Source organism: Lolium perenne, chromosome 6 (genome assembly GCF_019359855.2).
Source record: "Lolium perenne isolate Kyuss_39 chromosome 6, Kyuss_2.0, whole genome shotgun sequence".
Taxonomy (NCBI): Eukaryota; Viridiplantae; Streptophyta; class Magnoliopsida; order Poales; family Poaceae; genus Lolium; species Lolium perenne.
In genome coordinates, this window is record NC_067249.2 from 14,188,896 (window position 1) to 14,332,533 (window position 143,638).

The 143,638-nt window shown below is 47.7% G+C and overlaps 7 protein-coding genes and 1 non-coding gene across 50 annotated transcripts in view; 5 read left to right on the forward strand and 3 right to left on the reverse strand.

Annotated features, from left to right (window-relative positions):
• LOC127310758 (uncharacterized) overlaps window positions 1-148 on the reverse strand; it is a 3,341-nt gene extending 3,193 nt beyond the window's left edge. The window contains exon 1 of the mRNA XM_071822021.1: window positions 1-148. This exon is cut by the window's left edge and continues 1,349 nt beyond it. The gene's annotated coding sequence lies outside the window, so the exon portion shown is untranslated.
• A 38,333-nt stretch (window positions 149-38,481) lies between these two features.
• Window positions 38,482-38,554, forward strand: TRNAA-CGC (transfer RNA alanine (anticodon CGC)). Its single transcript has one exon. It is a non-coding gene; the product is annotated as a tRNA-Ala (tRNA).
• Window positions 38,555-48,357: 9,803 nt separating this feature from the next.
• LOC127308804 (large ribosomal subunit protein P2A) lies at window positions 48,358-48,987 on the reverse strand. Its single transcript, XM_051339705.2, has one exon. It carries the CDS (start codon window positions 48,898-48,900, stop codon window positions 48,574-48,576), a length of 327 nt encoding a protein of 108 aa, XP_051195665.1. The 5' UTR covers window positions 48,901-48,987; the 3' UTR covers window positions 48,358-48,573.
• Window positions 48,988-49,318: 331 nt separating this feature from the next.
• LOC127308803 (uncharacterized) lies at window positions 49,319-56,554 on the forward strand. Of its 41 annotated transcripts, none has more exons than XR_011746477.1 (14): window positions 49,319-49,843; window positions 49,910-50,036; window positions 50,461-50,764; window positions 50,936-51,070; window positions 51,230-51,319; window positions 51,421-51,514; window positions 51,618-52,703; window positions 52,807-52,875; window positions 54,073-54,143; window positions 54,244-54,313; window positions 54,410-54,452; window positions 54,558-54,608; window positions 54,933-55,033; window positions 56,074-56,554. XR_011746477.1 is itself a non-coding variant. In XM_071821409.1 (12 exons), the coding sequence occupies exons 8-12, from the start codon at window positions 52,485-52,487 to the stop codon at window positions 56,206-56,208; spliced, it is 324 nt and encodes a 107-aa protein (XP_071677510.1). In that variant the 5' UTR covers window positions 49,321-49,843; window positions 49,910-50,036; window positions 50,461-50,764; window positions 50,936-51,070; window positions 51,230-51,319; window positions 51,421-51,514; window positions 51,618-52,260; window positions 52,420-52,484; the 3' UTR covers window positions 56,209-56,554. The 41 variants fall into 41 exon arrangements, 4 of the variants coding, with proteins under 4 accessions (XP_071677510.1, XP_071677511.1, XP_071677513.1 ...); XR_011746496.1 differs by having other exon boundaries at window positions 54,978-55,033; XR_011746474.1 differs by having other exon boundaries at window positions 54,410-54,608.
• A 7,740-nt stretch (window positions 56,555-64,294) lies between these two features.
• On the forward strand, window positions 64,295-66,771 carry LOC127308802 (uncharacterized). 2 transcript variants are annotated; one of them, XM_051339703.2, is made up of 3 exons: window positions 64,295-64,509; window positions 65,613-65,955; window positions 66,022-66,771. In XM_051339703.2, exons 1-3 carry the CDS (start codon window positions 64,438-64,440, stop codon window positions 66,453-66,455), a joined length of 849 nt encoding a protein of 282 aa, XP_051195663.1. In that variant the 5' UTR covers window positions 64,295-64,437; the 3' UTR covers window positions 66,456-66,771. The 2 variants fall into 2 exon arrangements, with proteins under 2 accessions (XP_051195663.1, XP_051195662.1); XM_051339702.2 differs by having other exon boundaries at window positions 64,302-64,509; window positions 65,613-66,771.
• Window positions 66,772-76,697: 9,926 nt separating this feature from the next.
• Window positions 76,698-80,661, forward strand: LOC127308800 (protein LPA3). 2 transcript variants are annotated; one of them, XM_051339700.2, is made up of 12 exons: window positions 76,700-77,036; window positions 77,140-77,170; window positions 77,633-77,725; window positions 77,822-77,884; window positions 77,979-78,090; window positions 78,551-78,636; window positions 79,348-79,406; window positions 79,495-79,597; window positions 79,681-79,741; window positions 79,940-80,022; window positions 80,108-80,188; window positions 80,308-80,661. In XM_051339700.2, exons 1-12 carry the CDS (start codon window positions 76,762-76,764, stop codon window positions 80,365-80,367), a joined length of 1,107 nt encoding a protein of 368 aa, XP_051195660.1. In that variant the 5' UTR covers window positions 76,700-76,761; the 3' UTR covers window positions 80,368-80,661. The 2 variants fall into 2 exon arrangements, 1 of the variants encoding a protein (XP_051195660.1); XR_007856759.2 differs by lacking the exon at window positions 79,681-79,741 and having other exon boundaries at window positions 76,698-77,036.
• Window positions 80,662-80,985: 324 nt separating this feature from the next.
• On the forward strand, window positions 80,986-85,089 carry LOC127308801 (uncharacterized). Its single transcript, XM_051339701.2, has 9 exons — window positions 80,986-81,198; window positions 81,416-81,442; window positions 81,554-81,633; window positions 81,928-82,000; window positions 82,205-82,262; window positions 82,749-82,803; window positions 84,378-84,402; window positions 84,575-84,666; window positions 84,808-85,089. The coding sequence occupies exons 1-9, from the start codon at window positions 81,067-81,069 to the stop codon at window positions 84,836-84,838; spliced, it is 573 nt and encodes a 190-aa protein (XP_051195661.1). The 5' UTR covers window positions 80,986-81,066; the 3' UTR covers window positions 84,839-85,089.
• An 850-nt stretch (window positions 85,090-85,939) lies between these two features.
• Window positions 85,940-86,832, reverse strand: LOC127310757 (uncharacterized). The gene is made up of 3 exons (XM_051341402.1): window positions 86,811-86,832; window positions 86,325-86,517; window positions 85,940-86,249 (listed from the first exon to the last, which is right to left on the reverse strand). The coding sequence occupies exons 1-3, from the start codon at window positions 86,830-86,832 to the stop codon at window positions 85,940-85,942; spliced, it is 525 nt and encodes a 174-aa protein (XP_051197362.1).
• Window positions 86,833-143,638: the final 56,806 nt, after the last annotated feature.

Sequence of the window (143,638 nt, forward strand, 5' to 3'; positions counted from 1 at the left end):
TTGGAGCGAGGGAAGCCTTGGTTCGGCGGCACTCGAAGTTCACCGGGGCGAAGTTCGCCGGAATCAAGATCTGGCGGGCGGCGCGGCGCGAGGAGGAAGACGATGTGGTGAGAGGGGGTGAAAGAATGAATTTTTACCGGGCCGCGGGGTATTTATAGGCCGCGTTCGGAGATTCGGGATCCGGATCCAACGGTGGAAACTGAACGGTCGCGCCGTTGGATGGATGACACGTGTTTAGGTCAAATGCGGTAAAACGACGTGGAGGTAACTTAACCATGCACTCCCGAAAATTCCGGTTGAAGATTTGCATATGCGAAACTTTAGCGCGGGAAATGAGGAAGTTGTGCGCGGGAAATACGGAACTTCCGTTGTTAAGCATGATCTGAAGATGAAGGGTTTCCGAAACCGTTAGAGTCTTTTAAGATTCCGGGTGATTCTGTGAAGATAAGATTGGCTTTCGTTCAAGCAGGGAGTAACCCGGAAATGTTCTTTGGAACGTCGATGGATGAAGTCCCTCGGGATGGGAGCATTTTCCGGCTATAGGTTGGAAAAAGAAGAAAATGCAAAGTTGGAGCTCTTCAAGTTTCTCCGCGTTACCAACGTTTGCCGGAGATCATGATGGACCAGCAAGACGGAGACTGCAGGGGAAACTCGGAGAACTCTGGGGGCTACTGTTGTGGGTATACTTCATGGGTGTACCATCGACAGTGCCTAGATCCGGCAAGCCCGGGTGGCCCACAGACGGTGATGAGGCATGTGGCCCATCGGGCGGCCCGATTGCTGTTGATCGTGAAGGAAGAAGTCCAGCCCAGATCGGCAGGCCGGATCCGTACCGACCTAGGAGTGACCCGGATCCAGGAGGCCCATGAGGAACCCGGATCCAAGACGACGTGTATGGAAGGCGGATCCGTGACGTGCACGGCAAGATATTGTACCGTAGCTAGGCTATCTGTAATCCGGCTAGGACTCTCCATGTAAACCCTAGATCCGTGCGCCTTTATAAGCCGGATCCCGGGAGCCCTAGAGGCACAACCACAACTCATTGTAACAACGCGAAAGCGCCCAGATAATTCCAGACAAGCAGCAGTAGGCCCTGTCATCGTGCAGGTGTTCCGAAGCTGGGTAACTCGCGTACCACCGTCCCGTGTGCACTCCGCCCTATGGCCCCTACTTCTTCTCCCCCTCGTGAGGATCCCTCCTCCGGGGTACCGTCGATTAGGCAACGACAGCGCGGCCAAGGGGGGGGCCGCGCCGCCCTAGGGTGTGGCCCCCTCGTCGCCCCTCTTCGTCTCTCCTTCGGACTTCTGGAAGCTTCGTGGAAAAATAGGCCCCTGGGCTTTGATTTCGTCCAATTCCGAGAATATTTCCTTACTAGGATTTCTGAAACCAAAAACAGCAGAAAACAAAGAATCGGCACTTCGGCATCTTGTTAATAGGTTAGTTCCAGAAAATGCACGAATATGACATAAAGTGTGCATAAAACATGTAGATAACATCAATAATGTGGCATGGAACATAAGAAATTATCGATACGTCGGAGACGTATCACACCCTCACCGCCAACAGCATCGACTCTTGGGAAGAAGCCCGTGCCGCATTCATCCAGCACTTCGCTAGCGCGTACACTCGCGCAACAACTATAGAAGACCTGGATCGCTGTGTCCAGGGTCCGCGTGAGTCGACTCGTCGGTGGGTGCAGCGCTGGCAAGATATGTGGACGACCTCCAGCGGCATTAGCACGGACACGGCGATCTACTGCTTCTGGCGGTGCTGCCGGTACGAGCCGCTAAGCGCCAAGCTCCGCCACGTCAGCAGAGATAACATCTCAATCTCCGAGCTCTTTGACATCGCCACCCGCTACGCCGACGAAGACCCTACAGTCGACTCAGACGACGAGTACGGCCAGCGGCGCAATCACCGCCCCGTTCACACAGATTCTCGATGCGGCGACTACCGGTTCGGCAGTCGATCTGACAACGGCAAGCGCCGCGCCGACGGAGGACACAACGAGCTCGTCGCCAACGCCGATTACGAGCAGCGCGAGCCAAAATCCTTCCGACGCGACAACCGTGCGCCGCGGGAGGATCGACCTCAGCCTAAGCGCTTCGATGCCCGCAACCTCCTGGACGCCCTGTGCATCTACCACAGCAGGGAGGGCAAGCCCTCAACACACACGACGGGAAACTGCTACTCCCTGAAGCAGATAGAGAAGGCCCGCCGCGCCAAGGAAAACGACGGTGGCAATCAGCACAAAGACCGTGCCAAGGACTCAGACCAGCACAAGGGAGAGGGGTTCGGTCGCAGCGTCGGCTCGCTCCACACCTTCACCGGAGTCGGCGATCGCCGGGACAGGAAAGTCCTCGCAAGGGCGGTAGCAGTACACGCGGTCGTCCTCGACGTGCCCCGGTGGCTCAACTGGTCCGAGAAGAGCATCACCTGGAGTCGCGAAGACCATGCTCCTCGCATCGAGTACCCCGTCCGAGTGGCGCTGGTCGTCAGGCCCAAGGTAGCCGACTACTGGCTGCCGAAAACCTTGATGGACGGTGGAAGCTCCATCAACATCCTGTACTACAAGACCTTCCAGCGAGTCAGCCTACCGGACTCACGCCTTGAGAACACCAAGGTCACATTCCATGGCATCGTCCCCGGGTGGAAGGCCTTCCCGATCGGCAAGGTCACGCTACCAGTCACCTTTGGCACGCCCGTGAACTACCGCACCGAGCAGATAACGTTCGAGGTGGTCAACTTCCGCAGTTCCTACCACTGCCTGCTCGGCCGACAGGCGTTCGCCCGGTTCATGGCCGCGCCTCACTACGCCTACAACATGATGAAGATGCCAGGGCCTCGCGGCGTCATCACCGTCCATGGCGACCCGGAGATGGCACTGGAATGCGAGGACGTCAGCGCCAAGCTCGCCAACGCCGTCATCGCCGACGAACATGACAACTCCGCCGAGCTCGCCAAGTACCCAGTCGACCGCAACGACCCCACCATCCTGGAGAAGCCGACCGAGCTCAACTCGTCCGCTGCAACCTTCAAGCCTACAACCGACACTCACCAAGTAGATCTTGTAGAGGATGATTTAAGTAGGCAAATTACCATTGGGACGGGCCTGTCCGCCCAATAGGAAAGCGCGCTCATCAAGTTCCTCCGTGAGAATCGAGATATCTTTGCATGGAAACCATCTGACATGCCGGGTGTCCCGAGAGAACTTGCTGAGCACAAATTACATGTCGACCCCTCCGCATGCCCCGTTAGGCAGGCAATGCGCCCCGTAGGAGAAGAGCGACGGCGTGCAATCGCCGAAGAGGTGAACCGGTTGCTCGCCGCCGGCTTCATCGTCGAAATCAAGCACCCCAAATGGCTGGCAAACCCAGTCCTGGTGCTAAAGAAGAACAAGACATGGCGTATGTGTATCGACTACACTAGCCTCAATCACGCATGTCCCAAGGACCCATTCGTCCTGCCACGAATCTACCAGATAATCGACGCGGTCGCCGGGTCCGAGTCGTTGTGCTTCCTCGACGCTTACTCTGGGTACAATCAAATAAAGATGGCCGAAGAAGACCAAGAGAAGACAGCATTCATCACGCCATTGGGTGCTTACTGCTACACATCCATGACCTTTGGCCTCAAAAACGCCGGAGCGACATATCAACGGTGCATGAACAGCTGCCTGGAGAGCCAAATCGGCCGCAACGTACACGTCTACATAGACGACATGGTAGTCAAGTCGACTCGACAGGCCGACCTCATCACCGACCTCGCCGAGACATTCGCCAACCTACAGCGATACAAGATCAAGCTCAACCTGCTGAAGTGCACCTTCGGGGTCCCCTCGGGAAAGTTGCTCGGCTACGTCGTCTCCAAGCGCGGCATCGAACCTAACCCGGAGAAAACCCTGGCAGTCATGCGAACCAAGCAGCCAACCTGCCTGGTCGACGCGCAAAAGCTCGCCGGCCGGGTCGCAGCCCTCAGTCGCTTCATACCCAGACTCGGTGACAAGGCCACGCCAATCTACCGCCTGCTCAAGAAGTCGGAATCGTTCGAGTGGACAGAAGAGGCGCAGCGGGCCCTGGAAGAGCTCCAACACGCCCTGCAGAACGCCCCCGTCCTCGCGGCCCCACTACCACAATAAACTATGCTCCTATATGTCGCCGCGTCGAATCGCGCGATAAGCGCGGTCATGGTCGTGGAACGCAAGGAAGAAGGAAAAGAGCAGCTGATACAGCGCCCGGCCTACTACATCAGCGAGGCCCTAATCGACTCCAAGCAACGGTACCCGCACTATCAAAAGCTGGTGTACGCAGTCCTCAGGGCCCAGAGGCGACTAGCCCCCTACTTCCATGAGCACCCCATCAAGGTAGTCACCTCAACACCACTCGCTGACATTATCCGTAACCGTGACGCAACCGGCCGGATCGCCAAGTGGGCAGTCGAACTCGGCGTCCACAACATTACGTACGAGTCGCGCCACGCCATCAAATCTCAGGCACTCGCCGACTTCCTCGCCGACTGGGAAGAGGCCCAGCAACCGAGCTCTCCCGCGGACCTCAAGCATTGGACACTACACTTCGACGGCTCCAAGAACCTTGAGGGGGCAGGCGCAGGATTCGTCCTCACATCGCCAAATGGCGACATCGTGAAGTACGTCCTGCAACTTCGGTTCGAGCCCTGCACCAACAACATGGCCGAATACGAGGCGCTCCTACACGGCATGCGAGTAGCAAAAGAGATGGGCGCAACACGGCTGCGCTGTCTCGGCGACTCCGACCTCGTCGCCAGCCAGACTTCCGGCACCTGCGACGCCACCGACGCAAACATGATCGCGTACAAGCGCGCGGTCGACCAAGCCGGTGCCAGCTTCGCCGGCCACGTCGTCGAGTGGGTCGACAGGCGCAAGAATGAAGAAGCAGATGCGCTAGCCAGACTCGGCTCCAAGCGACTCCAACCTCCTCCAGGCGTCTTCCTCGATATCCTCAGTCACCCCTCGGTGCGCGCACCTCGCGAGCTGGACATCGCCGAGCCTCCTGCGCTCGACTCCATCCTAGTCGCACTCACCTCCGACAGCGACGACTGGACGGAGCCGTACCTAAGCTACCTCGAACGCCAGGTGCTGCCAATGGATGAAACTGAGGCACGAGCGATCGTACGCAGGTGCAAGTCTTTCACCATTATCAACAAAGAGTTATACAAGCGCAGCGTTTCGGGGGTATTCCAGCGGTGCGTCGGTGCTGACGAAGGACGCAAGATCCTGCGCGACATCCACGCAGGGGACTGCGGCCACCACGCAAGCGCGCTCTCAATCATCGCCAAAGCCTTCCGTCATGGCTTCTATTGGCCAACAGCCCACGAAGATGAAGTCGCGCTCGTCCGCTCATGCGTCGGGTGCCAAAAATATGCAAGCCAGTCGCACATGTCGGGATCAGCACTGAAGACCATCCCCCTCACCTGGCCATTCGCCGTCTGGCCTGGACATGGTAGGGAAATTCAAATCAGCACCCGGTGGGTACACTCACCTCTTAGTCGCGGTGGACAAATTCACCAAATGGGTAGAAGCAAAACCCATCAAGAAGTGCGACGGAAAGACAGCCACCAAGTTCCTACGCGAGCTTATCTACCGGTATGGCTACCCTAACAGCATCATAACCGACAACGACACAAATTTCGCCAAAGGGGAAATGGCCGACTTTTGCGAGGACAAAGGCATCCGACTCGACCTCGCGTCGGTCGCACACCCCGAGTCGAACGGCCAAGCGGAAAGAGCAAACCAGAGTATCCTCCACGGACTCAAGCCGCGACTGATGGTGCCTCTGGAGCGCGCCGCCGGCTGCTGGGCAGAAGAACTCCCCTCCGTTTTGTGGGGCATCCGCACAACACCAAACAGGTCGACCGGCTTTACACCCTTCTTTCTGGTGTACGGTGCCGAGGCGGTCATGCCCACGGACATTGCCTACGACTCACCACGGGTCACCAACTACGCCGAAGAAGATAACGAGCGTGCTCGCCAAGTCGACATTGACCTCCTCGACGAGGCCAGGGACCTCGCACTCTCCAGGACTGCCATCTACCAGCAAGACCTCCGCCGCTACCACAGCTGTCGAGTTCGGAGTCGCTCCTTCCAAGTTGGGGATCTCGTGCTCCGGCTAATCCAAGACAAGAAAGGCATGCACAAGCTGTCCCCCCCCCCCCCCATGGGAAGGACCTTTCGCCATCAGCCGAGTACTCGGCAATGACTCCTACTACCTCACCGACGTCCGCAAGGACGACAAGGGCGAACCACTCACCCGAGAGGTGGAGCGCCCCTGGAATGTCAATCTCCTCCGACGGTTTTACACCTAAGGAAAATGTGTAACCCACAAATTCAGTGATTAGTCAAAATCACCGATTGCATCAATCTCCAACACCGATCGCCCCTCCGCCGCCCGCCAGATAACCGCATCTCCCATCTCGGTAAACACGAGCCCAATCACCATGGCACGCGACTTGGTACTGGGAGACCTTCGATCACCGCTGCTGGAAGAGAAAAGTCCACGATCGGCCAAGTAGCCGGGCTAACAAGGGAGTGATAGGTTACCCGGGCGCAACACCAGGCCCGGTTACCACCCACCCCTTACGCCGTCAGGTGAAAACGGCGACTGGAACCTACAGCAGGGTCGCATGCCCGACCAGCCCCCCGGGCCACGGCGATCGTCTAGTGCTACGCTATACAGCACACCAATGCCCTCCTCTACCTTAGGCCGGTGACTTTAATGGCTAAGTACTTCGACCAGGGACCCCGCAAAACGGACCCGTGGCTCGCCAAGGAAGAACGCCCGCAAGAACCCCCTTTGGAGTCGCCAAGCGACTGGCTCACCGAGCCACGACGAGAGGCGCGCTACATACAAACAGCGCAACTATAACCAACCCGCTACTCCACCCATGAGGCTGCTATACGCACTACAATGACTACGTACTGCGACTGGGGACGCCCAGCTCGACAAGGAAAACAGTCAAGCAGATAGCCTTCATCGGGGTCGCATGGCGACTGGCCTGATGGCCATGGAGAGTCGGACCCAAATCACACAGAAAAGCATTACCAATGCGTTCGCATACCTCAAAAGCGGTCGCCAAGTCATACTTAAGCAAAAGCTAGTACCTTATTTACAACTAACACCCGCGAGTCATATACTCGCGGGAATTCAAATGGCATCGTCTGCAGGTTTACAAGGCCCTACTGGGATGGCCCCGGGGTTTCCTCCACGACCGGCTCGGCGCCGCCATCGCCATGGCGGAACTTCGGAGTATACAGGACGACCGGGTAAGTAGACAGGGAGTTGGCCGCCACGGCGTGGAACAGGAGCTCCGCAGGGAAATCCACCGGGCCAGCTTCCTTCTCCGCATCCCCTGGCGCCGACTGGCTGGCAATGTGCGTCTCCAAGTCCGCGGTCACCAACACCCGGTCGGCGTAGGGGCGCACTGCTGATACGTCTCCAACGTATCGATAATTTCTTATGTTCCATGCTACTTTTATGATGATACTCACATGTTTTATACATACTTTATGTCATATTTATGCATTTTCCGGCACTAACTTATTAACGAGATGCCGAAGAGCCAGTTGCTGTTTTCTGCTGTTTTTGGTTTCAGAAATCCTAGTAAGGAAATATTCTCGGAATTGGACGAAATCAACGCCCAGGATCTTATTTTTCCACGAAGCTTCCAGAAGTCTGGATAGGAAACGAAGTGGGGCGACGAGGCGACGCCACACTAGGGCGGCGCGGCCCAAGCCCTGGCCGCGCCGGCCTGTTGTGTGGGCCCCTCGTGGCGCCCCTAAACCTACCCTTCCGCCTACATAAGCCTTCGTCGAGAATAACTCCAGTACCGAGAGCCACGATACAGAAAACCTTCCAGAGACGCCGCCGCCGCCAATCCCATCTTGGGGGATTCAGGAGATCGCCTCCGGCACCCTGCCGGAGAGGGGAATCATCTCCCGGAGGACTCTTCACCGCCATGGTCGCCTCCGGAGTGATGTGTGAGTAGTTCACCCCTGGACTATGGGTCCATAGCAGTAGCTAGATGGTCGTCTTCTCCTAATTGTGCTACCATTGTTGGATCTTGTGAGCTGCCTAACATGATCAAGATCATCTATCTGTAATGCTACATGTTGCGTTTGTTGGGATCCGATGAATAGTGAATGCTATGTTATGTTGATTATCAATCTATCATCTATGTGTTGTTTATGATCTTGCATGCTCTCCGTTGCTAGTAGAAGCTCTGGCCAAGTTTTTGCTTGTAACTCCAAGAGGGAGTATTTATGCTCGATAGTGGGTTCATGCCTCCATTAAATCTGGGACAGTGACAGAAAGTTCTAAGGTTGTGGATGTGCTGTTGCCACTTGGGATAAAACATCAATGCTATGTCTAAGGATATATTTGTTGATTACATTACGCACCATACTTAATGCAATTGTCTGTTGTTTGCAACTTAATACTGGAGGGGGTTCGGATGATAACCTGAAGGTGGACTTTTTAGGCATAGATACATGCTGGATAGCGGTCTATGTACTTTGTCGTAATGCCCAATCGAATCTCACAATACTCATCATAACATGTATGCGCATGGTCATGCCCTCTTTATTTTTCAATTGCCCAACTGTAATTTGTTCACCCAACATGCTATTTATCTTATGGGAGAGACACCTCTAGTGAACTGTGGACCCCGGTCCATTCTTTTATATGGAATACAATCAACTGCAATACCCGTTCTACTGTTTTCTGCAAACATCATCATCCACACTATACATCTAATCCTTTGTTACATCAAGCCGGTGAGATTGACAACCTCACTGTTACGTTGGGACAAAGTACTTTGGTTGTGTTGTGCAGGTTCCACGTTGGCGCCGGAATCCCTGGTGTTGCGCCGCACTACACTCCGCCGCCATCAACCTTCAACGTGCTTCTTGGCTCCTACTGGTTCGATAAACCTTGGTTTCTTACTGAGGGAAAACTTGCCGTTGTACGCATCACACCTTCCTCTTGGGGTTCCCAACGGACGCGTGCTGTACGCGTATCAAGCTCTTTTTCTGGCGCCGTTGCCGGGGAACGAAGGAAAGTTACACCACAAAGATTTTCAACTCCCACGTCAACAGCTCTTTTTCTGGCGCCGTTGCCGGGGAGATCAAGACACGCTGCAAGGGGAGTCTCCACCTCCAATCTCTTTATTTGTTTTTGTCTTGCTTTATTTTATTTACTACTTTGTTTGCTGCACTAAAACAAAACACAAAAAAATTAGTTGCTAGCTTTACTTTATTTGCTATATTGTTTGCCATATTAAAAACACAAAAAAAATAGTTACTTGCATTTACTTTATTTACTTTTACTTGTTTCATCATGTTTCCTCCTAATTTTACTTTAAAAGATATACATGTGGGAGAAGGGTCTATCATTGGAAGAGATAATATAGAAGCATTTTTCACCCATGTTAGCATGGATGAAGATTTTGAAGATATACCACTATTAAAAGCTGCCCCTACTTATGAAAGTGCCTCTGCCTGTTTAGTACACATGTTGGAAACTAGATTTATTAGTCTCAATCCCATGATACAACACATGTTTCTTACACTTTCTGATATGGAGAGGGGAGAAAAGAGGGATTTTGTCTTAAAAGTCCTTGATAGAGAATTTAAAGATATAGCTAAAGAAGCTAGAAAAGTTTTTATTAAGCATAAGAGGCTTGGTATGTTCACTGATTTTAAAAGAACACTTGAAAAGATGGACATGGATAGAATAAGGTACACTAATAATGTTAATGATGGTGGGGAGATTAAAGCACCAATACCTTGCAAGCTCCTAGGAATGCATGAAGCTCTAGATGATAATTATGCTTGGCTTGTCCCTGAAAATTTGTTTGATGAGAATAGCAAGCCTAAGACTAATGAAAAGGGAGCCTCTGAAACTTACGTATACAAAATACAATGCATGGTTGAGAAAACTCCGAACCCCGCTGTAGATGCATCATCTCTTGATAACACTTGATACACACTTTCTGCGCCTAGCTGAAAGGCGTTAAAGAAAAGCGTTTATGGGAGACAACCCATGATTTTACTACAGCACTTTTGTTTTATATTTGAGTTGTGGAAGTTGTTACTACTGTATCAACCTATCCTTATCTTAATTTTGTTGCATTTTTGTGCCAAGTAAAGTCTTTGATAGTAAGGTTCATACTAGATTTGGATTACTACGCAGAAACAGATTTCTTGCTGTCACGAATCTGGGTTGAATTCTCTGTAGGTAACTCAGAAAATTCTTCCAATTTACGTGAGTGATCCTCAGATATGTACGCAACTTTCATTCAATTTGAGTATTTTCATTTGAGCAAGTCTGGTGCCTCTTAGAAATTCGTCTTTACGGACTGTTCTGTTTTGACAGATTCTACCTTTTATTTCACATTGCCTGTTTTGCTATGCTTGATGGATTTATTTATTCCATTAACTTTCAGTAGCTTTGTGAAATGTCCAGAAGTGTTAATAATGATTATGTCACCTCTGAACATGTGAATTTTGATTATGCACTAACCCTCTAATGAGTTGTTTTGAGTTTGGTGTGGAGGAAGTTTTCAAGGATCAAGAGAGGAGGATGATACAATATGATCAAGGAGAGTGAAAGCTCTAAGCTTGGGGATGCTCCAGTGGTTCATCCCTGCATATTTCAAGAAGACTCAAGCATCTAAGCTTGGGGATGCCCAAGGCATCCCCTTCTTCATCGACAACATTATCAGGTTCCTCTAGTGAAACTATATTTTTATTCCATCACATCTTATGTACTTTGCTTGGAGCGTCCGTATGTTTTTGTTTTTGTTTTGTTTGAATAAAGTTGGATTCTAGCATTCATTGTGTGGGAGAGAGACACGCTCCGCTGTTGCATATGGACAAATATGTCCTTAGGCTTTACTCATAATATTCATGGCGAAGGTTGAACTGCTTCGTTAAATTCTTATATGGTTGGAAACGAGAAATGCTATATGTGGTAATTGGTATAATAACTTGAATAATGTGATACTTGGCAATTGTTGTGCTCATGTTTAAGCTCTTGCATCATATACTTTGCACCTATTAATGAAGAAATACATAGAGCTTGCTAAAATTTGGTTTGCATGATTGGTCTCTCTAAGGTCTATATATTTTCTAGTAAGGGCCAAACAACAAGGAAGACGGTGTAGAGTCTTATAATGCTTACAATATGTCTTTTATGTGAGTTTTGTTGTACCGGTTCATACTTGTGTTTGTTTCAAATAACCTTGCTAGCCTAAGCCTTGTATCAAGAGGGAATACTTCTCATGCATCCAAAATCCTTGAGCCAATAACTATGTCACTTGTGTCCACCATACCTACTTACTACATGGTATTTCTCCGCCATTCCAAAGTAAATTGCTTGAGTGCTACCTTTAAAATTTCTATTCTTTATCTTTGCAATATATAGCTCATGGGACAAATAGCCTAAAAACTATTGTGGTATTGAATATGTACTTATGCATCTTATCTCTTATTAAGTTGCTTGTTGTGCGATAACCATGTTCCTGGGGACGCCATCAACTACCCTTTGTTGAATATCATGTGAGTTGCTATGCATGTTCGTCTTGTCTGAAGTAAGGGCGATTTACCATGAGTTGAATGGTTTGAGCATGCATATTGTTAGAGAAGAACATTGGGCCGCTAACTAAAGCCATGATCCATGGTGGAAGTTTCAGTTTTGGACAACAAACCTCAATCTCTTATGAGAATATTAATTGTTGTTGAATGCTTATGCATTAAACAGGAGTCCATTATCTGTTGTCTATGTTGTCCCGGTATGGATGTCTAAGTTGAGAATAATCAAAAGCGAGAAATCCAATGCGAGCTTTTTCCTTAGACCTTTGTACAGGCGGCATAGAGTACCCCTTTGTGACACTTGGTTAAAACATATGTATTGCGGTGATAATCCAGGTAATCCGAGCTAATTAGGACAAGGTGCGGGCACTATTGGTATACTATGCATGAGGCTTGCAACTTGTAGGATATAATTTACATAATGCATATGCTTTATTACTACCGTTGACAAAATTGTTTCTTGTTTTCAAAATAAAAGCTCTAGCACAAATATAGCAATCGATGCTTCCCTCTGCGAAGGGCCTTTCTTCTACTTTTATGTTGAGTCAGTTCAGCTATTTCCCTCCATCTCAAGAAGCAAACACTTGTGTGAACTGTGCATTGATTCCTACATACCTGCATATTGCACTTATTATATTACTATGTTGACAATATCCATGAGATATACTTGTTATAAGTTGAAAGCAACCGCTGAAACTTAATCTTCCTTTGTGTTGCTTCAATGCCTCTACTATAAATTTATTGCTTTATGAGTTAACTCTTATGCAAGACTTATTGATGCTTATCTTGAAAGTACTATTCATGAAAAGTCTTTGCTATATGATTCAATTGTTTACTCATTGTCTTTACCATTGCTTCGAATCGCTGCATTCATTACATGTGCTTACAATAGTATTGATCAAGATTATGATGGCATGTCACTTCAGAAACTATCTTTGTTATCGTTTACCTACTCGGGACGAGTAGGAACTAAGCTTGGGGATGCTGATACGTCTCCAACGTATCGATAATTTCTTATGTTCCATGCTACTTTTATGATGATACTCACATGTTTTATACATACTTTATGTCATATTTATGCATTTTCCGGCACTAACCCATTAATGAGATGCCGAAGAGCCAGTTGCTGTTTTCTGCTGTTTTTGGTTTCAGAAATCCTAGTAAGGAAATATTCTCGGAATTGGACGAAATCAACGCCCAGGATCTTATTTTTCCACGAAGCTTCCAGAAGTCCGGAGAGGAAACGAAGTGGGGCGACGAGGCGACGCCACACTAGGGCGGCGCGGCCCAAGCCCTGGCCGCGCCGGCCTGTTGTGTGGGCCCCTCGTGGCGCCCCTAAACCTACCCTTCCGCCTACATAAGCCTTCGTCGAGAATAACTCCAGTACCGAGAGCCACGATACGGAAAACCTTCCAGAGACGCCGCCGCCAATCCCATCTCGGGGGATTCAGGAGATCGCCTCCGGCACCCTGCCGGAGAGGGGAATCATCTCCCGGAGGACTCTTCACCGCCATGGTCACCTCCGGAGTGATGTGTGAGTAGTTCACCCCTGGACTATGGGTCCATAGCAGTAGCTAGATGGTCATCTTCTCCTAATTGTGCTATTATTGTTGGATCTTGTGAGCTGCCTAACATGATCAAGATCATCTATCTGTAATGCTACATGTTGCGTTTGTTGGGATCCGATGAATAGTGAATGCTATGTTATGTTGATTATCAATCTATCATCTATGTGTTGTTTATGATCTTGCATGCTCTCCGTTGCTAGTAGAGGCTCTGGCCAAGTTTTTGCTTGTAACTCCAAGAGGGAGTATTTATGCTCGATAATGGGTTCATGCCTCCATTAAATCTGGGACAGTGACAGAAAGTTCTAAGGTTGTGGATGTGCTGTTGCCACTAGGGATAAAACATCAATGCTATGTCTAAGGATATATTTGTTGATTACATTACGCACCATACTTAATGCAATTGTCTATTGTTTGCAACTTAATACTGGAGGGGGTTCGGATGATAACCCGAAGGTGGACTTTTTAGGCATAGATGCATGCTGGATAGCGGTCTATGTACTTTGTCGTAATGCCCAATCAAATCTCACAATACTCATCATAACATGTATGTGCATGGTCATGCCCTCTTTATTTGTCAATTGCACAACTGTAATTTGTTCACCCAACATGCTATTTATCTTAGGGGAGAGACACCTCTAGTGAACTGTGGACCCCGGTCCATTCTTTTACATCAAATACAATCAACTGCAATACTCGTTCTACTATTTTCTGCAAACATCATCATCCACACTATACATCTAATCCTTTGTTACAGCAAGCCGGTGAGATTGACAACCTCACTGTTACGTTGGGACAAAGTACTTTGGTTGTGTTGTGCAGGTTCCACGTTGGCGCCGGAATCCCTGGTGTTGCGCCGCACTACACTCCGCCGCCATCAACCTTCAACGTGCTTCTTGGCTCCTACTGGTTCGATAAACCTTGGTTTCTTACTGAGGGAAAACTTACCGCTGTACGCATCACACCTTCCTCTTGGGGTTCCCAACGGACGCGTGTGTAGGATAACGTTGCATAGAAAACAAAAATTTTCCTACCGCGAACACGCAATCCAAGCCAAGATGCAATCTAGAAGACGGTAGCAACGAGGGGGTATCGAGTCTCACCCTTGAAGAGATTCCAAAGCCTACAAGAGGAGGCTCTTGTTGCTGCGGTAGTCGATCACTTGCCGCTTGCAAAAGCGCGTAGAACATCTTGATCACGATCGGTTCCGGCGCCACGAACGGGCAGCACCTCCGTACTCGGTCACACGTTCGGTTGTTGATGAAGACGACGTCCACCTCCCCGTTCCAGCGGGCAGCGGAAGTAGTAGCTCCTCTTGAATCCGACAGCACGACGGCGTGGTGTCGGTGGCGGTGTAGAAGTCCGGCGGAGCTTCGCTAAGCTATGCGGGCAATATGGAGGAGAGGAGCTTGGCTAGGGTTTGGGAGGGGTGGCCGGCCACTCTATGGGGGGCGGCCAGCTTGTGGTCTTGGGGTGGCCGGCCCCCTCCCTTGGCCCCTCATTATATAGGTGGATCCCAAGTGTTGGTGTCCAAGTCTTCGAATAAGACCCGAAACCAAAACCTTCCATAGGAGGGGGAAACCTAGCCCAACTAGGACTCCCACCCAAAGGTGGGATTCCCACCTCCCATGTGGGGGGTGGCCGGCCCCCTATGGTGGAGTCCACTTGGGACTCCACCCCATCTAGGGCTGGCCGGCCATGGTGGTGGAGTCCCATGTGGACTCCACCTTCCTTGGTGGTTTCTTCCGGACTTTTCTAGAACCTTCTAGAACCTTCCATAGAACCTTCCGCGACATTTTATTTCACATAAAATGACATCCTATATATGAATCTTATTCTCCGGACCATTCCGGAACTCCTCGTGATGTCCGGGATCTCATCCGGGACTCCGAACAAATATTCGAACTCCATTCCATAATTCAAGTGCTACCATTTCAACATCCAACTTTAAGTGTGTCACCCTACGGTTCGAGAACTATGCGGACATGGTTGAGTACTCACTCCGACCAATAACCAATAGCGGGATCTGGAGATCCATAATGGCTCCCACATATTCAACGATGACTTTAGTGATCGAATGAACCATACACATAAATTACCAATTCCCTTTGTCTCGCGATATTTTACTTGTCCGAGGTTTGATCTTCGGTATCACTCTATACCTTGTTCAACCTCGTCTCCTGACAAGTACTCTTTACTCGTACCGTGGTATGTGGTCTCTTATGAACTCATTCATATGCTTGCAAGACATTAGACGACATTCCACCGAGAGGGCCCAGAGTATATCTATCCGTCATCGGGATGGACAAATCCCACTGTTGATCCATATGCCTCAACTCATACTTTCCGGATACTTAATCCCACCTTTATAGCCACCCATTTACGCAGTGGTGTTTGGTGTAATCAAAGTACCTTTCCGGTATAAGTGATTTACATGATCTCATGGTCATAAGGACTAGGTAACTATGTATCGAAAGCTTATAGCAAATAACTTAATGACGAGATCTTATGCTACGCTTAATTGGGTGTGTCCATTATATCATTCACACAATGACATAACCTTGTTATTAATAACATCCAATGTTCATGATTATGAAACTAATCATCCATTAATCAACAAGCTAGTTTAAGAGGCATACTAGGGACTTCTTGTTTGTCTACATATCACACATGTACTAATGTTTCGGTTAATACAATTCTAGCATGATATATAAACATTTATCATAAACATAAAGATATAAATAATAACCACTTTATTATTGCCTCTAGGGCATATCTCCTTCAGTCTCCCACTTGCACTAGAGTCAATAATCTAGTTTACATTTGTAAAGATATAACACCTTGGCCTTCTGGTGCTTTATCATGTATTGCTCACGGGAGAGGTTTTTAGTCATCGGATCTGACACGCTCAGAAACGTATGTATTTTGTAATTCATTTGCGTCTCAACGCATCACTCATTTTAAAATGAGTCGGCATTAAATATGTTTGGTCTTCTGGTGGAACCTTAATTCCGCGGTCTGAAATATGTCACTAATATTGTCACACACAATATAGCTTCAAAGTTCTGACTCTGTCGGAAATACACCAAGTTCTCAAAGAACCTCTTGACTTAACATCCTATGTCATTGTCAAAACAATGACATACTCTGCCTTCTTTTGTAGATTCCGTCACAATATTTAGAACTCTTCTAAATCTAGCATAGACAACTTCTAGCTCATTGTGCTACCTTTTAAACAACACTTAGTCTAATTTGAGATTGAAATTATATTTTATATGTGACAAAAACAATATCGGTGCAACATCTTACAGCGATTTGTTTGTTATTTCTCCATACAAAACTATATATATATATTCTTGGTTCTTCTTAGGTACTTCAAGAATATTCTTACTGTTTTTCAATGATCATCTCATGAATCATTCTGGTATATGCTCATAACATTTTAAAGCACAAGATATCTGATTGTGTACATATTATTCGTGATCTAAAATCACTCATGTGTTTTTACTCATTGAGTGTCAGATACATTCAAGTCTTGTTAAAACTTCACATGACAAGAACATCTTCTTAATATTTCTATATTGAACTATTTCAATATCCATTCTATGTACTTTGACTTAAACTTATTTTTGTGTTTCAATCTATCCTCATAGATTTTGACACTAAATATGTTTCAGTCCATATCCTTTCATTGAAGTTTAATTTTCAATGAAACCTTTTAATCAAGTATATAATTACATCATTTATAACCAACTATATGTCATCTACATAAGTATTATAAATATGTCTCAGCGCTCCCACTTAATTTCTTGCAAATGCAAACCTCTTCATCATCTTTGATGAAATCAAAAAACTCTTTGACTATTTCATCTTGGTGAAGATTCCAACTCCGTGATACTTACTTCATCCAATTGAAGTTCGTATACCTATCTAGTATTCTACGGACTAGCAAAACAATTGGTTGTATCTTGTATACATACTTCTGTTAAGTAGTGTATTTTGCCATCCTACTAGCATATCTCATAAAAGAAATATGTAGTGATTACTAGAATAATCCACATAGACTATAAGCATTGCTACGGAAGATCTAATCTTATCGTAGTCAACTCTTTGAACTTTGTCGTAAACAACTTTTCAATAAGTTGAGCTTCTTCAAGGATATCTCATCCAAGTCCATCAATTTCATAGATCCATTTACTTTCAAAAAGTATTCATCTATCTTGGATTTCATGGCACATAGCCATTTTAACGGAGTCAGGGCCCATCATAACTTCTTTGTTTGTAGTTGGTTTATCATTGTTCAAAATCAATCCTTTGTCCACAAATCATTTATTTGATCACAAAGTAAACCATACCTATAAGGTTCAATATGTACTTCGATCTCCATGGTTAAAACACTTTGTAGTCATGGGAGCCATGATCGTTGTGGCCGCTTCCGAAACAAATTCCGATGCTGCGCTACTTTGATCATTATGCTCAGGTTCATAAACCTTATCAAATTATATTGTCCTCCCACTCAAATACTTCACTAGAAACAATTTCTTGGAAATAAGAAACATTGACAAACACTTTTGTCTTTGTCTCGTGGGAAGAATTCCCAATTAAATCTCTGGGATAACCAACAAAGACGTTCATCCGATTTTGGTTGTAAACTTATTTACTTATGCTATGCATACCAAAATTTTAAGAAAAGACTATTAGGATTCATACCCATACCATAACTCGTATGGTGTCATTTCAACGAATCATGATGATGCTCTATTAAGTGTAAAAGCGGTAGTCACTAAAGCATAATCCACAAAAATATAATGGCGTCATAATATTTTATCTCATCATTAATCCAACAAGGTTTGGATACATCTCTCGGATACTTCATCATCACTATGATACTCCAAGAAACGTGAGTTGTAGAACAATTTCATAACTCTCTTAGATGTTCGCTAAAACTCGTAACTCAAATATTTCCACCATGATCCAATCATAGATATTTGACTTTTCTATTACGATGATTTCCACTTCATGCTGAAATTTATTTGAATCCATTCAAATATTTCAAACTTTTCCTTATTGAACATATCCACATATATACTCAATTCATTGTTTGAAAGTTTTCATGAAGTAGAAGAATCTCCCGCACACAACTATGCCTAGCGAACCACATACATCATCATGTATTTTTCCACTAAGTTAGTTGCCCGTTCAACTTTTGGCCTATGAACGGTATTTTAATCATTCTCTTTAGAAAAGATTTACAAGCGCCAAATGATTCAAAAATCAAATGACTCCAAAAATCCATTTGCATGGAGTTCCTTCATGTGTTCCTTTCTAACATGACCTAAATGGCGGTTCCACAAATAAGTGGAATTCAAATCATTTGCCTTATGGCATTTTAGCGTCAGTGTTATGTATGTGTGTTTCACCATTAAGATTTATAATAACTTATCCATCGTATATGGAGTAATGTCATAATTTGAACAACTCATTGTTTTCATTTGACCAGAGCAAAATAACAATTATTAAGTTCTTTATTATAAATTCTAAAGGCTAGATAGAATGCTAACGACGAACATAATAACACTTTATTTTGTTCCAACGTGCATTCCTATCATATTCCTTGTCAGTCACTTAGGCCATTGTATTCTTGTATTGCGTTGTTTTGTATGACACTTCATACCAACCAATATAGTACTAATACCCAAGAATTTCATATTGTGACCTAACTAGGAATACAATCATAACATGTATATCATTTATATACACCTGAGCTAGACTTTCTAGTCTTTTCTTTCTCTCTGCCAAAATATCTTTTGCAGTTTCTCTTTTAGCTTTCCTCATTATTCAGAAAAAACACTTCAACATTAATAACTTCTAGGTTTGTTGGTCAAATACCAATAACCTTGAGGTTCTTACTTTGAAGTCGATCATCATATGACAAGTGTTTCAATTTTCACTATTAGTAACTTTGTAATATGATGAACAATTTCACTCATAATTTTATCCATCAATTCATGACAACTTTCTGAGACCATGTCTGTACATGCTAGGCTCGTAAAGTTTTAACCTTGGTATTTGCATGTGCAAATATAGCTTGCACTCGTTGTATGCACACGTAGAATCTATCACACCCGATCATCACGTGATGCTTCGAAACTACGAGTCTTAGCAACGGTGCATATTAAGGATGGTCACTTCATGGATATGCGAATATTCTTAGTGCCCCAATAGTTGGAGGATTGTGACGCCTTGCGTCTTCAACCTTCGTACATTCCCATAAAACTTATGAGTTCATGTAGTCTCACCAAATTATATTCTATCATCTTGCAATAAGGTCTTAGATATCACATATATCTCATACCTTGATTATTTCTGAAAACTAAATTTTCAGCTCCTTACTTTTCAAACAAATTTGAACTTCAAGTTTTACGGAGACAAGATAACTTTAGGTACTAATTGAAACCTTAGCTCTTTGAATCAACAATGTGAGGTTTACTAAAAATTTGCAATAGGACTTAATCAATTCTTGATTCTTTAACAATACGGTACCAATCCGTAAAGTTTCTTGTCAGATTTTAACAGTATTTCTATCTCAATTACAAGACTAGCGCATAGTAGTAAACGGATGCCAATACTACAAAATTAATTCAAAATACTACTCAGACTATGTTTATGATAATTAGTTCATGTTTTAATCTAATTACTAATGAACTCCCACTTAATACAACATCCCTCATAGTTGTTAAGTGGTACACGATCCAAATTCACTACACCAAAAACCGATCATCACGTGAGATGATGTAGCTTCAATGGTGAACATCTACATGTTGATCATATCATCCATATGACTCGTGTTCAACCTTTCGGTTTCCGTTGTCCCGAGGCCATGTCCAGTACATGCTAGGCTCGTCAAGCAAACCCAAGTATTCCGCGTGTGCAACATGGCTTACACCCGTTGTATGTGAATCGTTGAATCTATCACATCCGATCATCACGAGATGCTTCGAAACGACGAACTGTTACAACGGTGCATACGAGGGAAGAACACTTTATTATCTTGATATTAATGTGAGGGATCATCTTATAATGCTACCGTCGCGATCTAAGCAAAATAAGATGCATAAAAGGATTAACATCACATGCAGTTCATATGTGATATGATATGGCCCTTTTGTCTTTGCGCCTTCGATCTTCATCTCCAAAGCACGGACATGATCTCCATCATCAACGAGCATGATCTCCATCATCGTCGGCGTAGCGTCAAGGTTCATGGCGCCGTCTTCATGGTTGTTCACCTCATGTATCAACTATTACAACTACTTTGAAATACTACTCAACATGAAAATTAAAGACAACCATAAGGCTCCTGCCGGTTGCCACAATACAATAATGATCATCTCATACATATTCATCATCATATTATGGCCATATCACATCACCAAACCCTGCAAAAACAAGTTAGACGTCTCTAATTTGGTTTGCATATTTTACGTGGTTTAGGGTTTTCGAGAGAGATCTAATCTACCTACGAACATGAACCACAACGTTGATACTAATATTTTCAATAGAAGAGTAAATTGAATCTTTACTATAGTAGGAGAGACAGACACCCGCAAAGCCTCTTATGCAATACAAGTTGCATGTCGAACGAGGAACAAGTCTCATGAACGCGGTCATGTAAAGTTAGTCCGAGCCGCTTCATCCCACTATGCCATAAAGATGCAAAGTACTCAAACTAAAGATAACAAGAGCATCAACGCCCACAAACCATTGTGTTCTACTCGTGCAACCATCTATGCATAGACACGGCTCTGATACCACTGTAGGATAACGTTGCATAGAAAACAAAAAAATTCCTACCGCGAACACGCAATCCAAGCCAAGATGCAATCTAGAAGACGGTAGCAACGAGGGGGTATCGAGTCTCACCCTTGAAGAGATTCCAAAGCCTACAAGAGGAGGCTCTTGTTGCTGCGGTAGTCGATCACTTGCCGCTTGCAAAAGCGCGTAGAAGATCTTGATCACGATCGGTTCCGGCGCCACGAACGGGCAGCACCTCCGTACTCGGTCACACGTTCGGTTGTTGATGAAGACGACGTCCACCTCCCCGTTCCAGCGGGCAGCGGAAGTAGTAGCTCCTCTTGAATCCGACAGCACGACGGCGTGGTGTCGGTGGCGGTGTAGAAGTCCGGCGGAGCTTCGCTAAGCTATGCGGGCAATATGGAGGAGAGGAGCTTGGCTAGGGTTTGGGAGGGGTGGCCGGCCACTCTATGGGGGGCGGCCAGCTTGTGGTCTTGGGGTGGCCGGCCCTCCCTTGGCCCCTCATTATATAGGTGGATCCCAAGTGTTGGTGTCCAAGTCTTCGAATAAGACCCGAAACCAAAACCTTCCATAGGAGGGGGAAACCTAGCCCAACTAGGACTCCCACCCAAAGGTGGGATTCCCACCTCCCATGTGGGGGGTGGCCGGCCCCTATGGTGGAGTCCACTTGGGACTCCACCCCATCTAGGGCTGGCCGGCCATGGTGGTGGAGTCCCATGTGGACTCCACCTTCCTTGGTGGTTTCTTCCGGACTTTTCTAGAACCTTCTAGAACCTTCCATAGAACCTTCCGCGACATTTTATTTCACATAAAATGACATCCTATATATGAATCTTATTCTCCTGACCATTCCGGAACTCCTCGTGATCTCCCGGATCTCATCCGGGACTCCGAACAAATATTCGAACTCCATTCCATAATTCAAGTGCTACCATTTCAACATCCAACTTTAAGTGTGTCACCCTACGGTTCGAGAACTATGCGGACATGGTTGAGTACTCACTCCGACCAATAACCAATAGCGGGATCTGGAGATCCATAATGGCTCCCACATATTCAACGATGACTTTAGTGATCGAATGAACCATACACATAAATTACCAATTCCCTTTGTCTCGCGATATTTTACTTGTCCGAGGTTTGATCTTCGGTATCACTCTATACCTTGTTCAACCTCGTCTCCTGACAAGTACTCTTTACTCGTACCGTGGTATGTGGTCTCTTATGAACTCATTCATATGCTTGCAAGACATTAGACGACATTCCACCGAGAGGGCCCAGAGTATATCTATCCGTCATCGGGATGGACAAATCCCACTGTTGATCCATATGCCTCAACTCATACTTTCCGGATACTTAATCCCACCTTTATAGCCACCCATTTACGCAGTGGTGTTTGGTGTAATCAAAGTACCTTTCCGGTATAAGTGATTTACATGATCTCATGGTCATAAGGACTAGGTAACTATGTATCGAAAGCTTATAGCAAATAACTTAATGACGAGATCTTATGCTACGCTTAATTGGGTGTGTCCATTATATCATTCACACAATGACATAACCTTGTTATTAATAACATCCAATGTTCATGATTATGAAACTAATCATCCATTAATCAACAAGCTAGTTTAAGAGGCATACTAGGGACTTCTTGTTTGTCTACATATCACACATGTACTAATGTTTCGGTTAATACAATTCTAGCATGATATATAAACATTTATCATAAACATAAAGATATAAATAATAACCACTTTATTATTGCCTCTAGGGCATATCTCCTTCAGCGTGCTGTACGCGTATCAAGCTCTTTTTCTGGCGCCGTTGCCGGGGAACGAAGGAAAGTTACACCACAAAGATTTTCAACTCCCACGTCAACAACTGCCTCCATCAAGCGCAGCACCTCGGCAACGTCAAACTCGCCAGTCTCCGAAGGGAAGCCAGCCGTGACTTCCTCTACGTCAAACCCCTCCGAGTAGTGGGCAAGCACCATGCTCAGCGCCATGGTGATACCCACACGGCAAGAGGAGCGACGGTGACAAGGGATTAACTTGTCAATGCCTACGGGTTGTAGACTAGGGTTTAGTTAGAAGTAGAGGGCAAGTAGATCTCGAAGGTTTCAGCCGAAAAGTACTCGACGATATGAAAACTAGGGTTCGTGAGACAATGAATCGATGCTTTCTTTGTCCCTAGACTCCCCCTTATATAGGAGGTGGAGCCAAGGGATTCGTGATGTACAAGTTACAGAGTCCGGGAAGGTTTCTAACTCCTCCCGTAATATTACAAATGTTCTCTCCTAATACAACTCTAGCTTTCCTTAACTATCAAGTTGGGCTTCCGAATTCTTCTTATCCTTCGGGTCATGGGCCTTCAGTAAACCCCGGGTACCATCTTTGGCAGGCCCATTGGGGACGCCTATGTCAGACGGAGCCAGTCGACAACAGCTGGAATGTTGGAGACGGCCTTGAAGACTGACGGTGTGTCCCGCGGAATCACCTCCCGCGGACTTAGGTACTGGAGCGCCGCCGGGATCTCCCCCGCGCAGGCGATAATACGCGCGGTCGCAGTCGACATGCACTCCCGCGGGGTTGCCGTCTCCACGAAGTCGCTCGTACCTGAAACCAACAATAAGAAGAAATTCAAGTCAGAACTCGCTCTTGAGGCCGACTCGCCACGCTCGGGGACTGGCCCCCTGATGGCGTGTATTTCACACGTTCGTTGGGCAACCCCAAGAGGAAGGTATGATGCGCACAGCAGCAAGTTTTCCCTCAGAAAGAAACCAAGGTTTATCGAACCAGGAGGAGCCAAGAAGCACGTTGAAGGTTGATGGCGGCGAGATGTAGTGCGGCGCAACACCAGGGATTCCGGCGCCAACGTGGAACCTGCACAGCACAACCAAAGTACTTTGCCCCAACGAAACAGTGAGGTTGTCAATCTCACCGGCTTGCTGTAACAAAGGATTAACCGTATTGTGTGGAAGATGATTGTTTGCAGAAAACAGTAGAACGAGTATTGCAGTAGATTGTATTTCAGTATAGAGAATTGGACCGGGGTCCACAGTTCACTAGAGGTGTCTCTCCCATAAGACGAACAACATGTTGGGTGAACAAATTACAGTTGGGCAATTGACAAATAAAGAGAGCATGACAATGCACATACATATCATGATGAGTATAGTGAGATTTAATTGGGCATTACGACAAAGTACATAGACCGCCATCCAACTGCATCTATGCCTAAAAAGTCCACCTTCAGGTTATCATCCGAACCCCTTCCAGTATTAAGTTGCTAACAACAGACAATTGCATTAAGTATGGTGCGTAATGTAACTAGTGACTACATCCTTGAACATAGCACTAATGTTTTATCCCTAGTGGCAACAAGACAACACAACCTTAGAACTTTCATCCTTGTCCTGTGTCAATGCAGGCATGAACCCACTATCGAGCATAAGTACTCCCTCTTGGAGTTACAAGCATCTACTTGGCCAGAGCATCTACTAGTAACGGAGAGCATGCAAGATCATAAACAACACATAAGCATAACTTTGATAATCAACATAACAAGTATTCTCTATTCATCGGATCCCAACAAACGCAACATATAGAATTACATATAGATGATCTTGATCATGATAGGCAGCTCACAAGATCCGACAATGATAGCACAATGGGGAGAAGACAACCATCTAGCTACTGCTATGGACCCATAGTCCAGGGGTAGACTACTCACACATCACACCGGAGGCGACCATGGCGGCGTAGAGTCCTCCGGGAGATGATTCCCCTCTCCGGCAGGGTGCCGGAGGCGATCTCCTGGATCCCCCGAGATGGGATCGGCGGCGGCGGCGTCTCTGGAAGGTTTTTCGTATCGTGGTTCTCGGTACTGGGGGTTTCGTCACGGAGGCTATTTGTAGGCGGAAGGGCAGGTCAAGAGGCGGCACGGGGGCCCCACACCACAGGCCGGCGCGGCCAAGGGGGGGGGGCCGCGCCGCCCTATGGTTTGGCTCCCCTGTGGCCCCTCTTCGTCTCTCCTTCGGACTTCTGGAAGCTTCGTGAGAAAATAGGCCCCTGGGCTTTGATTTCGTCCAATTCCGAGAATATTTCCTTACTAGGATTTCTGAAACCAAAAACAGCAGAAACAAAGAATCGGCACTTCGGCATCTTGTTAATAGGTTAGTTCCAGAAAATGCACGAATATGACATAAAGTGTGCATAAAACATGTAGATAACATCAATAATGTGGCATGGAACATAAGAAATTATCGATACGTCGGAGACGTATCACCCCCGAGGCCGACTTGCCACGCTCGGGGACTGGCCCCCGAGTACGACTCGCCACGCTCGGGGACTGGCCCCCGAAGCGGACTTGCCACGCTCGGGGACTGGCCCCCGAGGACGACTCGCCACGCTCGGGGACTCGCCCCCGAGGCCAACTTGCCACGCTCGGGGACTGGCCCCCGAGGCCGACTCGCCGCGCTCAGGGGACTGGTCCCCGAGGCCAACTCGACACGCTCGCAATCGACAAAAACCAATGGAGGGATGTTGGAACTTACCAAGGAGCTACCGCGACATCTCGCGGACAAACGCCTCGAAGCTGGTCATCTCGGCCTGCACCGCCAGGACGATGCCCTCGGACGCCTCCTTCTCCACGGCCAGCTCCTTGGCATGTTGCAGCTTCAGAGCCGAGACCTCCTCTCGAAGAGCCGCGGCGACCCCCGCGCGGCGTCCCGCGCCTCCGTCGCGGCCTCCAGCTTCCCCTTGTATTCCGCGATAACATCCTCCAGCTCCCGGCCCTTGTCCTCCAGGACCTTCGTCAGGTACACCACCTCCGCCTTCGCCTTTTTCCTCGCCTCCTCGGCCTGCTTCGCCCGGAATTCGGCTTCTCGGTAAAAGGACTCCTTCACGAATCCTTCACGAGCTTCTGCAAGCACCTTCGCCTGCGCCTCTGCTACAGAAAAAAGGACGATGAGAACAAAGGTCCGCCCGCACGCGCGCGACTAGGAGGGTGAGACATGTGGAAGCGACTTACTGCCCAGAGCGATGAGCTTGCGGTTCTTCTGCGCCGCCTCCTCCACGAGCGCCATCAGTCGCTTCACCTCCGCCTGCACAGAGAATGGCGCGAAGGTCAAACAACGGTAGTCCAGGTACAAAAAAAGAGCCTCGACTCGCCCCTTCAGGCCAAGTCGACCCTCGGGGACTGGGGGAGGACCGGACTGCGAGTACGGGAGTACTTACCACGTGCACTTCACCGAGCGCCGTGTGGAGCTCAGTGAAGGTTAGAGTCGAAGGCGGAGGACGACGCGACTCGGCCGCTTCACCCGCCTGCATCACCGCCTCGATCGACGGCGCCCCTTCCGCTTGCGTCTTGGGGTCGCTGGGACGGACTCGGTCCCTAGCGGCCTTAGACCGACGCTCCTTCAATGGCGCCGAAAGGCCACCCTCCTCGGCGGTGTCTTCTTCGACCTCGGGCGCCACGACATCTGCCCCCTGGGCTTCAGTCGATCCGACGCCTGCCGACTCCTCCTCTACCACCGGGGGAGCGGCGCCTGGTCCCATCGCCGCGCCCCCGCGACCCACGCTGGCCAAGGGGAAGATCTCGACAATGGGCTCGACGCGGCTGGCGCTCGCATCACCCGCCTTGCTCGCAGCGACGGGCTCTTCCCGAGTCGACCCTGTGTCCACGGGGTCGGAGGGCGCCTTCTTCGTTTCTGCGGCCTTCTTCAGGTCGGCCGCCTTCTTCGCCTCGGCCGCTCTCGTGGCCGCTGCCCCAATCGAGGCGGGTCTTGCCAAGACCTTCCTCTTGGACCTACGGGGAATCAAGGCGGGTCATTCATAAATCCCGCCCACAAGGAAGCAGAGCATGACAGGAGACACTTACTTCACCGTGGGGATCGCCTTCACGCCCGGACCGGCTCGGGCCCCAGCGTCGATGGCGTCCTTCAGAGGGCGCTAGAGCTTTATGGAACCCTCAAGGATAGTCGGGCGCAGCCGCTTGGGCTGCGGCTCGGCCCCTCCCCTCGAGGGCTCCCCTTCCTCCGGGTGTGAGGTCGCCTCTTCGTCCCCGTCACCCTCCGGTGGCCTTGGTGCGCCCTGCGATGAAGATGTCGCGCCCCTCTTCGCCCTGCGCGGGAGTCGGACGAAGTCCCTCGCTTCGGAGTCCGACTCGGTGCGCTCCTCCTCGTCATCGACCTCCTCCTCCTCGCCCTCAGTCATCTCTGGAGGCTCTTTCCCCGTGAGGGGGGGAAGATGATCGGCGACCTTCTGCCATCGCTGCATTCGGACCAAGGAAATGAGTTAGAAAGGGAGAAGCGCAACCTGGGCGTCCGGGGTCGTGGCGACGAACAAATCTATACATGGGGCGCCGGGTTGTCCTCGGAGAAGGGCTGCAGGCCATCCTCGAAGGAAGTAAAGGCGGCCGTGGTGATCTTGGCAAGCGCCTTCCGGTACTCGGCCTCGTCCCACTCGGTCGCCGTCGACCGGGTGCAGTCGTTCTGCCCCCGGTACTCCCACATAGAGTGGGCTCGACACCGCAGGGGGGTCAAGCGGCGACCGAGCCAACAGTTGTACATGTTGGCCGCCGTCAGGCCGTCGTCCTTCAGTGCCTGGATCGCCTGGCGCATCCCCTTCACCACCTCCTCCTGCTCGCGCGGCAGCGACCAGATATTGAGACGCCGCGGGACGCTGGGCTCGGGGTCGTATTGGGGGATGCAGACCTCGCCGGGGGGAGTGTACTCCTTGGCGTAGAACCAGAATCGGTGCCATTGCGATTGCGCCTTCTTGGGGAGCGCCATGTCGATGAAGCTCTCCCCCGACTTCACCTGGAAGGTGATCCCGCCGTTTGGGATGAGCGCCTGGTTGTTCTTGCTGACCCGGGTCGCCCGCCCGTGGAAGATTGATACCCACAGCGGGAAGTACGGCGGGCAACCCAAGTAGCACTCGCACAGCGCCACAAACAGCGAGATTTGCGGCACGCTGTGCGGCCCAAGGTCGCATATCTTGATGATGTAGAAGGCCAGCAGCTGCTGGATGAAGTCGGAGGAGGGGAGCGCGAATCCGCGGTCCAGGAAGCTGAGGAAGAGCACGAACTCGCCTGGCCTCGGAAGCGGCTCCACCTCGTTCGGCGCCGGGACCCGCCATCGCTCCTGCTTGAATTCGGGAATGACCCCGGAGGCGACGTACAGAAGGAGAGACTCGCGCGTGACCTTGGACTTGCCCCAACCTCTCGCCGCCATGATCGCGCTTGGAGCTCTCAGCAGGAAGCAGATGAGAAGAGAAGGGGGAAGAATGCGGCGGAGTGATAAGCCCTAACCCCCGGAATTGACCTTTTATACCACCACACTCGCTCAAGCTGAGCACGAGATCCGTCCATTGATTCGCCGCGAAATCATCGCCCCGTGATTGACGGTCGGGATTAACGGCGGGTCTGGCGGAACGGGCGTTAAGCTAGCCGTTAACGGTCACATCAGGCCCAACGGTCAACTGCATACAAACGGCTCGCGCCTCGGTCAACGTGAAATCTAGCCGTTGGCTCCTCCACGTGTCCGCACGCTGGATCTTCGCCGACCGGCCCACGACGACTGGCCCACGCCGACTGTCATACGACAACTGGCTCACGCCGACTGTCATACGCCGACTGGCTAATCGAGTTTAAGCCATTGGAGACTGGCGGCCAGCTGGTGATTTCTTCTTTGGGGAGCCCGGTGGCGATTCACCTTAACCCGTCCCTGTGCCTCTTCGCGACCCGCGCCGGATCCGCGCTTCGTCACCACCGCGCTCGGGGACTACTGATGGGGATATGCCCATAGGGGGTGGGTCGCCAGTCCCACTCGCCATGAGGACGAAGGCCCAGGAAGACCGCCAGTCGCCTAGCCGACTGGACCCGAAGGCGATTGGGCCGAAGACCCAAGGAGGAGATCTGTACGGCCGAATAAGAAGATTACTTGTAGAAGGGTGATGTATCCCGGATTAGTAGCAACTGATATGATTCGGAGTTATCTCCTTGTAACCCTAGGCCGGGGGTGGATATATAAACCCCCGGGCTAAACCCTAGAAGGCACGACATCTAAGATCCAATCTCCCCTGTAAGCTCTTGGCTCATCACCGACTGAGCCCCCCCATTGTAATTCTCCACTGAGCAATAAGATCTAGCAGGACGTAGGCCTTTTACTCTCCGGAGGGGCTGAACCTGGGTAAAACCTTGCATCTCTTGCACCTCGACCCGTAGATGGCAATGTTCCCTTGCCCCCGCATCAACGAAGTGCTACCCCCTGTAGCATCTGTCGTGGTCACATCCACGACAAGGTGTTTGAAGAGAAAATCAAAAAACCTATGGAACTTTATATGAATGCTAATGGAAATGTTATTAGTATGAATGCTTTGAACACCATTGATGCTAATGCTATGGAAAAATCTAAGCTTGGGGAAGCTGGTTTTGATGAGCATGATATTTTTAGTCCCCCGAGCATGGAGGAGAAAATTTACTTTGATGATACTTTGCCTCCCATTTATGATGATTATAATGATAGTGTTATTTTGGTGCCACCTACTATGGAGGATAAAGTTTATTATGATTATAATATGCCTCCTATATTTGATGATTATGGTGATGAGAATAATAATGATAGCTACTTTGTTGAATTTGCTCCCACTACAATTAATAAGAATGACTATGCTTAGGTTGGGAGTAGTAATTATTTTATGCATGAGACTCATGATAAGAATGCTTTATGTGATAGTTATATTGTTGAGTTTGTTCATGATACCATTGGAAATTATTATGAGAGAGGAAAATATGGTTGTAGAAATTTTCATTGTACTAAAACACCTCTCTACATGCTGAAAATTTTGAAGTTACTCGTGTTTTATCTTCCAATGCTTGTCACTTTGATCTTCATGAATTTATTTGTGTACAAGATTCCTATGCATAGGAAGCGGGTTAGGCTTAAATGTGTTTCGAATTTGCTTCTTGATGTTCTCTTTTGCTTCAACTCTTATTTCTTGCGAGAGCATCATTAAAATTACTGAGCCCATCTTAATGGCTATAAAGAAAGCACTTCTTGGGAGATAACCCATGTTTTTATTTTGCTACTGTTTTGTTGTATCTTGGAAGTTGTTACTACTGTAGCAACCTCTCCTTATCTTTACTTTATTGCATTTTTGTGCCAAGTAAAGTCTTTGATAGTAAGGTTGATACTAGATTTGGATTTCTGCGCAGAAACAGATTTCTTGCTGTCACGCATTTGAGTAGATCTCTCTGTGGGAAACTCAGAAAAATCTGCGAAAATTCATGAGTGATCCTCAGATATGTACGCAACTTTCATTCAATTTGAGCTTTTTCATCTGAGCATGCTAACTGCCTCGACAAAATTCGTCTTTACGAACTGTTCTGTTTTGACAGATTCTGCCTTTTATTTCACATTGGCTCTTTTACTGTGTTGAATGGATTTCTTTGTCCATTAACTTTCAGTAGCTTTGGGTAATGTCCAGAAGTGTTAGGAATGATTATGTCACCTCTGAACATGTGAATTTTTGATTATGCACTAACCCTCTAATGAGTTTGTTTTGAGTTTGGTGTGGAGGAAGTTTTCAAGGATCAAGAGAGGAGGATGATATAATATGATCAAGAAGAGTGAAAAGTCTAAGCTTGGGGATGCCCCCGTGGATCATCCCTGCATATTTCAAGAAGACTCAAGCATCTAAGCTTGGGGATGCCCAAGGCATCCCCTTCTTCATCAACAACTTATCAGGTCACCTCTAGTGAAACTATATTTTTATTTCGTCACATCTTATGTGCTTTACTTGAAGCGTCTGTGTGATTTTATTTTTGTTTATGTTTGAATAAATTCGGATCCTATCATGCTTGTGTGGGAGAGAGACACGCTCCGCTTGTTCATATGAACACTGGTGTTCTTAGCTTTACTTTCAATGTTCATGGCGAAGGGTGAAAACCGCTTCGTTCATTGCTATTTGGTTGGAAACACAAAATGCTTCATGTGGTAATTGGTATATTATCTTGAATAATTTGATACTTGGAAATTGTTTTGAGCTCTCAAATAGATCATGTTTAAGCTCTTGCATCATGTAGTTTGAACCTATTAGTGGAGAATTGCCGTAGAGCTTGTTGAAATTTGGTTTGCATGATTGGTCTCTCTAAAGTCTAGATATTTTCTGGTAAAAGTGTTTGAACAACAAGGAAGACAATGTAGAGTCTTATAATGCTTGCAATATGTTCTTATGTAAGTTTTGCTGTACCGGTTCATACTTGTGTTTGCTTCAAACAACCTTGCTAGCCAAAGCCTTGTACTGAGAGGGAATTCTTCTCGTGCATCCAAAACCTTGAGCCAAAACTTATGCCATTTGTGTCCACCATAACTACCTACTATGTGGTATTTCTCTGCCATTCCAAGTAAATACTTCATGTGCTACCTTTAAAAATTTCATTCCTTGTCTTTGAAATATATAGCTCATGGGAAAGTAGCTTAAAAACTATTGTGGTAAAGGAATATGTTGCTTATGTATCTTATGTCTTATAAGTTGCTTGTTGAGCGGTAACCATATTTCTGGGGACGCCATCAACTGTTACACTTTTGTTGAATATCATGTGAGTTGCTATACATGTTCGTCTTGTCTGAAGTAAGAGTGATTTGTCATGATTAAATGGTTTGAGTATGCATATTGTTAGAGAAGAACATTGGGCCGCCAACCAAAGCCATGTATCATGGTGGAAGTTTCAGCTTGGACATTAATCCTCAATCTCTTATGAGAATATTATCTGTTGTTGAATGCTTAAGCATTAAAGAGGAGTCCATTATCTGTTTTCTATGTTGTCCCGGTATGGATGTCCTCAAGTTGAGATTTATCAAAAACGAGAAATCAAATGCGATCTATCTCCTTGGACCTTTGTACAGGTGGCATAGAGGTACCCCTTTGTGACACTTGGTTGAAACATATATAATGCAATGATAATCCATGGAAATCCGAGCTAATTAGGACAAGGTGCGAGCACTATTGGTATTCGATGCATGAGGCTTGCAACTTATAGGATGTTTTATGCATAACACATATGAATTATTACTACCGTTGACAAAATTGTTTCCATGTTTTCAAAATAAAAAGCTCTAGCACATAAGTAATCCCTGCTTCCCTCTGTGAAGAGCCTTTCTTTTACTTTATGTTGAGTCAGTTCACCTACCTCTTTCCATCTTAGAAGCAAACACTTGTGTCAACTGTGTGCATTGATTCTTACATACTTGCTTATTTGCACTCATCATATTACTTTGTGTTGACAATTATCCATGAGATATACATGTTGAAGTTGAAAGCAACTGCTGAAACTTATACCTTCCTTTATGTTGCTTCAAAACCTTCTATTAAGAATTTATTGCTTTATGAGTTAACTCTTATGCAAGACTTATTGATGCTTGTCTTGAAAGTACTATTCATGAAAAGTCTTTGCTATATGATTCAGTTGTTTAGTCATTATCTTTACCATTGCTTTGAATCACTTCATTCATCTCATATGCTTTACAATAGTATTGATCAAGATTATGATAGTAGCATGTCACTTCAGAAATTATCCTTGTTATCGTTTACCTACTCGAGGGCGAGTAGGAACTAAGCTTGGGGATGCTTGATACGTCTCAAACGTATCTATAATTTCTTATGTTCCATGCTAGTTTTATGACAATACTCACATGTTTTATATACACTTTATATCGTTTTTATGCATTTTTCGGAACTAACCTATTAATAAGATGCTGATACGTCTCAAACGTATCTATAATTTCTTATGTTCCATGTTACTTTTATGACAATACTCACATGTTTTATACACACTTTACATTATTATTATGCATTTTCCGGCACTAACCTATTAACGAGATGCCGAAGCGCCAGTGCCTGTTTTCTGCTATTTTTGGTTTAAGAAATCCTACAAAGAAAATATTCTCGGAATTGGATGAAATCAACGCCCAGGGTCTTATTTTTCTACGGAGCTTCCAGAAGACCGAAGAGCATACGAAATGGGGCCACGAGGTGCCCAGACCATAGGGCGGCCCGGCCTGCATGGGGCCCGCGCCGTCCTATGGTGTGGGGCCCCTGCGCCGCCTCCAACTCTACCCTTCCGCCTACTTAAACTCTCCGTCGTGAAAACCCTATTACCGAGAGCCACGATACGGAAATAGTTCCAGAGACGCCACCGTCGCCAATCCCATCTCGGGGGATTCAGGAGATCGCCTCCGGCACCCTGCCGGAGAGGGGAATCATCTCCTGGAGGACTCTTCATCACCATGATCGCCTCCGGACTGATGTGTGAGTAGTTCATCCTTGGACTATGGGTCCATAGCAGTAGCTAGATGGTTGTCTTCTCCTCATTGTGCTATCATGTTAGATCTTGTGAGCTGCCTATCATGATCAAGATCATCTATTTGTAATGCTACATGTTGTGTTTGTTGGGATCCGATGAATATGGAATACTATGTCAATTATCAATCTATCATATATGTGTTGTTTATGTTCTTGCATGCTCTCCGTTGCTAGTAGAGGCTCTGGCCAAGTTGATACTTGTGACTCCAAGAGGGAGTATTTATGCTCGATAGTGGGTTCATGCCTCCATTGAATCTGGGACAGTGAAAGAAAGTTCTAAGGTTGTGGATGTGTTGTTGCCACTAGGGATAAAACATTGATGCTTTGTCTAAGGATATTTGTGTTGATTACATTACGCACCATACTTAATGCAATTGTCTGTTGTTTGCAACTTAATATTGGAAGAGGTGCGGATGCTAACCCGAAGGTGGACTTTTTAGGCATAGATGCATGCTGGATAGCGGTCTATGTACTTTGTCGTAATGCCCTAAGTAAATCTCATAGTAGTCATCATGATATGTATGTGCATTGTTATGCCCTCTCTATGTGTCAATTTCCTAACTGTAATTTGTTCACCCAACATGCTATTTCTTATTGGAGAGACACCACTAGTGAACTGTGGACCCCGGTCCATTCTTTTACATCTGAATACAATCTACTGCAAACATTGTTCTCTACTGTTCTTCGCAAACAAACACCATTTTCAACACCATACATTTAATCCTTTGTTTAGAGCAAGCCGGTGAGATTGACAACCTCACTGTTAAGTTGGGGCAAAGTATCTTGATTGTGTTGTGCAGGTTCCACGTTGGCGCCGGAATCCCTGGTGTTGCGCCGCACTACACTCCTCCGCCAACAACCTCCACGTGGCCCTTGACTCCTACTGGTTCGATAACCTTGGTTTCTTACTGAGGGAAAACTTGCTGTTGTACGCATCACACCTTTGTCTTGGGGTTCCCAACGGACGCGTGCTTCACGCGTATCAGATGCCGAAGTGCCAGTTCCTTTTTTCTGCTGTTTTTTGTTTCAGAAATTCTACACAGGAAATATTCTCTGAATTGGACCCCACGAAGACGGAAGTCAATATTTTGCCGAGACGGACCTGGAGAGGCAGAGAAGGGCCGGAGGGGGGCCAAGGGGGGCCCACACCATAGGGGGGCGCGGGCCCAACCCTGGCCGCGCCGCCATGTGGTGAGGGCACCCTGGGACTCCTCCGACTCCGCCCCTTTCGCCTATATATTCTGTCCGTCGCGAAAACCCTACCACAATCGACGATATTCCACGAAGAGTTCCGTAGCCGCCGCCATCGCGAAGACAAGTTTCGGGGGACAGAATCACTGTTCCGGCACGCCGCCGGGACGGGGAATTGCCCCCGGAGTCATCTCCATCGACACCACCGCCATCTTCATCGCCATTGCTGTCTCCCATGATGAGGAGGGAGTAGTTCTCCCCCGAGGCTGAGGGCTCTACCGGTAGCTATGTGGTTCATCTCTCTCTCCCATGGTGTGATCTTTATGTGATCATGAGCTTTGTATCACTATTAATCTATGTGCTACTCTAGTGATGTTATTAAAGTAGTCTATTCCTCCTCCATGATGTAAAGTTGACAGTGTGTGCATCATGTAGTACTTGGCGTAGGTTATGATTGTAATCTCTTGTAGATTATGAAGTTAACTATTACAATGATAGTATTGATGTGATCTATTCCCCCTTTCATAGCTATTGGTGACAGTGTGTATGCTATGTTAGTACTCTGTCTAAATTGCAACGGTCTATTATGCACTCTAGAGGTTACTTTAATATGAACTCCGGACGTTGTGGAGCTTGTTTCCTCCGGCTTGAGGTGTGCTTTTGTAGCCCTACACAATAAATGGTGTTTGTTATCCAACAAGAGGGTGTTTAAGAGTAGCACAAGAGAAGAGAAGTTATTTATTTATGTGATCATTGTTGAGAGTGTCCACTAGTGAAAGTATGATCCCTAGGCCTTGTTTCTAAGCATTGAAACACCGTTTCCAACAAGTTCTGTTACATGTTCGCTTGCTGCCATTTATATTTTAGATTGCAATTACTACTTACAATCATCCATATTACTTGTATTTCACTATCTCTTCGCCGAACTAGTGCACCTATACATCTGACAAGTGTATTAGGTGTGTTGGAGACACAAGAGACTTCTTGTATCTTAATTGCAGGGTTGCTTGAGAGGGATATCTTTCACCTCTACCTCCCTGAGTTCGATAAACCTTGGGTGATTCACTTAAGGGAAACTTGCTACTGTTCTACAAATCTCTGCTCTTGGAGGCCCAACACTGTCTACAGGAATATAAGCGTGAGTAGACATCATCCCTCCTTCGTGTCCTTGGGGCTCATCCTCGTGATTGTTGTGCCTGGGTCGCAATGAGATTTCTCATCGGCCAACCGTGCCCTAGATTGAGGGATGGCCACTTTGTTTTTTCTCTCCTTAGTCTTATATGTTGGTGGTGTGCTTTTTTCCCTTTCTTCTTCTGCTTCGTAACATCCGTGTCCTATGGTTCATTTGAACCCATCTTGTAGAGGCTGAAAAGCTTTATAGGCAACATGGCTGAATATATGTCCCTCACGTCCGCCGTAGTTACAATAAAAAATTGACCTATTTTCGTCATGGATTTCTTCATGTGGTCGATGGGAGGCTCGTCGGCCTAGTTTTCTACGACGTTCACGGGTGTATTTTCTAGGTTGGGAGGGCCCATTCTAGCTCCGTTTGACACATTTTTTTTGTTGACGACTGTGCTATCATTGCCTAGACCCCACATGTCATCCCTGATCTGTGCAATTGCGTCTCAACTCTCACTGTTTCGCTCGACCCCGTGACAAAGAAACAAAATCTATACGTAAAACGTGTCTACATACATCCACATCAGCGACATCTAATATGGAACGGAGGGAGTACTAAATATGACACTTGCATACTATCATCTAATATGGAACGGAGGGAGTACTAAATATGACTTTGAACGGTTGGGTGGTTAGGAGGGTGGTTGTACCCGAGCCCACCAGAGTTCAAAGTCTAGATTTGACATCTGTGTGTCTCATAAAGGTGAAATATTTATTCAGTGGTAGGCGACGTTCCCGTCGACAACGAGGCGTTTGTGGTGACTTCGTCAATTTTCAAGATCCAATCTGCCTGCTCGGTCTTCCGAAGGTGCTCATAGAGGTAGGGTGTGCGTGTGTGCGTTCATAGGAGCGAGTGTATGCGCGTGTATGTGAACGTCTACGTTTATATTGTGTTTCTCAAAAAACTCCATACATTTGACATTGACGTCAAGATCTTACGATCATACCATAGGAGGAGATACTGTGAAGATTAAACAACACCAGCTTAAGCTAGTAGAATCTATCTTCACCCCTTTTTTTGACAGTAATAACATCTATCTTGATTTCCTGACCTTCATTGGCTGGGGTGGTAAACAAAACAGGAGCCTTTCAGCTTTGTTATGTTCAGATTCATCAGAAGGCAAAGGTCAACCCACTAAAGATAATTCTCTCAACATGCAAGCATGCCACATCACTTGGTCAGTTTTTTGATTAGCTGTATGGCCACGTCAGCCTCATGCATAAACATGCATGCCAACTAAGCAATTAATTTATGTTTCATTTGAACTCTCCATTTCCGTTTCTGCATTTTGTTTCGTTACCTACGTATTCACGAGTGGACATCATTAGGTACTCCCCACTCACGTGTAATTAAGAGCTAACTGAGGGCATGCAAAGCGTCAACGAGGCTCGAGTTCAATTCCATTCAGGTAAAAAAACACACATTGCCCCATAATTTCTTCCTCCACTACTTGCTCATTTACTCCCACCCTACACGCACAGGGGTACTCCGGTCACCTTTACTGTTTCCTCCTATAGATGTTCTTGAAACAGAAGAAGAAATCTAACAGTCGTGGAGGCATTCGAGCAGTCAATTTCTACCTTCAAATACCCCGGTCGATTCATCGTCAGCATATTGCAAGTACTCGCATTCATCCAGACCTTGCCGCCACGGTGACCTCTACTTCGAATGTCAGACTTCCACGAGGGTGCTCAGGTCTTGCGGCGCTCCCTCATGCCAGCTTCGTTGCATTGGTCTTCACCACCGTCGTTTTCCGGCTGCGGCGCCTTACTGCTCCCCAGGTTGCCGTTGTTTCAAACCCTAACATCGTGCCTAGCTATGTATATATTGGGTTCTGTAGCAGTGTAGCAGGAATCTATACATTTTTCTTGGCTTCTTATGATCTCTCCAAGACCGCCAGCTGAGCAGTGATGCTGCATCAGTAGTTTGGCGCCTTGGTCGCACGATACGTCCGGACCTGGTTGGCTCATAATTTACAAGTGAGAAGGGACGTTGCTGATCCATCTACTTGATCAAATGTAAATGAAGAAATGGCTGTGCCCCGCCATTTAGATATGGTGATTTGACAGAATGTACAATATTATATTTCTGGAGGCATTAGTTAGGCTATTCAATTTTTTTATATTTCTTTTATGCCTACATACATATACTCAGATATATGAAAGTTGTGACTTTTTTCCTTTTTTTGCAGGGACTCGGTATTGTTTCTCTCATTTATACTTTTCGGGAAGCCAAATTACTTTATGATTCTTCAACACCATTGTTCTCACATATATAGATTTTGGTATCATTGTGATGAAATTTACACTATGTATACTTCAGTGTAGCATATGCTTGATATAATGTAACACAACTTCTGATCATTTGAATAAATAACTTTCCAACAACTGTGTATACTCCATATTCGTAAGAGATTAAATTAGGCATATATTGATATTTTTCTTCACATTCTACAATCTATGTTACTAGATATCCCGCAGCAAAGCGCGGGGTATCATCTAGTATCATCAATTTTTTAGTCCCAAACGAGTTCTTCCACCAATTCTTCCTCCAGATAAGTGGGTCGGGCCGGATTGGGCTGTAATTGATTCTGGAACGGGCCGAGCCTTGGGTTCGGATTCTGATTCTACTATGGCCTCAACGTGTGCTCCGGCTCCTGTCTCAAAAAAGAAAATGGTTATGTTCAGTCACAATAAAACGAAGAAATATAGTCTCATCACTCCGTTCACAACGATCGGGGGTGTAGCTCATATGGTAGAGCGCTCGCTTCGCATGCGAGAGGCACGGGGTTCGATTCCCCGCACCTCCAAAATGTTGTTTTGTTGGCTCCTATCTTTGCTTTTTTGCCTGTTCACATTACTATGAAGTTTATTTCATTCTTTTTTGCTAAAAGTTAGATCTGTTGAACAAGCCGATAATATAAAACACCGAGATATAGTTTATGCAAACGAGCATCAACGTCATCACAGCTGATCTATTGAACAAACTTTGAAGAAGAATTATTCGCTAGTCGTTGTCGTTGATGCCACCGAAGTGGAGAAAACCAGAACTACCATCTGGTAGATTGGGGCCTCCCCGCACTCCTACACCGGCAAAGCCCACATAGGAGGAGGGAGGTGTTGCGACGCGGTGCACCTAGAAGAGCGCCTTCTAGGGTTTTCTCTTCCTCGAAAAAGTTTATGTCCGGCCGTTTACGCATAGAATTTTTTTTTTCTTCTTTCGTGCGGGCAAGAGAAATCGTACACGCTTCCTAAATTATGTCGTACTTTCTCATTATTATACTTGTTTGATAGTTAGGTAGGATTTATATATTGTGCTTTCTTGAACTACATTTCTTGAGTTCATGTTTGGCGTGCTTACAACTAAGAGTTGGAGAGAACGGATTATGTAAAAATATGAAACTTTCTAATTCACTCTTCATGCACTACACTGCTTCTTTTTGAATTGGCACTAACCTCTGCTCAACTATTATTTTTGGGTCAAAGACACGTAGACAATGACTCATGTTGTGGCAAATCTGGTTTTGCTTCTTCTTACTAACAATATGATTATACTAGTGGAAACTACACAATACCCAACGAATACACACAAAAACATTGAGAAAGTGTTCACCACAATGCCCAAGATGGTATCCTCCTCCTCTTTCTTGTTTCACCATTAAGTTGTGGGTTCCAGCATGGAAGGTCCTCAGGGGGCGTAGCAGTCCTCCGCCAACTAATTTTATGATGCTTTATAATCAACTTTGTTGCATTCCATTTTAGACTGATGTAACAAAGTGATTTCCCCAAAAACCAGATCTACCAGATGGTTTGATTCCCCGCACCTCCAAAAATTTATTTTATTGGCTCCTTGCTTTGCTTTTGCCCGTTAACAAAAATCTGAAGTTTATTTCATTCTTTTTTTGTGAAACAAAAGTTATATATAGTGAACAAAGCTTTCACATTTTTTTTGGAACAAACTGATAATATAGACACCGAGATGGAGTTTACACCAACGAGCCATCAAGGTCATCCTAGTTGATCTATTGAACAAACTTTGAAGAAGAATTATTCGCTAGTCGTTGTCGTTGCTGCCACCGAAGTGGAGAAAACAAGAACTACCATCTGGTAGATTGGGGCCTCCCTGCACTCCTACACCGGCGAAGCCCACATAGAAGGAGGGAGGTGCTGCGACGCGGTGCACCTAAAAGTGCGCCTTCTAGGATTCTCTATACCTCGAAAAAGTTTATGTCCGACCTGTTTACGCATAGAAAGATTGTTTTTTTCTTTCGTGCGGGCAAGAGAAATAGTACATGCTTCCTACTAAATTATGTCGTACTTTCTCATTATTATACTTGTTTGATAGTTAAGTATGATTTATTGTGCTTTCTTGAACTACATTTCTTGAGTTCATGTTTGTCGTGCTTACAACTAAGAGTTGAAGAGAGCGAATTATGTAAAAATATGGAACTATCTAATTCACTCTTCATTCACTACATTGTTTTTTTAATTGGCGCTAACATTTGCTCAACTATTATTTTTGGGTCAAAGACATGTAGACAATGACTCATGTTGTGGCAGATCTGGTTTTGCTTCTTCTTACTGACAATATGATTATGCTAGTGGAAACTACACAATACCCAACGAATACACACAAAAACATTGAGAAACTGTTCACCACAATGCCCAAGATGGTATCCTCCTCCTCTTTCTTGTTTCACCGTTACGTTTGTGGGTTAGGGTTAGGGCCTGGTGGTTGGTGGGGAGGGTGATTGCCCCCTGCCCCAGTGAAGGTGCGCCAACATTAAAGATGTGAGCGCATTGATCACCGTTGTTGTGAGGAAGTCAGTAGATGAGTAGAGTAAGGACACTCATAAACTAGGTCGATCTTGTGAAATTCAATGTTATTGGTTATTGAGACCGGTTTAACCACCAGAAGATATTGCAAAACAATTTGCAACATAGATTAGATGAGATTTTCCTCCGATATGTGCATGAAAAACATGAAAAGCACTTCCACTTCATGTGATAGAGCTCATTACATAATGATCAAGCGATAAAATGTTATTCCACTTTCCGTCGATAGAGCTCATTACATACAGATCAAGGCTTGTGGCTCCTAAGACAATTTATTCGTATATTTATAGTTTTTTTGTGCCACATTTTTACTGCCAAGTTGTGAGATGATGTTTTAGTTAAATACTCTTAAAGACAATATACTGTATCTGCGCACTTGTTTATCATGATATATTTCCTCCCGTTAAAACAAAACTACTCTCGTAATGTTGGCATGAAAACAGTACACAATTTTATCGGAATAATACTATATCTTTTATATGTATACTCATTCACCGGAAATTCAATTCGGCTGCCGGGTGCGTATGCTCCCTCTACTAAAAAATTATATTTCGAAATTTCGAAAAATTTGGACAAAAAATTCTACATGTACATCTTCATAATATACGTGCGTTTGTCAAGTTTCACGAAAAACCAATATTTCATGTGGTCTATATGAAAAAGAGAAATTTATCTTGTGAAAAGTATTATTTTTAGTACTGAATTTTGTCTTTTTACACACGTCACATGATAAGTCGATTTTTTATGAAACGACTTTGTTAGCACGTAGCACGTGAAGATGTACGTGCGAACTTTTAGTTTTAATTTTTTTTAAATTAAAATGTATGTAAGATGCATTTCGAAATATTGAGAGCATATGGACCCATGTTCCAAAACACCGCTCCCCTCATTCACGCCCTTATTTAACTTCAAGGGTGGCTAATTTGCCTGGCAATATTTTTGGGAATGAAAAGACACTATGCCTGGCCAAATAAAGCAAAGCAATATGTGGCCCATGGTTCATCTTTAGTCTTGCAGGTCCCATGGAGACACATTTACAAGATAATGTTGCTCTCATCTAATCATAATTCCACCTTACCACCTTGGCACGACCATGTTGGTAGCTCCTTCAGGTTTCAGGAGACGTTGTCTACCAACAACAAGGCACGCCATGAACAAAAGAGCAATCACATACACACAATGCCCTCGTTCATCGAAATGTTTTTTTTTTCGACATACAAGACAAATGCAATATGTTCATCAAGAACCGTGTATCACATGGTATACCTTTTAGAAGCATCCGCTCAATTCATCACCACATAAATGATCGGTGCACTTTAGCACGTATTGCACTATGCAAGTATCTAAGGACTATCCTCTCGAAAGGTTACACACATATTGGTGTCCGGTAAGAAGTAAATATGTCCCAAAGATCCCAAGACTTTAAGTCATAGTAGATACAAAAATTTAGGTAGAGGGCACATGCCCCCCCCCCCCCCCCACCACCACCACCACCAATTTATATGCACAGCATGTAATATTTTCCTATATTGATACATCTAATGAATATAGTCAGAACATTTGAACTTCATCGATGTTCAGTTGAATCTTCTTGTTACCATGGGTCACTTTGAGAATAGGAAACGCTACAAAACTTATCCTAACAAGGTTCTTGACCAATTTTAGCTACACCAAAAAAAGGAAAACACTTTAAATCAGCCGACCAATCGAGGGAGAAAGATCGGTCTCCTGTCCCGCGTGCCTTTTCTTTCATATGGTCCTCATCTGCGCATGCAAGTGACAAGCTCTCTTCACGCCTAGTGCTGCTACTAGCTATCTTTTCTACCTAGCGTCAGCGCCTTCCCGGGCAGTGGTCCGTGTAAGCATACCGCCTGGTAGTTCATGTTCACATTTTGTTTTACTTTTTTAACCGTGTGGTACAAGTGTACAAGCTAGCTAGTCTATGTACTAGCACTAGCTAGCTATTTTTGTCTTCTAATCATGCTCTACTAGCCAAGATTAGTTTGTTAAAATAGCTGGTGATTTCGTTATCAATTAATCTATTTCAAAATAAAAAAAATCCATGCTACAACCATATTATGTTTTGTTGTAATAATCTGTGATTTTTGTGAAAGTTGTTGATGATTTTTTGTAGTAAATCAAACTACATCAAAAAATGTTGTTTAACAACTTATTTTTGTAGCATTCATTTATAAAAATGTTTACACAATTTTTTTGTAATAGTACATGTATTTTACACGTGGGGTGATGATTTTTTGTTGTTGTAATAGTATATTTTTATACACGGGGTGATGATTTTTCTGTTGTATTAGTATATATTTTTTATATACGGGGGATGATTTTTTGTTGTAACAGCATATATTTTTTATACATGGGGGATGATTTTTTTGTTGTCAAAGTATATATTTTTATACGCGGGGTGATGATTTTTTGTTGTAATAATATATAATTTGTATACATGGGTGTTGATTTTTAGTTGTAATTGTATATGTTTTTATATGCTGGGGATGATTTTTTTTAATAGTATATATATTTTTATATGCGGTGGGATGATTTTTGTTGTAATAGTATATGCTTTTTATAAGTGAGGGATGACTTTTTATTGTAATTGTTTATTTTTTATAGATGCGGGGTGATGGTTTTTTTTGTTGTAATACTTTCTTCTCTAAGTAAACTACTCCTAAATCTTTTATTGAAAAAATAATATAAGTGTGATTAGTATTTTATTCTTACATTTCCTCTTGGAATATATTGTCCAATATGAAATAATGTTAACGCAGTATCAATAAAGTTTTTCAATGTAGTGCATGCTCCAATCAGCTAGCTTGCAGAAGCTACCATTGTGAGAGGTATGCATCAGTTGCACCTAGGAGCTAGACTTATTGTGTAGTACACTAGCGACATTTCAGTGACATATGCTGGCGGGCTCCACACACGTGGAACAAACACCACGCGACGCTCCATTGATCTGAACATGCACCTGACGTGGAAGGAGCATGAAAGCAATGTTTCATATCACGAAAAGCGACATTTTCTTCCTGAGGAATTGGATGGACTAAAGCACCGCTAGCAAGCCCTCAAAAAATGCCAAACGCGAGGCAAATTTTCTCAATATAGAAAGACCATCAAATTGAGGCTCAGTAACCTTCTTGGTAAAAGCCTCCTCTCATCGTCCTCACCAAGTCTAGTGACAAGATGACCTCGAGCTGGGTTTTTTCGTTGAAGGGGTCCTAAGATGAGGGTTTATAGTACTTCCAAAAAGAATTTGTGATCATTAATTTCTGGTAGCGGAATAAGAGGACACCCACCCACTGTATGGAGGTATTGGTTAGTTGGAATATCCGAATACTGCAATAAAGATAATATCGTCTTTGATAATATAGAGCGTGCCAATTAGCAGTAGCTAGTAGAGCGATTTCTTGGTGACAAACTTTGTTCCACTGCCACCAAATATCATTTTGCGCCATTGTAGCGTACCTATATCTCGACAAATTTTGCAAGACATGATCCAACTTAAACCGCATGTCACTTTTGAGAAGTATATATGTGCCTTGTATCAAAAATATACTACTACAAAAGAGAAAAAAAAAACGCATATTACACAACAAAAACAGTAATAAGGGAACCTTCAACTCCCAACCTCCCCACACACACACCCCATTTGGATGCTGTGGTCACGCGTTTTCAGCCGAGCTAGCATGGAAACCTTCCCCACTCGCTACCCAACTGGTGCAAGCACGTACGGTGCATGAGCTGAGCTCGGGGCCGGTTTCCGCCTCCATGCGCCCCGCCCCGCCGGAAATCGTCGATGCGTACGTCTCCAGTTCAGTCGCTGAGCGCCCCATCCCCGACCTCCTCGTCCCACGGAATCATCCTCCGCCAGCCGGTCGCCGGCGCCCTGCGCGCGGCTGCGCCACCCGCCCCAGCCGCTGGATTCGACCCTCTCCGCGCGCTTCCAGACTCGGTAATCTACCTCTAACCTCTAGATCCACTCCAACGTATGATTTTCTTATGGAGATTTCCAGCCTGAGGAGTAACGCTGATTGCTTAGGTAGCCTGATGAATCAAGCCCGTTCTAGTCCTACCACGGCACTGATCTAGCAAGACAGGCAGCAGGGCCGTCTTCCCTCTGTCCGGCCGTTCCCCATGGCGTGTTTTTGGGACGCCCTCGGCTTAGCGGCAATTAGGGTAGTGCCTTCTTGTGCAATATATAGTACCTTGTGATGTTCTCTGTCCTTGGCCGACACCTTTGCTTCTGCCCCTAATCTTGATTGCTTGCTAGTGAATTTGTTTTATCATTTGTTGGTCGATCAGTAAAGTGTGCTTGTAATAACAAAAAATCTGAATTTCTTTTGGCCTGCAAGTTATTATACTTCTCCCTGCCTCAGATGATCGTGATGTTTAGTGATAGACCATCTCGTCTTGCCTCGAGTGGGTGCTTTACTTCCATTTACTTTGCAAAATACCAAACCTGTTCTTTCGACCTAGCATTTAGCCGAAGCACAATAGTTGTGGTGTTTTGTTACATAGAAGTATAGAACCCTTCTTAATTATGCTAGCACAACCTACAAACACAGTTTATATCGCCTTGTCTTTGTGATGACAGCGGGCCATGTATAGCAATATGTTGCGTGCTCAAAGTGCTGATCAAACACCCAGAAGATGCAAGGTCAAGCTGAGCACCACAACTATGAGCTCTCTCATCTCAATTCCTTGGCGCTAATGTGTGAAGTTGTAATTGGCATCCCCAACACCATCGACCGTCATGGTAGAGCGACGATCGTCTTGGACATCATCACAAAGACCGAGCTCCACGCGGTCAAACTCTCATGTCTCCGCCGGCTTATGCATGTACTTACCGTCTCCGGCATCTTCGACCAATCATTACCAGTTAGCGAGAGTTATACCCTCTACACGTTCACTCCGGCCTCCTCTTCCATGACGATGACTCAACTTCCCGCGATATGTCTGCATTGCTGCTTCTCTTCACGCACCCGACACAATGGTTTCCACATTCATCGGCCTGGAAGAGTGGTTCAGAGATGCTGCTGCCAACACGCTTTTCGAGATAGCGCACGCCATGTTCCCCGTAGAGTTTGACCAATATTGATGCATCGTATAGCGATGCCATGAACCATGCCTGAATTGCAGACAACAACCTCGTCAAGGATATTGTGCTAAATGAGGATAGTGGAATCTTCCACGGGCTAAGCTCGTTGATGAACGTCGGTGGGGGACATGGCATATCTATTATGTCCATTGCTAAGGAGTTCTTCCGAATCACCTTCAACATGCTGGACCTAGATCAAGTGATTCTGAAAAGCACCTAGTTGTTGCACGGTGAAGTACATTGTTGCTAACATGTTTGAGTTTATTGCAGGTCGAATAAACTTAAACATGTCACCAATGATGTATTTCACCATGCCACAACTAGGTAACTTTCTGATGACTTGTTCTAGGCCCAACATGTTGCAGGTGATTTGTGGGAACTCTTTAACAATGGCCACAGTGGCTATGCCATAGCCCCCACCGACGTTGATCAGTGAGCTGAGCCCGTGGAAGATGCCACGAGCTCCTTTCAACACAATATCCATGGTGGGGTTTTTGTTCGCCAATGCAGGCATGGTTCATGACATTGTTATACTCTGTATCAATCTTGGCCAAACTCCACTGGGACATGCCGTGCGCTATCTCGAAAGGTGTGTTGGCAATGGGATCTCTGAACCACTCTTCTAGGTTGAAGAATGTGGAAACCATTGTGTCGGAGCACGTGAAGAGTAGTAGCAGCGCGGACATGTCACATGAAGTTGAGTCACCATCGTGGACGGGGAGTTCAGAGTGAACATGTAGACGGTATAACTCTCATCAACAGGCGATGATTCGCTGAAAATATCGAAGACCGTACACATAAGCTGACGCGGAGATACATGATCTTGGCCGTGTGGAGCCCGGTCTCAGTGATGATGTTCGAGAGCTGCCGCACTAACCTGGATACCATGATGAGGGACCTGAAGAACCCTTTGTACGAAGCTGAAGAAATCCTCGACCTCGTTGATTATTTCCGAATCAGGAGGATCAGTTCCGGTGGGTAAAGCAGCGGTTGTGCTGGTTATGGCAATGGTTAGTTGGTTACACATTTCCGGAGGAAGATCAGCTACCCTGATGCAGCATGTGCATTAGAGACTGTGCTAGTTGTGACATTGCCTATGCATCGCCGGAGAAAATCTGTTCCGTTGCTGCAGGTTTGGGTTTCTTTTTAGTATGTTCCATACTATATCTCTAGCCTACTTGTTTTCTTCTTGTTGTGGCACTTCTGCAGCTAGCGCCGCAGGGATTGTGCTGGTTGTGGTGATGCGTGCCTAGATCAGAAGAACTACTACATGTCGCTTCCACAATCTTGGCTTTCTCGGTGTAGAGGATCTCATTGTGGTACAAGTCTTATGATTTCAAGAACTTCTGTATCAGCATATTCAACTGGCTATAGGGTGCCCCTTACTACCGAGACTGGTCCTTCGATCATTTGGCTTCACACATTATCAACATGTACCACCTATACCTTGTGCTAAATTCCATCCAATTGGCTAAATATAAATTCTCTGTTTCTAATCATTCATTGCTAATTATTTGTGCCAACCTACAAACTCTAACCTGAGTAGTCATATGGATTCCCTACAAAAACATTATTATCTATGTACTGTTGTATTAGTTTCTAGAATTTGTAAATTACAAAATTGAAAGAGATTACAATGTTGGTGTCAAAAGTTTCAAAATATTTCTACACTCAAAGTTTTGATCTGGAAATTGGTTGCTTTTGCAGGCGTTGATATGGAATCAACTTGCACTATCATGGGGCCTTTATATATTATTCTGAAGAAAAATATGGAAAAGGTAGAACATCTGATTGGTGAAGCACAAGAAATCATCTCGTTAAGAACAACCCTACAAGAAACTATTGCGCAACCACACGAGTCAAGATGAAGCAAAAGTGGCACATATACTTCAGATGGTACTACTGGCAAAAGAAAGGTAAATTGCTGAAACGTTTGTAAGCAGATAACAAGAATTCTCCGTGATACAAAGGTGATGTAGTTGACATTTATGGTATTCTAGGGTCTGGTACTACACTTACATAGTAATGCTAACCAGAGCCATGCTGTTGCTGACAACTCCCGAGCTGCAGTTAGTTCCCTCTTCCTAAGGAAAAATTATAAAAATCACCGCAATTGGCTTAGCTATAACAAAAAAAATCACCATAATTGTGTTTTGCAACAAAAACAAAAACTACCCACATTGTGTAACACTTTTTTTCAAAAAAATACTTGTGTAATGTACCATGTGTGCATGGAACAAACATGGACTCTTGTGTAATGTAACAAAAGCTGATCCCTTCGGAACAAAGAAGTAAAAACAAAGCTGATGGTTTTCCATCCTAATTCGACAGCATGTTTCACACTGAAATTCTGAAGATAAACATAACAAGCAACATGCGTGATCCTCCTAGTATCTCTGATGCAACCATGAATCTGCAACTACATACGCTCAACATGTATACCAAAGTGAAGTAGACGCGGATCTGATACAGACAAACAAAACAGATGCAGTTATTCACAACGGGAGAAAAGCAAACAATTGATCTGGTTCTTCAGATCCAGCACAAATCACAATGGAAGAGGAATAAGCAAAATCAGCAATGGTTCATTGTCTTACTAGCAACACACAATGCAACTTTGCCAGGCATCAGACTGCTAATTCACAGGAACAGGAACTGTAATGCAGATTAAAAGAGCAAGATTTCTTCATAGATCCGGAACATAGCAACACAAGACTTCCAATCAGACAAAACTCCCATCAGAAGGCACTACTCGTACTTCCAAACTAAAGTCTCAACAACATCTAGATACTGAACCAAGAAACACAGACCAGGGATACACAGATAACTAGCTACGGTGAACCGGTGTTGATGCAGATCGGCACGGCGCGCGGGGTGGCAAGCTCAGTCGAAGAGGCTGAACATGTCGAGGTCCTCCTCGTCCTCCTCCTCTTCCTTCTCCTCGACCTTCTCCTCGGCAGCACCGGCGGCGGCGGCAGGGGACGCGTCCATGGCGGCGGCGGCGGCGCCGCGGGAGGCGAAGGCGAGCTTCTCCCTGCCGGCGGCGATGAGGGCGGCGATGTCCTTGCCGTCCACCTCCTTGAAGAGCATCTCGAGCTTGGCCTCGTCCACCTCGGCGCCCACGGAGCCGAGGATGGCGCGCACGTCGTCCTTGCTCGGGCTCGCGTTCCCGCCCAGGGTGGCCAGCAGGCACGCCGCGACGAACCTCATCTTCTCGATCGGGCGGCGGCGGCGGCGGGTTCGGCGCGCGGATCGGTGGCCGGACGGACGAGCTGGTGGTGTGGTGGGGTGGCCTGGTGTGGGCGGCGGCGGTGTATATATAGCGGGCCGGAGGCGGGGTTTCTTGCGCGCTGCGAAACCGGCGGCGAAGGGACTTGGCGCCTACTTTTCCGGGAGTGCCTCGATTTCGTGGCCGTGACGGAAACGAGAAGGGAATAGGACCGGAGCCGGCCACGACTAGGAGTTACTGCTGCGGTTACTACATCCGTTTTATCCGTTTTAGTAATATAGTAATATACTTAAAAAGAACGAACATGTTCCTTATTCTGCCCAATACGTCGTCCGTTTTCGTCGTACTCTGTCGCACTTCCCTCGCGCTGAAATGGGCCGAAGCCCAACACATTCGTTTCCCACCGCGTCGCCTCATTCCCTGGAAAAAAAAACATCCCTTCTTTCTTCTCTCACGAAGCACCTTCTTCCTAGGGTTCGGCCACGCCGCCGCTTTCTCCACGCCGTCTCCTGACTGTGCGCCACCGCTCGACCGCGCCGAATCCCACCTATCCGCCGCTGCTCGCCCGCTCGGCCCCGCCTGTGCTCGAGCTCCGCCAGGACATGAGCTCGCCCGACCGACCAGCACATCTAGGACCTGGCAGGGCATCAGGTGAGGCATAAGCCGCCTCAAACTCTCCAAGGCGCAGGACTCCTCTCCCTTGACGGAACTATCTCTGTCCTGGCGGTCAATCAGAAAATCGCTCCACGCTGCCTCCAGTTCTGTCATCGGCCACTGTCTCAGCTTCTGTCCAAGCCCACTTTCTATCGATCCCATGCCCTTCATATCCTCCTCCTCCTGGTGATACTGCAACGCGGCGGCGCGGCGGCAGCAGCCCAAATTTGCACGATCCGGCCGGACACAGCTATACATGGCTGATCTCAGGTATGTGACGCGTTGTCCTGTTTCCAATCAGGCCAACACCTATTGATCAATCGATGCACTTTCTAGGAGCAGCAACTAGCCTGGTGAAGTCGATGGTTAAGAGATATGAGAAAGTTCATGCGTGGGTATCTCCTGGATGCACCTGTTGGGGCACAAAACCTACATGGTCATCGTACTAATTGGTAGCTGTAAGGTAGCATGATGATAGCATACAAATTCTTGATCTGTTCCTAATTAATTTGTTTTCCTACTCATATGACTGATTCTGTTAAAACTAATTTCTTCCGGTTCCTAGCTAGATATATTTCTCACAAATGGAAGTAGTTCTTGAAGTTAAAATTATAATTTATGGCTTAAGTAGTACTTGGAGTCTTAAATTGGCTCAATGATTAAGAGAGAGGAAAAAACTATTGCTCTTTCAAGCAATGGAAATCATTTGGTGTAATTTATCTGTCTGATTTCTGACAGTAAGCCAATCTAATTACTACTTTAGCAAATCTAAGTATAGAAGGCATTGGTCCATTTTTTTTTGCTACAGACATGGAGGCACGTAAGAATTACCTTCCTCTGACAAAACCTTGATGCTTCCGCTAATATGATTTTGCACTGCTTCGCAGGTCTTATAGTGCAAGACGAAAATTGGCAAATGAGAAAGTGAAAACTAACAGACAAAAAAGCATAACAAAATAACATGATCAAGGAAAAACGAATTGGACGAACTTAAGAGATGCTTAGTTCCCGGCCGTTCAAAACTATTCATCCGCATCTGACAGTCCCTAGATCCATGGGTATATACCCCCTGGGTATCCACTTATTTCCCAAAAACGATTCAAGAATCAAAAAGACTGATAGGTGCTTGATGAAATTCCGGTATGAGGCGTCAAGGAGAATTCCTTCCTCACTACCTCGGCACTGTCACAGGTATGTCTCTCTCGTCTCTCTCTTTGATGCCTTACGCTGGCGGGCATCGTGAACGGGTGGATGTATGTCCGTCGTTGTATGTGCTTGTACATGCTTCGTTCTTACTTTTAACAAGTACAAAATCCTTTGTTCTTACTTTTATCTTTGTTTCCCGTGCTCATGTACATACAGCCAAGGTAGATTCGGCCCCTGCTAAATATTGAATAGTTGTACATCCAACCATTGGGAATCCTTCGGCAGTAATTGAAAAAGTACTTATGATTTGTTCTTTCTGCTACCGTGGGGTTGGAAAGGATGCTAATTGCGGTAATCACTTTTGTCAAGAGAGGACTGTCTGATAAATGTTTTTAGTTCTGTTAATTAAAGAACAAAAAGTAGACAAGTAATCATGTGTGTCTATGTTTTGTTTCTCAATAACTATTTAATCAAGCTCCTACATGCTCTGTCTCGCTATTGATTTTTTAGCGATTTGGGGATTATTTCCATGGTTTACTGGTGGATGCTGAATTAGGGAAGAGAGACGCTGCCCCATGCCATGGTTACAATTTGAAGCTGGTAATTCCGAGTGCTTAATTATTCGTTGCTGGTAAAATTTACTACATCATTCTCTTCTTGGTCATGCCTTTTATTCAATTTATTATGGATGTGTCGTACAGTATAAATAGTTTATGTCATCCTTTGAGTAATGGAGTCCTCAAGTTGTCCTTACAAAATGATGCAGTTGTTGCACTGAAGAAGATGAGCGATAAGGTTTGCAAATATAGCACAAGTCAAGATCTCACGATAATACGAAAGTCTTAGTGTTGTTATTTTCCTTATGCTAACACAATTATTGCACAAATAATTGTTTCAGCAGCTTACTGGAAGGAACATGTGGTGCACTATGAGAACATCAGATGATTTGTTGTTACCATTGAGTAAGGTGCTTATTTGGTATCATTTCTTGTATTTGGAATTTGTGATGTTAAATGGAGCCCTGGACATGCACCTTAAATTTGCGGGCCTTGCGGTGTTCCGCTTGGCTTCCTACTAGAGATGCATTCAGCTTATTTCATGGGTATATACCCCCTGGGTATCCACTTATTTCCCAAAAACGATTCAAGAATCAAAAAGACTGATAGGTGCTTGATGAAATTCCGGTATGAGGCGTCAAGGAGAATTCCTTCCTCACTACCTCGGCACTGTCACAGGTATGTCTCTCTCGTCTCTCTCTTTGATGCCTTGCGCTGGCGGGCATCGTGAACGGGTGGATGTATGTCCGTCGTTGTATGTGCTTGTACATGCTTCGTTCTTACTTTTAACAAGTACAAAATCCTTTGTTCTTACTTTTATCTTTGTTTCCCGTGCTCATGTACATACAGCCAAGGTAGATTCGGCCCCTGCTAAATATTGAATAGTTGTACATCCAACCATTGGGAATCCTTCGGCAGTAATTGGAAAAGTACTTATGATTTGTTCTTTCTGCTACCGTGGGGTTGGAAAGGATGCTAATTGCGGTAATCACTTTTGTCAAGAGAGGACTGTCTGATAAATGTTTTTAGTTCTGTTAATTAAAGAACAAAAAGTAGACAAGTAATCATGTGTGTCTATGTTTTGTTTCTCAATAACTATTTAATCAAGCTCCTACATGCTCTGTCTCGCTATTGATTTTTTAGTGATTTGGGGATTATTTCCATGGTTTACTGGTGGATGCTGAATTAGGGAAGAGAGACGCTGCCCCATGCCATGGTTACAATTTGAAGCTGGTAATTCCGAGTGCTTAATTATTCGTTGCTGGTAAAATTTACTACATCATTCTCTTCTTGGTCATGCCTTTTATTCAATTTATTATGGATGTGTCGTATAGTATAAATAGTTTATGTCATCCTTGAGTAATGGAGTCCTCAAGTTGTCCTTACAAAATGATGCAGCTGTTGCACTGAAGAAGATGAGCGATAAGGTTTGCAAATATAGCACAAGTCAAGATCTCACGATAATACGAAAGTCTTAGTGTTGTTATTTTCCTTATGCTAACACAATTGTTGCACAAATAATTGTTTCAGCAGCTTACTGGAAGGAACATGTGGTGCACTATGAGAACATCAGATGATTTGTTGTTACCATTGAGTAAGGTGCTTATTTGGTATCATTTCTTGTATTTGGAATTTGTGATGTTAAATGGAGCCATGGACATGCACCTTAAATTTGCGGGCCTTGCGGTGTTCCGCTTGGCTTCCTACTAGAGATGCATTCAGCTTCTAGGCTACTGCGTTTCCTACCATCGCTTGAAAGGCCTACCGCTTGGTAGGCCTGTAAGTGGAAGCGGCTGGCCATGGGGCCGCCAGCCCAAGCCCACTAAACTCGCTAAGTGAACGCCCACGGAAACGGATAGAATCGTGGCGGAAACTCACGATGCGCCCGCTACCGCCGCCGCCGCTGTGACGCATCGTGACCCCATTCATGGCGATGGAGGCGGGCGTCATTCCCAAGGATACACCCCACCGTCGCCGCCCCATCCCTCCCCCTCTCCCTCAGCTCGTCTGCTCCGGCCGCCTCCATCCCGTCGCTCGAGCATCCGGTGTCCGGCGAGATCCGTGGGGAGTAGCCATCGTCCGGTAAGGTCCGTGGGGAGCAACCAGCGCCCGACCATGTTAGTAAGGAGGATCAGGGCGGCAACGGGGTCGTCGTCGACCTTGCAGAACCGCCGCCCGCGGTCGCACCGCCCTCCGACACGGCTGTCGGCTGGTCGCAGCAACACACACCGGAAGGATGCTGTTCAGTGTACCCTGTCGAGCTCCTCATTGACCTCGTAGCACCAGCCTTCCGCGGTCACAAAAACTCCGCGGCACCGGTTGCAGCACGGCCGTTCCTGGTCGCACAATTGCGCCACCGGCTTGAAGCGACGAGGCCCATGATCTGGGAAGATTCTGTGCGGAATTCCTGGAGAAGAGAACGGGAGGAAGGGGAAAGTGGAGCGAAACGAATGGAAGAGAAGCATCCAGAATAGATAAAATATCGTGGTGGGCATGTGTACCTCTTAGCTGTGTCACAGGTTGACAGAAACGTGGCGGACGTAAGTGGGCGTAGCGGCCGGTCGCTAAACCTGATGGTATTGTACGGGAAAATCGTGAGTGTATCGTATAGCTTGAACCGCGGAAGAGATCACTTGGTGGGCCGCCGTGGGCGTGTCCACTTACAGGTATACCGCTTGGCTTCCTACTAGAGATGCAAAATTTCTTTCTTGACCAGACAGATTGAAAAATGTATGTACTCGTGTATGTTCGTGGAATGTACAATTCCGGCATGAAATGTACATTTTTTTTGAATAGGGATCTGGCGTAGAACCAACTTACATGTGATATTTCAAGGCTTATCTATCGAAATGAAGTTCTGCATACATGTAAGTTGTACTCTGCCCTACACCATATAGTTTTTTCTTTCTATTTACCCGATCGTTAATAGGAGAAGATACTAGCATTTTGTCATATTTATCTTCATAGGTTTGAGCGGTAATTCACTTACTGGAACCTTGTCACCTGATTTGTGCTAGCTGACTTGCACGCGGTACTTGTAAGTTCTATGCTTACTCGGAGATGCTGCTTCATATCATGCTAATTAATCTTAATTTATGAAATACATGGACATTTCATATAACCAAATTTTCAGAAAAAATACCATACAACGACGGTTTCTTTCTAATAGCCACAGTGTAAGCCATCCTGATTCCGTGCAAATCTTATAAACTCTACCTTTTGTACACTTGCAATATATTGTTATATATTCACATTCTGACTTAAGCTTAACTTTTTCGTAGGTCCATAAGACAAACATATGCTTGTTGCTTGAGAGCTATTGAAATGTACTTGTATGGTCCACCATGGTGTATTGATTAATTTACTATATCAGTTACATATGCTTGGAAAGATATGTATCACCTAGCAGTTTATTGACGATGAAATTCTTAGCTTTGTTTACTTACAAATGCTTTGGAAGTGAGGGAAATGCACTTAGTTGGTTTATGTATGTTTTTAGTTTATTTCTTGGTTAGCGTCAAGTTGAATTTATTGGTGCACTGAAACAATTAAAACATACAAATGCGAAGGAAGGAAATTATATCATCCAACGGTTTATTAGTGATGACATTTCTAGCTATTAGTCTTTCCAACAAGTTTCATTTTGTTTATTTCAGTTTTGATGCTTCACAAACCTCCTCTCTATGAACATTTGTGTGTAGCTACAAGCCAATCCAACCTATGATTAGAAGGGCTGGTACGGGCGAGACTATTGGAGGTAAGCATGTCACTACTATGCCAGAAAACAACGCCATTTATTAAAACAGAGTGACACACATGTATTCATTATTATTGATGTGAAAATACAATCAGCTTGGTTGGAGTAGTGTACCAGATGGGTGGAGTTGTATCAGAAGCCCTTAGAGCTATCTTTAGTGAAATTATTATGAAGAGAAACCCTGTTAGACTGAACTTGATATCCATGATTTACTATGTGAGCCTTGAAGGTATCTTGTCCAACGTCTCTCTAGATTAATCGCGTGATCATTCCTTGGTTATTCCTAGAAGCCAAAGATGGATGCAAGTTCATGGAACTTCCCGCCAGTTACATTGTTTTTAAACTGCATGTGCACGTTCGTACTTAACATATCAGTATTCCATTGTAACTATGCCATGTGTGCATCTAACTTTTGTTTATATAAGCCCTGTTACCTCTTTGTAGTTCGGAGTAAAAAATTGTGTATTAATATCCTTGATAAAAGATCATTATTGATAGGCCATTCTTTTTCTTGAATTTCATGTTGTTATGACAAAATTAATGAAATTCACACTCTGATAGTTGATAAATGAGCACCCGCAACTATTTTCTATCAAATCACCATGCAAGAATGAACTATAGTTTATGGTGTAGTCATAGTACTTGTGTTGGGAGTTACAACTAGAATCAGATGCAATGGTCTTTATGTGCTGGCTACTATGATGGATGCTATAAAGATATTTGCTTAGGCAAACAGTTTATGTTTTTCCTTATTTGTCGTCCATGAGGTCATAAATTTGATCTAATGTAGTGTTCCAATGTTGCCCCATAGTATGCTACAATATGTATTACGAATTTGCCTAGAGAAAAACATGAACGACAAATGGGGAACGACTAATCTGAGAGAATATCTCTCAACTTTTTTATGAGCTAATAAGGTCTAGCTGTTTAAAAGATTCTGTGTTATTGGTATCACATTTTAATGATAGTTGTGCAAGGAAAGAGACTTTTGGTACTACATGGTCCGAGAAAAAATTGATTGTTTTTCACTTTATCGCCAGGATGCCCAGTTTTTTGCGCTCTTTATCGACACATGTGCATACAGACCAGTCGATCATCAGAATGGAAACATATTGTGGATGAACGTGATCCCATTGAAGTTCTTTGGCAGAAGGAATGTGTGTTCTACAAGATAGTATGAGCCCCTTATTGATAGTATGTCATGAGGATTAAATGTGAAGCCGACACATGTTCCCTTATCTGCATATTGCTCTATTGTCAAGGAAGATTGGTGTGAAGATACAATAGTCTACTTTAACAATTTACCACAATGCAAAGTTAATGGTTAGATTTTGAAGGTGTGACGAAATGTGCTATTCAACGCAAAAAAAAGCTATTTAGCAACAAAACTGTTCATATTTCAGTAGAGTAGAAAATCGGCAAGTTCCTTTCATGATTTTTGTTTTCACTATCTCTTCTAACATCTTTTATGATCTTATTTTAATGTAGTGCATTTGCTAAATAGTTAACAAATTTGAGTAATTTGATGTGTGCAAGTCAATAACACAAATAGATGAGTTGTTCTACCAAGAATACTTTCCAAAATGGTGTGTACTTAGTGTAGGCTCATATTTTCCAAAAAAATGTTGTGAGAGTTTCGCATGTCTCAATCGTAATTTTGGGTTAACCATCTTTTTTATTTGCTTACATGTATTGTTAACCCGTGGCAACGCACGGGCATTTTACTAGTAGTAATAAATAAGCCTTATATTTTGGGAGGGGCGTTTTGGAACCCGGGTGCAGATGATCTCTTTATCTGGACCGTGGGTTCACGTGTGGAGATTCGAGTGAGCGGAATTACGTGTGGAGGTACGGCGCGTGGAAAACAAGTATACTGGAGCAATACGGCGCGCTTTGAATGCGGTTGTCAGGGACGGGTTTGTGCTCCGTAACGGCAAGGCCAACCTGGACCAGGGTCTACGGTTTAAGAGAAGTTTCGGGACGGACCGAGACCACCATCCACCTCCTATTGCTTTCTTGCTGGCGTGCGGCGGCCCGGCCGATTTTGATAAGAGGCGGTGGCCAGCGCAACAGTGTTGCTCCCCCCACCGTAGTGCGTCCATCTCCCGCCGGCGGCCCGTGGCAGTTCCTCCTCCCGCTCTTGTTCAAGGTCGCCGGCGGCCCGCGACCATGGATTTCCCCCTTGATCCAATTAGCAGTTGCCTTTTTTTTTATATAGATGTTGGTCTGCGTGATTCGTGTTTCGTGGATTGACTCCGTTCTGTCGCTTTTGGTAATCGCAGCCTTCCCATATACGGTACGTTCCCGGCTGAGGCGACATTGGAGATTTTGGGAGGTGGGGACTCGGTCAGCAGCAACGCAGGCCCGGCGGCGCCTGCTGGTGGCGTGAGTGTTCAAGGGGACCTCCTACAGGTGACCAGCGTGGGAGATTTTGCTAGCGGGTTGGATGGCGTGGATGGTCTTGAACCTGCAGATTCAGCAGAATCAACAGAGCAGGCGAACCCTCAGTCCGCTGGCTGGACGAAGAGGTATGGAATGAAAAACAGTAAATTGCAAGTTTTTATTTTGTTGGAATGAGCGTGCTCGTGTTTCCTTTAGTATTTTGGCTAGCATGCATGGCAGGGTTCATTAGAAAAATGAAAAATGGAGAAGGAAGTTTCCATGCTCAGTTAGTTTCCATGCATAGTTTGTTAATGTCAGGAAGGTGCTTGATTTAGAACGGTGGCGTTTTTTTAGTTTTGATCAGTTCATGTTGGGTGTTTTATCTGTTTGGTACTGTTGAACATGTTTGATGATAATTGTTGTTGGCAATACAGATAGGATTTGGAAAATGGTAAAAAGTGTGCTTGTAATTTTGTGTGAGTTGACCTGCACTGCATTGGGGTGTTAGAATCTGTTGTTGCTGATAACTAAAGGGACATATGCTGATTCAGGGTCCGGGTTGGGCGTGCACCTCCCGATCGAACTCACTGCGCGGAGAGGCAAAGCATCGTCTGCAGGGGATGAGCGGCAGCGGGGCGCTCGCATCGTCCCCTGGTCCTCCATGGCCGCCCGAGCCTCCATTGCCGCCGTGGCCTCCGTTGCTGACAGGGAATCCATACTGCGATGAAGCTGAGCAGGCCATGGATGTGGGTGGGTAGGACGGCTTGAGAGGAGATGCCAGATGCAGATGCGCGACTGATTTGGGGATGAAGAGGATGTGTGTCCAGGGTAAGAAAGGCAACAGGGCTGCGTGACGTGTGTCCGCGGCGTGTCTCAATATGAGGGTGGCATGGAAGTCGGTCCACCACGGTCCAGCACACGGATGGTTATCATGGACCGAGAGCGGGCCGCCCTTGTTCATGACGGACGTGGGGCCGAGGACTGTTCGAAATTGAAGCATACATCACGGAACAATGTCTAAATACAGTCTGACGTGCTGATCCCGAGAAAAATAGATGGACCAGATAGTGAGATCATCTGGACCCGGGTTCCGTTTTGAATTTCCGTTATATTTTTTAATTTATAACTCAAATTATATGAAATTTGATCAGGATTTTAGAGTAAATACGTTTTTGGAACAAATTATTACAAAATCAATATCATTAGATACATCGTGCATGCAATGAATTTTCATATGGTATCTATAAAATACTCCTTCCGATCATTTTTGTAAGGCTAGAAAAGTAAATTTTTGATAGCCCAAAAACAACGTATGGGGAGAGAGGAAACCTTTCTCTCTCGTGACTTGCGTCACCCCTGGGTCCGCCGACCCCCACCTCCTCTCCTTAGCCACCTCCACTTCCCACCGTTGTCGGTAGTTGCTGTCAGGCTAGGCCCGCGACAGGCCTCTGCCTTTCCCCTCTCGTGGCGGCGCGGGCGAAACGCTCTGTCAGCGGGGGTGCTTCTCAGGATTCTAGGGTTTGACAACGGCCGAGGGGTGACAAAGCGGCGAAGCTGGTGACGAGGCAGAGCTCCGGCAATATGGCAAAACGGTGGCGCGGCGTAGGAGTGCTAAACATCTACCATCCGACCTAGATTTTGTCCAGCTTCTCTGTTTATCGGTTCTCCTATTTCTCCTCCGGTGCACAAGGAACCAACTGGTCTGGTTGATCTTTCTTTTTGCGTGAAATTGATCTGGCTGATTAATTGCCAAGGCCTGTGTTTCATAACATATTTTGGAGTATAAAAATTTAATACAGGTGCAAAGGGATAAATATCGCAAACTATAAAGATGCATATCACTCTAGCGTGTGGCAAATATAGTAAGTAACACGTGACACATTATAAAAAACCAAAATAATGTGTAGCAAATTATAAAATATCCCAATCTACTACCATTTCAAAGCAGCACAATGCTATCATGGTGGCTCATGTTTACACACTAGTACTCCAAGAGTGATTTGTTTTGAAACATTTCATCTTGTTTACAACTCCGGTGCTTTGATAATTTTAAATATGCAATGCTATTCATGTCCCTACAGTATACAGATGTCATAACCCGTAGACTTTCAGTGTCACAGTGACACTTGCAACATTATATATTCAGCTAGACCGCAGGTTTGGCCCTTTCATCGGGGCAAAGCAGCTGCAGTTGCACAAATCGTATGCAGCAGAAGAAAACGATAAATGATAGCGGAAGAAAGAAAATAGCTACTCCTAGAAAATTCAGTTTCATTCTACGGAAAAAATGCCTAAAAAATTGCATACACATAAATAATTAGAGCGAGAGCTTTTGATTACCTTGAGGAGGAGTGGAGCGGCTGCCGTTGGCCGCTTCTGAAACCCTAGATCCAGGCTTCTGAATCGGATGTTGGCGATGCTTTCAGTACCAATATCCCTCTTGAGGGCAACATTTTTGGGGCGCACACTGACTGGAGTGATCTGTAGGTGGAGCGGTGTTGCTTTTCTGCGCATCATCAATGACGAGTCTTGGTGGCATGGTGCAGTGAAACCTCGGCGTAGGTCGCGTGATGGTGGACACGTGTAGGATGCACGCCATGGTTGCCCCGACCGTAGAACTGGCAAGGGCTATGCAGATCTAGGCCTTGAAGATGGATCAACGGTTGTTGGCGGAGACAGCTTCTGTAGCGCGTGCATGAGGTGCTCACTAAGATCTACTAGACCGAATGAGTGTTACCGTTTCGCTTAGATGATCTCTCGGGGTATGCGTCCCAGGTCCTAGCCAATGGGTGCCTTTCATTGTTTTCCAGGGAATAAGTCTTGCTGACATGATCTTCATTTGTGTGGTTTTGGATTTTTAATGTATGATCTTTGTTAGACTTTTATTGAATAAATCAACAAAAGAAATCGTATGCATCTTTTCGATGCAGAAGCTAGGTACTCCCTTCGTTTCGAAAAAGAAAAAAAACAGTATATGTCTATTTTGTGTCCATCTTTCTTAGGCAAGGAATGAATTGCTCTACTTTGTTCCTTGTCTCGCTCCACACCATCTTTTCTGAAAACCTTGTCTCCACCCTAAGTTAATTGATAGTTTTCCCTCCTTTCATAAAAGTTATCTTAACTTTATTTAGATTTAAATATATTTATATACTTAGATAAAGTAAGACATGTCTTATATGGTGGAAGGGGTAATTTATTTGACGTACTAATCCACGCTCAGTCGACTGATCTTGTTTTACTTCTTTCAGCTGGAAAGATCGTGAGATTTATTTGCTCAACAGAAGCCGGCCATATTTGGCGGTCGGCCTCATGAGCTCATCATCCAACGATTATCTGAAGCATGTTATTTACTATTGCTAGTACTATTAGTCTGATAGAAGAAGATGACCGGCTTATCTGGTGTGATGAAATACATAGCATCTACTCCTCCAAATCAATGTATGCTTTGATTAATTTTAGAGGTGTTACCCCTCTTCACGTACCTATTGTTTGGGACCTCAAAATTCCTCCCAGGTTTAGGTCTTCTTATGGTTGTTCTCTCAAAATAATACGATTAGAGATAATTTTAGAAAGAGAGTGATTCCAAAACCTCTTGAATTAATGCTCCTTAGAGCATCTCCAGTCGCGTCCCCCAAAGCGTCCCCCAAAGGGATTTGGGGCGCGCCGGACAAAAAAAGCGTTCCAGCCGCGTCCCCCAAAGCCTATTTTTGTCCGGCGCGGCCCCATACGGTGTCCGGCGCCCCGAGCCCGTCCCCGTCCCACAGGGGACGCTCCGGGGACGCCGGACACAACGAAATGAGAGGCGAGGAGGCGCGGGGCCGACGCGTCAGCGGCACAGGGAAAATTCGTCTCACACTCCCGCCAAATCCCACCGCTCCCGCCAAATCGCGCCTATACCGCCGCGCACAGGCCTCCCAAAACACATCCCGCCGCCGATTCATTTCTCCTATCCCGCCGATTTCTTTCTCCCTCCCGCCGTCCACCCGCCGCCGCTACCCTCTCCCCATTCCATGGCGCCGCCGACAGCCCCCAAAAAGATGGCGAAGAAAGCGGCCAAGAAGCCGCCGGGCAATGCGACGATAGGGGCGAAAGCGCCGTTCGCGAAGCCGCGGAAGGCGCCGGCTACGAAGAAGAAGCCTGAAGGAATGACCGACGATGAATGGCAGCAAGATTGCCTGCGCCGGAAGCTATCGACGGCGGAGCGGAAAGGACGGAGGAAGGTGGAGCTGGAGAAGAAGGCTCAGGCGGCGCGCCAGCACCAGCACGTAATGGCCGGGTGTATCGCCGCCACCAACGCGAGCCCATGGAGTACGTCCATGCCGGTGTACGTTCCCGGAGTGATCTCTCCGTCGCAAGCCGCCTTCTACAACGACGGCCCCTCCGCCACTCCCGGGTGCGTGACGCCTAACTTGTCGCCGCACTACCAGGATGCGCTGCCGCACGGCGGCTTCAACCCCAACAACCTCTACCTCCCGGCGTACGAGCAGCGCGAGCCAGGCCCCGGTCCGGACGGCGACCCTTTCACCGGCCGCAGGGGTCCGCTCGAATACGACGGCGCCGGTGCTGAGGAGGACGACGGGGTTGAGGAGGACGACGAGGAAGAGGAGGGGGTGGAGGACGACGAGGAGGACGACGATGAGGACGAAGAGGGCGGCGACGAAGAGGACGACGAGGGTGCCGGTGACGATGATCTCGTGGAGGTAGACGCGGACGGCGTGAGGACGAAGAAGAAGAAGAAGAAGGCGTCGGGCACACGAGGCCCGAAGTGGACGCCTCTGGAAGATCTTTTCCTGTGCGAGTCGTGGGCGACGGTGAGCCATGACTCCATCATCGGCGCCAACCAAAAAGGCGGGAAGTATTGGGCGAGGATCAAGACCGAGTTCGATGAGCGCAAGCTCATCAACAGCGACTACCAGAAAGTGACAATGAAGAGGAGCCAAAAGGCAATGTCGACGCGATGGGCCATCATTCAGGCGTCGGTGAACTCCTTCCATGGGTACCATCAGGACTTAGAGACCAGAGGCGACAGCGGCGCCGACGTCGCCCAACTGGTACGACTGTTTCTTCCATAATCCGTAGCGCCCACATTGTGTTCGATGAAATGACTCTGCTTCCTTTGGTTAGTTTGATCGGGCCATGGAAATGTACGCCAAGAACTCGGAAGGTCACAAGCCGTTCGCGCTGATGCATTGCTATGGCAAGCTCAAAGTGAATGAGAAATGGCAGCTGACGCGCCTGTCGCTGTCCAAGGGGAAGGACGCCATTGATCTGGACGCGCCGCTGGCAACTTCGACAGGGCGTCCTACTGGTAACAAGGCTGCCAAGGCCGCCTTGGCCGACGCTGCGTCGTCTGAGAAGACGCAGGCGTCGATCACGAAATGCCTCGCCGACGTCTCCTCGACCTTTATCTCCCGCGACAAGAAGGCCGACCAAAGGTGGGCCGAGCTGCTCAAGAGGCAAGAGGAGAAGCTGGAGCTCAAGAAACGCAGGGACGACATGTCCCTGCTGAGAACGTCGACAGAGGGAATGTCTCCCGGACGCGAGCGGCGCACAACTTCTTCAAAGGCCAGATCCTCGACGAGATCGAAGCCAAAATGGCGGCGGCGGACGCGGCGGCTCGGGCAAGGCGGCAACAAGAAGAAGAGCAGCCGACGCGTCTTCTATCGCTACACTGCGTCGGCCTCCGCGTCGGCGACGGAGCGACGCACCATGCACGAACAGCAGATCGCGACGAGGTCGTCGTGCTCGACGGGCCTGCGTCGACTCAGGACACGACGCCGTCGACCAACCCCTTCTTTTGATCCCAGTACTTTGATCGATCGCCGCTACTCTGATCGCGACGAATCGGCGGGAACGATCTCTTTTGAATGCATCTATTTGAATTTCTGATTGGGGCCGGCGTTTGGGGGACGCGGCTGGGGAGCGACGTCCCCCAAACGCGGCACGAACAAAACACGTCCCCCAAACGCTCGATCCGGCGCCCTTTGGGGGACGGTTTGGGGGACGCGACTGGAGATGCTCTTATGTAAAGAGTTTGAATGTGTTCACCATCTGTTCTTTGATTGCATAGTAGTTAAAAGTCTCTGGCAGTTGGAAGGGATTGTTTCAAGTGTAGAATTGATAAATTTGTAGATGTGGCAAGTAGATGGTTATGCAATAATAAATTTGTATAGTTTAATGATATTAAACAGGTGTGGAGGTTGATCCTGTCCTACTCAAGGAACTGGAAGGTTCCTTTCAAACATCAAACCTGGAGGTGGACTTGTTTGCAGAAACAGTGCTGACCCTCCTCAAGTCACCCCTGACACTCATGCCTTCGAGCTGAAGTGCACCAGTTTTGACTGGATTTCTTCTTGGGCTCCGGCTTTGAAGCTTGCACATGGTGGAAGAGAGCACCCCGATGAGGACTCTTCGATCCATGTCGTGCTCGTCGTTTTGGAGTTCTTGGAAGTCGAAGAATTCTGGTGTAACGTAGTGGTTTTGGTGGTGCTTGGATAGTTTATAGGTTCTGGCGTGCTTTCAAGGCGATGCGCGGTGGTTTAAGCTCAGTGCCATGGTGCCCCTCCTGTGGGTGTTAGTTCCGGTTTAAAACTTTAGTTGCTACATTTTGGTTTTGCTTTGGTGCTCCGAACAATGTGTATAAATGGAACCGGGGAGATGTCTCCCTGTTAATCTAAAAACAATTATTTGAAGCATCACATGTGCCTCCTAAAGTACTTACTACTAGAAAAATACATCGATCGGTGATATACGGGTCAAATTCATTTCTGCTTTCCTTCGCAAAGAAAAAGGATTCATTTCTGATTTCCAATCTTGAGAACGTGCCCGTCTTCTGAAACACATCCGGCCGACCCCACTCCTCGCCTCGGTCGCTCCTCTTTCCTCACCCGCCCGTCGCTCACCGTCCGCAAACCGGCTTAGGGTTCCTTGCCCCGCCGCCGGCCTCCACCGGGCCCTGCTCCTCCCCACCGTCCGCGCGCGCGTGACCTCGCCTCGCCCGCTCGTCCGGCCAGCAGCCGGCGATGGCGGCGAGGGCGCTCGCCCGAGCGCTCCTGCGACCGGCGCTCGCCCAGCGGGTGCCGCCGATCCGCAAGGTGCGTTCACCGCCTCCCCGCCCACTCCAATCCCATCGCGTCTTCCACACACCTCGACCCATCCAGATCGATCTAATTCGCAGTATCCGGAATGGCAAACCGCCCAAGCAAAGCTAGCGGAGCGCCTCTCCAGTGCGCCGCATCAATTCAATCCTAGTTTCATGGGCGAATAGTATAGATTCATGGTTCATGGCGCGAGGAGGAGGCGCGGTCGGGAATGCCTTCTCCCTGCGCCATTGTTACCCCCGGTTACCCAGTACTGCGTGGCAAGTTCTGAAATGACTGGTACATTTGGGCGGTGTTTCGGTGAGCCGCAAAAATGAACCCTGTGGCAGCTACGGGCTGTTTCCTATAGATTTACCTCGCGCAATTCTCCTGTTCTAGGGTTCTTTCATCTTCTCATAATTAGCCCATACGATCCATGGCTCGTGTGTTTGAAGTAAGAGCACAGCATATAGCACTAGCTTACCTCTGCTCCGATTCGCCGTGTCAAGGATTAAGCAGATCTAGCCAACTGGCGGAACAAGCATGTTCTGAATGTTTCCTGCCTAGCCAGCCATTCACGATCCATGTGAAGCGAAGTGCCATTGTTTCGAGCGGTTCTGCTGGACCTGATCTGCCTCTCATTTCGTCGTAGCCAAAGCATTTGCATCTCTGGACCTTTTTTTTTTATAGAATCTAGGGCTTCAGTAAAAAAGTTTGAGAACTAAGGGCTTTAATTTACTTGGATATCGTCATTGCAATGTTGGAATTAAATTGTATTCTTTTTTACTTTCCAATCTTGTGACCCCAGAAACTATGTGTGTACAGCTCAAGGGATTTGATGCTAGTTTTGTGTGTTCCTTAGTCTCGTAACAGAGGAGTGTTCTTGTCATGATTTCACTGTTTTTTTTGCTACTGTTTCAGTCTCTTCTAAGGGTGCCCCTTTCCCGTTGCCAGCTAAACCTAGTAACCTATATGATCTTGCAGCTGCAATGCTACACACACACACACACACAGACACACCTTGTCTTGTGCATGTTTTCCAAGTTTTGCCCAGACATGAACAAAGTGGTCTTGTTATGCTTGAATCTCAATTTCTGCTTTTGCTGAACCCACTGCAGGGCCTCGCAAACGGTGGTGATCCAATGAGCCGCGTGATGCAAATCCGGAAGCTCAATGACGGCATCAACCGTCCCTTTGCTGAAAACGAATTTGCAGGCGGTGACAGGATGGGTGGAACTGGTGGGATCACAGGCGGCGACAGGATGGGTGGATTCAACAGCGGTGAAAGGGTGAGCATATTCAACGGCGGTGACAGGATGGGTGGCTTCAACGATGGTGACAGGATGGGTGGCTTCAACGGTGGTGACAGGATGGGTGGAAACGGTGGATTTACACCTGGTGGCAGGATGCCTGGTGGATTCACTCCCGATGGTAGGATGGGTGGAAATGGTGGATTCGCACCTGTTGGCAGGATGGCTGGTGGATTCATGCCCGACGGCAGGATGGGTGGAAACGGCGGGTTCACACCCGGCGGCAGGACAGGCCGCTTCAACATGGACCTGCTGCAGCCGACCGGTCAGCGAGTGAAGCGCGACGTCCTCCACATCACGCAGAAGGGGAAGAAGACCTTTGTGACGGTGACGGACATCAAGGGGAACAGGAAGGCTGGGGCCTCCGCGGGCTGCCTAGAGGACCGGAAGGGGCGGTCCCGCCTCGCTCGGTATGCTGGCGAGGCGACGGGGGAGCACATGGGACGGGCCGCCAGGAAGATGGGCATCAAGTCGGTCGTTGTGAGGGTGAAAGGGTACTCCTTTTTCAGGAAGAAGAAGAAGATAGTCATGGGCTTCGCGGATGGGTTCCGGGGAGAGAGGGTGAGGACCCAGACCCCTATCATGTACATCCATGATGTGACCCAGCTCGCGCACAATGGGTGCCGACTGCCCAAGAAGACAAGGAAGTAATAAGATTGACTGATGGCCCAGCTGGAACAAGGGAGAAAAGTGAAATCCATGTATCCTGTCTGAAGGAGAACCGAAGAAGGATCTGTGTCGGTTGGTTTCCTAATAATGATACCATGAGCCTAGAAATATTTATGAATATTAGACAGTCTTAGGCCTCGGCTTTTGTGAGATGAAAGCATTTTTGTCATTTTCGGTAATCTTTGCTGAAGTTGTGTTACTTAGCTAGCTAAATTCCTCATGCTACCGGTTTTATTTTGTTTAAGCTGGGATTTCCTTGTGCTTGTGTGTTGAAACATGAAGAGCTCTGGTGCAGTTATTTTCGTCTCTTTAGAACATTTGCAGGGTTTATACATGGGTCGGACTTGAGTAGTTGAGTATGTATATGGGGACGTTCTTTTCAGAATGTTCTGTTTTGATATGACGTGGTTGCAATTCGCTATTTTTGTGGATCCCCTGTTAACGCATGTATTTTTGGCTGTAGTCTACAAGCAGCTTTTTCAGTTCTGACACGCATGCATATGAAGTGGTTTGTCCAGATATAGTTTCAGTATCAGCACAAATGTAGTTTAGTGGATAGGGCCTTTGTTCATTCTCTTGACACGCGATCTTGCCTTGCAGTTAGTCGGCTCCGTGTGTCCTGTTTCTGTGTTTCATCCAAGGCAGGCAGCATCTGCATTTTCCAAAGGAGGGTATTTCATGGTCGGCTATAAGTTGTCGCTGAAGTGAAAAGCAGGTTTTCCCAACAGGTTTCTTTTTCTGGGACGCTGCTGATTTGCACCACTGTATGCATGTTTCTTGGGAGATTGTCAGTTAGGACACAGCCATGATCAGTTTTACATTTTTCTTACAAAGGAGTATGTAATGGAGAGGAAATTGAAAACAGGGATGAAGGCCACGAGAGGCACATTTCATTCGAGATGCAGAACTCGTGGTTGGACTAGCACTCTCTCCTTCCGATGAAACTTGTCTTAAATTTGTGTAAATTCAGATAGATATATCTAAATTTTGATAAATCTAAAAAAAGATCGTGGGCGGATGGAGTACATTTGATTCAGATGTGGATCGATGGTGTTTTGGGTCGCATCAGTGCGTGGCCACGAAAGGCACTGCATGGCAATGGCGGGGAGCGGAGGGACGTCAACTGAATCAACACGAGCACATGCCATTGCCAGAATCTCGACCACCGCGAACGTACGGCGTCCGGTCTCCGTGTTCGACTTCCGTACCGACTGCAGTTGATCCATCCATATCCGAACCAAAATAAGTTCAACAGGTCGTCGTCGGTCGTCTCGACGTACGCGGATAGATCACCGGCAGGCAGGCTCGTGAGGCTGATGGCGCCAATGCGGTGGGCCGATCTTACCCGCGATCTCCTCCACGTGGTCTACGCCAAGGTCTCCGGCCCGCTCCACCGCGTCCGCTTCGCCGCCGTATGCACGTCGTGGCGACACGTCGCGACACGGCCGCGCTATGCGGCGCCGCCGGCCCTCCCGTGGCACATCTCCTCCGTCGGCGGCCGCCGCGACCGGACGAAGCGCCTGTACCGTCCAGAAGACGGCGAGGTCCTGAGCATCCGGGTGCCGAGCGTAGCCGTGCTCAGGCGGTTCGTGGGGGCTCACGACGGCGCGCGGCTGGGTCGCCGCGCGTGCTCACGCTCAAACACGTGAGGCTGGTGCTCGTCAACCTCTTCTCCGGCGCCGAGGTGCCGCTCTCCGTCAACCAGAGGAAGTTCGCCCCTGCTTCAAGCTACGGACCATGGTCCATCCGAAAGATCGTCTTCTCCCAAGAGCCCACGTCGAGCGACTGCGTCAGTGCGTCCTCGCCGCCCTCGACTACTCCTCCCGTGTCGCGCTATGCAGGGTTGGCGATGACGACGGGTGGATCATGGCGCAGGGACGATCGACGTTTGCGGACATCGCTGTTTGCAACGGGAAACTCTATGGCCTCACCACCGACGAGGAGCTGGGCAGGTTCGACATCACAAACAAACACGGCGGCGCCATGGCCGCATCCTTCCGGTTGCTATCCGTTCAGCGCGCCCCCCCGGCAAACAAAATTTACCCCTTGAATCTGATCGACACGGAATACGGAAACCACCTCTTCGACCTGGGTGACAATCTGGTAATGGCGAGGACCTGGTCACGCAGCAGGTACGACAGCAACAAGTTCGAGGTCTTCAACATCGTCTATGATCGCCAGGGAAACACGCACAAGTGGGCGGAGGTGACCAACTTAGGTGAGTACGCCTTGTTCTTAGGAGAAACATGCTCCAGAGCGGTCAGGGTGCCGGCGGGCGGGCGCGGCCAGGTGGAGAGAAACTGTATCTACAGTGCCAACCATGCCACTAGCACTAGGCAACGGAACGGGACGATCAAGGTGGAGCATGTCTCCCATAATGGCATGTGGATTATTCCTCCTAGGGTGTAGTCAATATATAAGATTCGTGCAGTAGCTAATTTAACTGAAAAATCCGAACCGATGGAAGGAGGCTACTCTACTTTCACGTCTAGGTTATTTTAGTCTTTAGTGCAGGTTTGTTGTAGGCCGTATAATCTTTTTTCCTTTGCTCAGGGTCTCAAACTTGAGCCTCTTGGCTCCGATATCATATAAGATTGTTGCACTAGCCAATACAACCAAAAATTTAAATTGATGCAAGGATGTTGTGCAGTATAATTATTCAAGGTATGTCACTAGGAATTTGTATGTTCCACGGTTTCTACCTGGGTTCCAAAATATATAACATTTTGATAGGCTAAATAAACCTACCAAAACAATTTTTATTTTGAAATGGAGGAAATTTTTTTACGTAGGGGACATTATTGCAAAGAAAAAGATGTATGAACCATATTTTATGATTTTATTCTCTTCCTTTATGTCATGTTTTCAATACTACTTACCAGAAGAACCTATTTCATCATTGTTACATGCATTATGCATACACATCTCACGTATGGAAACCCGGAAATGGATTTTTTTTTACAACATTACCATAGGTGAATCCTCTAAGGTGTAAATCTTATACTCTCCGTTTCAAAATAAAAAGATATCGCAGATTGATGTCTACGCACGCTTCTATTGTTGTAGACAGTATTGGATCTCCAAGTGCAGAGGTTTGTAGAACAACAACAATTTTCTCTTAAGTGGATCACCCAAGGTTTATCGAACTAAGGGAGATAGAGGTCAAAGATATCCCTCTCAAGCAACCCTGCAATTACGATACAAGAAGTCTCTTGTGTCCCCAACACACCCAATACACTTGTCAGATGTATAAGTGCACTAGTTCGGTGAAGAGATAGTAAAATGCAAGTGATATGGATGAATATGAGTGGTAATAACAATCTAAAATAAATATAGCAGCAAGTAAACATGCAGTAAAACAGTAAAAAAACGGTGATTTGATCCTTGGAAACAAGGCCTAGGGATCATACTTTCACTAGTGGTCACTCTCAACAATGATATCATTAAGGAATATAAATATAAGTACTTCACTATGCTACTCTGAACTACTTTCCGGTTGGATAACAAACACTAATTCACCGTGTAGGGCTGCAAAAGCAAACCTTAAAAATGTATTCCCAAGTACTAATGAACACTCCACACTGCACTTTCAGCATTCATAGGAGGTACTAACACACCATAATTTCATAGAGACATCCAACTCAAATCATAATTCAGTGAACAAGTATTCTGTGAAATATAGCCTAAGAAACCCACACGGTGCACACACTCCACCTTAAAACACGTGAGACAAGGAGTCTCCGGAGATCACATAAGTAAAATTCACTTGAATAGCATAACGACATCTAGATTACAAAGCTCATAGTCACATAAAGATCACACCATGGGAGAGAGAGATAAACCACATAGCTACCGGTAGAGCCCTTAGTCTCGAGGGAGAACTACTCCCTCCTCATCATGAGAGTCAGCAACGGTGGTGGAGATGGCGGTGGAGTCGATTGAGATGGTTCCGGTGGCAATTCCCCGTCACGGCAGGGTACCGGAACAGGGACTTATGTCCCCTAGATCTTGTCTGCGATGGTGGTGGAGCTACGGAGCTTTTCATGGACGAAGGCTTGTATATTTAGGGTTTTTGCGTCGGGAGCATTATATAGGCGGAAGGACAAGGTCGGTGGAGGCCTGGTGGCCCTAGACCACCCCTAGGCGCGGGCCAGGTCCAGGCCGTGCCTAGGGTAGGTCTGGCCACCCTGTGGTCCTCCCCCGTCTCTGCTCTGGACTCCGTCTTCGCTCCGGAAAAAATAGGAACTTTGGCTTTTGTTTCGTCCAATTTCGAGAATATTTCATGTACAACTTTTCTAAAATACAAAAACAGCAAAATACAGGGAACTGACACTCTGGCATCTTGTCAATAGGTTAGTTCCGGAAAATGCATAAAAGTGTCACGAAGTGTAAACAAAACATATAGCAATTGGTGTAAAACAAGTATGGAGCATAAAAAATTATAGATACGTTTGAGACGTATCACAGAATTATCTAAATTTGGATTTATCTATAAACAAAATAGTGTCTGCATACATATAAATTTAGATAAATTGACGATATTATACATGGAGATTATTTATGTTAAGAAAGTTACAAAGGAGGGCCAAAAAGTGAGAGAGGGATTACATGAAGGTGAGAAGAAGTGGAAAGATTAAAACATTATGAATTTACACAAAGGTGAGCAAAACTCAATCCAGGAGGGCTGAACCCTCGTCTTTAACACTCTAAAACGGTGAAGAAGAACATGAATTTGATATCTAACTCTCCTATGGTCAAAAGAAGGGCAAGTTCATTGAAAATGAAATAATTTCTTTACTCATCTTGAGGTACTGCTGCAAACATAAATCTGTAGAATTTTGATGGCTTATAAATGAGGCCACCCAAAGGAAAAATTCTTGAGTACTTTCTCTCCTCTTCCATGTTGAAATGAGACAAAAATGTCCTGAATTTGTAGGTATTCATCATGAGATTTTTCTGACAACGGTAGAGCAAAAGATACACTGAGATCTCGGATGGAGGAAAAATAAGCCATTCTAGTAGTACCTTCATTCAAGGCATATAATCTCGGAAATCGGTCACAAAAATCCCTCCATAAGAGGGTACAATCACCATTTCCAATCTGAACCAAAGTAATGCTCCTATAATTCCTTTCACCGTGTGGTCGATGCCCAAAACGTGAAAAGTTTGCCACCTCCTCATCGATGCCCCGAGAGCAAGTACAATAAGTTCTAGTCAGCTGGCTATAAGGATTAAATATATTGTTACCTAGTTGGAGGAGAGAGCGGAGGAGAGAGAAGAGGAGTGGGCTTTTATGCAAGCCAGCTCTAGCACGTGCTCCTAGGCACTATGTGAGAGTGAATGGTGGGCCATGCACTAATAAAATAGTACAATTTTATAGCTCACTATTATACATGTTGTCTCTAAGATGACTATAGATGATATGGCACTTAGCTTATAGCCAACAGTTAACTCTACTATTGAACTTACTATATAATTCAGGTTCTGGTCTCATAGTGTTCGGTAAAACTATCGATGCCTGGAGAAAATATCGAGACCCACCTCTCCTTACATGAGTCATTTTTTCTCTCCAGTTCTCATCGCACGACCAAAAAAATCAACTTTCACCTGGATTCACCACGCTGCTGTTGAGGATTCAATGCAACTACTATTTTATTCGCTGAAAAAATTGGGCACTAGATGTGCAATGGAGGGCATCGACGGCCGATGCCTCAAAAACGAGTTTGGGAACCAATTTGATGACACACGCCGTGGAAGGCCTAATCGCTCACAAAACTGAAAATATATCGCCACCAAAATGACCCTCTTACAGTTTGAGCATGTGGCCGGAGCACACCTAATCATGACCAAACCAACTAGACCCCTCGTACCTTTTCCTTGCAATAGAACTTACGAATATTTTAATGTAAAGTGCTTTGTTTTGCATCTCCAGATTAATAATCCCCATACCACCATGTTTCCTAGTACAATAGACCATCAAACCATGCCGCGAGAGCATTAAATGAATTGTCCTCATCCTTTTTAGCCTTGATATAGTGCCCCTGCGATCTGTCAAAGTTCTTGATCACTTTCCTGTGCATGTTGATAGAACTTAGATAGTAGGCTCTCGCAAGGAAAATCGATATCACCGTGTTCAATAGGTCAACTCTATCCCCGTAACCTAGAATCTAGCACTAGCATTTAGCCTTCTCTTGGCCTGATCTACAATAGTTTTTGGGAACCCTAATAAATGTCGAGTGCAATTTCTCATGCGGTGGAAAATTGGCATGTACAATGATAATATCTTAGAGATGACAAGTATGATTATTTTTGAGTTGAAGTACTGATGATGTTGGGACTCCAGGTGCAGAGTGTTGTGTCAGGAGAGTATTTTCCCTTCAAAGGTGATTCGAGGGTTTATATCGAACTCTCGGGGAACTGAGCAAAGAGTTGTCTCTCCCTCTCTTCTTCTAGCAATCCTGCAAAGTAAAATAAAACCTTGTGTCCCCAACTCCACCGTGTAGTTGTCAAGCAAAAGGTTTCGCGTAAGTAAATAAAACACAAATAATAATAAAACAAAAAATACTATATAGAATAAAATAACTAAGTAAAAACATCAAAAGAGTTGATTGTTTTGGGTGTTTTGAATGCAAATAAGAAAAGTAATTATTTTTTGTATTTTAGGATTAAAATAGCGTAGCAAATAGAAAACAAGATAAAAGCAATGTAAATGTGTTTCTTATGATAAAAAGTGGACCGGGGTTCATGGGTTCACTTGACTATTCTCTCTTTTAATTTATAGTGGACAACAACAATTCATCAATGAGATATGAAGGTGCAAAACAATAACATGTGAAAGATACACATTCATATGGGCATCACATAGTAACATAGAGATGATGCAACACATATCTCTTATACTTCACAAGAAAGGGAAAACTCCATGCAATCTAATATTAAGAATTAATAGAGCATATCCATAAGTACTTTGACATGATGTTTGAATATCAAATATGCAACCTTGAACAAAAAAGATCATCACTTTTGTCACGTGGCAAACACAACACATGCATTCACTTTATCCCTAGTGAGGTAGCAAAAGAAAATGCAAAACCATAATAGATCATGAATTTATTGTCACTATCCAATCACTAAACCATGCTACTCCATCTTATACACACATCACCCCACACACGCTCTCACATAGATGTTGGATCAGGACAAATATTTAAGAACGGGGTACATAATATGCATCTATCAATACATCTTGCACATAATATGATCAGATCTCATAGCACAATATCATAGAATAAGGATCCACCACATAAGTATTACAAATATGGCCATAATCATGTAACGCAGCTCATACGACACTAAAAACTATGAAGAACATGAGAGAAATAGATCAAGCTACTTCCACAAACCCGTAGTCCAGAGGTGGACTAGCCCCCTGGCCTTGATGACGACGATGATGAAGATGTTGGAGAAGGTGGAGATCCCTCCGACGATGGTGATCCCGAAGGAGTTTCCCCCTCCAATCTTCGCTGTTGCAGCCTCTGTTTTCGTGTTTGTCTTCTGCTGCGCCCTCCTCCCGAGAACTCTTCGGGGACATATATATACTGATTTTTAGTTCAACATACATCGGTGGGCAAATGAATCAAGTGGATTGGACAATCGGCGGTCCAAAGAGGGTGAGTGGCGCGTCCTACATGTTTGGGCGCGCCACCTGACCTCTTTTGGGCCTCAGGCCCATCCAGGTGTGCTACCAAGCTCTAGGGTGCTTCTCCCGATGAAAAAGTGACGTTCCAAAAATCCCAGCTAAAAGATCATCTCTTAGCAACAAAGATAAGACATTTTCTCCATTGGACGAGTTGTATTATCTTAGACACTAGTTTCAAGTTCATTTTTAATCGTGCCATAATTTTAGAAATATGCAAATCATAATTATAGGGGACAACACTGCGAGATAATCCATTACATTGCATGTTATTTTGCCTTCTCTAATCATATGCAATAGCTAAGCGTAACGGTACATTGCCCCTAAGTTTGTTTTTGATAATTAATAACAATCCTCTATGGACTAATGTTTTCATTGTGTTTATATGAAGGAATATTCAATAGGTATTTCTTAAATTCCATATGTTGGATTCAAATGTGGATGCCGTGAATATAATGTTATACCTTTGGTATTGACATCAGGTCATCGATTTGAAGAGAAGAATATGATACGATCAAGAAGAATTGAAGATGGCCTAGAGTTCTTGTGTGGAACTCAAGTTAGCCATGCTCTAGATTATGGGTTAAGCAATGAATGGTCAACATATTATGATAAAGCATGAAGATATACGAGGTTGAACAAGGCTAAAAGTGAAGATTGAATTCAAGTTGGTCAACACATGAAGCATAAAGATTGTACCACTTCAGATCATGTGATCTTGTGGGTGGTAAGCCTTGTCAATTACGCTTCATGAGCTAACCCACTATATATATCCATTTGTGTTATCTATGTGGGTTAGGCATCTTGCCGTGGGCATGCATCAAGAGTATGATCTCATATAGTCTATGAGAGGATGACATCAAGCTTGGATGTCATCAAGGTTGAGAAGGGCAAGTTCAAGATGAGCATATCAAAGATATCATGCTTGAAGCTTTCCATTCATTTGATGATAATGGACATGTGAATATGTATCTCAGTGGAGCTATCCCATAATGGTGCATGGGGAAGCCATTGTGAGTCTTCACGAAGCAACAACGATAAAGTGAAGCATTCCAACTTGAGTGTAGCTTGAAGCGTTATCGTCAAGATCAAGCGGGATGCGCAAGGCAAAGATATAACATTGCTAGGTTTTTTTATTTTACCGGTCTCATGGTGGTTTTGGGGAGATCGGGTTATATGATAGATAGTCGCACTATCAAGAGAGGATTTTAGTTCAGTAACTTGATCGCATCATTTTAGGGAGCTCAATCCTTTGCATACTTTCATCCCCATATTCTTGTTACTTCTTCGCGTTTCTCTGTGTAAGGTTCTTTAGTTTGTTTCTAGCTTTTCTATAGCCCAAGTTCATAGAAACGGAATCTGTATGCATCTTGTATTGCGTTTTCGAGTTTGAATGTCTTTAGGGTTTCTTGACGTTGGGAGGCTCCCTCTCTAAAATCATCTAAAAACATATTGTGGGGAGTCTCAATATTTCCAACAAATTTGGTTTTTTTGGAGGTTCTATTTATTGTTATATTTCCAACAAAATTGTTTCATCTCAATCAAAGTTCGGATGCAAAAGTTGTCGCATTTTTCGTAAGGGCTCTGTTGTTCTGAGCGTCGGGTGCTGCTACCGGGCTGCTCGACACCTGGGCCGGCATGGCGGGTGTTGCTACCGGGTAACCCAGCACCCTGGGCCGGCATGCCGGGCCCTATGCCGAGTAGGTCGGCACCCTAGCTGGTTCTGCCGGGTTCAGCACCGGGTGGCTCGATTTTAGCTCAAACGGTCATATTTTTGAGGGATTTGAAAGAGGAGATCTGGATCTACAACCTCCACCAATGAATCGCTCCTCTAAGTGAGGGAAACTCTTGGGATCTAGATGTAGCTTGGAGTCATTTGTTGATTTCCACCCTTGTTTTTACTCTCTAGTTTCTTCATAACATTTGTTGCTTTGGTGGGATTTGAGGGAGAAGGATTTGATCAACTTTCTTGGTGTTCTTGCTTTGCATCCTTGCATAGTGTTGAGCTCTCCATTACAATTTGTTTGAATGGGAGACAGTGAGCTTGTTACTCTTGTTACTCTTGGAGAGGTGACCTCCTAGTTGGCTTGGCGGTCGGTGCTCCGGTGACCTCTCATTCGGGACGATTTTGTTTTTCGAACTTTAAAAAGAATCCCAAATAAAAGTTTAGAATTAGTCAATGATATAAACTACTGCGCGCAAAGTCTTGATATGAACTGATTTCTATTATGGGCTACACAAAAAGAAAAGAAAACATTATAAATTTATAGTGAAAATATTGCACATTTTAACACTATATAATTTGTCAAATCTTATTACTTTTATGTAGTTTAAAATATAAAGTAGTTCGTACTGAGATTTTCACGTTTGTAGTATACATCATGACTAGATTTATGATATTTTTTGATTTTTTTTTAAAAATTCAAAATACTACAAATTTTAATTATTCAAAGTATTGGGCTACGTTTAGCTCCGTCGTCATTTGTCCACGCCCCGCCTGGATCAGTGTGTGTGTGTGGACTCGCTTCTTCTTCCATCTTCCGCGCCACCACCACAGCAGAGCAGAGCACCGCCTCTCATCCGCACGCGGCCATGGCGCCCCTCTCCACCGCCATCCGCCTCTCGCGCTCCCCGGCGGCCCCGCGGGCGCTCCCTTCACCAGCCACTCGCCTCGCCGCGCCCTCGAGGCGCCGCCGGGCCCTGTCGGTGCGCGCGGAGGCGGCCAAGGAGGTGGAGGAGCCGGTGGAGCTCAAGGCCGGGGTGGCCGTCTACAAGCCGCGCTCCTACGAGGTGCTCGTCTCCGACGCTGCCCGCTCCCTCGCCGCCGCCATCGACGACGGCAGGACCCGCCTCGAGATCGAGTTCCCGTACGCATGCGCCTCCTTTGCCCCCTTCCTCTCGTTCTAATCTAATGACCGCAACCGTTCTCACGTTCCACTTGGTGTTGGTTCCATGGTACTCGGTGGCAAGGCCTCTGCCCAGCAGCATCTCTTCTTACAAGGTACCCCCACAGCACGCGCGCCCTTGCTGGCTCAATGTCCAGCCATTCCTGCTACAACGTACATGTTGTCATTACTGGATACAATTCGGGTCTGCTGCGACATGCTGGATGCACATAAACTGTAATTCCATAGCAGTGTTTTCATGGAACATGCATGTTATCATCACTGGATACTGAAATTCATACAGTTGTTTCAGTCAAACCCTGTTTCAGGCTTACTGTTGGGGAGACATGGTGTCATACATGGCCTAATGGATGCAAAGTCACTACTGACCTATGCGCATAGATAATTTCCATAGCGTGATAGCGTCCGCCTCTAATTTCTGAGGGAAAACAAGCAACCTTATATTGTGCATGGGTTGTTGATGTCAGTTAGACTGATCACTCATGTCACCATACATTACATGTCACGGCATGGCATCTCTCCCCTTTCTGATCGTGCCAATTCGCCGCTTTCTCCAGGGCTCTTCGGACGAGTTCATCGACGCCAACGTCCAGCTCGCTCTCGCTGTCGTGAGGAACCTCAAACAGCTCAGGGGCACCCGGTCCTGCATAGTAAGTTCAAGCTCCACACTCCACGCTTGCTCCTCCACATTTGTCCCGGGAGTGCCGACGAACCATGCTCATCCGTTCTCTTCTAGTCCATCCCAGGTGTTTCCTGATCAGCCGGAGAAGCGAAGGGCCTCGCAGATATTCAAAACTGCTATAGATTCGGTAAGTTCCACCTCACAAACAAAGCATTGTGTGTGCCCAATGGCTTCACGGGTAGTAATTAGGTAATGGGACAGTGTTTTAACACTTCTGTTAGATCGAGGGTATATCCATCAGTTCCCTGGATGACGTGCCGACTGGGCCTGTCGACTCCTTCTTCAGATCGATCAGAAATACCCTTGATTTCGACTTTGCTGACGACAATGAAGGTAAAAATCTCAAAGTCTAGTACTGTTACACGTGAAATACTGATTATATTACTGAATATGAAGCAATAATTACATTTTCATTCCACTCCTCTGCATTAAAGCCACTTTGTGCCAAGAGGTACCAGTTCAGAGTACATGTGACGTGATGAATAACATTGATACACTGAGATTCTTTTATGTAACCGCGAAAGTACTTTCATGTATATTAATCATCACATTTCAAAGCTGGAAATAAAAGGATGACTGAACATGAGCATTAGATATGTGTATGAATCAAGCATAGGAAGGTTGACTGCATTTAACTAATTACTCATTATGATACGATTATTAATCTGAGCAAAAATTCTGTAAACCATATATCAACAACCATTAGTAACTTTGAGCCCTATTACTGACAGAAAATCCTTGCATAAACACCCTGAAATTGTTATTTATAACTGGTGGGTTAATGTGCATACAGATCAATGGAAATCTGACGAACAGACATCACTGTATATCTTCATCAACAGTAGCACACAGGACCTTTCATCTATAGAGAAGTATGTGGTATGTCTAGAACAATGTTTTTGTGTCTCACTAATACTTATGTATATACTTTTTTGGTGATGGCTATTGGCTAGTTCGTATCACAGTGCTAAACTTTAGTTACTCATGATTTTCCTTGCTATGCTTTTTATTACTCTGCAATTAGAAAATGATCACACTTTGAGCTTGACGCAAGAGTAGGATTCAGTAAATATAGGTGGAAAATGGTCACTATTTTCTCTATGAAATGTCTGGCTAATAGTGAGAAGCATATAAGCAACTGCAAGGGAATATGCATCCATAAATTACAATAATTCTATTGTACTATTAGTCTGGAACAAAATATATGTTTGTCTTCAATCTTCGTGTATAAAAGTTATGGCATTTCCTTGCTATGCTTTTTGTTACTCTACCATTAGAAAATTATCACAATTTGAGCTTGATGCAATATCCGGATGAGTAAGATTCAAGAAAGATAGTGGAAAATGCCTTAGGCATCACATCTCTTATTTCTCTATGAAATGCCTGGCCAAGAGTGAGAGGCATGTAGGCATATGAATTTTCAATGATTCTACAGTGTTCTTTACACTGGAACAAAGATAGTACATGCTAACCTTCAACCTTCGTTTATAAAGTTTCTGGTCTTTGGTTGCATGTTTTATTATTTTCTTAAATGAAAGGCTTTTCAGTTGCATGTTTAATTGATTCATCCTTTCTGCATTTCTTGTCCAGGAAAATTTTGCTGGCTCTGCACCTGTTGTTCTCTTTAATCTTGAACTAGACACCTTGCGGTAATGCCTTCTATATTCCATTTGACACCCTCTTCATTATAAGCTTTTTGAGTGGCTTCAGCTGTAACGTACAAACTTTAACCTCCAGATCTGATTTGGGTCTTCTGGGGTTCCCCCCGAAAGATTTGCACTACCGATTTCTTTCTCAGTTTACCCCAGTATTTTACATCAGACAGCGTGACTACTCCAAGGTATTCATTAATTCGTTATTTAAGTGCATAACCCTTCATTTGTGATTCTGTCTGTAACTTCCATTTTCCACTTCACTATATAGACAATTGCAGTCACTCCATACATAGTGAACTACAGCGGCGCCGTCTTCCGTCAATACCCAGGTTGTACATGGTTTGATGTCTGGCCATTAGCAATAGTAAATTATGTTTTCTGTGGTTTTGTTCACTTTTAAAAAGTGGTATTTTGTCATATGTATTTGTATCCTTCAGTTCATCTTGTTGTAACATACAACAGGGGTGACATCAGCTCCATGTAGCATCACCATCAGCTACTGATATAGTACTTTTTTGTCTGCTCAGGGCCCTGGCAAGTCATGCTTAAGCAGGCTGATGGTTCTTATGCATGTGTTGCAGAGAGTGCATCTCGGTTCACTTTGGGGCAGGTCATTGCAGTATATCATTTGCATGAACTTTAATTATAATTTTGTATGAATTGTGGAATATGATGTGACAATGCCATATATTTAGGCCAAGGACGAGCTATTGAGAGTTTTGGGTTTGCAAGAAGAGGAAGGAAGCTCGCTTCAATTCCTCAGACAGGGATATAAGGTGTGCAATCTCATCTCACTCAGTCGATACGAATAAATGCATTTCAATGTGTGGAAAAAGAAAAGCTACTGTGCACATCTGCATCACTTTTACCAACTAAGAGAGATCCTGTGATGCAGAATGCTACTTGGTGGGAGGAGAATGGCGATCAGGAGGAGTCTACTGCATGGCGAACTTGAGACGCCGACACAAGTTTGCTGATCTGAACGGCAAGTGGAGATATATAGGCCGAACCCTGTTCATAATGTCCCTGAAAATAGAGTGTCCATGAATCCTGAGCTGAAATTGAAGGAAGAAGCCCAGACAGCAATGATATAGCCATACAGTGGAGACACTGCCTGTGCTGAATTTGTACCATCTGCTTTGAGTTCTGAGAGTGAGAGGAATTCTCTCTGCTTTTCTTGTGATTATGTGATGAGTACAAGTGTAATACATGTGACTACTTTTGCAATGAATCTTATGGCTTCTTTTCATGTTACCACGAGTACATTTACAACTTATAAGGTCTGATGAGAATTCAGATGTTGTAAAACTTACAAGTTTGTTCTTACAGAAAAATTTCGTATGTGTCATGACATGTGGGCCCTGGATTGGCATTAGTAAGGTCTGATGAGAATTCAGAGAGTGGAAATTTAAGGTTTGACACTGTGTCACCACTGTATGTGTCATGACATGTGGGCCCTGGATTGACATTAGTAAAGAGAAGTACTGCCAAACTGGTCAAGGCAGAAGGAAGTCCAGAAGCTTCCGTCACAGGGAGCCGGAAGGACGTATTTAAATGTGTGCTGGACGGGGAGGTCGTATCTGCAAAAGACCAAACTCACAAGAGAAGAAGAAGAAGAAGCGGCGACCGGAGATCGAGATCGCCGGAGGGAGAGATGGAGCCGAGAGGAGCGTCCTGTCGCAGATCCGGAGCGCTCCTGATCCTCCTCGCCGTCTTCCTAGCGGCGGCCGCCGCAGCCTCCGCCTCCACCATCGGCGACAAGTGCGCCGCCTGCAAGGCCGTCGCGGTGAGCTCCTCTCTTCTTCTTTGCTTCTCGCTCTCTCAGTTCCATCTCTAGCCTCTGCCAGTCCTCGCGAATCCATGGTCCGGAGGCAGAATGAGCCTGGATCTTCAGGAATTCACTGCAGCCGTAGTAGAATTTTTTGAAACTGCGGTTTGGTTTGGAAGGCACATAGTAGAAGCAGAGGTTTCTGACGGATCGTTTGATGTTTGTGTTCTTGCAGGCGGAGCTAGAGATTGGAATGTCAAGTGTAAGTAAGCTTTATAGCTTTCAGATCTCTTCTACGGTTCTACTATCTTCTGGTTTCTTGTTACCGGGGCCATTGGTCGATTGTTAACTGTTCCCGAATTTTCTGATGCAGGAGAAGCCAAGAAACCACTTGGACTTGCGCAACCGCTTAAATTCGAAAGGTCAGCGGGAAGGGAAGGTCATTGATTACAGGTACATTATCCAGCACTGTCACTCTAGTGTTCAGTGATTAACCTGCGCTAAGAAAATTTAAATTTACTGTGTGATGTGGTTGAGTGCTCTTGGAGTCCTGTCAAACAATTGACCAACTTAAAACACACATTTATTGTGGGCAAATATAGGCGTAATCACTGTTAATTTTAAAATTATGTTCTCCGTCCTATTTGGCATAGCATTTGCTTCAGGTACCTACATAATAAATTATGGACGTAGTTTCGCCTTTTATCTTTGGGTTGATTTGTCACTGATTCCATATACGCTGCGCAGAGTCAGTGAGCTTCGGATTGTAGAGCTTCTCGACGATCTATGCGATAAGATGCAAGATTATACGCTGCAGAAGGTTAAAAAATGAAGCTATACGGCTCTTTTTGTATTCTGTTACTGTACACTATCTTTTTTGAAAATCTTAAACGTGCACCTGCCTATATAGATAGTGCATACATGTATCAAGTTACCCCTCTAGTATTGAACTGTCGATCTATTCTGTATAATTTCAGCACTTGCCTAAGCATTTTAGTCATCTAATAAATTGCACTGTGTGCAGTTGGACTCAGGTGAAAAAGAATGGGTGAAAGTTACAAACTGGAACAGTTATCAAACTGGTAAGTTCGGAACATTTCTGGCTCCTGTTACTCCTTCGGCTAGCTGTGACCTAACATAAACACTTGAGTGCTTTGGTCAGTCAATAGTTTGCCGTGCTATGATAATTCGTTCTTCCTGCTCTGTTGTTCCTTACATTTGTCATCTAAGGAAATGCAACAAGCACTAGATTAGAACTATACACATCTGACTCTTACAGTCACTAATCTCCAATGCTTTTGAACATTTCTGATATGCTCCCATGATTTACAAGCATCTTAGATTCAATGATGTCAGGGAGAGGAGGGGGGCATCATTTAGATAGTCTTCATTTTGAGTGTAAAATAAATTAAGAGTTAATCCCTGTTACAAGGAAAGAACTTGTTTTGACTTATGCTGAATAGCATGCAAAGAATAAGTGCTCCCTATATTTGTATTTCTGTCATCATGATATCCTTCTGATTTGTAATTACCAACTATTTACTGATTATGTCATTTTTTGTTTGTAGATAAGAAAGCTGCGGCACGAGCACACTCCAAAAATCTATCCAGTTACTGTGGAAGGTACAGTACGAATATTAGTACCTATTTATCAAGCTGTTTTTTTATTTTTCTCTTTAATATACATGTTGCAAAACTTCGTAAATACCACGTCAGCTGCCTAGACTTTCTAGTTACTTGGACAACAAAAGTAATGTATCTCTGCCCCTGTTAACAAATTTTGCGGGCCTATATGGCATAGCCGACCTTTTATTAGTAGAAGTTTTTAATGGCCCTTGAAAACAAAAACTCTGGCACTCGTGAACAATATTTTTTGTATTTGTATAAGGTCAAGTTTCCATGGTAGAAAGGACCTCAGCTTCACAAAGATTTCAATTGCTTTAGAAAAACAGGTTTACTAGAGCTAAATATTGGGGTAGCTTGGTTACTGCTGGTAGATTTATGATATGGCGGTGATGAAGAGGACAGCTCGACTGTCACCACCTCGGGCTCATGAACTTTAATGTCGACGGCTTTCAAGTGGCGTGGCCCATAAAGTTTAGCGCGAGTTCCACTGGGCAAACCTTTATGTTGCAAGTCACAGCAGACCACGGCATGCATCGCCTTCTTTGCTGTCGCCCTTGTCTTCATTTGTTAGTGTCGATAGATGGAGTGAGAGCGGGGAGAGGAGGGTGAGATGGTGTGGCGTGTTGAGGGAGTGAAGGCCACGACAGTGTTAATAGTGGAAGCACTATGTGTAAAACGTTGCTCGGGAGCAGGCGATGGGTAAAGCAGATAAAGGAGAAGATGAGGAGCGCCCTGGTCAGCGACTTCCTCGTTTTGCTCTACCCGTCAACTGCTCCCAGGCGATGTTCTTCACTCTCTCAATACTCCTCATCATCTCACTCTCTATGCTCTTGCTTCATCTCTCGACACACCAACAAATGAAGACAAGGCTGGCCCCGAAGAACGTGGTACATGCTTGGACTGCAACATGGGTGTCTCCTCGTGATTCTCTTGGAAGTCGTCGACATTAAAGTTGACGAACCCACTGTGGTGATGGTCATCGCTGCGTCATTCACGCGCTGTTGCTCGTGAGTAACAACAAAAATTTCATAGGCAGCCGTGTGTTCCTCCTGGTCCCCGGCACCCATTCGGCGTCTCGTCGTGCTTGTTAGGCCTAACGACAACACGGGCCATCATACAAGTGCAAGATCACCGTGGAGGGCCATTGGGAGGATTACTTGGACTAAAAAATGAGGGAGGTGCTGAGCTGCAAAGCCCCTCTCGAGTTCAACCTCAAATGCATGCAGAAAATTGATCTTTTGATGGTGCATCCGAATATGCATGCTATCGGCGAGTAGAGATGCTCCCATATTTGGACGTCAAAGATATTTAACATTTTCATGGGAAACGATAGGGTTCGTGATAACTACAAACTGAGTAAAGTCCACCAACCATCGACATAGATGAGCCCAGACGCCAGTGACCCATTGGTGGCACAGGTGCTCAGCGTTCCCACGAAGCCTGGCTTCAAGTTGCAGAGTGTTTGTTCTCTAAAGATCACCCTCTACCTTTCATGGCCTTTAAAGAATTCCGTTAATATTAGTATTATCGTGGATGACTGGGTACACTGACAAAGTTCACTCATGCCGCAGGTTACTGGAGGAAACTGAGGACGAGGTACGTTTCTTCTCTTTCGAAGGCATTATCCTTAAGAATGAATTTTATATTTTGGTTTTACCAAATAGCATCTGAATTATTTGATTATTTGTCAGCTGTGTTTTATCTTTTTGAACTACGATGATCTGTAAATTTGTTGTCACAAGGTCTTGGATTAATCTTTCTGTTGCAGCTTGCTGAGTGGATAAAAACGAGCTCAGCAGAAGCAGGGAACGTGAGCCAGGCCCTGTGCGGAGATATTAGCAAACACTGTCAGTCCACAAGGTATATCTCACGTATATCAGCATATATATGAATCAGCTGATTTTCTGTATACGTTAGAATGCTGCCAAGCGCACTTTCTTCATTCTTTTTCCACTTTGAACTAACCTGGGCTTGCTCACGTCTTGTTACTGCCATCTCCAGAGCGACTACCCCGATCGACGATGAACTATAACAGGACATGGCCATATCTGTTCGACTAAGCGAAGTAGATGATAATCTGGAAAGCGTGAAAGCGGCAGCTCCGTTTATGTACGATACCATCCTTGTAGGAATTGAAGCTGTGATATCTCGGTGTCAGTGTTTTGACATTCCACATTTCTGTTACAGAGGGGTTTATAGTAATTTCCATATGATCACTAATCTGTGAGAACGTTGGGACAATGAGAAAATTTTGCACACTGAATAACAGTTGAACTTATCTTATGTGATGCCTTGTTGGAAGATTTGTCAGCTGATTTAGCTTTCAACACTTTTTGACTGAACTAATGAAGCTCCAGAATTTTGCATGAATTTACAAGGATTTCGCAATAATTGAATCTTTCAGTAACTTTTGATAAATGATGCGAAGGCCGTGTTAGGCATTGAGATGAAATATGAGTCTACTATCGTGCTACCAACTTTTAATTGAAGATAATCAAGCTTGTTCTCTGTCACTTGTAATACCTTGTCAATCTAACTAGACGTACTTGTTTTCTATGAGGTTGTCTAACAATCAAGCAATAACCCTGACAAAAGGTAATGTATCCAGATAATTCCATAGGCAGAAGTCAAAAAACAAGGACAATATATTACTTTTTTTTAAAAGTCTCAGCAGGAGAACTGCGGTTCCATTTATAGAAGTAGAAAAAACTGTACAAAGACAAACACGACGGGGTGGCGTGCCAGCCCCAAGGTTCAAAGCCTACTCTCGCCTTATAAGGTGTCTCGCACCGGCAAGCACCCAAATGTTTGCCTCGTCCGTGATGAGGTGGACTAGACCAAGCACACTCAACTCTTTATTAAAAAAAAACCTTTCTATTCCGTTCTCGCCAAAGCTCCCACGCTATGAGAATGGTAAGCAACGCCGCGCGTTAGTCCCTTGCTGCCAATGTCGACACTGCCCAGCCAAGAGCGAGGTTGTTGATGGCTGGGCTAGCAATGGCCGGGCAGGAGAGCCGTACGTTCCCAGGCTTGTCTTGACCATGGGCACTCCGTGAACATGTGTGCCGGAGTCTCTAGATTTCTTCGGCAAAGCGGACATAAATATTGATTGGGCAGGTCGAAGCGCAGCAATCTATCGGCGGTGAAGATCCGACGGCTGCAGCAGTAGCCACACGAAGAACTTGCACTTGGGAGGTGCCCAGACCGGCAAGATGTGGCGAAGCGAGGATTGCTCGGTCCCATCGAACTGTAGCGCGTACGCGGAGGTCGCGGAGTAGGCGCCCGATGGCGACCTCCAACGGAAGGCGTCTTCTGTGTCCGGGGCTAGTGTGCAGCTCCTCGCTACCTCCCTGAGCATGACGAAATCGGGGAGGAGCCCCGGGGAGACCCGCCCGCGCAGGTCCAGAAGCCAATGGTCATTGCATATCGCCTCCGCCACCGTCCTGTTTTTGTGCCTCGAAATATCGTAGAGTAAAGGCCATCGCTTCCTCAAGGGCTCGCCGGCCTAGCTATCTGACCAGAAGCTGGCCGTCTTCCCATTCCCAAATGTGACCTCGGTCCTGTAAGCAAAAAGGGCCTGATTGGTGGTGGATGCAGGTTCCAACAAACCCCTTCCATGGTTAATTCGTCCCAGTCTTCGCTTGCCAATCCACCGCAGCCGCAGAGCGTTGTTGAAGCGCTGCAAGTCGAGGACCCCTAGCCCACCCAACTCTGTGGGGCGGCAAACAAACTTCCAGGCAACCCTGCATTGGCCCGGGGGAACACATGTCCTTGGCACACCATAGCCAAGCCCGCTGCAACTTGTCGATTTGGGCCAACGCCCACGCAGTGTATCACTGGATAAAGACCAATCTTTGTAAAGGGAAATTAAATCCACCACAGAGCCACGCGTGGCAGCGCATGGTACATCGCCCAGCGCGCACGTCCCCGCGCGCGTACGACTCCGCGTGCCCTACAACTTCGCGCGTACATCCAGGCTCTCCCCGCGCGCCCGCACGTCTAACCAGCAGCACGTCTCAACCACATGGTCGGGAGTACTTCCCTGCTAGCCTATCAAGTACCTGCATATTAGCCAGCATATTGCATGTCGCGTATATAAGCGAATATAGCCGCGCACACTATCAGTTACAATCGCGCATATGGCCGGGTAGATCGGCCGTCGCGCACACGAGTAGGTACAGTCATGCACACGAGCGAGTACAGTCGTGCACACAAGCAGGTACATGTACGATCGCCCACACGAGCGAGTACAGTCGCACACACGAGCATGTACAAGTATAGTCGCGTACACGAGCGATTGCAGCATGACGATTACGAGCATCAGCCGCACAAGATCTGATCACACGCACACGAGCAAGACAGTGTAAGTATAGTCGCGCACACGAACATGTACAGTTACCGGATAAAGGGAAAAAACTGCAACAAATACACTAAAAACTGAAGTGCTTATCAGGTCAAGCACGAGTACAGTTATGTACACACCACGAGTACAACCATACTAGTATCAGAAGTACGGAAAAAAAGTATCTCGAAATATATCAACATGGGATCTAGTTTTAAAGATCTCGACGCGAGGATCTCAAAAGTGAAAACGGATTGTAATTTGATCTTACGGTTCTCAAGATATTTCATTTTGAAAAATGAATCTAGAAAATAAAGGAAAAATCTGGCACAACCGAGCCCTCTCTCTCCTTCATCCACACCTTGCTTCCCCTTGTGACACATGGTGAGCAGGGAGACCACTTCTCAGAGATTTTCTGGCACCACAGCGCGCCACTTGTTGCAAGCGGAGCGAGTTGGTTTCCCTTCGCGAAGGTCGACCTTTTTCTAACGATTTCGCGCGGACAGAGGGTGCTGTCATCCTGATGAAAACCAGCAGCGCCGAGAGGACAGCCTTGAGCAGGGTCAGCCGACCCGCTCTGGACATAAGAGCATGAGCCCGTAAAACAGGTCGAAACCGAAAAGTCCGGTGGATTTACGGGTTCAGGCCAAAACTGGGCCAGAATAGAGCCCGAACTCACAGCCTAGCCCGTAAAACGAGTTTGGGGGCACGAGAAATTCGGCGGCCGCCCCGTATTAAAAGGGGCCGTAGAGGGGAGTTCGGTTTCTAAATCCTACTCCCCTCCGCCGCTACCACTTCCGCCGCCACCGCTCCCCCTCCTCTCTGGCGAGCAATTCTACCGCCATTGACGCCGCTCTGCCGCTGCCGCCACCACCCCTCCATCCGCAATGGGCCACACAAGAAACGTAGGTAGGCGAGGGGCCGAATCGGCGGCGGGAAGCCAGCTCCGCGTCCACCGGGTGTACGGTCGGAGGTGGAGCGGGCGAGGCCGGTGCGCTCCGACGGCACTTGGAAGCGGGTGGCACAGAAGTGGCTGCGTGCTTTCGCGCACCAGGTAGCTCGCGAGGAGGCACCCCCCGCCGGCTTGTGCAGCCCGCCGCTGCTGGCGCTTCCCCTGTGCGGAGACGACAATGACGACGACGCAGCCGGGCCGCCTCTAGCCTACAGGAGATCGGCGGAGGCGGTGGCGTTCGAGGTGGCCGCGCTCATCATCGCGTAGGAGTCGCCGGCGCGGAAAACGCTCCGCTGCCGCAAGAACTGTCCCGATGATAATCCGGGGCCTAATCTAGTAGTTTAGGTCTAAAATTGTCGAATGTAGCTAGAACTGCTACCTATGTTGCCAAGTTTAATGTAAATTATTGACGAATGTTGCTCGATCGGAGCAAAATGAGTTCAATCTCGCAAAATCGTCGCATCACAATTTTCCCTCGTCGTTTGATTTTAGCTTTTCAGTTTGCATTTTCGGTTTCTGTGACAAAGTACAACTAAATTGAACAGTTTGGAAGACCGAACTTCAGGTTTTCGATTCGCAGATATACAGCCTCTGCTAGAGATGCTCTAAGCTTGCCCTTCCGAAACCGAGTCCTGTTGGAGTTCAGCGTCCGGGTACAATTCAATCGATCTGCAGCGTATATACAGCAGGCGAACCAAAGCATCTCCGCAGATCAATCAGCTAGAGCCTAATCAAAGACGATGGCAGCGTGAAAACACCGACAAGGAAGCAGCGAATGCATGCCGGAGGATCCGGAGTCACCAGCAGCGAACGAGTGGATGCTACCGGCGGATCTACTACTTGAGATCGTCGCACGCTCAGACGCACGTACTCTCGTCCGCTGCGCCGCCGCCTCCAGGCTGCTCCGCCGCGATATCCTCTATCCATCTTTCATCCACCGCGTCACCCGACAAGGAGGCATTGTACCCCCGTGCATCCTTGCCTACCTCAACAGCCCTGTTGACGACGGGGCCGATCCACAACCTCCGCTCTCTTTGGTTCACCCAGCCACAACCGCTGCCATGTCATTTTTGGACGACCATATATTCTCCTACATGTCGCGTTTTGCAGATGATCTCCTTGATGAGTACTATCCAGCAACGTCCCGTGGTGGCCTCGTCCTCCTGCGCCGTCGCCATCACATCAGCAACAAGCTCTCTAACTTGTGCGTGTATGACCTCATCACCGGCCAACGCAACTTCCTCTCTGACCCACCAGACACCGACTCGAATAGTACTCAACGCTATGTGTTGCTCACTAACTCAGACGGCATCGGCTGCTCCTTCATGTTGTTGTTTGCCGAAGTTGATTTCACGGCTGACAACATCCAAGTCCAGACCATCACATCAACGCGTGGTACCTGGGCACCGGCTGCAATCCTCCACAAGCAGTGGCGGACCCAGAACATTTACAAAGCCCGGGCAAACATGCTAAAAATGCCTATTTTCGAACAAAACTGCTATACAAAGTAAGAAACGCAAGCGAGCGCGCCACCGCCAAGCCTGGGCGACTGCCCGGGCAGAAGGGATGCTAGATCCGCCCCTGTCCACAAGAGTAGTTACTTCCTTAAATTTGCAATGCTCCATGATGCCGTTGTCCTACACGGCGGTGTCATCCATTGGATGGTGCGCAACACACGCGAGATTGTATCATACAACATATGCACAATGGAGCAGGGCACGGTAAGGCCCCCCGCCCTTGCCGCCAGCTTCAAAGGACTGCTTTGCTTAGGATCATACTACTCAAATGATGGGCAGAAGCTGCTAAGATTGCTGCCTTCTAAGGGGGTCAAGATATATGTGTGGCATCAGCTCGCCAATGGACAATGGGCGTCGGAGCCTGTAACAATCGACATGGAGGAGAAGTTACTGTCGTTATACCCTGGTATCAACATCAGTCATATTTTGCTTACCGAGTTCATATGGTCCGGCGAGGGGAGCAACATGGTGGTGCTGCGCACATATCCGTATAATTTGCGCTCAAGTAGGAGGCTCATCGTTCTTGACATTGAGACGAAGGAGATGCACCTGTATCAAACCTCAACTCCTTGGTCCTCCGTGCTCTTGGAGATTGATCTGCCATCTAGGCTGCGTGCCATGAAAGCTTTTCCCTAGTGAGATAGCACCGCACCGCGTGAAATGTAAAAAAGCTTAGTCTATTATTTTATATGAGTGTTTCCGGCCGGCTCGGCTTAGTACTAGTTAATCTGAAAGTTATGTTGATTTCCATCTAGTTGTTAAGAAAACATTTTCGAATTTTATACACACCATGAGCAACTTTAGGTTTCCACATGTGCGATTAGACATTTGCATATTTGTTGACATTTTCTCTTTTTGTGTAAATCATATACTTGATGATGAGCAACTTTTGGTGTACTAATTCCTATTGCTGGATCTTCACACGCTTCTATCCCCGGTCCCTTCCCAATGTACCATATACATTTTGAAATATACTATATAATACTTATAGGAGAAATGAATATAACTATTAAATTTACTTTGAAACTAAAAATGAAGGACGATAAAGAACAAATATATTGTATGGATTCACATTTCAAAGGTAATAATTTGTATGTACTCTACAGACTTGCTCGAGTGTCCATGTATAAACTGAATATTTTTCTCAATATTTTTCCTAACTGAGCAACCTTTTTGATGGATTTGCAGATGGATACCCATGAACAAAAACAAACAATAACATTTCACTGATCTCAATCTGGAGATCTGTAGAAGATCGACCTGAAAAAGAAGTAGAATACCTGCATGAGCATGCGCATCTCAATCTCTACGGGAGGAATAATCCATGTAGGTACATCGAAAAGCGACAGGTTGCATGACTTGCATCGATGCTTCCTTCAGGGGCAAACTTCTAGTGCTACAGTTACTACCAGTCTGAAAGTGTAGGAAATTTCCTGGGGAGCTACGTGACTCTTTTCAGGAATGCATCTAGTCAATTAATTGCAGTTAGATATCCCGCCAAAAAAAATCAGGCAGATAATTGGGCAAATCCAGAGCTCTTGACCATATGGCACCTTCTTGTCAAGATTCCGTACTAGCACCCTACGATCCTGCAAGTGCAACATCATTCCAGTATGTAAAATGCAAAACTGAATACCAGGCACTAAAGGTGATAACAGAGATAATGTCCAAAGCAACAGAAAGCCCCCTTGGAATGAGATCGTATTAAATATCTTCTGTTGGGGAATTTTTGAAGGTTAAGGAACACATGGTGTCCTGCCTTAAGGCTATGAATATATTCATGGGTGATTAAAGTATCTTTCTTGATAGTACTTTTCACAAATTTTATTTGCGGGATTACTTTCCAGAAAATTGGTATGCTGACACACTCAGATTTCGTATGGTGATTGAGCGGAACATTTCAATTCCAAATTCAAGGACTTACAGAGCAGAAGAAATGTACCCAGGAATCAAGAATCACAATAGTATGCAAGATGTCTTCTTCAACAATAAATATTTACCAATAAAAAGCTTCTAACATATATATGCAATTAACAGAGCACAAGAGTGATTAACATAATTAACCAACACAAAATCAATGAGGTTTTGTATGGCGAGTTAATGATTTGCTAAATGGTTTTAGGTTATAGCATCATATTTAACAAATGATACTATGCGTACAATTCGTCGTTGGGAAATCTGCAGTAGCGCAGGTGCGCTTCGCGCATGCCTATCTTCACCATCCATTTGTCTCAAATCTAGATCTTTGATTTTTCTTGTGTGTCACTCTCTCTCCTACAGGCAGATGATCCAAAATTTTGAGGAATCTTTCTCAGAAAAGACAAAACTCTCTCCTCAAAAGAGAATTTTTTCTCTCTCACGGACTGCATGATCCACTCTAATGCATGGTTGCTAGTTTAGTGTAGAGAGGGTGCGCACAGCGCACGTGCTCCAAAAAAAGAACAATCTCTTCGCCGTTTTCTGTTTTCAAAGTTCATAAAAAACAAGGGAGTGAAAGATAATAGTAGAAAAATTAACGACATCTTGAGTAAGCTGAGAATATTCTTTTTATAAAAAAATAAAAAAAACATAGGATGGTATCACATGATTAGTGTCCCCTGGATTAGGAAGCATGCAGTGGGCTTCATGAAAACACAGATAAACACATACCATGGCCACCGTTTAGAGAAGTCTGTCCCAGAATTATTTGAGCACTATATCCATTTGAGTTCTACAACATACAAAATGTGTAAATGATAAAGTTGCACATGTTCTTGAGCTCCTAAATGCTAAATTCCATATTTTCATGCTTTTAGTCTGAATGGAGTCACATGACATTCAGGAAACATATTGTAAGCCAGTATGTGCACATCTTGCAAGACTCATGTAATTCTAGCATCCGCACCCCCAAACCTAGACTCCCAACCCGCACCCCTCCCAACCCCAAACCCTAGACGCTTTCCGCCGCCGCGGCTTTGCCCGGTGGCGCCGGCGGCGGCGCTGGCCTTCCCTCGTGACGAGGTGGGGACGGCGGCCAGGGAGCTTCTCACGCGCGGTGGCGGCGGCCCTCCCGCCTCCCGGTGCGGCAGCGGTCTGACGAGTATGGAGGGGCGACGGTGGCCCTCCTGCCTCCCGCATGGATGGACGGGGATAGTGGCTAGAGCCTGTGCTGCGGCCTCCCCACCTCCCATCGGCGGCACGCCGGTGGTGGCTGGTGGTGGCGGACAACGCCATTCCCTCCGCCTCTCGCTGGTGAGGGGCGATGATATTGGGATTCTCCCGCGGTACGAGGTCGCCCGGGGCAGCAACCTTGGGTTCGACGGTGGAGGCGGCCTTCTTCTTTGCCGAAGGAGGTCGGCTGGTTGCTGGGGTGGCGGATCACGAGATCCTTCTACCCCGGCGATGAAGATCTAGTTGACGATGAGCTAGCGGCGAAGGGGCCAGCGGTGAATACCGAGCCTTGACTTCGTTCTTGGTGGATGATGGCAGCGGCTATTGGCGTCGTTCCCTTGCGAATGCATCATCTTTGCTGGCCTCTCCGTTTGCTCTCGCTGAGTTGGGGACTCGCGGCTGTCGGTGAAAACCGTGTCAAGATTGGCGGGTGATGGCTGCGTTAAGCGCCGCTTCTTTCTTGAAGGCATCGTCGTTGCAGTCCGCGGGAACTCACTCGTGCTGCTCTAGGGGAAACCCGAGATCCAGCCAGGATCGGACGATGACGGTGCTCCCTGCGTCGTGCTACCTCTTGGGGCATCATTTTTGGAGCAGCGCTTGGATGGAGGTGGTTTTTGGTGGAGTGGTGTGTTGGAGATATGCCCAAGACACAATAATAAAAGTGGTTATTATATATCTTTATGTTTATGATAAATGTTTATATACCATGCTATAATTGTATTAACCGAAACATTGATACATGTGTGATATGTAAACAATAATGAGTCCCTAGTAAGCGTCTTAACTAGCTTGTTGATTAATAGATGATTAGTTTCATAATCATGAACATTGGATGTTATTAATAACAAGGTTATATCATTATATGAATGATGTAATGGACACACCCAATTAAGCGTAGCATAAGATCACGTCATTAAGTTATTTGCTATAAACTTTCGATACATAGTTACCTAGTCCTTTCGACCATGAGATCATGTAAATCACTTATACCGGAAAGGTACTTTGATTACATCAAATGCCACTGCGTAAATGGATGGTTATAAAGGTGGGATTAAGTATCCGGAAAGTATGAGTTGAGGCATATGGATCAACAGTGGGATTTGTCCATCCCGATGACGGATAGATATACTCTGGGCCCTCTCGGTGAAATGTCGTCTAATGTCTTGCAAGCATATGAATAAGTTCATAAGAGACCACATACCACGGTACGAGTAAAGAGTACTTGTCAGGAGACGAGGTTGAACAAGGTACAGAGAGATACCGATGATCAAACCTCGGACAAGTAAAATATCGCGTGACAAAGGGAATTGGTATCGCATGTGAATGGTTCATTCGATCACTAAGTCATCGTTGAATATGTGGGAGCCATTATGGATCTCCAGATCCCGCTATTTGTTATTGGTCGGAGAGAGTTCTCAACCATGTCCACATAGTTCGCGAACCGTAGGGTGACACACTTAAGGTTTGATGTTGTAATAAGTAGAACTTGAATATGGAATGGAGTTCGAAGAATTGTTCGAAGTCTCGGATGGGATCCCGGACATCACGAGGAGTTCCGGAATGGTCCGGAGAATAAGATTCATATATAGGAAGTCATTTTATAAGTTTTAAAATGATCCGGTGAATTTATTTAAGGTTCTAGAAGGTTCTAGAAAAGTCCGGAATAATTCACTTTGGAAGGCGAAGTCCCGGTGGGACTCCACCACCCATGGCCAGCCAACCCTAGAGGGGGGAGTCCAAGGTGGACTCCACCAAGGGGGCCGGCCACCCCCCCTCATGGAAGGGTGGGAATCCCACTTGGGTGGGAGTCCCACCTTGGGTAGGTTTCCCTACAACATGGAAGGTTTTGGGTTGGGGTCTTATTCGAAGACTTGTAGTCCAACACTTGGGGGTTCCACCTATATAATGAGGGGCCAAGGGGAGGGGGCCGGCCACCACAACACCACCACCTTGGCCGCACCCCAAGGAGGCCGGCCACCCCCTCTCCCCGAACCCTAGCCGCCCCACTCCTCCCCCTCTACCGCAACGCTTAGCGAAGCTCCGCCGGAGATCTCCATCGCCACCACCACCACGCCGTCGTGCTGCCGGATTCAAGGAGGAGCTACTACTTCCGCTGCCCGCTGGAACGGGGAGGTGGACGTCGTCTTCATCAACACCGAACGTGTGACCGAGTACGGAGGTGCTGCCCGATTGTGGCACCGTCAAGATCTTCTACGCGCTTTTGAAAGCGGCAAGTGATCGTCTACCGCAGCAACAAGAGCCTCATCTTGTAGGCTTTGAAAATCTTCAAGGGTGAGTCTTGTTCATCCCCTCGTTGCTCCCATCTTCTAGATTGCATCTTGGCTTGGATTGCATTCTCGCGGTAGGAATTTTTTTGTTTTCTATGCTACGAATCCCTACATGGTGTTCATCTACCACGTTGCCGTTGATGATTCTCAGCGGCGTGGAGCTGCCGGGTATCGAAGACGGGCGAGGATTGCTGGACGCGAGCAGGATGGTGGAGTTGTTTGGTGTTATGGTGACATCGACGGCAGGCCTAGCACGGTCAATACGTGGATCACGCTTGGAGATGGGTTCGAGATAGATGGCGGCTGCAAACTCTGCGACGTGTGAAATGTCACACCCTCAGGGTTTTGCTTTTTGGATGATGTGTGTTGGTGTACCGTCAGTGAGTATGGCCTTGTTCATGGTCCCCCCCCCCCCTTCATCGTAGGTATAGCGAGTTGTCGCTAGGGAGGAGGCTTCGAGATTGATCTTTGTATTCCCCTTGTAAGGCATTGCGAATAATTTAATAAAGAAGAAAACTGTGTGCATCCTTTGAATGCAGAGGCTGGGGCTATGCTCCTTGATCAAAAGAAATGTAATTCTAGCATCCGAACATCCAGGTTTAGGCCTCCTATTATCATTAGGCCTCAATCAACTCTAAAATGCTAGTACGGAGATGGGTGGGGATGGAGCTATGGAAGCGGAGCATTTTGGTGGGGTTGACGGTGTGGCGCCAATCTTCGGTGGGTCGTCAGGGTCAAGCGAATTGGTTCAAATGGCAGGATCAAGCAATCTTTTGGAAAACCAGTTCACTCATCCGCAACCAAACAAAATATGTCGTAGATCCTAGGCTTGGAAATGTGAGAATTTGAATAAAGTAACTCTCGGAAACTCTTATCAGACGAGAGAGATTCGATCCATCTCCTCCCTTTTCTTTAAACCAAGAGCTATTCCGCTCTTTTCTTTTTTATACTCAACTCCATATAAATCTAATGCCGTAGGTTTCCGTGCGTAGTTTCTCGCAGAAAGCTGGAATCTCTACTATTCAAAAATCATGAAGAAAGTTCAAAAGCGATGTTTCTCGCAGACAGTTGGGATCTCTACCGTTCGATGACTCCTCTAGTTTTTTTTTCCCGTTTTAGAACCTTATGATGAATCCTCTTGTTGGCCGTGATGGGTGTACCTTCCGTTAGAGATTATAAGCCCCCTCAAAATTTGATCCCAAATTTAACTATGAATTTAACATATCAATACCAATTATATGTTACATAAAATATACCATTGGATTCCTATTTGAAAGAAATTTCTAACGATATATTCTTTTGTAACAAATACATTATATTTTATGATTAAAGGCGTGCGGGCTGAAATTTCGGGCACCTAGCGGAGACATCCGACAAGTGAAGACGCGCGTATTCTGCCTCAATTTTGATTCTGATCGTTTCCTAATCTGACTCAACTTTGCTTCCTGCCTTCTTCCCATATATAAATAAGTTGATAAATTGCACGTAGCAGAAGAACAGACAGCGAATCGATCGGTCTACACGCACGCGTAGATACATACAGATCAATCGCGTCCTCGTACCTAGGGACACACCATGGCTTCACGGAAACGCCGACGAGAAAACGCATCTGTGCCGGAGACTCCAATAGCCTGGACGCTGCCGGCAGATCTCCTGCTGGAGATCATCTCGCGCTCGGAACCACGCGCCCTTATCCGCAGCGCCGCCACCTCCAAGCTCCTCCGTCGTGAAATCCTCAGCCCGTCTTTCATCCGCCAAGTCAGCCACCAAGCGGCTCCGTGTGTCCTCGCCCATCTCACCTATAAAAACAAGCACGTCGTCCTTGTCCACCCAGTTACCCACGTTGCCGCATCGTTCTGCGACGACATTCTCTCTCCCTTCTTGTCGCGTCACTCCGTCGGCCTCTTTGACCAATATAGCATCGTAGTGTCCCGACGAGGCCTCATCCTCCTCCGGCGCCGAACCATCAAATACCCACCGGAGTTCGACGACACCAGTTGCTCCGACCTTTGCGTGTATGATCCTATGAGTGGCGTCCAGACATTCTATTCCGAACCGCCGGGGATCAGCTCTTGTTGTGCGTACGTCCTGCTCACTGCCGCCGACGGCATAAAGTGCTCCATCCTTTTGGTCGCGATCGATCACTACGGATCGAGCCTGAAAGTTCAGACTGCATCATCATGTGGCACCTGGAGTCCTGTTACTGGGTGCGACAATCACCTCCCATGGTGGTCGATCAAGACACGCAGCGACCCCGCAGTCCTCAACGGTGGCATCATTCACTGGATGGATAATTCTTGCAAGGAAATCCTAAGCTACGACGCAAGCACAGGGAAGACGGGCAGCGTGGAGCTACCGTCCACCAACGGAAACGTCTACCAGCACCACTTGGCGACGTCTTCAGATGGGAAAATGCTGAAGTTGCTCGCCATTGAAAGGTTTATCATGTCTGTGTGGCTACAGCTCCCGGTCTCAACAGCAGGTGGTAGTGGTTGGTCGCTGGAAGCTGTGATCAACATGGAGGAAAAACTGCGGTCGCTGGACCCTGCTATCATCGATAGCCAAAAACCTATCAAGTTCAAGGGCTTCGGGAAGAGGAGCGGCGAAGTGGTGCTTCTACGGGTATGTGTGGATGGTTATATCGATACAGTCATCGTCTTTGACTTGGAGACGATGGAGATGCGCAAGCAAAACAGGGGATGCTCATTGTTGGAAATTGACCTACCGTCTCGGCTAGAAACTATGAATTTTTTTTTCGTAATTAGCTATAAGTAAATAGGATAGGAAACAACCGAATTTTAAAAACCTAGATGGTTCATGTCTACGTGGTATTTCATATGTCATTTTGCAAGTAATGTCTATTTTTTTTAAATATCTATATCTATGGAGATATTGTGTACACATTATCCAAAATATTTGTCTCATCTTATCTATAATATCTAAGTAGGAGCAACCCTCTAAGTTAATTTCTCTCAACATGCTACCTCACCAGCATGCCAACTCAGCGAAAAAAAATGTTACCCTGGTCTATTCAGCTCCTTGCAAGTTTGATCCAGTGACGCATGAGAAATCCCCTCACACCGATGGGTTTTGTCTACTCCCATTCCGATCCTGGTTGACTCCATTAACAACTTTTAATCTCTCCATAATCACCAACCTCTCACAATCAGTGTGGCTGTAACGATTGACATGGAGAAGAAGTTGCGGTCGCTAGACCCTGCCATCATCAAGGCTGGTCAGATTTGGTGTACCGAGCCCAAGTGGTTCGTCGAGGGGAGCGAAACGGTGGAGATGCGTATACATCAGCATGGGTCGAATGCAAGCCGTGGTGTTGTGTTCATCGTTATTGACATAGAGACCAAGGAGATGCACGTGCATCAAAATTCAACCCCTTCATCCTTCGTACTCTTGGAGGTCGATTTGTCATCTCAGCTACGTGCCATGAAACTTTTTTCATAGCTATCTTACAGATTTTGATAAAAGGAATATATTAATATCAAGAAATATCAATTACACCTAGCCTCTCCAACAATATAATATCAAAATAGACATCAAGGATGCACACAACAACAAAAAAATGAAAGAAAAAAATAAAATTCCCGCCAAACTGATCAGCCAAGCAACATGAAGTACCACCACCAATGGCCACACCAGGGCTTCCAAAAAGGTTCTCCAAGAACGACACCTCGAAGAAGAAAACAGTGTCATCCTAAAGAAAGTTTGGATAAACTCCAGACAATGCCTTAAACAAGGAGATCGGATATAGATCCGCCATTGCGCAGGTATAACCAGTGAAGGTCAGACCTAGGGTTTTCACCCCGGAAACCGAAACTTGGTGTCCAAAGAACACCATCAAGAATGAAGCCCCCCTGTGTTGCCGCCCCCGCTTACCTAGCATGTTGCAAAACACCGATCATCCGGTTGACAATCTTCACCACATCTCAAATCTCACTGATGTCATCCCTTGAAATCTCAAACTCCACATGAACTATGCAACCATCTTGATATTCCCATCATTGTTAGTACCACGGTAATCGCAGCAAAATATGCCAAGGTAGACGTACCGGATGGTACCGACAAAAGTAGGTCCTCGAGATGTGCCTCCTCGAAACCACACAGGCAGATTCACCCATCGTGTGGAGAGGTACTCAACTTAAGCCAATCAATCCTCCGGTGAAGCCAGCTAGAAGACCACCTGCTCCAGGTGAAGAGGATCACCTGTACTCAGCGCACTCGCTGTTGGCCGTCATGAGCGACCGCTTACAATTGCACGGCTTCGCCACGTGGACAACGTCAATCTCTGGGGTGTATTCGGTGTTGATCCAGAGTGACGTTAGCAGTGATGTCATTAGTTTCACTTTTTGTCACAATGTTTTTCATGTATCACTTTAGTTTCATAAAATTTTCACTTGTGTTTCAATTATAAATTTTATATTAGATAAATGTCAAAAAGCTCACCAATCTCAAAGCAGGGAGTGGACGCTAGATGTGGCACCGGTAGGTACCTTCGCCGGTAAAATCGCTGTGTTCCGGAGCTAGGACAATAATCTTGTGTAGTCAGCTTAAAAAAATACATGTATTCATATGATAGTGGGCGGGCTTTCTATTTAATTAGAGATAGAAGATTTGCAGCCCCTACCGTATGTTTTGCTCCATGTTTTTCTTTTTATTAAGATGGTTTTACTCGATAAAATAATTCGCACAATGTGCGCTTAGGTTAATCGAGTTCGTAAGGAACTGTCCGAATAGAAAGAAGAACCAATTGTGCAACAGGGTTTAAGTTAGGGTGTCAGGGTGGAATCCCGGTGAAATTAATCTCACTTTTAGTCTATTTTGTCTTTGTAGTTTAAAATTTTGTGTCAAAATTTACAATAAAAAACAAAATGTATTACAAATGGCCGGGACTTAGGTGGGATCCCATTTGACACCCTGGTTTAATTCGTGTTGGGCTAGCTTTTTTTTTTTGAAATCATATAAATTAGGTCGGCAAGCCCGCCTCATTAATAACCTTCCAGTCCCTTACGGTGCCTGTAACATCCCAAAAATTCAAAATAAAATAAATGAATTTCCCTAGTTCCAAATTTTGGAACCAACAAAAACTTTTATTAAATTAAGTGTGATACATAGTGATCTTGCTTAATTCTTATGCTATTGCCATGATTGCTTGTTATTAGTATTTGAAATAACCTTAAACCCTAAACCTCACCCCTCTTTTCACCATCCTAGTTAAAATAAAATAAAAGGAAATTAAATAAGAAAAAGGCATATGTGCCTATGGCTATAATTATAAATCCTTACCCTAAGCTCTGCTACTTGTTTAGAGATTTGGAAAACCATCACACACCTTACCTAGTACTTATCAAACCAAATCCAAGTTGTTTCCAAAGAAATTAAAAAGAAACTAAAAATGCCATAGAGGCATATGAGAGTAAAATAGCAAATTTGTGAATTTGAGATCCTTGACCCTAAGACTTGTTGTGAATGGTTGGATCACTTCCATATACCATTTCAACACTCAACAACACCATTTGGGCCAATCCAAGTCAAATTAAAATTCAAATGCAACATATGCATAGAGGCATATGTGGCACATAGCCATTTCACCAAATTTTGCCCTATGACTTTAAACCTTGACCAAATGATGTGAAACCATCTCTCAACCTAATATAACACTAAATTGACCCTAACACATGTCCAAGTAAAGCAAGATCAACAATTTACAAGTTTAATGAAATTTGACACATCATCTCTTATGTGTTATGGCCATTTTTGCAAATCTTTGAGCAAGACCATTTGAATTGGTTTCAATGGTCTTAAAATGTTTCTAAACTAATAAGAATCACTTTAGAGTCAATAAAAGTCAAATCAAATGGAGAGAATTCAAATGGTGAGATAATTCCATTTTTTACTCACATACACTAAGACCAATTTTGCAAATCCTCACCAAAGGCCACCATTGCTTGATCTATTATTTGTAAAACTCTTATATATGATAAAAAAACACAATTGCATCAAATAAACCAAAATCAAATCAAAGCAAAACTCCAAACTATCACACATATGATAATGGTCATACGTCACATTTATAATTTCTTCCCCACTTTGCACCCACCTATCTTTTGTTTCTGCAACCAAACTTGGTCAACCATTGCCATGTCATCCAAGACCAAGTCAAGGTGAACAACTTTCATGTTGACCACACCTGCTAATGTTGACCAGGTTGACCAGTAGAGATTTGACAAGTGGAGACTTTGAATTATGAGAAGATCATACCAATTTTGAATTCTTGCAAACCTTCACCAAAATGGACACCACCACCACCATTCCATTACATTAATTATATAAGTGAGCTCGACCAAAAAGAATTGCAAATTTCCAATAAAAATTTCATGCGGCCATTTCATCATACACCTTGCAGGCACAATTCTGAAAATGCACTACACACTATTATCCTCTGGTTCTTAGCCTAAACCCCTTTCCAATAGTGATCATCAACCTACTGGTACCCTCTCTGCACCAAAGCAAGCCTTGCACTGATGATTAAAGGGGAGACATGATCACAAGAACACCCATGCCGGCCATGAGAGACCTCACCATGCCACCCTACCTCAACACCTCTCTCTGGGCCATCCAACCTTGTCAAATAGACTCACCAGGAGGTACTGAGCATGCTAGACACGATGCCAATCCAAATCATGCACGACAAAACCCTAGACCCCGCGTGATCACCACGCCCAGGCCACGTCAGTGCGTGCACCGGCACCATTCTGGACGCTGCAGTACATCTCCTCGCCTGGACGCTCCCGTCCTTCTCTTCCTCTCCCACTTGGCATGCGTGATCACCACACCCCCAGCTACCTCCTAGACATCCTCGATAGCTCGCGGAAGCACTGACACCGTCACAATGATCCGAGACCTGCCATCGTCCTCCCCTCGCTGCCCCTTCACGCGCATCGTCCTCGCCATGATCGCAGCTACCTAGCGCACCCCCTAGCTTGCCCCTTCGCGCCCTGAAGCGCCCTCGCCGTCGATAACCTCTCACAGCACCCGCCGGTCACCACCTCACCTATAAATAGAGGCCATTTCAGCCCCCATTCTCCACAACAAACTTGCTCGCCTCCCTTCACTTGATCCCCTCAAACGCTCGCCCGTCCACATTGTGCAGTAGCCCGTCCCAATTTCACCGAAGTCTGCCGCGACGGTAGCTCGACGACGCCGTCGATTGCGACCACCTCAGCTCCTACTGCAACCCTCCCTCGAACCGCCATCGTCTCCAACGCCGATTGCCCGCCTCGCCGATCTCGCCGGACGCCGGTAAGCTCCCCAGCGCTACCTCGCTGCCGCCGGTAGGGTTGGCTCTCCGGCGAGCCGTGTCGAGGAAGGTGGCGACCCAGAGCCGTCCGATCTTCTTTAAATCCAACGCACCGCATCATCCTGTACCGCTTCGGCGTTATAACGCGCTGACGCCTGGGCCCCAGCTTGTCAGGCGGCCCACTCACACTGGCTGTGCTGCTGGGCCGTGCCTCGCCGTTTGAAACCGTTTGGGCCCGTAGGCTTTTCCCGCGCGGCCCATCATTTCAAATCTCGTTTAATTGTTTCATCCAAATTTCAAATACTGGTGCCCCATTCAAAAATGAATAAATCTCAAACTACTGCACCCTTTTGGACAAAGTTTATATTATTAGAAAGCCTAAGAAATTATCTAGCTAACCTCACTGGATTCAACCCCATATGTTATGCAGTTTTTGAATAGCAAAAATAACAAAACAGATACTTTTTAGTATTCAAATAAATCTTAAAAATCAACCATTTTGAATTTTGAAGTGAATCCAATTGCAATAATTCACATTTAGCAAACCCTAATTTATTATGTAAAAATATGATATATGTTCTGTACATGATCATGGACTAGATCAAAATAATGGCTATGGAGCCATTTCTAGTCCATTTAACACATACACACAAACTTAATTAAATAGTATGAGAGCTCCTCTCTCATTTAAATTGTGATCCTAAGTAATTCAAATAGAGGTACTGACCTTGGTCTAATAAGCCTCATGCTTGGTTACTTAGAGACATTAAATTATTTCCATGTTAGTTTTAAATTGTATGAGGTGTAGCACCTCATTTAAATTATTACTCCCTCATAATAGATATGAAATGTTGACCTTGGTCAACTTATATATCATACCTTATTATTATGTGTGGAGATTAAAGCTTGATAGGATTTAATGAGAGGAAATTATTTTCTCCAAAGACTTAAATAACAAATCAAATAAATACTTATAATAAGAGGCAATTATTTTCTCTTAAACAAGAACAAACCAAGTAATTCACCATACCATGCTTGAAGTGATGTTAGGATTAGTTGTGTGAACCCTTTGGTGTGTTTTAGTCTAGCATGTAAGTATTGTTTGGTGATTGTGTACCTCGTATTCATTTATAGACGCTAGTACCGGAGACTATCAAGAGGAAGAGGTATTCTACCAAGAGGAAGAAGAAGAGAACTTTGATCACCTCACCAATCAAGGCAAGCTAGACTAATGCAAGCTATTACCAATGCAACTAGAATAATGCAAAGCTCTATAAGAGCAAGGCACCATTACTTTTTACTTTATGCTTAATGCTCCTATCCCAAGTTTTTACTTCACAAGCTTTTCTAAATTTTGTTTATCAAAGTTTACTTTTTGATTCATGATTCACTTGGTTTAGATATAGAGTAGAACAAGAGCATCAAAGTTAGCCTAGAGCAAGAAAAGCTAGTTAGCACCCCTCATGACTAGTTGCTATTGCTAAATAAATAAAATTGATTACTCCAGATGGGATCAGGTGAAATGAAATGACTTTGAAAACCTTGGAATGATGATTCATTCTATTGAAAGATTTTGAAGGTGAATATGACTGGTGAATGACTTGGTGAATTTTACGAAAACTGAAGGTTGGGTTCGGATGCGATACCATTCCAATTTGAAAGTACCCCCACAATACCCAACATGGGTAAGGGCTTAACTAGAAATTTATGTGCTTTAGTCTGGGTTCCCTCTAAACAAGCGTCATCGGGGTTAGGCCGAAAGCTGCCTCTACAACAAAAGAAGTGATGTGATATGACGTGAAATGAGGTGAATGTCCGGCCCAAGCCCTGTGCAGTTCCCGGGTTGACTGCGGTTTTCACCGGGAGGCCAAGCTCATGGGGAGAGGTGCCTATACTAGAGTATGTAAGTGAAGGTTATGGTTGGTAGTCCGCACACGGAGTGTGATAAATCAGGGCCAGTTCACCCTGACGGATTATTGCAAATGTTGTGGCATAAGTGTACGACCTCTGCAGAGTGTAGAACTATTCGAATAGCCGCGTCCTCGGTTATGGACAGTTGGAAAGGCCATACTGTTCTGTCATCAGAATTTTTCTAAAAATATGAATGGTGACTTGTGACTTGAATTGAAAGGTGACTTTGACTTTGAATCACAACTGAGTTGTGGGAATGACACTAATGTTCCCACTTGAGTTAGTTTAGCAAATGAAGAGTCTTTTCTAAATGTTTATGAAATAAACTTGGCTTTATGCAAATAAACCTAGAGCTTAGTATCCCCTTACTAAAAATTGATAGTGCTTACACTAGTATTAGTTTGCGAGTACTTTAAAAGTACTCATGGCTTTGTCCCTGGCTATTCAAATGGCCAGACTTTGAAGGGGAACAGCAGTACGAGGAAGATGGACAGCAGGATGTCTACGACAACTAGGATCACTCCTGACGTCAACAGTTGCCTGTGGAATAGATGGACTACTACTACGCTACTTTCGCTTCCACTATGTGTTATGTAATGAATAAATAGAACTTCTATTATTGTAACGAGACTGGATCATGTGATCCTTTATTTGTAAGACGATTATGGTATGTAATGAATGATGTGTTGTGATATCAATCTATTATGTCTCGCAAAAACAATATTCCTGGGATTGCGATGAATGGCATAATAGGCATCTGGACTTAAAAATCCGGGTGTTGACAAGTTGGTATCAGAGCCATTGTTTGACCTTAGGAGACCCTAGTTAGAATGGACGTCTGAAAAACTTAGTTTCAAAACCAATGAAGTGAATATTTATGAAAACTTATTCTCACTCTTATCCTTGAAATCTTTTCAAAAAGAGAAGTCCATGCTCTACTTTTCCTTGAAATTCTACCTAAAATTTTGCACACTTGATCACTTTATTAGAACTCACACCTACGCAAGAGTTTGTATCAGGATCCCCTTGTATCGTAGAGCGAATGAATGGTTCTTCAAACCAACAGTGTGTTAGCTTTGTAATATGTGATGTTTGGTATGAATGAAAAAGTGTTGTTGGTTTTACCCCCGCAACACTACTCAAGTTTTCAATTTATGAACTTTTTAACTTTAAACAAAACAAACCCTAGAAATTTCCCTCTTACCTTATCATCTACCTCAATGTCCAGATGGCCCCACCAACCCGCAACGCCACCCAGGATGCCATGATGCAACTGCTGCAGACGATGATGGCAGACCGGGAAGCCGAAAGAGCTGAACGCCAAGCAAACCTTGCCGCACTGCAACAGATAGCTCAGAACAATCAAGGCCACGGAAACCATGATCACCCTGGATCGAAGCTGAAGAACTTTCAACACACCAACCCTCCGATATTCAACAAGACTGAAGAGCCCCTAGATGCTGATGACTGGCTCCAGACCATGGAGAACAACCTCGAAGTTGCGGGAGTTGAAGCCGCAGAAAAAGTACTTTTCACCACCCACTACCTGTCAGGACCTGCCAGAGCCTGGTGGACAAGTGCCCGTGCAATGAATGCGGGACAGATGATGACCTGGGAAGACTTCAAGCTGAAGTTTAGCAAATATCATGTGCCTCAAGGACTGATCAAGAAGATGAGAGACGAGTTCCGTGAACTCAAACAAGGAAGGATGTCCGTGGTGGAATACCGCGACAGGTTTCTCACTCTGTCAAGGTACGCCCCGGATGAGACCGACACCAACGAGAAGAGGAAGGAAAGATTTCTGAACGGACTGCATGACGAGATGCAAACTGTGTTAGTGAACATTCCGTTCGCTGACCTCGAAGCCCTGGTGGACTCAGCCATCCAGATGGAAGGAAAGCTGCATCAGGCCAATGAGAACCGCAAGCGCAGAATGATGAACCAGAATGGGCCCCACAATGCCCAGAAACACCGCAACAACCACTTTGGAGGATTTACCCCAAGGAACAACAGGCCACCTGCTCAGACTTATCGCCCCAACTACGCCAATAACAACGGAGGACCCCCGAAGCCCGGAGGTAACAACAACAACAACCCCAACAGCAACAGCAACAATGGGAACAACAACAACACCAACACTGGCCCGAGGACTGGAAGCAATGCCATCCCCGTCACCCCGAAGGACAAGTCAACTGTAAACTGCTATGAATGTGGAGTTGTGGGCCACTACTCCAATGAGTGTCCCAAGAAGCTTGCCAAGATCGCCGCCAACACTGCTGCACCTGCCCAGCAACAGCGTCGCTTCGCCGGTAGAAGGAACCAGAACAACAACAACGGCCGCCTCTACCACATGATCACATCAAGCTCAGGAAGCACCCCAGACCATGCCAAGTATGTCTTCCTGTTAATAAAATGCTCAATCTCTCTTAGGAACCTAACTTTTCTTAAAATCTCGGGACGAGATTTGTTTAAGGGGGAAGGGTTTGTAACATCCCAAAAATTCAAAATAAAATAAATGAATTTCCCTAGTTCCAAATTTTGGAACCAACAAAAACTTTTATTAAATTAAGTGTGATACATAGTGATCTTGCTTAATTCTTATGCTATTGCCATGATTGCTTGTTATTAGTATTTGAAATAACCTTAAACCCTAAACCTCACCCCTCTTTTCACCATCCTAGTTAAAATAAAATAAAAGGAAATTAAATAAGAAAAAGGCATATGTGCCTATGGCTATAATTATAAATCCTTACCCTAAGCTCTGCTACTTGTTTAGAGATTTGGAAAACCATCACACACCTTACCTAGTACTTATCAAACCAAATCCAAGTTGTTTCCAAAGAAATTAAAAAGAAACTAAAAATGCCATAGAGGCATATGAGAGTAAAATAGCAAATTTGTGAATTTGAGATCCTTGACCCTAAGACTTGTTGTGAATGGTTGGATCACTTCCATATACCATTTCAACACTCAACAACACCATTTGGGCCAATCCAAGTCAAATTAAAATTCAAATGCAACATATGCATAGAGGCATATGTGGCACATAGCCATTTCACCAAATTTTGCCCTATGACTTTAAACCTTGACCAAATGATGTGAAACCATCTCTCAACCTAATATAACACTAAATTGACCCTAACCCATGTCCAAGTAAAGCAAGATCAACAATTTACAAGTTTAATGAAATTTGACACATCATCTCTTATGTGTTATGGCCATTTTTGCAAATCTTTGAGCAAGACCATTTGAATTGGTTTCAATGGTCTTAAAATGTTTCTAAACTAATAAGAATCACTTTAGAGTCAATAAAATTCAAATCAAATGGAGAGAATTCAAATGGTGAGATAATTCCATTTTTTACTCACATACACTAAGACCAATTTTGCAAATCCTCACCAAAGGCCACCATTGCTTGATCTATTGTTTGTAAAACTCTTATATATGATAAACAAACACAATTGCATCAAATAAACCAAAATCAAATCAAAGCAAAACTCCAAACTATCACACATATGATAATGGTCATATGTCACATTTATAATTTCTTCCCCACTTTGCACCCACCTATCTTTTGTTTCTGCAACCAAACTTGGTCAACCATTGCCATGTCATCCAAGACCAAGTCAAGGTGAACAACTTACATGTTGACCACACCTGCTAATGTTGACCAGGTTGACCAGTAGAGATTTGACAAGTGGAGACTTTGAAATTATGAGAAGATCATACCAATTTTGAATTCTTGCAAACCTTCACCAAAATGGACACCACCACCACCATTCCATTACATTAATTATATAAGTGAGCTCCACCAAAAAGAATTGCAAATTTCCAATAAAAATTTCATGCGGCCATTTCATCATACACCTTGCAGGCACAATTCTGAAAATGCACTACACACTATTATCCTCTGGTTCTTAGCCTAAACCCCTTTCCAATAGTGATCATCAACCTACTGGTACCCTCTCTGCACCAAAGCAAGCCTTGCACTTGTCGGGGGGAAGACCCCGGATAGGGCAATGGACGCGGAGCAGCCGGCTGGCCGCTGGCCGGCTCGCGGCAAAGGCCGGCTGAGGAGCAGCCGGCTGGCGCCGTGGCCGGCTGGTCCGGAAGCCGGCTGGCTCTAGGTCCTAGTCGGCCTGGCTACGGCCACCAATGCTGTAGCTGGGCCGGCTTCTACAAGCCATATCCGACTGGGGTTTGTACCTCAGACCGACTCGAGGCTGGCGAGCCTTGCACTGGAAGGAACCGGGTTGGTGATCCGGGTTCCAAAAGTCCACGCTGACTCCATCTTCCGTAAAGCGCGGGGCACTGTGGAGCAATAGTGCCGCGCGATGGACAGGCCGTCAGGGCTTACGACGATCCGTGCGGCTACGGTGGGCGACGGCGGCAGGGGACACCTCCTCCATACCGCCGACCGTGGCAGCCGGATGGGACAGGCCACGATGCCTCAACCACTCCCGACGTCACCGCCTCGGGAAGGAGCGGAAGCCGAGCCGGCCCAGCCGGCCAGTAAACTATGGGGTCTTATATGTAAAGTGCCGGTGCCTATATAAGCCGCACTACCCCCTCTCGTGCAGGGGATCGATCATTTATTGCTTTGACCCACCTACGGAGCTGCCCTGTGAGAGAGACCATAGTCTTCCTTAGCCTCTCAGGAGCAGCCGGACACAGCTCTAGGAGCACCATTGTATTGTGTGATCATCATATACACTCATAGCAGGAGTAGAGGTTTTACCTCCATCGGAGGGCCTCGAACCTGGGTACGTCGCCGTGTCGCTCGTGCCCGTACCCGCATCCGGATACCGCCGTGAGATCCCTCAGGAACCACATCGATTAGCCACCCTATGGCATATGCCGTGACGATACCACGACATTTGGCGCCCACCGTGGGGCCTTCAGCATCCTCGGCCGGTGTCTTCATCCGAACGGGCCTCACCATCACCACCGGCGAGCGAGTCGCTTCAGGCTTGATCTGGAGATTCGGCTCCCTCAACTGCGTCAGCGACAACGCTGGCTGCTTCGCTGACCGGCCTTTCCCAGCCGGCGGCAGCGTCATCTCCTTCGGTGGCTTCGACGTCTACGTCGCCACCATCGCACCGCCGCTCTACCCGCGGCAGGTGCTGCGCTGCGCTAGCCCTCCTCCGCGAGCCGGCAGCAGCGCTCCCGCCGGCCCCGCCGTCGTGCAAGTCATGATGGCTGGCGATGAGCTCCCCACCAAGAACCCGCGCATGCGCGGCCCCCACTTGGAGCGCAACATCGACCCCAACGCCTCCGGCTCGGGCCCGAAAGCGCCACCACCACCGTCCCGGCTGGATACGGTCCGGGCAAGCGAGCACCCCGCTCACGCCTGGTGCAGACTCCCACCGCCATCGAGGCGGACTTGGAGGCACACCGCCAGCTCCTCCTCAAGCAAAACGAAGAAGCGGCTGCTGCTAAGCGCCAGATGGAGATCACCCGGCGCGAGTACAACCGCGCCCACGGCCTCACTCCCGGGCGGCGGCAGGCCAAGCCGAGCTGGCCACATCCGCCGCAGGGGCCGCGACCTTGGCGCTGAGATCGCCCGCGACGGCGCTCCTTCGCCGGCTCCGTCCGCGGAGCTACCCGTCTACAACACCCCCGACAAGAACATGCGCGCGGCAGAAGAGCTGAGCCGCCTTGAAGGCGAAGAGTTACGCCGCCAGACCAGGCGGGTGACCGAGCTGCTCAACGCAGCCAACGAGGCGGATCGCCGACCCCGGGTATGTCAATGCCCCCAGAGCTTCTCACGCTCGTGGAGCTGCAGGCAACGACAGGGGAAGGCGCCGGGGACACGGCCGAGTCCTCCTCCCCGGCACCAAGCCGGCGCCATGATTCCCGGGCCACGCACAGCTCGGGCCGGCCAAGCCGGCCGAGCGGCGGCAGCAGCCGCAGCCGGCCCCCTCCAAGCCGGAACCAGGAGCAAGACTCCGAGCCCCGCCATCATCACCGAGCGGCTCCAGAAGCAAGCGGCGCGCGCCAGCCGGCACACTCCCGGCTGGGCCCGCGCATCGAGCCCGCCGACGCCCGAGATCGCCTCGACCGGCTGGTCGAATCCCGCATTGCGGAATAAGAAGCTCCAGCCGGCCCAAAGTGCTTCGGGCCCCGCATCGCCAACGAGCCCACACTCGAAGGCTTCACGCTCCCCCGTGACACCCCCAAGTACGACGGCACCGCCAAGCCGGAGGACTGGCTGCAGGACTACTCCACCGCAGTCGGCATCGCCAAAGGCAACAAGCGCCGGGCCGTGCGCTACTCCCCTCGATGCTGGTCGGCTCCGCCCGCACATGGCTCAACAACCTGCCGGCTGGCAGCATAAACGGCTGGCTTGACTTCGAAGCGGCCTTCATCAGCAACTTCACCGGCACCTATCGCCGGCCGGGTCGCCCGCCAGCTCGAGATGTGCAAGCAGGGCCCCCGACGAGACGGATCGCGCGTACCTGACGCGTTGGTGCGAGATGCGCAACTCCTGTGAGGGCGTGCACGAGATCCAGGCCATCGGCTTCTTCATGGGAGGCTATCGGCCCAACACCATGCTGTGGCACAAGCTGCGCCGCAGTGACCCCAAGTCGATGGCCGCCTTGATGGCCATCGCCGACAAGTACGCGCTGGCCGAGGAAGCCGGCAAGGCGTCGGCTGACGTTTCGCCGTCCCCACCAGAAGGGACAACAACAAGCCGACCGAGGGCGCCTCGCACGGCAGCCGGCGGGACAACTACCGCGGCAAGCGTCACAGCGACCAGCCGGACCGCCGGTACGGCTCCGCCCACGTGGCCGCCGTGGCAGATAACGCGGCGGCGGCAGCCGCCGCCGAAGCAAGACCGGCAGTGGAAGCCGAAGTACACCTTCGAGCAGATGCTCGACTCGCCGTGCAAGTACCACAGCGGCAAGAACCCCTCCAACCACACCACCCGCGACTGCCACTTCATGAAGCGGCTGACAAGCGGTGAACCCCTCCCGCCTCCCCCCCGCCTCCACCAGCCGGCGGGCCGGGTGGCCAACCCGGCGCAGAGAACGCCAACCTCGAGCACCACGAGGCTAACCAAGTGCACCATGCCGGCCGATATTTGGCCGAAGACGCCACCTACATCATCTTCACCTCCGAGCCCGAGGACAGGACGAGCCAAGAGCGCCGTTCCCTCGAGGTCAACGCGGTCATACCGCCGGTCCCCCAGTACCTAAACTGGTCAGAGCAGGCCATCACTTTTGATCGCCGCGACACACCGGCTGTCCTGCCGAAGCCGGGCAGGTACGCCATGGTCCTCGACCCCACCATTGGCACAACCCGGCGCAGCGTGCGTTTCTCGCGCGTCCTCATCGACGGCGGCAGCAGCATCAACATCCTCTACCGCGACACCGCCCGCAAGCTGGGCATCCAAGAGGCCGAGTTGCGCCCCACCCCCACCGTCTTCCATGGCATCGTGCCAGGCCATTGCTGCCAGCCGATCGGCCGGATCACGGCCGGAGGTGATGTTCGGGAAGCCGGACCACTTCCGCACCGAGAGAGTCGAGTTCGAGGTGGTGGACCTCGTGAGTCCCTACCACGCGCTCCTGGGCAGGCCGGCCCGACCAAGTTCATGGCGGTGCCCCACTATGGGTACCTGAAGATGAAGCTGCCTGGCCCCAAGGGGGTCATTACCGTAGCCGGCGATTATCGTCGCTCCATGGACTGCGCCACGCAGAGCTCCAAGATGGCCCAGACGCTGGTCATCGCCACCGAGAAACAGCTCATCCACGACGCCGTCGCCCTCGCCAAAGCCGCGCAGACAGACATGCCGGCTGCGGGCAACCCGGCTGGGACGACTCACTTCCAGCCGGCCGACAACACCAAGAAGATCCTGCTGGACCCGGCGCAGCCGGACAAGTTCGTCACCATCGGTGCCGGCTTGAACAAGAAATAGGAAAGCGAGCTCATCAGCTTCCTCCGTGAGAATCGGGACATCTTCGCATGGACTCCAAGAGACATGCCGGGTGTGCCGAGGGAGTTGGCTGAGCACCACCTCCACGTCCGGCCTGAAGCCAAGCCGGTGAAGCAGCCTCTCAGGCGCTTCGCCGAAGAACGAAGGAAGGCCATCGGTGAAGAAATCGCCCGGCTCCTAGCTGCCGGCTTCATCATGGAAGTGCTGCACCCGGACTGGTTGGCGAACCCGGTCCTGGTTTTGAAGAAGAACGGCTCCTGGCGCATGTGTATCGACTACACCAGCCTGAACAAGGCGTGCCCGAAGGACCCCTTCCCCTGCCGCGCATAGATCAAGTCATAGACTCGATCGCCGGCTGTGAACGGTGGTCGTTCTTAGACGCCGAGTCAGGCTACCCCCAGAGTCCTGTGACTCCGGCCGCTCCCAGACAGACTTCGTTCAGTACCCCGTCCGGGGCTTACGCTACACGACTATGCCGTTCGGCTTGAAAAATGCGGGCGCCACCTACCAAAGGTGCATGCGAAATGCTTGCAGGATCAAATCGGCAGAAACGTTCACGCGTACGTGGATGATGTCGTTGTCAAGACCAAGGAGACGACTACCCTCCTTGATGACCTGAGAGAAACCTTCACCAATTTGAGAAGATTCCGGATGAAGCTCAACCCGGCCAAGTGCACATTCGGCGTGCCGTCTGGCCAGCTCCTTGGCTACCTCGTCTCTCAGCGAGGGATCGAAGCCAACCCGGACAAGATCAGTGCCCTGGAGAAGATGGAACTGCCGCAGTGCCTCAAGGACGTCCAGAAGTTTGCTGGCTGCCTGGCCTCCTTGAGCCGCTTCGTCAGCCGGCTGGGGAGAAGGCACGCCCCTGTATCAACTAATGAAGAAGGCGGACAAGTTCGTCTGGTCACCGCAGGCGGATGAGGCCTTCCGTGACTTGAAGCGCGTGCTATCAACCGCGCCAATCCTTGCAACGCCGGCTTCAATGGAGCCGATGCTGTTGTACATCGCAGCCACCAACCGGGTGGTTAGCGTTGTCCTGGTGGTGGAGCGCAGAGAAGCCGGCAACGAGGAGCAGCGGTTCAGCGCCCGGTCTATTACCTTAGCGAAGTTCTCTCCCGGTCGAAGCAAAATTACCCCCACTACCGAGAAGGTCACCTACGGGCGTCTACATGGCGGCCAAGAAGCTGAAGCACTACTTCCAAGAGCACCCCATCGGTGGTGGTTGCCACAGCACCCTTGGCGGAAATCATAGGCAGCAAGGATGCCAACGGCCGGGTTGCCAAGTGGGCCCTGGAGCTAGCCGCCCACACCATCCTCTACGAGCCACGCACAGCCATCAAGTCGCAGATCCTCGCGGACTTCTTCGTCGACTGGGCTGAGATGCAGTACTTGCCGCCTGTGCCGGATTCCACGCATTGGAAGATGCACTTCGACGGCTCGAAGATGCGCAACGGCTTGGGAGCCGGCATCGTCATCACCTCTCCCAAGGGGGACCGGCTGGACTACGTCCTGCAGATCCACTTCGCCGCATCCAACAATGTGGCGGAATATGAAGCGCTCATTCATGGGCTGAAGCTGGCCAAGGAGATTGGCGTGCGTCGCATACTCTGCTCGGCGACTCCGACTTAGTCATACAGCAAGCATCTCGGCGGCCCCGGGGACGCGAAGGACGCCAACATGGCCTCATACCGCTTCCATGTCCAGCAGCCTATCCGGCTTCTTCGACGGCTGCGAATTCCACCATGTGCCACGAGCAAACAACGAAGCGGCCGATGCCTTATCCAAGATTGGCTCAACCCGGCAAGCCATTCCGCCGGGTGTCGCCTTGGCGGTTCTCAAGAAGCCGTCCATCATACCGTCACCGGACTCGGATTCAATATTCGTGCCGGCTGACCCGGGGGCTAACAAGCCAAACCCGCCGGCTAGCATGCCGAACCCGGGGACTTCTCAGTCCAACCCGGGGGCTTCATCGCCCAAGTCGGGGGCTAACAAGCCAAACCCGCCGGCTAGCATGCCGAACCCGGGGACTTCTCAGTCCAACCCGGGGGCTTCATCGCCAAACTCGGGGGCTAGCAAGCCGAACCTGCCGGCTAGCAAGCCGAACCCGGCGACCATGCAGTCGAATCCGGAAGCTCCCACGCAGGAGGCCCTGTTGGTCAGCGTATTCGAGATAAGATGCGTACCTTCATGGGCACAAGAATTCCTCTCCTACCTCACCGACGGTGTGCTGCCTGATGATAGAGTCCAGGCCAGGCAGATTGAGAGAAGGGCCAAGGCCTATACCATCATCAACCACCAGCTGTACAAACGCAGCGTAAGTGGGGTGTTCCAGCGGTGCGTCGAGCCGGCTGAAGGGATTGAACTCCTACGGGAAATCCATCAAGGAGAGTGCGGACATCACGCCTCATCCAGAGCCATAGTGGCCAAAGCCTTCCGGCACGGTTTTTACTGGCCGACTGCGCTCAGAGACGCAGAAGATTTGGTGAAGAAGTGCAACGGCTGTCAGCGCTTCGCAAAGCAAAGACACCAGCCGGCTTCCGCCTTGAAAACCATCCCCATCACATGGCCATTTGCCGTATGGGGCTTGGATATGGTAGGCCCATTCAGAACAGCGCGAGGCGGCATGACACACCTCTTGGTGATGATTGACAAATTCACCAAGTGGATCGAAGCCAAGCCAATCAAGAAACTGGACGGGTCCACAGCCGTCACATTCCTCAAGGAAATCATTGTGAGATTCGGCTACCCCCACACCATCATCACCGAAAACGGCACCAACTTCTCCCAAGGCATCTTCTCCCGCTATTGCGGGGAAATGGGGATCCGGATGGCCCTATCTTCTGTGGCACACCCAGAGTCCAACGGACAAGTGGAAAAGGCTAACGGCTTAGTCCTAGCCGGCATCCGGCCCCGGCTGGTGGAGCCGCTCGAGCGAGCAGCCGGCTGCTGGATTGAAGAACTGCCCAATGTGCTGTGGAGCCTGCGCACAACGACAAACCGCTCAGTCGGCTTCACACCATTTTTCCTCGTATACGGGGCCGAAGCCGTCTTGCCGACTGATATCGAGCATGACGCGCCAAGGATCAAGCTCTACACAGAAGCCGAAGCCAAAGAAGCTCGCGAAGATGGAGTTGACCTGGTCGAAGAGGCCCGGCTGCTGGCTGAGTCTAGATCTACTATCTACCAGCAAAGCCTCCGACGCTATCACAGCCGGAAGGTCCAGCCCTTAGCATTCCGAGAGGGAGACCTAGTGCTCCGGCTGATCCAGAGGACAGCCGGACAGCATAAACTATCATCCCCATGGGAGGGTCCCTTCATCGTGAGCAAGGCAGTAGGCAATGATTCCTACTATCTCATAGATGCCCAAGAGGCTAAGAAAAACAAGCCGGACAAGGCTGACGAGGAGACTAAACGTCCCTGGAATGTCAGGTTACTCCGCCCATTTTACACATGAGAGCAGGAATGTAAGTATACCTTGTATCCCCTTTGGGAGTTATGAAAAAGCTTGCGCCAAGAGCGCTGTTTCCGACAAGTTTTTCGCGTACTTTACCTTGTTTCGCCAATTGGCTTGAACCCTCTCACGCGGCCGGCTCAGTAACGTGATCCGGTTTCCGACAGCCGGCTTCCGATCCAGCTACAGACCGCAACCCGGCTGTCCGGCTGGCGGGAGTAAGGCCTAGGGAGCCGGCACGCGAAAAACGACTAAGGGAAAGAGTAAGCGAGTTGACTTGCAACTTTTCATAAAAGTGCCGGATTGCCGAATTCAGCTCGTTCGGCGAAATACTGTCGGCCTCACCCAGCGGCCCGCTCTTGATCCGGTGACGGATCGCAAGTCGGACGTATGACCGGCAAGGGCACAACCAAAGAGTGGGGTGGATGGGAAAAAGCGAACGAGTCGAAAGAAAGCAACTCGGTACACAATTGATTAACAAACACATTAAAGTGTGACATAATTAAAAGGCGATAATATTGTCTTACATCTGCACCCGGCATCCCGGGGATTTAATAAAGCTGTCTTGGCAAAAGAACAACTGAAAAGCAGGAAATCTAAGCCGGAGGGGCATCGGCGGAGCCGGCTGCCGGGTCGTCCTCGAGCACGTCTTCCGCCTCCTCATCATCCATGTATTCTTCATCGGATGGAGGAGGGTTCGGGTCCGCGACGAAGAGGGCCTTGTCGACGAAGCCGGCGATGGTGCTGGCTCGAGCAAGGCGGGCGGCCTTGAGCTCAGCCGGGAGCTTGTCCTCCACGCCGGCTCGCCGGAACTCAAGCTGCCCCAGGTCCACCTCGTTGTACCAGGAGAGGACGAAGGACAGCGCCATGTCGGCACCGGCGCGCGTGGCCGACTCCTTCCGATCGACGAGCGGTCCGGCGCCCGCTCCATCGCGGAGATGAGGCCGGAGATATCTTGCGGCGCCGCCTCTTCGAGGCCACAGCGGGGGCACCAGCTCTTCGGCCGCCTTCCGGAGCTCCCAGCCGAGCTTGGTGACGGGCTCGATGCGGGCAGCCATGGACGCCAGGTGGTCCTCCATGGAGAAGTACTCCGAGCTGCCCTCGCCGGTCTCCCGCCTCCTGGAGTCGCGCGCGACGCCAACGGCTGCCAAAGCCGCCTCCTGCGTCTCCGGGAAGGCCGCTGCAAAAAGAAGAAGCAAGTCGAAACCATCAAAGCCGAAATAAGCTGAAAAATGCAAATTTTCGAAGTCCTAAGCCAAAGGAAAAGCCTGGCGGCAGCCGGCAAGAACCGACTGTCCCCAGCCCAAAGATGAGGATAACGAAGAAATCGAAGTTTCTGCTGCCGGCTGCCAACAAAAAGCCGGCGATCGACAGCCGAAAGCCGGCAAAGGGAAAGGAACATAAAGATGTACTCACCCGCCAAGCCGCGATCAAGCGCGCTAAAATCGTCGGTCCAACGTTTGGCGGTAGCCGTCGGCTCTGTGGACTTGGCGGTGACCTCCTCTGCAGCGCAAGCCGCCGCTTCTCCACCTCCGTCGGCCGCCGGCTCAGATCGTCCACCTTCGCCTTCTCCGCCGTCTGAGGGAGTTGAGCTCGGTGAGATGGTTCTGCTCCAGCGAGCGCAGCCGCGTCGGCTCCTGCTCAGCCAGCTTGAGCTTGCTGCGGCAGATCGGCCCGCCTCCTCGCTCTCGGCGCCTTTGCGCGCGAGCGGCTCGGAGATCCGACTCCAGCTGCGGGACCTTGGCGGCCTCAAGCTGCGAGGCGGCCGGAAAGAAATGTCAGCCAACCAAGATTAAAAAAGAAACAAGACATCAAGTCGAAAGAAGCATAGAGCTTACCCTTGACAGCCTCCGGCTCGCGAGCCAAGCCGGCTCGCTCGATCTTAGCCTTGTGGTAGCTGGTCACCACCTGGTTGTACAAGAAGGTGCGCCGCTCCTCAACCGTCTGAAAGAATCGGTTGCTTAGACGAAACACTCGGACTGGCTTCAGGCAGCTGGCCCACGTCTCGGAGGGCTACCAGGACAAGAAAATTGCAAAAGAAAAGAAAACACACCTTCTCGGCATCCTCCCGGCGTCGCCGGTGGGCAAGGGTCTCGGCGGCCTTGGTCTTGAGGCTGGCGCGATAGCCGGAGAAAAGCATCTTCATGGGCGCCGTGCCAGGCTGCCCCTCCCGGCTGAGTACCTCGCAGGAGTTCGCACAGTGCCATGCCTTCTCCATAGTTCCTGCCGAGCCGGGCGGAGTCGGAGGCGTACGGCACAGCCACCAACCGGGCACCCTTGGCCACGTGAAGGCCTTCGAGACGGGCCCGCTGGGCCCTTTTTCCTCACCAGCGCGCGCGAGTCGGCGCCCTCCATGCGCGCCGGCTCGTCCCTCGCCGGCTCCTCCCTGGCCGGCTCCTCGCCGTCGGCTGCGGCGGCGGCGTCGCTCCGGGCGCAGCGGATGGCCCAGCCGGCCCGGTTGCCTCCGGCGCTGAGGCGCTCCTTCCGGAGAACTCTCCGGCACCACGACGTTGGGCGCGGGCCCGCCGACTCCGGTCGAAGGCGGAGCAGCCCCGCCGGCTCCGGCTCCGGTGGAAGGCGGCATGCCCCGCCCGGCCCCGGCGGCTGGGTCCGAAGAGGTGTCCGGCGCGGGAACATGTCGTCCAGCGTCGGCTGCCGCGTTGGCTCGACCCGCGTGCCGCGATCTGGCGCGGAGGCCAGCGGCACGGCAAAGGAAGAAGCCCCTGTCGCAGGCGGCGGCGGCGTAGGTGCGCGCGAGGAAGGCTGCGGCGTCTGCTCCCTCCTCTGGCGCGGAAGCGGCGACACAACGCGCGGAGCTTGCCGGGAGCCGCCGCCCTGGGCAAACTTGATAGGGGCCCTAGCCGGATAAACAGAAAGATAATAAGCATAAAAGTAAGGAAAGAAAAGGAATCAAACAAGAAAAAGAGAGAGAGAACTCACCCGGCCTGCTCCGGGACCTTCTTCGGCTGCTGCCGGCGCTGCTTCTTCGCCTTCGCCTCCCAGGCGGCGGTGGAGCCGGCTCGCTTCGTGCCCTTGGGCGCCGAAGTCGCCGTGGTGCTTGGCGGCCTCGTACGCAGAGGCACGGCGGGGATTGGCCCCGTGCCGGACGTCGCCGGCTCCTCCTCCTGCTGCTCTGCTCGGTGAGGGGGCGGATTGTGCTCCCCCTGGCCGCCTAGATCAGGCGCCTGCGGCAGGTCGTCGTCGCCGGCATGGTCGCCGGCTTGGTCAGCCGGATCGACGTGATCCGGCGTCCACCTCCTCGTCGCCAGGTCGCCGTCTTCGGCGTTCTGGCGCTCAAAAAGCTAGCAAGACAGAGAAAACATAAGCATATGACAAGCCGGAAGTCGGCAGAAGAAAAACGAAGCCGGCCTCGCAGCCGCAAGCCGGAAAATGGCAAAGACACGAGGCTTACCCGCGCCGGTGGATGGTCCCTGTCGCAGGGCACCAGCCCGTAACTCCAGTCCTCCGACAGGTTCGCCTTGGTGATGTGGTTCACCCGGCTGGCCACCTGGGCCTTGGAGAGCCGCGCAATGGACGTCCGGTTCGGATCGAACCGGCCGGACATGTGCCCGATCTTGTGGGTGCGCATCTGGAGCGGCAGCACCCGGCGCTCGGCGATGGTGCGAGAGGAGATCTTCGGCGATCAGCCCGCCCTCGGTGGCGGTCGCCAGGAACTCCCAAACCAGATTCACCTCGGCGTTCTGATCCGTCGAGCGGGCATTGTGGCTCCAGTTGATCCGGCCGACTGGAGGAGCCGGGTTGAACTCCGGCAGGTTGATCCGGTCGACGAGCTCCCCCTCGTTGCGCACGTAGAAGAATGACATTTGCCAGTTCTTCACCGAGTCGACGGTGGGGATCTTGGGGAAAGGCGTACCAGGCCGGGTGTAGATCGAGGCGGCGCCGCAGGCCCGCAGGCGGCCGTCGTTGGTCTGCGCCTTCAAGAAGAAGAGCCGGCTCCAGAAGTCGATGTCGGGCCACAAGCCGGCGTAAGCCTCCATGAACGCCACGAAGCAGCTCAGGAGGACGCACGCGTTGGCCGGCAAGTGATGCGGCTGAAGACCGAAGTGGTCGAGGAATTGCCGGAAGAACATTGAAGCCGGCAGGCCTAGCCCGCGATCCAGATGCGCGCCGAAGACGACGCGCTCGCCGGGCCGCGGCTCGGGCTCCACCTCCTCGCCGGGCACCCGCGTGATCACCGACTGCGGGATCCGCCGGAGGCGCACCAGTCGCTCGACGTCGTCCTCCCGCATGTAGGAGCCCCTCCACGATCCGGCGGGGACGCCATCGACGAGGACGAGGAAGAAGATGACCAGGAGAGGCTGAACGGCGAGGAAGAACCTTGCGACCGCGGCGGCGACAACGGCGGCTGAGGACGCTCCGTCGAGATGCGCGGCCCCGTGGCGCCGGATTGACGGAGTGGCGGCGGCGGATCGGTGGAGATTCGCCCGCCGGAGTTCGCCAGCGGAAGGAGTTCGCCGGAGCAGTAGCGGGCTCGGGCGCTGAGCGCGATGGAAGCAGGAGCGCGAGGAGGAAGAGAATGGCAAGTGGCCGCCTCGATGCCTCCCCCGCGGCATTTATAGCCTCCTGCCGCGGGCGGTTGGCCTCCAAGTGGCGGTCGTGGGCCGTAACTCCCCGGATTTACTGCGCCGTAACTCCTCCCACGTCCACAACGGTTATCGGAAACGGCCACACCACGTCGCCCACTACCGCACCGGATCCGGAGGGACATTGATGTGACCAGACGAACCGACCGCCAGGCCAGGCGTCAGACCAGTCAAGTCGGGCGCAGGGCCCGAGGCGGCGGAGACTCCGGCGCGCCGCGAGCCGGAGCCGGACCAAAAGTTCCACCCGAGCCAAAATTCGTCAGCAAGGCGGAGGCGCCATCAGATCTTGCGAAAGCAAAAAACTGCACAAGTGTAAGCGGCCGGCTAGAAGCAGCCGGCAGGAACGAGCCGGATGAGGGCGCAGCCGGCTGAATGGAAATTCTCGCCGGCCCCTCCAAGTGCCGTCGAGGATATACTCGAGAAGCCGGGAAAACCTGCCTAGGTCCTTCGGGGCGCAGGACCTTGCCGGCCGGGGGCTAATGTCGGGGAAGACCCCGGATAGGGCAATGGACGCGGAGCAGCCGGCTGGCCGCTGGCCGGCTCGCGGCAAAGGCCGGCTGAGGAGCAGCCGGCTGGCGCCGTGGCCGGCTGGTCCGGAAGCCGGCTGGCTCTAGGTCCTAGTCGGCCTGGCTACGGCCACCAATGCTGTAGCTGGGCCGGCTTCTACAAGCCATATCCGACTGGGGTTTGTACCTCAGACCGACTCGAGGCTGGCGAGCCTTGCACTGGAAGGAACCGGGTTGGTGATCCGGGTTCCAAAAGTCCACGCTGACTCCATCTTCCGTAAAGCGCGGGGCACTGTGGAGCAATAGTGCCGCGCGATGGACAGGCCGTCAGGGCTTACGACGATCCGTGCGGCTACGGTGGGCTGACGGCGACAGGGACACCTCCTCCATACCGCTGACCGTGGCAGCCGGATGGGACAGGCCACGATGCCTCAACCACTCCTGACGTCACCGCCTCGGGAAGGAGCGGAAGCCGAAGCCGGCCCAGCCGGCCAGTAAACTATGGGGTCTTATATGTAAAGTGCCGGTGCCTATATAAGCCGCACTACCCCCTCTCGTGCAGGGGATCGATCATTTATTGCTTTGACCCACCTACGGAGCTGCCCTGTGAGAGAGACCATAGTCTTCCTTAGCCTCTCAGGAGCAGCCGGACACAGCTCTAGGAGCACCATTGTATTGTGTGATCATCATATACACTCATAGCAGGAGTAGAGGTTTTACCTCCATCGGAGGGCCTCGAACCTGGGTACGTCGCCGTGTCGCTCGTGCCCGTACCCGCATCCGGATACCGCCGTGAGATCCCTCAGGAACCACATCGATTAGCCACCCTATGGCATATGCCGTGACGATACCACGACAGCACTGATGATTAAAGGGGAGACATGATCACAAGAACACCCATGCCGGCCATGAGAGACCTCACCATGCCACCCTACCTCAACACCTCTCTCTGGGTCATCCAACCTTGTCAAATAGACTCACCAGGAGGTACTGAGCATGCTAGACACGATGCCAATCCAAATCATGCACGACAAAACCCTAGACCCCGCGTGATCACCACGCCCAGGCCACGTCACTGCGTGCACCGGCACCATTCTGGACGCCGCAGTACATCTCCTCGCCTGGACGCTCCCGTCCTTCTCTTCCTCTCCCACTTGGCACGCGTGATCACCACACCCCCAGCTACCTCCTAGACATCCTCGATAGCTCGCGGAAGCACTGACACCGTCGCAATGATCCGAGACCTGCCATCGTCCTCCCCTCGCTGCCCCTTCACGCGCATCGTCCTCGCCATGATCGCAGCTACCTAGCGCACCCCCTAGCTTGCCCCTTCGCGCCCTGAAGCGCCCTCGCCATCGATAACCTCTCACAGCACCCGCCGGTCACCACCTCACCTATAAATAGAGGCCATTTCAGCCCCCATTCTCCACAACAAACTTGCTCGCCTCCCTTCACTTGATCCCCTCAAATGCTCGCCCGTCCACATTGTGCAGTAGCCCGTCCCAATTTCACCGAAGTCTACCGCGACGGTAGCTCGACGACGCCGTCGATTGCGACCACCTCAGCTCCTACTGCAACCCTCCCTCGAACCGCCATCGTCTCCAACGCCGATTGCCCGCCTCGCCGATCTCGCCGGACGCCGGTAAGCTCCCCAGCGCTACCTCGCTGCCGCCGGTAGGGTTGGCTCTCCGGCGAGCCGTGTCGAGGAAGGTGGCGACCCAGAGCCATCCGATCTTCTTTAAATCCAACGCACCGCATCATCCTGTACCGCTTCGGCGTTATAACGCGCTGACGCCTGGGCCCCAGCTTGTTAGGCGGCCCACTCACACTGGCTGTGCTGCTGGGCCGTGCCTCGCCGTTTGAAACCGTTTGGCCCCGTAGGCTTTTCCCGCGCGGCCCATCATTTCAAATCTCGTTTAATTGTTTCATCCAAATTTCAAATACTGGTGCCCCATTCAAAAATGAATAAATCTCAAACTACTGCACCCTTTTGGACAAACTTTATATTATTAGAAAGCCTAAGAAATTATCTAGCTAACCTCACTGGATTCAACACCATATGTTATGCAGTTTTTGAATAGCAAAAATAACAAAACAGATACTTTTTCGTATTCAAATAAATCTTAAAAATCAACCATTTTGAATTTTGAAGTGAATCCAATTGCAATAATTCACATTTAGCAAACCCTAATTTATTATGTAAAAATATGATATATGTTTTGTACATGATCATGGACTAGATCAAAATAATGGCTATGGAGCCATTTCTAGTCCATTTAACACATACACACAAACTTAATTAAATAGTATGAGAGCTCCTCTCTCATTTAAATTGTGATCCTAAGTAATTCAAATAGAGGTACTGACCTTGGTCTAATAAGCCTCATGCTTGGTTACTTAGAGACATTAAATTATTTCCATGTTAGTTTTAAATTGTATGAGGTGTAGCACCTCATTTAAATTATTACTCCCTCATAATAGATATGAAATGTTGACCTTGGTCAACTTATATATCATACCTTATTATTATGTGTGGAGATTAAAGCTTGATAGGATTTAATGAGAGGAAATTATTTTCTCCAAAGACTTAAATAACAAATCAAATAAATACTTATAATAAGAGGCAATTATTTTCTCTTAAACAAGAACAAACCAAGTAATTCACCATACCATGCTTGAAGTGATGTTAGGATTAGTTGTGTGAACCCTTTGGTGTGTTTTAGTCTAGCATGTAAGTATTGTTTGGTGATTGTGTACCTCGTATTCATTTATAGACGCTAGTACCGGAGACTATCAAGAGGAAGAGGTATTCTACCAAGAGGAAGAAGAAGAGAACTTTGATCACCTCACCAATCAAGGCAAGCTAGACTAATGCAAGCTATTACCAATGCAACTAGACTAATGCAAAGCTCTATAAGAGCAAGGCAACATTAATTTTTACTTTATGCTTAATGCTCCTATCCCAAGTTTTTACTTCACAAGCTTTTCTAAATTTTGTTTATCAAAGTTTACTTTTTGATTCATGATTCACTTGGTTTAGATATAGAGTAGAACAAGAGCATCAAAGTTAGCCTAGAGCAAGAAAAGCTAGTTAGCACCCCTCATGACTAGTTGCTATTGCTAAATAAATAAAATTGATTACTCCAGATGGGATCAGGTGAAATGAAATGACTTTGAAAACCTTGGAATGATGATTCATTCTATTGAAAGATTTTGAAGGTGAATATGACTGGTGAATGACTTGGTGAATTTTACGAAAACTGATGGTTGGGTTCGGATGCGATACCATTCCAATTTGAAAGTACCCCCACAATACCCAACATGGGTAAGGGCTTAACTAGAAATTTATGTGCTTTAGTCTGGGTTCCCTCTAAACAAGCGTCATCGGGGTTAGGCCGAAAGCTGCCTCTACAACAAAAGAAGTGATGTGATATGACGTGAAATGAGGTGAATGTCCGACCCAAGCCCTGTGCAGTTCCCGGGTTGACTGCGGTTTTCACCGGGAGGCCAAGCTCATGGGGAGAGGTGCCTATACTAGAGTATGTAAGTGAAAGGTTATGGTTGGTAGTCCGCACACGGAGTGTGATAAATCAGGGCCAGTTCACCCTGACGGATTATTGCAAATGTTGTGGCACAAGTGTACGACCTCTGCAGAGTGTAGAACTATTCGAATAGCCGCGTCCTCGGTTATGGACAGTTGGAAAGGCCATACTGTTCCGTCATCAGAATTTTTCTAAAAATATGAATGGTGACTTGTGACTTGAATTGAAAGGTGACTTTGACTTTGAATCACAACTGAGTTGTGGGAATGACACTAATGTTCCCACTTGAGTTAGTTTAGCAAATGAAGAGTCTTTTCTAAATGTTTATGAAATAAACTTGGCTTTATGCAAATAAACCTAGAGCTTAGTATCCCCTTACTAAAAATTGATAGTGCTTACACTAGTATTAGTTTGCGAGTACTTTAAAAGTACTCATGGCTTTGTCCCTGGCTATTCAAATGGCCAGACTTTGAAGGGGAACAGCAGTACGAGGAAGATGGACAGCAGGACGTCTACGACAACTAGGATCACTCCTGACGTCAATAGTTGCCTGTGGAATAGATGGACTACTACTATGTGTTATCACCAGAATTTGACCGAGTCAGAGGGGGGGGGGGGCGCGATCAAGATGGATTTGAAGAATATGTATATGGAAGAAATACGTGAATCGGCCTGTTATGCAAAGCTTGGGCTAGTTGGCCCGTGTATCTGTAATATAGTAGGATACGTGTCGGTTAGGTAGAGTTTGTCTCGTGCACGGTGGGGATTATTCCCACGTTAGAAAGTCCCCTGGACTATAAATATGTATCTAGGGTTTATGAAATAAACAACAACCAACGTTCACCACAAATCAATCTCGGCGCATCGCCAACTCCTTCGTCTCGAGGGTTTCTACCGGTAAGCAGCATGCTGCCTAGATCGCATCTTGCGATCTAGGCAGCATAAGCTTCTTTGTTGTTCATGCGTTGCTCGTACTGAAGCCTTTTTGATGGCGAGCAACGTAGTTATCTTAGATGTATTAGGGTTAGCATTGTTCTTCGTATCATATGCTGTCGTAGTGCAACCCTTATGCATCTAGCCGCCCTTACACCTATCTTAGGTGTAGGGGCGGCACCCCGCTTGATCATTATTTAGTAGATCCGATCCGTTACGGTTGCTCCTTGTTCTTCAAGGATTAGTTTAATATCTGCAATAGTTAGGCCTTACAAAGGGTTGGAGGATCCAGCGACGCGTAGGGTGTCGTTTGCTAGCCCTAGACAGGATGTTCCGGGGATCAACCTCGTGTTGGTTTTTAGGCCTTGTCTAGGATCGGCTTACGATCACCGTACGTGACCGCGAGGCCCAATCGTGAGTAGGATGATCCGATTATGCGGTGAAAACCCTAAATCGTCGTAGATCGTTTTAGCTTTATCTTGATCAAGCAGGACCACCATATATTCGTACACCTTGTGCGAATCATGGGTGGATCGGCTCCTTGAGCCGATTCATAGGATAACCTGAGAGCCGATCGAGGCTCGCATTTAATGTTTACGTGTATGCCATGCAGGAAACTAAGCGAGGCATCTCCATCACCTTCCTGACCAGGTATAGGTCAGGTGGCACGCCCTTGCACCAGCATCGGACGTGTGTACCAGAGGCTTTGCGGGCCGTCGCTTGGAGGGACCAGGGCCAGCCGCAGCCCTAAGTTGTTCCCGGCTCTACTGTGTTGCCCGTCGCTGCTCGCCGGTGGGTTTCTGACCGCAACACATTCTGGCACGCCCGGTGGGACAAGCTTCGACATCAACCACATCGCCATCTACATCTGAGATGGCGGACGGCACTCCAGTCACGTACGAGGATCTGACCGACGAGCTCAAGAAGAAGTATGATGAGGTCAAAGCAATCCTCGAAGCCGACCTCATCGGCTCTTTTCACAGAACCCGTTCACATGGCATCAGGTGGAAGGGGTTCTCGCCTGATGGTGCGCTCGATGGGATAGACCTCTCTGCCCCGTCAGAAGAACGCACCAGGTCCCTGCGTCAGGAGATCAACTACTTGGTGGCTCACTCGCTGCACCGCCACTTTGAGAACCTGGTGAACACTTTGGAGCGTGTCGCTCTCCGGGTGATCCAGGAGATCATGAGGCACCAGTACTCTCCGTCAGGACCAGCTCTCGGGACACACCAAGGAGAGATGCCACTCCAGTCCCGTCCACCGCTGCCATTTGCGTTGGCAGCACCAGAAGTGCCGAATTCACCGGCATTCGTCGTCTACAAGATCGGTGGCGACCCTAGTGACTGCCAGTTCTTGCATGAGGCGCCTAAGGAGATCCCTCACGGGTACATGTGCACATACGTGCCAGACTGCGGTAACTGGGCACTCACAAACCAGGCCGCGACAGCAGGGACTTCTGGGAAAGCAGGAGGAACGTCAGCGACAGATCTTGAGAAGCAGACATGGCTAGCTAAATATGCCACCCCGACGAACCTCCAGAGCTCAGCTCCTGCAGTTGGCTCAGAGCTGGAAAAGCAAGCATGGCTGGCTAAGTACGCTACCCCGGCGAATCTTCAGAGTTCGACTCCTGCAGCCAGCACCGCGGATCAGATCAGCACGATCCTGAGGGACCAGTTCGGCATGGTGCCGAAAAGGAGGACAATCGGCTATTCCAAGCCGTACCCCGATGAATACGAGTTGGTCCCGCTACCACCCAAATATCGGCTCCCTGACTTCTCCAAGTTCAGCGGATCAGATGGTTCCAGCTCCATCGAGCATGTGAGCCGATATTTGGCCCAGCTAGGAATGGCCTCAGCGTCGGATCCACTGCGCGTGAGGTTCTTCGCACAGTCCCTCACGGGATCGGCTTTCGGGTGGTACACTTCGTTGCCACCGGACTCGATCCGGACTTGGAAGCAGTTGGAAGAACAGTTCCATATGCAGTTTCACTCAGAAGCTTCCGAGGCCGGCATTGCCGATCTAGCACAGATACGTCAGAAGCGTGGAGAAACTGTGGCAGAATACATCCAGCGCTTCAGAAATCTAAGGAACCGATGATATTCGGCTCGGGTGACTGAAAAAGAAGCAGTCGAGTTGGCAGTGGTGGGCCTTGCCTCACAAATCAAGGATATGGCCTCCCAAGCAGACTACCCTTCACTGGCGCACATGGTTCAGAAACTGTCAGCATATGAACAGCGCCATCCGGACTTGTACCAGGACAAATTCAAGCGTGCGGTAGTCCTGGTTGAGGCAGATGAAGATGAAGGCTTTGCGGGAGACCAAGAGGTAGTAGTGGCTGAATGGACTCGGGGGGCAACCCCCGTGTCCTGCAAATGGGTTAAGCCACCAGGTCCGCCCAGAGGGTTTGATTTTGACGTGACCAAAACTGAGCAGATCTTCGACCTCCTACTCAAGGAGAAGCAGTTGAAGATACCCGAAGGCCTCAAATTCCCCACGGTACAGGAGCTGAACGGAAAGTCATACTGCAAATGGCATAACTCGCTCTCCCATGCCACCAACGACTGCAGGGTGTGGCGTCAGTAGATCCAAATGACGATAGAGCAAGGACGTCTGATTTTCAACCAGTACGCCATGAAGGTCGACACTCACCCCTTCCCCGCCGTTAACATAGTGGAGTGCACTTACCCTGAAGGTTGCCAGCCAGGATCCTCGTTCAGCATCAACATGGTAGGACCTGGGCACCACTCTGGCAAGGATGGAGACGAGGGCAGCTGCTCTCGTAGCAAGGACACAGAGGAGGCCGCTCCACGCGATCGGCTCCGTCATGATGGCAAGCGCTACGTCACAGAGGGAGAAGTGAAGAACATAAGATATCAGCGACCCCTCTCTGATCACCTCCTCAATAAGTATGTGAGTCAATATAGCCAACGCCGACGATCCAGCGACGATGATGATAGAGACCGTCTGGCTAGGGACGCCAGGAGACATCGTCGGCATGATCGCGATGAGGAGGAGTACGAGCGCCGTGCCAAGGAAAAGTCGAGGGAGCAGGACGACGAAGATAGGCACTGGGACTGCCCCTTTTTCAGACACTGCTGGGATTCAGGAATGAGCCGATTGCCTACAATCGGCAATTGCCCAGAATGTAACCAGAAGAAGAAGGAGGCAGCCAACGTGTCCGTGTTCCAACGCTTAGGGCCTCTCCCGCCTCGAAGCAAACACGCTGAGTCCCCTCGGATGGAAGATCTCGAGGGTCTGGAAGACGAGGGAGAAAAAGAAGAAGACAGGTACCACCGGCCAAGGTGGTGCCCTGATAGACTCAGCCGTTCCCAAAAGCGTAGGGTTCAGCGATGGCGCGGCTTGGAAGAAGCCGAAAGGTTATATCTCCACACGCTAAGGAAGGCGCGGCCTGATCTAGCCGCAAAGATCCAGCGAACCCTGGATGAAGAGGGTCGACCACGGAAAATGGAGTGGCGCCCCAAGCAAAGGAAAGCCGATGATGAAACATCGGCTGGTACAAACATGGTGTTCATCCTGCCTTCGGAGTTCAGTGCTCCAGGATTAGACGAGGCACCTGTGGCACAACTTGACTGCGGCCCACGGCCGGTTATCTTTGAGAAGCCACGAGAAAGAAGCTACAGACATCTGAAGGCCCTGTACTTACGAGGTTATATCGATGGGAGGCCTGTCAATAAGATGCTGGTGGACACCGGAGCGGCAGTCAACATCATGCCATACTCTATGCTACGTCGGTTGGGACGCTCTAGCTCGGATCTAATCAAGACCAACGTGACATTGAGCGATTTTAACGGCCAAGCATCTGACACACAAGGTGTTCTGAACGTGGATCTGACCGTAGGAAGGAAAACTATCCCTACGACGTTCTTCATCGTCGATAGCAAGAGCACCTATGCTGTTCTGCTAGGAAGAGATTGGATCCACGCCAACTGTTGCATTCCCTCCACGATGCACCAATGCGTAATACAGTGGGATGGAGATGAAGTAGAGGTCGTCCAAGCCGATGACTCAGCTGAAATTTCAACGGCTGGCATGAACGCTTGGGAAGCAGCAGGCCAAGAGCCACTCTCAGGGATCAATTTGGACGACAGCGAGCGCATCGACATGACAAAGGATGAGGTTGGGCTGGTCTTATCCACCGGCCTGACCGTGTAGCAAGAACAAACCGATGAGCAAACGTGGCGAGGCCGATCCTTGGGATCGGCCCCAAGGATCTATGAAGGAACATTACAGAGCCTTCATTGAGCGCTTCAATCAATATGGAGGCTGATTCCAGCAATCGGCCAAAATTATCCTCACCACATGTTCTGCTTGTGTTCAACATCAACTACTTGGCAGCGGTTTTACGTCGGCTGATGAGTTAAGAAGAATCAACATTGGTCCTACCAGAGCCGACGTGCAAATGCGGTGCCTTGGCTAAACTACAGAGCCGATATCTGCAGTTACCTGACAGATTCAGCTCGGGGGGCACCTAATCAGATGAACATGTGCAGATGAACATGTGTGCAGTGAAACATTGGGGGCCGATAGAAAAATCGGCCAGTAAAAAAAAATCATCATCACGATATACAGCCGATGCGCAACCATCGACTCTAGTATAACTACGCAGGATCTACTGGCTACGTGTTCAAAGCGCGGATCTTCACCAAGTCCAGTTCAGTTGTGGGGCCTTCTGCTTCCTCGAGGAAGTAAAACAATGAGAGCTGAACCTTCTTGTCGAGGATTTTCAACCCTTTGTGCTAGTTCAGCAGTGCTGTCAGAAGAAATATATCGGCTTTCGAGGGAAGAAAGGTGATCGGTTTTGGTGCATCCTCACCGATATTCTCGCCTTGAGCAAGGCTCGGGGGGCAGCAGGCCTGGTAGATGCTCTGTTTAGGAGCCGATTGGGGTACCATCGGCTGATCCTTCGTCGCGACCTTCTTCAAAAATGGCGAGTTCTTGCAAAAGAAGATCATTGGGCCTGGTTGGAAGAATTTAAAGGTTCTTTTGAGGACTTCACATTATTCACCAGATCTCGAAATCATCAGTTGAAGAATTGAAGGATGGATTTTAAAGGGCCGATAAATATTATCGGCTCATTACGCATTGGCTAAGGGGACAGATCGGCAAAATCAGTATGAGGGGAAATCGGCTAAATTAAGCTCAAAGGAATCGGCAAAATCAAATTGGGAGAAGTTCTTCATTGATAAGCAAGATTTCTTACATAAAGAGCTGATTGCTCTCAAAAGGAAGTACTAGGGGATACATTGCCCCATCTACTACTACTGATCCTATGCTAAAGGTCCTATCTACGGGCCGTCGCTGCCCTCGTCGTCGCCGTCGTCGCCGCTGTCGGTGCTACTCCCGGCAGGCTCGTCGTCGCTGCTCCAGCGGCCGCCGACCGGGCCCTCATTGTCCTCGTCCTCCTCGTCAGCGTCGTCGTCGTCGCTGTCGAAGTCACTGAGGTTCCCCGGCCAGGGACAGAAGCGTTTGGCCGGCGGCTCGTCGGGGGAGGTGTCATCCTCCTCCTCCTCCTTCTCCTCCTCCTCCTCCTCGGGAGAGGTGAAGTCGTCGCAGGAGAAGCGATCGTCATCGCTCTCCTCCTCCGTTTCCCCGTCGGCAAGGAAGCGGAGGTCGCTTTCCCCGTCGGTCAAGGACTTGTCGTCCTCAGACCAGACGGAGAAGTCATGGCTGGGCTCCTCCCCGGCCTCGATGGCGCGGCGGGTGTTGGCCGCGTGAACCTCCTCCTGGTTCGGCTCCGGCGTCGGCTCGCGGGACGAGGAGGACTGGGTGGAAAGATCCGATGAAGCAGAGGAGGAAGAAGACATGGTGGCGCAGGAGGGCTTTTGGGGTGCTAATGCGAAGGGGATGCGGAAGTAAACTGTTCGGAGCGGTTAAATAAAAGGGGATATAGTGGAAGTTCAATGCTACAGCAGTTTCCGAGGAAGTGGTGCCTAAAAAAAAAACTGCCAGGTCATGCGGAGAAGTTGAGAAGGCAAGGCATCATGATGAAGGATACTGCGACGGTTCTGCCACGACATGACCCGACGAAGAAAAAGCAGAGTGATTTTGGAATTATCAATTCCAAAACCAGGGGGGCATGTGTTATCACCAGAATTTGACCGAGTCAGAGGGGGGGGGGCGCGATCAAGATGGATTTGAAGAATATGTATATGGAAGAAATACGTGAATCGGCCTGTTATGCAAAGCTTGGGCTAGTTGGCCCGTGTATCTGTAATATAGTAGGATACGTGTCGGTTAGGTAGAGTTTGTCTCGTGCACGATGGGGATTATTCCCACGTTAGAAAGTCCCCTGGACTATAAATATGTATCTAGGGTTTATGAAATAAACAACAACCAACGTTCACCACAAATCAATCTCGGCGCATCGCCAACTCCTTCGTCTCGAGGGTTTCTACCGGTAAGCATCATGCTGCCTAGATCGCATCTTGCGATCTAGGCAGCATAAGCTTCTTTGTTGTTCATGCGTTGCTCGTACTGAAGCCTTTTTGATGGCGAGCAACGTAGTTATCTTAGATGTATTAGGGTTAGCATTGTTCTTCGTATCATATGCTGTCGTAGTGCAACCCTTATGCATCTAGCCGCCCTTACACCTATCTTAGGTGTAGGGGCGGCACCCCGCTTGATCATTATTTAGTAGATCCGATCCGTTACGGTTGCTCCTTGTTCTTCAAGGATTAGTTTAATATCTGCAAAAGTTAGGCCTTACAAAGGGTTGGAGGATCCAGCGACGCGTAGGGTGTCGTTTGCTAGCCCTAGACAGGATGTTCCGGGGATCAACCTCGTGTTGGTTTTTAGGCCTTGTCTAGGATCGGCTTACGATCACCGTACGTGACCGCGAGGCCCAATCGTGAGTAGGATGATCCGATTATGCGGTGAAAACCCTAAATCGTCGTAGATCGTTTTAGCTTTATCTTGATCAAGCAGGACCACCATATATTCGTACACCTCGTGCGAATCATGGGTGGATCGGCTCCTTGAGCCGATTCACAGGCTAACCTGAGAGCCGATCGAGGCTCGTATTTAATGTTTACGTGTATGCCATGCAGGAAACTAAGCGAGGCATCTCCATCACCTTCCTGACCAGGTATAGGTCAGGTGGCACGCCCTTGCACCAGCATCGGACGTGTGTACCAGAGGCTTTGCGGGCCGTCGCTCGGAGGGACCAGGGCCAGCCGCAGCCCTAAGTTGTTCCCGGCTCTACTGTGTTGCCCGTCGCTGCTTGCCGGTGGGTTTCTGACCGCAACACTATGCTACTTTCGCTTCCGCTATGTGTTATGTAATGAATAAATAGAACTTCTATTATTGTAACGAGACTGGATCATGTGATCCTTTATTTGTAAGACGATTATGGTATGTAATGAATGATGTGTTGTGATATCAATCTATTATGTCTCGCAAAAACAATATTCCTGGGATTGCGATGAATGGCATAATAGGCATCTGGACTTAAAAATCCGGGTGTTGACAGTGCCCTAGAAGGAAAAGAGTGCGTCCAAAAAACTTACCACCTCCCAAAAGTTATAGAATTGTTACATCATGAAGGAGGGGTTGGAGAAGGAAACTAGGGGGTTCATCGACCCAGGTACAAGAAGTTCTAGACCTAAAGCAATGCCTAGCAATATCATGGGCCACAATGTTTATCTCCCTCCTACAATGAACAAATTCTACCATACCAATACTACCACTGGTGGAAAAAGGTCCATTAGTCGTGGTTTGCAACCTCCATTAATACCGGTTGTGCAACCGGTATTAAACATGCGGGACTAAAGCCCCCCTTTAGTCGCGGTTGCTTACGAACCGTGACTAAAGGCCCGTCCACGTGGGCGCCAGGCGACCGTCGGGGCGGAGGACCTTTAGTCGCGGTTCTTCTGGCCAACCGCGACTAAAGGCCGCCGCAGGTTTAGGGTTTTAGCCCCCCCCCTCCCTAAACCTGGTTTCTTTTTAATTTGTATTGTTTTATTTCTTTTGTGTTTTATTTTAGTTTTGAAGGAGTTTCACATATTCTACAGTACTACATACATGCATATGAATGTACAATTTGAAACAAATTTGAAATTAGAACCAAAAAGAATTCAAGAGGAATATACAATATATGTTCAATATGATCGGATGACCATATACAATTTTGAACAAGTTTCCATACATAATTTAATGCATATGAAGTTCTACGTCCTCTACATAGTGTTCTCCTTTAGGATCGATGACTTCCCTCATGAACCATCCAGCTAGTTCCTCTTGAAGTGGTCGGAAGCGAGCTTCTGGACTAAGCATCTTCCGGAGGTTATTCCTCTTCTCATTGTTATCACACGGAACCGGCTCAGAGGTGTATCTCCGGATCATCTCACAAACATAGTATCCACATAGATTGGTCCCCGGTGGCTGAATATCCCCAGTCGCAGCCACTGACCGCATGAATTATAGCTCTTTTTTGTATTCACCGACCCTTTCATCTGAGAACCGTCTCCAAACCCTACGAGGCAAAGAAAATTAAATGAACAAGAGAGTTATTAGTTACTTGATATTAGGAAATGAATGAAATAGTCCGATCGATATAGAGCGCAAATGAATGAAAATAATTACTTCTGCAGCATTCTTCTCATGTCGCCCCAAAGCTTTGCATCCAGATTGAGAGAGTCATGGACGAGATATGTGGAGGTGTCAAATTTAATTACTAGCAGAATCCAGTGGAACCTGCGGACACGATACATGCACAGTCATGCATAACTCATCGATTAGCCGGCCACATACCATGCATGGAGTAAACAAAAGAGAATGTGCTCAAGACAGAAACACTCACCCAAAATGGTAAGGAAATAGAATATCACTTTTGAGTTCCTGCTTTGTAAGAAACCGCCACAGGTCTTCCTCCACGTCGGCGGGGTGATGTTCTAACACATATCCATTAACGATGTGTGGGTCAATGAACCCAACATCATGGATGTTCCTTACTTCGCATTCCTTAATCTTTATTCTGCATATATAATAGCGTACACAACAATATAGTTAGGACATATATATAGTGCAGGCAATATGAACGAGATGGGGTAGAAATAAATCACTTACATAACGTAGCAACTGATGATAGATTTGTCGAGCTCGCGCAGATTGAAAAGCTGGAACAATTCACTCAGATGAATTTGTACATAGTAATGTTTGAAGTGATGCTCATATCTATCTTCCGCATAAATATATTCTTTGGCGTTTTTATTTTTTTATGTAACCCTTGTACCATTTCAGCAGACTTTTCATTTGTGGAGGTAGATCCTCTTCCCGCGCAGGCTCGACGAGAGGCCCATTCAGCACATATGTAATTACTACCTCCTTCACTGGCACCTCATCAAGGCCTAACAGTTCACGAAGAGTCATACCGATCAGGGCCGCTTGTTCTCTGGCACCCGTTACGGTCATTCCCTATTCTGCCGCAGCTGCTATGATTGTGGGGTCCATTAGTTCAACTCGTTTGCCACTTTTTTTACTTGCTAATTCTTTCTCGGCCTCCTCCAAGGCTTTCTTCTCCTGCTTCTCCGCCAGCTCTTTCTTCTCCTTCAACATGAGTGCCTGCCTACGAAGTTCACGTGCATAGTCGTTAGGCAGATTCTTCGCGGCTTGGGACGGTGTGCTCAAAAATGACTTAGCTCACTTCTTTTCCTTGTCAGAATATACTGGCTTGGGCTCGGGCTCTCTTCTCGCCTGGCATTCCGCCCTCCATTTCTCATGGTGAGCAGCCGCGTCGACTTCCTCGGCGCTACGTTCCCAAGGCCTCGTGGGGAGAGGCTTCAGTGATGGCTCCGGTACCTTTGTGGTCTTAGGTACATAAGGGTCCGGGTTAATAGTCCAGGACTGCTTCTGCTTCTTCGCCGGAGGTGGATTGGGGGGCGGCGTCTGCTTACCCGCCCGGGGCGGACTGGGGGGCGGCGGCTGCTTACCCGCCGGAGGTGAATTGGGGGGCGGCGTCGGCTGACGTGAAGGAGGTGTAGGTGAAGCACCACCACCACCACCACCGCCACCGCCACCACCACCATAGGGGGGGTGGACTTGTTGGCCTTGGCGCCTCGCCTGGAAACTTGATAAACTTCTTTTCCCATAGAATGAAATGGCGCTTGACATCTCCAAGTCTTCTCTCCCCTTCAGGTGTAGCAATGTCAATCTCCAGGTCCTCAAACCCTTGTACTATGTCCTCCACCGTGACACGAGCATAGCCATCTTGAATGGGCTTGTTGTGGTGGAGTGCTCCAGGTTCACATGGTAAAGCACTGCCGATGGCTACCTTCATGGACATGTTCCCGATTGGATAATACAGATGACATTCTTTCATCTCCTTTACATCGTCCACGGGGTAGCGAGGAGGCTCCGGTGCAGTAATTTCGATCGTCGGAGGCTCCGGTGCAGTAATATCGATCGTCGGTGCATGTGCACCAGCCGGTGGGGCCTCCGTGGAAGCCACGCGCGCTGCTTCTCCGCTGCTGGCTTCCGACATCCGGTGGATGATCTTCATGTTGCGTCCGAGCTGCATCTCTTTCTTGTACTAGTACATCCACGGTTTTCTTCATCTCATTGAATTCCGATGCCAACCGCGCCAGCTCATCTTTTTGCCGATCCGCCTTTCTCTTACGGCTTCTGTAACTGTAGGGGTCATCTTCCTGGGAAAACCCTTCTTCCCATGAAATGACGCCTTTGCCTCGTACACGTCCTCCGTGTTCAGGATTCCCGAGGGCTCTTGTCAGCTGGTCATTCTCTCTGTTGAACTTGATCTTCCCCTCTTGAGCATCCCTCATTGCGTCAATAAGGGCTTGGGTGGGTTTAAACTTTGTGTCTCGGTGGGTACATTCCCCTGTCACCGGGTCTAGCGTTCCCCCATGCCCGTACCACCAGATTTTGGCCCTAGGGTCCCATCCCTCGGTACCTAGAGGGATTCCTCGCGCCCTCAGGTCATCCTCCATCTTCTGCCACTTAGGCCCAGAAAGGCGGTATCCTCCTGGCCCCATAATATGATTGTACTGCTTCTTAGCCGCATTTGCCTTATTTTTATCCGATATGGCCTTGAATTCCTCTGATTTCTTTTGCCTCACAAATTCGGGCCAATCATCTTTCAGCTTCTCAGACTGTCCGGTGAAATCCGGAGTCTTCCCCTTCTTGACATATTGAGCCGCTAAATTTTTCTTGTATGTGCGGAATGAATTGGCCATCTTCTGAAGAGCGAACTCTTTGACCAGCCTCCTCCTCTTACGTCCCTCCGGATCGTCGTTACCGAATTCATCTTTTTTGCTGTATTCCGGAGGTAGAACGAAATGCTCCATAAGCGTTCTCCAGCATTCCTTTTTCTTTCTCTTGCTGACAAAACTGGAACCAACACGTGCCTTCACTGGCTCATGCCATTCCTGGACGGTGATCGGGACGCTGTCTCTAACAACGACTCCGCATTGGTTGATGAATTTGGTGTACGCCTCTTCGGGCTCCAGCGGCTTGCCTTTTGGACTGATAACATCAATGGTATATATCACTCCTTGTTTCAGCGTCTTGGTTTTGCCACGCTTTGTCTTCACCGATTTTTTCGACGATCCGCTGGCCGAGGGCTAAAATAAGAAAGAGAGTCGAGTTAATACACATATTTATTGAAATCGGTAAATTTGTATCACCAGAGGCTCAATGTATATATATACCTCGCCGGAGGTGGTGATTGCTAATTGCTTATCAACATCGCCGGAGGTGTTTGTCGACGGTTCACCTCCATCAACAGTGCCCGTTCCTTCGTCATCACCTCGCTGACGACCTTCATCTTCACCGCCAAGGTTCAGATAAGAAGAGATATCGTCTTCTTCATCTTCTTGGGGCGGCGGCACATAAAGAATGTCGCCGTTTATGATGCCGAAAATATGTGCCTCGGCTTCCGGATTATAGTTATCCCTAATCGGGTCGGCTCTATCGTCCGCCATATGTGTGACTCCTGAAAACATGTAGTAAAAACTAATTAATTGTGTATATGCCAGCATTATCGACATCTCTTCTACATATAAAGAGAGAGGGCGACGAGGGAGGCGAGAGGGGGGACGCGTATTAGATGTGTATATGCGGACGATCGACCTCGCCTCGCAGTGACCGCATGACCGAGAGACCGGTGGCGGTGGCGAAAGAGCGGTGGCGGTGCCGATCCTCTCTCTCGTAAAAAAACAAAAAAAAACCCGCGCGTATAAGGAGGGGGAGGTGAGGGCCTCGCCGCCCCCTCCATATACACACGGGGTCGGTGGCGAAAGGGCGGTGGCGAAAGGGCGGCGGTGGCGAAAGGGCAGTGGCGGTGCCGAGGACAACACACATAACCCTCGCCGCCCCCTCTCGATCCCAAAAAAAACACCGCGCGTATACGTAGGGGGCGACGAGGGGCTAGCTGCCCCCTCCATATACGCGCGGTGGTTAAGTCAAATTTGAGTTTTTTTAAGTCAAATTGTAGTTCTTTTTTGAGACATAATTTTTAAGTCAATTTTTAGTTTTTTAAAGTCAAATTTTAGTTTTTTTACACAATCTTTTTAAAGTCAAATTTTAGTTTTTTTACACAATCTTTTTAAAGTCAATTATTAGGAATTTCGTCTATAGTAAGCGCTAATAAAGTCGTAATTAATAAATATTCGAAAATAGACAATGGCATCTTGAAGCTCGATTTCTGTTTTTAGTATATAGATTCACTCACTTTAAGTTAAATTTTAAGTCAAATTTTAGGTTTTTTTACATAATCTTTTTAAGTCAAATTTTAGTTTACAATTTTAATTAACAAAAACAAAAACAAAAACAAAAAAAAAACAAAAAAATGAGACCGAGAGGCAGGGGCGCCGTGTACTGTGGCGCGCCCCGCCCTCTCTCTCCCGCGGGGCGGTGGGCGGCGGCGGTTCGAGGCGGCCGGCGCGCGCGAGGTAGCCGTGTACCGCGCGGCGCGCGCGTGGTTTGCGCGTGGCGGCGTGTGTGCGGCGGCGCGGAGATTGAGGCGGCCGCGGCCGGAGAGGGGCGGCGTTCGCGGCGCGAGGCCGGCGCACGAGAGAGTGTCGACGTCGACGTACGTACGGGGCCGGGGGGCAGCGAGGTCTTCGAGGGTGGCGGTTGTCGATGGTGGCGGGCGAGGGCGGCGACATGCAGAGGGCCGGCGGGCAGCCTGACGGCGTCGGCGATCGAGCAGGGCGAGCAGGGGCGCGAGCGGAATATATCGTATAAGACGTTAATGAACCGCCGCCCGCGGCGCGGGTTATTTATACATTGGGGGATTTTGTGGGGTTTGGGTTCACCAACCGCGACTAAAGGTACCCTTTAGTCGCGGTTGGTGACCCCAACCGCGACTAAAGCCTTTTTTTCGTCCCATTTGCGGTTCCCGCGGAAAATGACCTTTAGTCGAATTATTTCATTTTCTAAATGTGAAAAATAAAACTAATTCATTTCTAAATGTGAAAAATACAAATAATATATCAAAAAATTCCGAAAAATAAAACTAATTCATTTCAAAATATTAAAAATACAAATTATATATCAAAAAATTAGAAAAATAAAACTAATTCATTTCAATATGTTAAAAATACAAATTATATATCAAAAAATGAAGAAAAATAAAACTAATTCAATTCAAAATGTTAAAATACAAATAATATATCAAAAAATTCAGAAAAATAGAACTAATTCATTTCAAAATCTTAAAAATGCAAATTATATATCAAAAAATTAAGAAAAATAAAACTAATTCAATGCAAAATGTGAAAAATACAAATAATATATCAGAAAATTCAGAAAAATAGAACTAATTCATTTCAAAATCTTAAAAATACAAATAATATATCAAAAAATTCAGAGAAGTTCTTCCCGGCCGCCTTTGTCTTCCCACAAGTTCTTCCCGGTCCGTCTTCCCGCCAGTTCTTTCCCGTCTATGTCTTCCCGCCATTTCTTCACGCCTCTATCTTCCCGCGTATCGATGCTTCTACTTTGTCTTGTTCCTCCGACAGGGCGTCGTGCGCTAGCCACGCGTCCTTATCATGCCGACAGCTTTAGTCACGGTTGCACCCTCCAGCCGGGACTAAAGCTTACCCAAACGTCCATATCCCACCGACAGTTTTGTTAGATGACACAAAAACCACATTTAGTCCCGGTTGCACCCACCAGCCGGGACTAAAGGTTAGATGACCAGCTCTGGATTCCTCCTCTTCTTCCCGCCATTTCTTCCCTGTCTTCCCGTCTCCTGTCTTCCCGCTTCCATTTTCCCGCCATTTCTCACTACATATATTTAGCCCGGCCTGGCCAGCATTATCACATCTCTACAATCTCTCATCACTCTCTCATGACTTTCCACCGCACCCACTCTAACCTACCAGCAGGTGGAGGAGCTTTGCGCCTCGAACTACCCTTGCCCACCGGGCTACCGCGTCCCCGCCGGCTGGAGCCTAAGCGCCGGAGGCGTGCCGGTCCCTCCCGTCCCTCAGGGTACTGCGCGCCGGGTGGCCATCACGAACCACTACTACCTCGATCTCACGCCGGAGCAGCGGATGAATCCCCGCTGGCATCCCGATAACCAGCATTCTTGGGACGCCTTCTTCATCAATCGGCGTGACAGGGCGCTCGCCAGATATGAGGAGGACGGTCTGCCTCCTAGGAACTTCCACGAGGCCGGCCGTCGGCTATGGTGGTACGGCCAGACTCTACAGAGCGTTATGGACTAAATCACGGCCGGCGATATCCCCCGTCTGCGCTACCCTCAGTTCGAGCCACGAGCGCCGCCCGACGACAGCGACGACGACAGCAGCGACGACAACGGCGGCAACTTAGAAGGCGACGACTACCAGTACAACGGCGGCGACTATGAAGACTACGAGTATGCATATTACACGCCTAGGCAGGAGTATGACTAAGTCACTCCAAATTTCATATGTATCATCAGTGGTATTTATGGCATGGCCAATCAATTTCGGCAATGCTAGATCCACCAAATCCCATGCAATTACGGCTCCTCTAGTCCTTTTTCCATTATACGCCTAGGCAGGAGTATGACTTAGTCACTCCAAATTTCATGTATCATCAGTGGTATCTCGAATCAATCGAATCATTCGAAAATGGACACCAAACACATCACAGATAATATAATTCACATGATCCATTCAACAAAGTTTGGTACAATAAATTATTGCGCATCATTTCTTCCCTTGTGTCCCTGCTTGCTTACGATTGAGCCATATCCATGGAGCATCGTCATTATTTAACTTAATGCTTGGGTCGGTGTTCACTTTGAAGGGCGGAATTTCACCAAACATATTATAATCTTCTGACATGTCTGTCTTGCCCTCCACTCCCACGATGTTTCTTTTCCCTGAAAGAACAATGTGGCGCTTTGGATCATCGCATGATGTACTGATCGTTTTCTTATCTTTCCGTTTCCTCTGTTTGCTACTCATGTCCTTCACATAGAAAACCTGAGCGACATCTTTCGCTAGGACGAATGGTTCGTCAAGGTAACCAAGATTGTTGAAATCCACCATTGTCATTCCGTATTGCTGGTCCACCTTTACCCCACCTCCTGTTAGCTTGGACCATTTGCACCGGAACAAAGGGACCTTAAAGGAGCACCAACCATCAGGTTTTGGAACTTTTTGGCCGCCATGTTTATTATTCCCTTTATATTCGACGAGAATCCATCCGGGACCTTCGTACTGCTCAGACATTCAAAAAAGATGACCTTCTCTTCTTTGGTCAGAGCGTAGCTGGCACGACCTTGAAACCATTCCGGATGCCGGTCATTAGGGTCTTTCAAACGTTGCTGGTCCTGTCGTGCTTCCTTTGTATCATTTGTCTTCCCATACACGCCCAAGAAGCTTAGGAGGTTCACGCAAATATTATTCGTAACATGCATCACGTCGATTGCAGAGCGGACATCTAGGACTTTCCAATATTTTAGCTCCCAGAATATAGATTTCTTCTTCCACATGGGTGCGCGCCCGTTAGCTCCCTGCGGAACTGATTGTCCACCAGGACCCTTTCCAAAGATGACTTTCAAATCCTTGACCATATCAAATACCTCAGCACCAGTACGTTCCGCAGGCTTCGGCCGGTGATCTGCCTTGCCGTTGTAATGCTTGCCTTTCTTTCTTACTGGATGAATTTTCGGAAGAAATCGATGATGCCCAAGGTACACGTTCTTCTTACAATTTGGCAAATATACACTTTCAGTCTCATGTAAGCAGTGCGTGCATGCATTGTATCCCTTATTTGACAGTCCGGAAAGGTTAATAAGAGCAGGCCAATCGTTGATGGTTACGAAAAGCGACGCTCGTAGGTCAAATTCCTCTTCTTTGTGCTCATCCCACACACGTACACCAGATCTGCCCCACAACTGTAAAAGTTCATCAACTAATGGCCTTAGGTACACATCGATGTCGTTGCCGGGTTGCTTCGGACCTTGGATGAGCACTGGCATCATAATAAACTTCCGCTTCATGCACAACCAAGGAGGAAGGTTGTAGATGCATAGAGTCACGGGCCAGGTGCTATGGCTGGAGCTCTGCTCGCCAAAAGGATTCATGCCATCTGTAGTTAGACCAAATCTTATGTTCCTTGCGTCAGCTGCAAAATCTTTGAACTCTCTGTCGATCTTTCTCCATTGCGTTCCATCTGCGGGGTGTCTCAACTGCCCGTCCGACTTACGGTCCTCTTTGTGCCATCACAACACCTTGGCATGCTCTTTGTTCCTGAACAGACGTTTCAACCGTGGTATTATAGGAGCATACCACATCACCTTGACGGGAACCCTCTTCCTGGGTTTCTGGCCCTCAACATCGTCACCAGGGTCATCGCCTCTGATCTTATAATGCAATGCAGTGCATACCGGGCATTCATTCAAATTCTCGTATTCACCGCGGTAGAGGATGCAGTCGTTGATGCATGCATGTATCTTCAGAACCTCTAAACCTAGAGGCAGACAACCTTCTTTGCTTCGTACGTACTGGCGGGCAACTCGTTATTCTTTGGAAACATATTCTTCAACATTTTCAGCAAGTTTTCAAATCCTGAGTCAGCTACACCTTCCTGTGCCTTCCATTTCAGCAAATCCAGTGTGCAGCCCAGCTTTTTCAGACCATTATCGCATCCGGGGTACAGCGACTTTTTGTGATCCTCTAACATGCGATCCAAATTCTCCCTCTCGTTTTCAGTTTCGCAGCTTCTCCGTGCATCAGCAATGGTCCGACCAAGATCATCAACGGGCTCATCACGTGCCTCTTCTTCACCTTCCCCTTCACCTTCCCCACCTTCAGCATCCTCCATGAAAGTATCACCGAAATGATCAAGATAGATGTCATCGATGAAATCATCCCCTTCTTCATCTTCTTCCATTATAACCCCTCTTTCTCCATACTTGGTCCAACAGTTATAGCTTGGCATGAAACCCTGCCGAAGCAGGTGCATGTGAACATCTCTTGAGGAAGAGTAACCCTTCTGATTCTTACAGGCAACACATGGACAGATAACAAAACCCCCCTGCTTGTTCGCATTAGCCACTACGAGGAAATCTTTCAAACTCGTAGTGAACTCGCCGGAGAGTCGGTTACTGTACATCCATTGCCGATTCATCTGCATTATTATAATATAAAATATATAATTAACCATCATACATTTGTTAAACTAATTAACTAACTACAAACAATAGAAATTAAATAATGAACTACATACATATGCATATTTTATCAATGACACATGAAAGGTTCAAGTTGCTAATCGCGATCGAGGAGGAAAAAATAAATGAGGAAGCTCAAGTTTGGCTCCGACACTTCATATCATGTTTGTTTCATGCTCTTGGGGCATTTCATCAAACACCTTGTGTGCATAAGATGAACCAAAAACAAACCTAACACCCACTTGTGAAGTTTGTGAAGAGAATGGCTCCAAATGGCTAAGTGCTGGCTGTTGGATGGGTATATATAGGGGAGTGCTTTAGTCGCGGTTGGCCTGGCAAACCGTGACTAAAGGTGCCCGAAGGCCTTTCGTCGCGGTTGGCCTGACCAACCGCGACTAAAGCCCCTCACGTGCACCAGCTGGCCAGCGAGCGCCCTGGGCCCAGGCCTTTGGTCGCGGTTCGCCTCCCGAACCGCGACTAAAGGTCCCATTAGTCACGGTTCCAAATATTTAGGGACTAATGAGGCTGGATGGAAGACCCTTTTTTCACCAGTGTACCAGCACACTCCAAAATCTCCGCATAGATAGCCCATCGTGTTGGGCTAGCTTGTTTACATGTCGCGTTGAGCACGGAGTCTAATTAATTGGAAAGCTTTTTGTTGGAGTTGGGATGCGTGGCAGATTCAGGTTTTCGGAATAGAACCCAATCATCTTATCTGCAGCGATATACAAGGCCGCGCGA

Bases quoted from the DNA above. Each gene is read 5' to 3' on its own strand.
- LOC127308804 (XM_051339705.2), bottom strand. From the start codon at position 48,900: ATGAGGTTCGTCGCGGCGTGCCTGCTGGCCACCCTGGGCGGGAACGCG.
- LOC127308803 (XM_071821409.1), top strand. From the start codon at position 52,485: ATGCCATGGTTACAATTTGAAGCTG. The intron at 52,510-52,674 runs GTAATTCCGAGT...AAAATGATGCAG, and splicing joins ATGGTTACAATTTGAAGCTG to CTGTTGCACTGAAGAAGATG. The intron at 52,704-52,806 runs GTTTGCAAATAT...TAATTGTTTCAG, and splicing joins TGAAGAAGATGAGCGATAAG to CAGCTTACTGGAAGGAACAT.
- LOC127308802 (XM_051339702.2), top strand. From the start codon at position 64,438: ATGGCGGCGAGGGCGCTCGCCCGAGCGCTCCTGCGACCGGCGCTCGCC. The intron at 64,510-65,612 runs GTGCGTTCACCG...AACCCACTGCAG, and splicing joins GGGTGCCGCCGATCCGCAAG to GGCCTCGCAAACGGTGGTGA.
- LOC127308800 (XM_051339700.2), top strand. From the start codon at position 76,762: ATGGCGCCCCTCTCCACCGCCATCCGCCTCTCGCGCTCCCCGGCGGCC. The intron at 78,637-79,347 runs GTATGTCTAGAA...TTTCTTGTCCAG, and splicing joins CATCTATAGAGAAGTATGTG to GAAAATTTTGCTGGCTCTGC. The intron at 80,189-80,307 runs GTGTGCAATCTC...CCTGTGATGCAG, and splicing joins TCCTCAGACAGGGATATAAG to AATGCTACTTGGTGGGAGGA.
- LOC127308801 (XM_051339701.2), top strand. From the start codon at position 81,067: ATGGAGCCGAGAGGAGCGTCCTGTCGCAGATCCGGAGCGCTCCTGATC. The intron at 81,199-81,415 runs GTGAGCTCCTCT...GTGTTCTTGCAG, and splicing joins CCGCCTGCAAGGCCGTCGCG to GCGGAGCTAGAGATTGGAAT. The intron at 84,667-84,807 runs GTATATCTCACG...TGCCATCTCCAG, and splicing joins AAACACTGTCAGTCCACAAG to AGCGACTACCCCGATCGACG.
- LOC127310757 (XM_051341402.1), bottom strand. From the start codon at position 86,832: ATGTGGTTGAGACGTGCTGCTG. The intron at 86,518-86,810 runs GTTAGACGTGCG...GCCGCCCCACAG, and splicing joins GTGGTTGAGACGTGCTGCTG to AGTTGGGTGGGCTAGGGGTC. The intron at 86,250-86,324 runs GTCAGATAGCTA...GCACAAAAACAG, and splicing joins GGGAAGACGGCCAGCTTCTG to GACGGTGGCGGAGGCGATAT.